This window comes from Mus caroli, unplaced genomic scaffold (genome assembly GCF_978045245.1).
Source record: "Mus caroli unplaced genomic scaffold, Mus_caroli_1 scaffold_5, whole genome shotgun sequence".
Taxonomy (NCBI): domain Eukaryota; kingdom Metazoa; phylum Chordata; class Mammalia; order Rodentia; family Muridae; genus Mus; species Mus caroli.
Genome location: NW_028227260.1, coordinates 83340359 through 83484537, shown reverse-complemented (window position 1 = coordinate 83484537; position 144179 = coordinate 83340359). Strand labels below are relative to the sequence as shown.

At 39.4% G+C, this 144179-nt stretch overlaps 1 protein-coding gene and 1 pseudogene across 1 annotated transcript; both read right to left on the bottom strand.

Moving 5' to 3' along the window:
- Nucleotides 1-31872: 31872 nt before the first annotated feature.
- On the bottom strand, nucleotides 31873-104893 carry LOC110286483 (glycerol kinase). Its single transcript, XM_029472970.2, has 21 exons — nucleotides 104622-104893; nucleotides 89299-89372; nucleotides 88484-88590; nucleotides 82004-82081; nucleotides 77216-77299; nucleotides 73818-73894; nucleotides 72007-72144; nucleotides 69417-69526; nucleotides 68091-68157; nucleotides 67014-67031; nucleotides 65089-65124; nucleotides 64587-64654; nucleotides 58577-58619; nucleotides 57894-57974; nucleotides 43129-43207; nucleotides 41738-41834; nucleotides 40680-40764; nucleotides 40011-40131; nucleotides 39754-39897; nucleotides 38508-38588; nucleotides 31873-33798 (listed from the first exon to the last, which is right to left on the bottom strand). The coding sequence occupies exons 1-21, from the start codon at nucleotides 104697-104699 to the stop codon at nucleotides 33707-33709; spliced, it is 1758 nt and encodes a 585-aa protein (XP_029328830.2). The 5' UTR covers nucleotides 104700-104893; the 3' UTR covers nucleotides 31873-33706.
- Nucleotides 104894-116004: 11111 nt separating this feature from the next.
- LOC110287454 (mitochondrial import receptor subunit TOM20 homolog pseudogene) lies at nucleotides 116005-116660 on the bottom strand (annotated as a pseudogene).
- Between the last annotated feature and the right edge of the window lie 27519 nt (nucleotides 116661-144179).

Genomic DNA, 144179 nt, shown 5'->3' with positions numbered 1-144179 from the left:
TCTCTTAATCTCTGGGGCTGCCTCATTGATAAAAGCTAGAGCAACTAACTGCCTTTGCTTCTGGTAATTCGGGGTCCATGGGGGTGTATTGTCAAAATGCCTCCATGACCCTCTCTAAAAAAGCTGTAAGGCTTTCATTTTCTCCCTGCGTAATGTCATACACTCTGGCCAAATTAGTCAAGCAGCTTGCAGCTGCCTTGAGACCTGCCAGCAGAGCCTGACAGTAGATCAAGAGCCTCCTCTTAACTTCAATGGTGTTAAAATCGCAATCTGGGCGAGTTAAGGGGAAACAAGCACCACAGGGGAGCCCACCAGTAACCAAGCAGCAATTGGTGGCTTCTTCTGTGGTGAAGGGAACCTGTAGAATGTGATAGATGTAGCCTGCCTCATGTTAATAAAGCCATCAAAATCAAAGTCACTTCATCAACGTCATCTCAACAAAGTTACCTCATCAAGGTTAACTCATCAAAGTCATCTAATGAAGAGAAACTCAATCACAACACACAAAACCCACAAGTATGACCTTCCCTCTTTATCGGGCAGAACCATGAAACAACCAGAAAGTCACACACACACACACACACACACACACACACACACACACACACAAATCCTCTCTATGACACCAAAAACACAAGTCCAACCTTTTCTCTCTATCAGGCAGAAAAGAGAAACAACCAGAAAGCGGTGCTCACTCACAAGAGAAGAACCAGATTGGTGGGTGACTATTGGCTCCCACGAGCCCACATCTGGCCCAGACCGAGACTCAGGACTTCTTCTAGCCCCACCATAACCACAGCTCCCAGACACGTCTGTCCCTAACTGAACCGGAGACAGATACAAATTCAAGATCTTGTTACCAGAAAAATGTGGCACCACTCAGAATATGTGAACAGAGAAAGGCAGAAACAAAATCAAGAACAAAGATACAACCCGCAGTAACAAGAACGAACCACAAGGTGGCGCTCACACACAAGACAATCCGCAGTACAGCACAGATGTTTACTCAAACTTGATATGCACTCACTGATAAGTGGATATTAGCCCAGAAACCTAGAATATCCAAGATACAATTTGCAAAGCACAAGAAAATCAAGAAGAAGGAAGACCAACGTGTGGATACTTCATTCCTCCTTAGAATAGGGAACAAAACACCCATGGAAGGAGTTACAGAGACAAAATTTGGAGCTAAGACTCAAGAATGGACCATCCAGAGACTGCCCCTCATCCCATAAACAGCCACCAAACCCAGACATTATTGCATGTGCCAGCAAGATTTTGCTGAAAAGACCCTCATATAGCTGTCTCGTGTGAGACTATGCCAGTACCTGGCAAATACAGAAGTGGATGTTCACAGTCAGCTATTGAATGGAACACAGGGTCCCCAATGGGGGAGCTAGAGAAAGTATCCAAGGAGCTGAAGGGGTCTGTAACCCTATAGGAAGAACAACAATATGAACTAATCAGTACCCCCCAGAGCTCGTATCTCTAGCTGCATATGTAGCAGAAGATGACCTAGTCGGCCATCATTGGGAAGAGAGGCCCCTTGGTCTTGCAAACTTTATATGCCCCAGTACAGGGGAAACACCAGGGCTAAGAAGTGGGAGTGGGTGGATAGGTGAGCAGGGAGAGGGGAGGGTCTAGGGAACTTTTGGGATAGCATTTGAAATGTAAATAAAGAAAATATCTAATTAAAAAAAAAGACCTTGAAGATTTACCATAGCAACACAAGCCGCTGTTACAAAGACATTCATTCACCTTCCCAAAAGCTTCTGCCACTCAGACAGATTCAGTGCTTAGACCGATAGGAAACAGGAAGTTTAACGAAGTGTTACAAACATAAAATATATACATATAGACGAAGCCAGGTTAGTTTCACTGGCATGAAGATCCTCCAAATCTGTTGTCCTGTGTGTCATAGGTAACTTGCTGGCCAATGCACAAAAATGTAGTGCCAGGGAAGTTTTAGTGATTCCGCCTGAAAAGAGACAAGAACCTATCTGATGCAATCATAGTAGGGCTTTTTAATTCAAGCTAGCTCGGGATCCTCAGTGACCACTGTCATGCAGGACTGTTTTGGTGGTGGGAAGCCCCAAATGTTTATGGGGCAAGACTTTATTGTAAGCAGCAAGCTGGGGGTAAGTGTGCAAGCGTCTAAATGGAAAGCTACTGTGGCTTTTAACCTAATTGGCTGGTGCTGCGTGTCATATCATAAATTTAATTTCTATTTCCCTCCATATTTGGTGGTCATTAGGCAGGGAATGGGCTTATAATCTGGGGGTGCATATCTATTGGGGTAATAATCTGGAGATGCTGGTCTTGTTGGGAGTGAGCCTAGAGACTGGAGCTAGGTTCGGGTTTTCTTAGGGGTAACTTGGAAACTAATGCTAGGTACTGGCCTATTCATTTACCTGAATTCAAACTTAGGCCAGGTTCTCTAAAATGTTTGTTTATGATTTAAGGGCTTTCTCAGTGAGATTCTTAGTGCACATCCCAAGCTGACCTGGATGTGAGCTTTCTGCATCAACTTTCTGTTTTCTGGATTTATTTACTTAATTTTACATATATGGGTGTATTGTCTACATGCATGTATGTGTACCATGCACCTGTCTTGGGCCTAAGGTGGTGAGAAGATGATGGATGCTCTGGAACAAGAGTGGCAGATGATGATAACCACTATGTGGGTAGGTGCAAGCATCACCTCTTGCCATTAAGGAGATCCTTGCACCCAATGGTGCTCTTAACCAATGAACCATCTGTTCAACTTTCTTCCTGCTGTTATTTTCCTCTAATAATTTATTTTTTATTCACTTTACATCCCAATCACAGCCCTCTCCCTCCTCTCCTCCCAGTCCCACTCTTACAAATCCCTCCTCACATCTTTCTCCCTTCTCCTAAGAAAAGGGGAGGGCCCACTTCGGTGCCACTCCACCTGGGTACCACCCCACCCTGGGCCATATACTCCCAGCATGACTAGGCACATCCTCTCCCACTGAGGTCCATCCAGGCAGTCCAGGTAGGGAGAAGGGGACCCAATGACAGGAAGCAGAGACAGAGACAGTCCTGGCTCAACTTGTTAGTAAGACCCACATGAAGACCAAGATGCACATTTGCTACAAATGTGTAGGGGGGCTATGTCCAACCCCCCGCATGCTCTCTGGTTGGTGCCCCAGGTCCTGGGAGCCACCATGGGCCCAGGTTAGTTGACTCTGTAGATCTTCTAATCATGTCCTCAAGTGCTTGACTCCCCCCACCCCTCAATACTATCCCCTACTCTTTCACAAGACTCTCCAAGCTCTGCTTGATGTTTGGCTGTGGGTCTCTGCATCTGCCTCTGGTGGATGAAGCCTCTCAGGGGATAGGTATGATAGAATAGAAAATGATTTAGATACATAACTCTGAACTTACCAAGATAGGGTAGATGATAGAATACTTTATCTAAGTTGCCAAATATAAATAGACTGGACATTGTGAATGTAACTCCTTCCTAATAATTTTCATAATTGTTTCATTTCTGTTCCTATTGTATGTTGTTTATTATTATGAGAGAAAGAGACTTTATAGTTAGACAAAGGAGAATTGTTTAGGTTTGGTGTGTTGCTATGTATTGGAATACTAAATTCTGTATACCAAGGTCCAGTTCCCTCAAAACTAGACCTCAAGTGAATTCTCATGTATACCAGCTTTTGTTATGCAAAACATGCTCATTAATTTAATACTATTGGTTGAATAAAGATGCCTACAGCCTGTAGTGGGGCAGAAGAGGGGTAGGTGGGGCTTTGGTTCCTAGGCTTGGGGTCTGAGGCAGGGACCATAGGGAGAGAGGAGAAAGAAGAAGTCACCACGAAGTAGGTGGATTATGAGCGCATGGCCATGAGGGCCAGCCTATTGGAATATGAGCAGCCTAGGTGCAACATGGAAAGTGATATCTCAGGGTTATTGACAGCAAAGTAGATAAAATAGCATAGAGGATTGTTATCAGACCAGCTCTAGTGCTTTATGGCTTATTATAAATATAAATGTTTTGTATCTTTTATTTGGGAGTTAAATAATCAAAGGTGGGGTAGAAATCCCCCAAATAATATTTACTGCAACATTTTGGTGCCCACGACGAATCTCAAATGGCTGAGACACAAAGAAATGTTCAAGATTCTTGGTCATCAGAAAAATGCAAATTAAAGGGACTGAGATTCCTTTCTTACACCCACTAGAATGGCTAAGATCAAAAACTCAAGTGACAGCACATGCTGGCGAGGGTCGTGCATGGGAGACCAGACTTGGCTATGATATTGAGATCTTGTATCATTAAAAAATCCTCAACTGAAATTGAAGTACACACACACACATACGTATATATATGCTGAGACAGTGTCTTACTATATACCCCTGACCTGGCCTGGAATTCAGAGTGTAGGCTAGTCTAGCCTCAGAACTGTGGTAGTCTAACTGCCTTCAGCCTTCTATGTGTCTACCGAGCTTACAATTATGAATCGTTATGCCAGGTTCTTAGTTGAAAATTCAGTAACAAAACATCACTAATTTGTTTTTTCTTCTTCATTATTCTGAAAAGATATTTATGTGAAACATGATAATGCTCTAAGAATAGTTTACTATAATAACAAGTTCTTTGTTGACACAATTGGATTTTTTTTCTGTCTGATTTCAAGAAAATGTTTGAGCTTACATAGTTAAAATGGCCAAGTTCATTTGAATACACCACAGTCAGCTGATTACAAAGCTTGGTAAGAAAAACTGCATCTTCCACTCTCCAACCCTTATCCTTAGGGGGACTAAAATTGCCTCTGCTAAGGCAATATTTAGAAATAAGGCTCATTATTCCTAAACCTAGAAACCTGAAAGCAGAAAAAGAAGTAGTATAACCTTAAGGCCATTCTCTATATTGCAAGTTAATATCTTTATTAATACGATTTAGATAAAAATCGTTTTGATGACTTTCTTTAAGAGAGCTCCCAAAACAGATTGCCATCAAAACAGTATCTTTGACAACACAGTCATAGTTGGGTATTTTTAGCATCTCTATATAAAACAGCATTCCTACTGACTGTACAATGAGCAGAAATGTATCTTTCCTTCTCCTAAGCACTAATGAATTCAGATTATTACTAAATTAAAAATAGCTTATGATTATTTGAAGAATAATATGCCAAAGGCAAAAATCTTTTCACGTCCCTTTATTGTGTTTTTCTCTTAGATGTTGGGGGCAGAACCCAGAGCTACACAAAGGAGACACAAGTGTTCCATCATGGAGCCAGTTTCTTATTCTAAATACAGAGAATTCAATTTAAAATAGCTTATGCTCCCCTCCAAAGCTAAGGAATTAAGGTATTAAGATTATTGTTTCTATAACTTATGAATGAAGGAATTCAATTGATTGTGGCTTACTGACATAGGGTTGGATCTATTGAGACTTTTAAAACAGGCATACCTTTTCCCCATAAAACTGCATGCATTTTCCATACATAATATTTATAAATTAGATTATTTACTATTTTCCAAATTCATTTGATGTTATTAATCGGTACTACACTGTTTGTGCTCAAAAGGCAGAATAAAATGATCATGGCTTGTGGAAAAATATTGTTTTGCCTTAGAATTTTGTACGAATAAGTGAAAGTTATAAACAAAACAATGAAGAGTGAAAATGTTTTATTCTGTATTGTGATTCTAAGAGGAGACAACATTTGCCTTTGAAATTATTTGTCTTATGTTATCCCAAGAGTCATTTTAAAAAGAATGTGTTTATAATTGCATAAATTTAGGAAAGTATATATTGTATAATTACAAGAGATATTTTGATAACTCAGTGTTAAGTTATGAGGTATGAAAAGAAATGTTGAGATGAAAGTGGTGGTTACACACCACCTGAAATCTCAGCACTTGGAAGACTGAGGCAGTAGGATCACAAGTTCAAGGCTGGCCTATACTAAGTATTGTGTTCCAACTCAGTCCTACAAGGTAAGACTCTGTCTCCAATAAACAGACGATTAACAGGAGCAATAACACAAAACGATGGCTAAATTTGACTTTTATAATAGCTTGAAAAGCCCAAGGAAAATTAACTACTCATGAAAGTGCCGTATGTGTAAACTGTCACTTAAGCCGTTATGTTTTATTACCCTAGCATGGTAGCAGTCTTTCTCTATCTCAGGGACACTCTCTTGCTTTTCTTTAACTGTGATTATTAAAGACAACACACATTTTTGCAACACACAAACCTGGTGGCTAAGTTAGTTTCTCCCAAGAAGCATTTTTTTTAAGTAACCAAGGCCATTAAGATTCTATTGGAGATTTTTTTTCTCTCCAGTGACTTTCTAAGGCCGGTCCACTCAGGAGCTCACAGGCCCCATAAGCAGCAGAGCAGCTGGAACAGGGTCCTACGGACCTACATCTGCGCCCAGGAGGTGGGGCTGTTCTGCAGCCCTCTATGCCTCTTCCCTGCTAGGGGAGAGCTTGCCTCCAGGGAGTACTCTGACACCAGGACTCAGGGGAGATCTCCATTTTCTCTTTGGTGACTGTCTAAGGCAGTCAGGAGTGCACAGGCCTCAGTAGCAGCTGAACAGCTGGGACAGGATCCTACCTGCCTCCATCTGCACCCAGGAGGTGGGGTTGTTCCACAGCCCTCTGTGCATTGGTCTTGCCAGGAGAGAGCTGGTCTCCCAGGAGTGCTGACACAGGCTTACAGACTCACAGACTCACAGGAGAGTCTGCTGCCAAAGACTGCAAGAACATCTAACAACAGAAATTACCAGAAGGCAAAGGCAAATGCAAGAAACTTACCAACAGAAACCAAGACTACTTGGCATTATCAGAATCCAGTACTCCCACCACAATGAGTCCTGGATACCCCCAACACAATAGAAAAGCAAGATTCGAATTTAAAATCATATCTCATGATGCTGGTAGAGAATTTTAAGGACATAAATAACTCCCTTAAAGAAATACAGGAGAACAGAGCTAAACAGCTAGAAGCCCTTAAAGAGGAAACACAAAGATTCCTTAAAGAATTACAGGAAAACACAACCAAACAGGTGGAGGAAATGAACAAAACCATCCAGGATGTAAAAATGGAAATAGAAACAAACAAACAAACAAACAACCAAAGGGAGACAACTCTGGAGATCGAAATCCTAGGAAAGAAATCAGGAACCATAGATGCAAGCATCAGCAACAGAATACAAGAGATGGAAGAGAGAATCTCAGGTGCAGAAGATACCATAGAAAACATGGACACAACAATCAAAGAAAATGTGAAATACAAAAAGATCCTAACCTGAAACATTCAGGAAATCCAGGACACAATGAGAAGACCAAACCTGGGGATAGCAGGTATGGATGAGATGGAAGATTTCCAACTTAAAGGCCCAGTAAATATCTTCAAGAAAATTATAGAAGAAAACTTCCCAAACCTAAAGAAAGAGATGCCCATGAACATACAAGAAGGCTACAGAACTCCAAATAGAGTGGACCAGAAAAGAAATTCCTCCCGACACATAATAATCAGAACAACAAATGAACTAAATAAAGATAGAATATTAAATGCAGTAAGGGGAAAGGGTCAAGTAATATATAAAGGCAGGCCTATTAGAATTACACCACACTTCTCTCCAGAGACTATGAAAGCCAGAAGATGCTGGACAAATGTCATACACACCCTAAGAGAACACAAATGCCAGCCCAGGCTACTATACCCAGCAAAACTCTCAATTACCATAGATGAAGAAACCAAGGTATTCCATGACAAAAACAAATTTACACAGTATCTTTCCACGAATCCAGCTCTTCAAAGAATAATAAAGGGAAAAATCCAACACAAGGATGGAAACTACACCTAAGAAAAAGCAAGAAAGTAATCTTTCAACAAGCCTTAAAGAAGAAAGCCACATGAACAGAATCCTAACATTAACAACAAAAATAACAGGAAGCAATAATTATGTTTCCTTAATATCTCTTAATATCAATGGACTCAATTCCCCAATAAAAAGACACAGACTAACAGACTGGCTACACAAACAGAACCCAACATTTTGCTGCATACAGGAAGTCCACCTCAGGGACAAAAACAGACACTACCTCAGAGTAAAAGGCTGGAAAACAACTTTCCAAGCAAATGGTCCCAAGAAACCAGCTGGAGTAGCCATTCTAATATCGAATAAAATCAACTTTTAACCTAAACTTATCAAAAAGACAAGAAGAGACACTTCATACTCATCAAAGGTAAAATCTTCCAAGAGGAACTCTCAATTCAAAACATCTATGCTCCAAATGCAAGGGCAGCCACATTCATTAAGGAAACTTTAGTAAAGCTCAAAGCACAAATTGAATAATAGGGGCAGACTTCAACACCCCACTCTCATCAATGGACAGATCATGGAAACAGAAACTAAACAGAAACACAGTGAAACTAACAGAAGTTTATAAAGCAAATGGATTTGGATATAACTCCTTCTCAGCACCTCATGGTACCTTCTCCAAAATTGACCATATAATCGATCACAAAACAGGCCTCAACAGATACAAAAATATTGCAATAATTCCATGCATCCTATCAGATCTCCATGGACTAAGGCTGATCTTCAACAACAACATAAATAATAGAAAGCCAACATTCACGTGGAAGCTGAATAACACTCTCTACTCAATGATAATTTGGTCAAGGAAGAAATACAGAAAGAAATTAAAGACTTTTTAGAGTTTAATGAAAATGAGGCACATCATACCTGTACTTATGGGACACAATGAAAGCAGTCCTAAGAGCAAAACTCATAGCCCTGAGTGCCTCCAAAACGAATCTGAAGACAGCATACATGAGCAGCTTGACAGCACACCTGAAAGCTCTAGAACAAAAAGACATAAATTTACCCAAAAGGAATAGACAGCAGGAAATAATCAAACTCAGGGCTGAAATCAACCAAGTGGAAACAAAAAGAACTATTCAAAGAATCAACCAAACCAGGAGCTGGTTCTTTGAGAAAATCAACAAGATAGATAAACCCTTAGCCAGACTCACTAGAGGGCACAAAACTCTACATAAAACCAGAGACACTGAAACTTATAGAGGAGATAGTGTGGAAGAGCCTCAAATATATGGGCACAGGGAAAAAGCTCCTGAACAGAACAGCAATGGCGTGTGCTATAAGATCAAGAATTGACAAATGGGACCTCATAGAATTGCAAAACTTCTGTAAGACAAAGGGCCCTGTCAATAATACAAAAAGGCAACCAACAGACTGGGAAAAGATATTTACCAATCCTAAATCTTATAGAGGGCTAATATCCAATATATACAAATAACTCAAGACGGTAGACTCCAGAGAAAAAAATAACACTATTAAAAAATGGGTTACAGAAGCCAGGCGTGGTGGTGCACGCCTTTAATCCCAGCACTTGGGAGGCAGAGGCAGGTGGATTTCTGAGTTCAAGGCCAGCCTGGTCTACAAAGTCAGTTCCAGGACAGCCAGGGCTATACAGAGAAACCCTGTCTCGAAAAAAGAAAAAAAGAAAAGAAAAAAAGAAAAAAAAAAAGAAAAAAAAAGGGTTACAGCACTAAACTAAAAATTTTCAACTGAGGAATATAGAATGGCTGAGAAGCACCTAAAAAAAATGTTCAACATCCTTAGTCATCAGGGAAATGAAAATCAAAACAACCCTGAGATTCCACCTCACACCAGTCAGAATGGCTAAGATCAACCATTCAGGTGACAGCAGATTCTGGCGAGGATATGGAGAAACAAAAACACTCCTCCATTGCTGGTGGGATTGAAAGCTGGTACAAACATTCTGGAAATCAATTTGACGGTTCCTCAGAAAATTGGACAGAGTATTCCCACTAATACTACTCCTGGGAATCAACCCAGAAGATGCTCCAACATGTAATAAGGACACATGCTCCACTATGTTCATAGCAGCCCCATTTATAATAGCCAGAAGCTTGAAAGAATCCAGATGTCTGTCAACAGAGGAATGAATACAGAAAATGTGGTACATTTACACAATGGAGTGTACTACTACTCAGCTATTAAAAACAATGAATTTATGAAATTCTTAGGCAAATGGATGGATCTGGAGGATATCATCCTAAGTGAGGTAACCCAATCACAAAAGAACACACATGATATGCACTCACTGATAAGTGGATATTAGCTCAGAAGCTCGGAATATCCAAGATACAATTCACACACACACACACACACACAAAACAAAACATTGAACTCAAGAAGAAGGATGACCAAAGTGTGGATACTTCAATCCTTCTTAGAAGGGGGAACAAAATACCCATGGAAGGACTTACAGAGACAACGAGTGGAGCAGAGACTGAAGTGACCTTCCAGAGACTGTCCCACCTGGGAATCCATCCCATATACAACCACCAAACCCAGAGACTAAACTGCATGGTACTGGTATAGTGACAGACAAATAGACCAATGGAATAGAATTGAAGACCCAGAAATGAACCCACACACCTACGGTCACTTGATCTTTGACAAGGGAGCTAAAAACATCCAGTGGAAGAAAGACAGCATTTTCAACAAATGATGCTGGCACAACTGGTTGTTAACATGTAGAAGAATGTGAATCGATCCATTCCTATCTCCTTGTACTAAGGTCAAGTCTAAGTGGATCAAGGAACTTCACATAAAACCAGAGACACTGAAACTTATAGAGGAGAAAGTGGGGAAAAGCCTTGAAGATATGGGCACAGGGGAAAAATTCCTGAATAGAACAGTAATGGCTTGTGCTGTAAGATCGAGAATTGACAAGTGGGACCTCATGAAACTACAAAGCTTCTGCAAGGCTAAAGACACCATCAATAAGACAAAAAAACCACCAACAGATTGGGAAAGGATCTTCACCTATCCTAAATCAGATAAGGGACTAATATCCAATATATATAAAGAACTCAAGAAGGTGGACTCCAGAAAGTCAAATAACCCCATTAAAAAATGGAGCTCAGAACTGAACAAAGAATTCTCACCTGAGGAATACCGAATGGCAGAGAAACACCTGAAAAAATGTTCAACATCCTTAATCATCAGGGAAATGCAAATCAAAACAACCCTGAGATTCCACCTCACACCAGTCAGAATGGCTAAGATCAAAAATTCAGGTGACAGCAGATGCTGGCTAGGATGTGGAGAAAGAGGAACACTCCTCCATTGTTGGTGGGATTGCAAGCTTGTACAACCACTCTGGAAATCAGTCTGGCGGTTCCTCAGAAAATTGGACATAGTACTACCGGAGGATCCAGCAATACCTCTCCTGGGCATATATCCAGAAGGTGTCCCAACCGGTAAGAAGGACACATGCTCCACTATGTTCATAGCAGCCCTATTTATAATAGCCAGAAGCTGGAAAGAACCCAGATGTCCCTCAACAGAGGAATGGATACAGAAATTATGGTACATTTACACAATGGAGTACTACTCAGCTATTAAAAAGAATGAATTTATGAAATTCCTAGCCAAATGGATGGACCTGGAGGGCATCATCTTGAGTGAGGTAACACAATCACAAAGGAACTCACACAATATGTATTCACTGATAAGTGGATATTAGCCCAAAACTTAGGATACCCAAGATATAAGATACAATTTGCTAAACGCATGAAACTCAAGAAGAATGAAGACCAAAGTGTGGACACTGTGCACCTTCTTAGAATTGGGAACAAAACACCCATGGAAGGAGTTACAGAGACAAAGTTTGGAGCTGTGATGAAAGGATAGACCATCTAGAGACTGCCGTATCCAGGGATCCATCCCATAATCAGCTTCTAAACGCTGACACCATTGCATACACTAGCAAGATTTTGCTGAAAGGACCCAAATATAGCTGTCTCTTGTGAGACTATGCCAGGGCCTAGCAAACACAGGAGTGGATGTTCACAGTCAGCTATTGGATGTATCACAGGGCTCCCAATCTAGAGAAAGTACCCAAGGAGCTAAAGGGATCTGCAACCCTATTGTTGGAACAACATGATGTACTAACCAGAACCCCGGAGCTCTTGTCTCTAGCTGCATATGTATCGAAAGATGGCCTAGTCGGCCATCACTGGAAAGAGAGGCCCATTGGACTTGCAAACTTTATATGCCCCAATATAGGGGAATGCCAGGGCCAAAAGAATGGGAATGGGTGGGTAGGGAAGTGGGGGGCGCTATGGGGGACTTTTGGGATAGCATTGGAAATGTAATTGAGGAAAATATGTAATAAAAATATTAAAAATCAAAAAAAAAATAAAAATTCACATTAAATTCCAAAAAAAAAAAAAAAAAAAAAAAGAGCTTGCTGACAGGAGCCTGATATAGCTGTCTTCTGAGAGGCTCTGCCAGTGCCTGACAAATACAGAAGTGGATGCTCACAGCCATCCATTGGACGAGGCACAAGGACCCCAATGTAGGAGCTAGAGAAAGTACCCAAGGAGCTGAAGGGGTTTGTAGCCCCATAGGAGGAACAACAATATGAGCTCTCTAGATCCCCCAGAGCTCCCTGGGACTAAACCACCAACCAAAGTGTACTAATGGTGGGACTCATGGCTGTAGATGCATATTTAGCAGAGGATGACGTAGTCAGTCATCAATGGGAGTCCCTTGGTCCTGTGAAGGTTCTATGCCCCAGTATAGGGGTATGCCAGGGCCAGGAAGCAAGAGTGGGTGAATTGGTGAACAGGGGGAGGGGGAAGGGATGGGGGGTTTTTAAAGGGGGAACCAGGAAAGGGATATCATTTAAAATGTAAATGAAAAAAATATCTATTTTTTTTAAAAAAGAAAAAAAGATTCTATTATAAATGACCATTCAATTTATTGCAATAGTAGGTTTTATATAATAGAAAGAAACATTTCAACATCTGTGCATTTCGTGATAATTCAACTTTGGCTTTATAACATACAAATTAAAGCACAGTGTTGGCCTGGCATGAAGCTTCTTTTGTAGAGTGCTTGCCTAGGATCGATGTAGCAATGGATTTGATCCTCACCACTGCATACAGCAGGCTTAGTAGCCAGAAGACAGAAGCAGAGGAATGAGAAGATTAAGATCGCCCTTGGTTACATAGGAAGTTCATAGTCAGCCTGGGATATAAAATAAAATGAAATTAAACAACTGAGAAGCCCCTCACTGGATGTGCTGCAACCTCAGTATGTAAGATGGTGGGGTAGGGAGATTGTTGTGAGTTGTAGGCTAGCTTGGACTACAGAGCAAGACCCTTTCTCAAGAGAAGAAAGAAAGAAAAAGAAAGGAAAGGGGAAAAAAGCCCAATCAATAGGAAACAAAAATCCATTAATTTCAAAGATTTGTCTACTAACGATCTAATAAAAGAAAAACAATTTTACACATTGCCTTCACTAGTTCGTTAAGCAAAGGTCAGAAATTCTTGAATTAAGCTACGCAAGTTCCTTGGCTCAAGCCTAGAATCTGGAGCTGGGTATGGAGGGCTCGATTTCCCTTAGTTTTGAAGGCAATCAGTTTTGGCAGGGAGGGCCACCCAACAAGCAATGGATGCCTTTCATCTAGCCAAATAGTGTTACTGATGTTAATTAGGAAACCGTCGCTGGAATCAGCAGGCTTTAGAGCATGCAAAGCTGTATGTGTAATAGGTATGAGCCCCTGAGAAGGATGGATGCCTCTGTGTCCACTTTAGAGAACACCGCATGAGGAAATTGGATATCTGTGGGAAACTTGATCCTACTGTTACTGTTTTGCTCTGTAGCAGAGTAGCGTAGAATATGCTTCTCATTGTTCAGGCTTCATGGAAAACTTTAAGAGTCTCCCTTATAGTCACACAAGCACGCTTAATAAAAATATGTACTCTGTGTTGGGGGAGGGTGTCCTTCCCACCTGGACATAAAGACTTGTGTTTAACATAAAAATCGTCAGTCAAGCGTGGTGGCACGTATGTGTAATCGCAGCAGTTGTGAGCAGAGGGCAGAAGGATTTGGAGTTTGAGTTTCAGGGGAAATCAAAATGATAACCACAGAGATTATTTTCAACCATTTCTAATCTCTTTGGTTGTCCCGATTTCTTAGAGTAGTATTACTTTTTTTTTTCTCTCAAGCCAATAGATTTATATTTAGTAAAAACTACACAGAAATACTCATTTTACAAGGAACTCCTCTGACAGGTGAGAAATCAGATATATAATGTGAACTGACAAACATTCACCATCATTTCAATTAGATTTACTTGGTATTTGTTGATAATTAATCAAAGCAATAGTTTACAAATAAACATTGCTTTATCCTGTAAAATTTACAGAGGATGTTTTGTGGGAAATCAAATGCTGAAAGCTTCTATTGAAATTGGGAAAGATAATGAACAGATGAAATTCTTTAGGAAAATTAAGAACCAGTTAAAAGCTTCCAATTGGGTAACAGTGAGTTGTTAATTATAATTTCCATAAGAGTGCTCTCATTTATCACGTTGTTCTAGGGAGTGGGTACTTTCCTTTTTTTTTTTTTCAACTTTGGTTCAATGACATTTTTTTTAAATTTTTAATATTTTTTATTACATATTTTCCTCAATTACATTTCCAATGCTATCCCAAAAGTCCCCCATAGCGCCCCCCACTTCCCTACCCACCCATTCCCATTCTTTTGGCCCTGACATTCCCCTATACTGGGGCATATAAAGTTTGCAAGTCCAATGGGCCTCTCTTTCCAGGGATGGCCGACTAGGCCATCTTTCGATACATATGCAGCTAGAGACAAGAGCTCCAGGGTACTGGTTAGTTCATCATGTTATTCCAACTATGGGGTTGCAGATCCCTTTAGCTCCTTGAGTACTTTCTCTAGCTTCTCCATTGGGAGCCCTGTGATACATCCAATAGCTGACTGTGAGCATCCACTCCTGTGTTTGCTAGGCCCTGGCATAGTCTCACAAGAGACAGCTATATTTGGGTCCTTTAAGCAAAATCTTGCTAGTGTATGCAATGGTGTCCGCGTTTAGAAGCTGATTATGGGATGGATCCCTGGATACGGCAGTCTCTAGATGGTCCATCCTTTCATCACAGCTCCAAAATTTGTCTCTGTAACTCCTTCCATGGGTGTTTTGTTCCCAATTCTAAGAAGGGGCACAGTGTCCACATTTTGGTCTTCATTCTTCTTGAGTTTCATGCGTTTAGCAAATTGTATCTTATATCTTGGGTATCCTAAGTTTTGGGCTAATATCCACTTATCAGTGAATACATATTGTGTGAGTTCCTTTGTGATTGTGTTACCTCACTCAAGATGATGCCCTCCAGGTCCATCCATTTGGCTAGGAATTTCATAAATTCATTCTTTTTAATAGCTGAGTAGTACTCCATTGTGTAAATGTACCATAATTTCTGTATCCATTCCTCTGTTGAGGGACATCTGGGTTCTTTCCAGCTTCTGGCTATTATAAATAGGGCTGCTATGAACATAGTGGAGCATGTGTCCTTCTTACCGGTTGGGACACCTTCTGGATATATGCCCAGGAGAGGTATTGCTGGATCCTCCGGTAGTACTATGTCCAATTTTCTGAGGAACCGCCAGACTGATTTCCAGAGTGGTTGTACAAGCTTGCAATCCCACCAACAATGGAGGAGTGTTCCTCTTTCTCCACATCCTCGCCAGCATCTGCTGTCACCTGAATTTTTGATCTTAGCCATTCTAACTTCTGTGAGGTGGAATCTCAGGGTTGTTTTGATTTGCATTTCCCTGATGATTAAGGATGTTGAACATTTTTTCAGGTGCTTCTCTGCCATTCGGTATTCTTCAGGTGAGAATTCTTTGTTCAGTTCTGAGCCCCATTTTTTAATGGGGTTATTTGACTTTCTGGAGTCCACCTTCTTGAGTTCTTTATATATATTGGATATTAGTCCCTTATCTGATTTAGGATAGGTAAAGATCCTTTCCCAATCTGTTGGTGGTTTTTTTGTCTTATTGATGGTGTCTTTTGCCTTGCAGAAGCTTTGCAGTTTCATGAGGTCCCACTTGTCAATTCTCGATCTTACAGCACAAGCCATTGATGTTCTATTCAAGAATTTTTCCCCTGTGCCCATATCTTCAAGGCTTTTCCCCACTTTCTCCTCTATAAGTTTCAGTGTCTCTGGTTTTATGTGAAGTTCCTTGATCCACTTAGACTTGACCTTAGTACAAGGAGATAGGAATGGATTGATTCGCATTCTTCTACATGATAACAACCAGTTGTGCCAGCACCATTTGTTGAAAATGCTGTCTTTCTTCCACTGGATGGTTTTAGTTCCCTTGTCGAAGATCAAGTGACCATAGGTGTGTGGGTTCATTTCTGGGTCTTCAATTCTATTCCATTGGTCTATTTGTCTGTCACTATACTAGTACCACGCCGTTTTTATCACAATTGCTCTGTAGTAAAGCTTTAGGTCTGGCATGGTGATTCCACCAGAGGTTCTTTTATCCTCGAGAAGAGTTTTTGCTATCCTAGGTTTTTTGTTATTCCAGATGAATTTGCAGATTGCACTTTCTAATTCGTTGAAGAATTGAGTTGGAATTTTGATGGGGATTGCATTGAATCTGTAGATTGCTTTTGGCAAGATAGCCATTTTTAAAATGTTGATCCTGCCAATCCATGAGCATGGGAGATCTTTCCATCTTCTGAGATCTTCTAGAATTTATTTCTTCAGAGACTTGAAGTTTTTATTATACGGATCTTTCACTTCCTTAGTTAGAGTCACGCCAAGATATTTTATATTATTTGTGACTATTGAGAAGGGTGTTGTTTCCCTAATTTCTTTCTCAGCCTGTTTATTCTTTGTGTAGAGAAAGGCCATTGATTTGTTTGAGTTAATTTTATATCCAGCTACTTCACCGAAGCTGTTTATCAGGTTTAGGAGTTCTCTGGTGGAATTTTTAGGGTCACTTATATATACTATCATATCATCTGCAAAAAGTGATATTTTGACTTCATCTTTTCCAATTTGTATCCCTTTGATCTCCTTTTGTTGTCAAATTGCTCTGGCTAGGACTTCAAGTACTATGTTGAATAGGTATGGAGAAAGTGGACAGCCTTGTCTAGTCCCTGATTTTAGAGGGATTGCTTCAAGCTTCTCACCATTTACTTTGATGTTGGCTACTGGTTTGCTGTAGATTGCTTTTATCATGTTTAGGTATGGGCCTTGAATTCCTGATCTTTCCAAGACTTTTATCATGAATGGGTGTTGGATCTTGTCAAATGCTTTTTCCGCATCTAATGAGATGACCATGTGGTTTTTGTCTTTGAGTTTGTTTATATACTGGATTACATTGATGGATTTCCGTATATTGAACCATCCCTGCATCCCTGGGATGAAACCTACTTGGTCAGGATGGATGATTGTTTTGATGTGTTCTTGGATTCGGTTAGCAAGAACTTTATTGAGGATTTTTGCACCAATATTCATAAGGGATATTGGTCTGAAGTTTTCTATTTTTGTTGGGTCTTTTTGTGGTTTAGGTATCAGAGTAATTGTGGCTTCATAGAATGAGTTGGGTAGAGTTCCTTCTGTTTCTATTTTGTGGAATAGTTTGTGAAGAACTGGGATTAGATCTTCTTTGAAGGTCTGATAGAACTCTGCACTAAACCCATCTGGTCCTGGGCTTTTTTTAGTTGGGAGACTATTAATGACTGCTTCTATTTCTTTGGGGGATATAGGGCTGTTTAGATCATTAACCTGATCTTGGTTCAACTTTGGTACCTGGTATCTGTCTAGGAACTTCTCCATTTCATCCAGGTTCTCCAGTTTTGTTGAGTATAGCCTTTGGTAGAAGGATCTGATGGTGTTTTGGATGTCTTCAGGATCTGTTGTTATGTCTCCTTTTTCATTTCTGATTTTGTTAATTAGAATGCTTTCCCTGTGCCCTCTAGTGAGTCTGGCTAAGGTTTTATCTATCTTGTTGATTTTCTCAAAGAACCAGCTCCTTGATTGGTTGATTCTTTGAATAGTTCTTGTTTCGACTTGATTGATTTCGTCCCTGAGTTTGATTATTTCCTGCCGTCTACTCCTCTTGGGTGAATTTGCTTCCTTTTGTTCTAGTGCTTTTAGGTGTGTTGTCAAGCTGCTAATGTGTGCTCTTTCTAGTTTCTTTTTGGAGGCACTCAGAGCTATGAGTTTTCCTCTTAGAAATGCTTTCATTGTGTCCCATAAGTTTGGGTATGTTGTGGCTTCATTTTCATTGAACTCTAAAAAGTCCTTAATTTTTTTCTTTATTCCTTCCTTAACCAAGGTATCATTGAGAAGAGTGTTGTTCAGTTTCCACATGAATGTTGGCTTTCTATTATTTATTTTGTTATTGAAGATCAGCCTTAGTCCATGGTGATCTGATAGCATGCATGGGACAATTTCAATATTTTTGTATCTGTTGAGGCCTGTTTTGTGACCAATTATGTGGTCAATTTTGGAGAAGGTACCATGAGGTGCTGAGAAGAAGGTATATCCTTTTGTTTTAGGGTGAAATGTTCTGTAGATATCTGCCAGATCCATTTGATCCATAACTTCTGTTAGTTTCACTGTGTCCCTGTTTAGTTTCTGTTTCCATGATCTGTCCATTGGTGAAAGTGGTGTGTTGAAGTCTCCCACTATTATTGTATGAGGTGCAATGTGTGCTTTGAGATTTACTAAAGTTTCTTTAATGAATGAGGCTGCCTTTGTATTTGGAGCATAGATATTCAGGATTGATAGTTCCTCTTGGAGGATTTTACCTTTGATGAGTATGAAGTGCCCCTCCCTGTCTTTTTTGATGACTTTGGGTTGGAAGTCAATCTTATCAGATATTAGAATGGCTACTCCAGCTTGTTTCTTCATACCATTTGCTTGGAAAATTGTTTTCCAGCCTTTCATTCTGAGGTAGTGTCTATCTTTTTCTCTGAGATGAGTTTCCTGTAAGCAGCAAAATGTTGGGTCTTGTTTGTGTAGCCAGTTTGTTAGTCTATGTCTTTTTATCGGGGAGTTGAGTCCATTGATATTAAGAGATATTAAGGAAAAGTAATTGTTGTTTCCTGTTATTTTTGTTGTTAAATTTGGCATTCTGTTCTTGTGGCTGTCTTCTTTTAGGTTTGTTGAGGGATTACCTTCTTCTTGTTTCTAGGGCGTGGTTCCCGTCCTTGTATTGGTTTTTTTCTGTTATTATCCTTTGAAGGGCTGGATTCCTGGAGAGGTAATGTGTGAATTTGGTTTTGTCGTGGAATACTTTGGTTTCTCCATCTATGTTAATTGAGAGTTTGGCTGGGTATAGTAGCCTGGGCTGGAATTTGTGTTCTTTTAGTGTCTGTATAACATCTGTCCAGGATCTTCTGGCTTTCATAGTCTCTGGTGAAAAATCTGGTGTAATTCTGATAGGCTTGCCTTTATATGTTAGTTGGCCTTTTTCTCTTACTGCTTTTAGTATTCTATCTTTATTTAGAGCATTTGTTGTTCTGATTATTATGTGTCGGGAGGTATTTCTTTTCTGGTCCAGTCTATTTGGAGTTCTGTAGGCTTCTTGTATGTTCATGGGCATCTCTTTCTTCAGATTTGGGAAGTTTTCTTCTATAATTTTGTTGAAGATGTTTGCTGGTCCTTTGAGTTGAAAATCTTCATTCTCATCCACTCCTATTATCCGTAGGTTTGGTCTTCTCATTGTGTCCTGTATTTCTAGGATGTTTTTAGTTAGGATCTTTTTGCATTTTGCATTTTCCATTTTCCTTGATTGTTGTGCCGATGTTCTCTATGGAATCTTCTGCACCTGAGATTCTCTCTTCCATCTCTTGTATTCTGTTGCTGATGCTCGCATCTATGGTTCCAGATTTCTTTCCTAGGGTTTCTATCTCCAGTGTTGCCTCATTTTGGGTTTTCTTTATTGTGTCTACTTCCCTTTTTAGGTCTAGTATGGTTTTGTTCATTTCCATCATCTGATTGGATGTGTTTTCCTGTTTTTCTTTAAGGACTTCTACCTGTTTGATTGTGTTATCCTGTTTTTCTTTAAGGACTTCTTCCTGTTTGATTGTGTTATCCTGTTTTTCTTTAAGGACTTCTATCTGTTTGATTGTGTTATCCTGTTTTTCTTTAAGGACTTCTACCTGATTGTGTTATCCTGTTTTTCTTTAAGGACTTGTAACTCTTTAGCCATATTCTCCTGTAGTTCTTTAAAGTCCTTCTTGATGTCCTCTACCATCATCATGAGATATGCTTTTAAATCCAGGTCTAGCTTTTCAGGTGTGTTGGGGTGCCCTGGACTGGGCGAAGTGGGAGTACTGTGTCCTGATGATGGTGAGTGGTCTTGGTTTCTGTTAGTAAGATTCTTACGTTTAGCTCTCGCCATCTGGTAATCTCTGGAGTTGTTATAGTTGTCTCTGTTCAGAGGTTGTTCTTCTGGTGATTCTGAGTACCGTCTGTCAGCAGACCTGGGAGACAGGCTCTCTCCTCTGAGTTTCAGTGGTTAGAGCACTCCCTGCTGACAAGCTTTCCTCTTAAAGGGAAGGTGTACAGATATCTGGCATTTGGACCTCCTCCTGGCCGAAGAAGAAGGCCGAAAACAGGACCTTTCCCAGATGCTGTGTTGCTTTGGCAGGTCACAGAAGCTGTCAGCTTCTGTGGTGCACACTCTCAGCTGTGCAGACTAAGTTCCTAAGTTCGGTGGAGTCCTGAATCCAAGATGTGCTCCCTGCTCCTGAGGCAGAGGGCTCCTGTGCAGGGCAGACCACTGTCTTCCAGCTGGGAGGGTGCCGGATGTCTGTGGCTCCAAAAGGGTGCTGCCTCAGCGGCTCTGTGGCTCCCACCTGTCCCAGAAGCTGTCTGCCTCTGTGGTCCTCACTCTCACCTGTGCAGACTAAGTTCGGCGGAGTCCCGGAGCCAAGATGGCGCTCCCTGCAGGGTGGACCTCTGTCCTCCGGCTGGGAGGGTGCCGGATGTCTGCGGCCCCAAAAGGGTGCTGCCTCAGCAGCTCTGTGGCTCCCGCCTGTCCCAGAAGCTGTCTGCCTCTGTGGTCCTCACTCTCACCTGTGCAGACTAAGTTTGGCGGAGTCCTGGAGCCAAGATGGCGCTCCCTGCAGGGCGGACTACTGTCATCCAGCTGGGAGGGTGCCGGATGTCTGCGGCCCCAAAAGGGTGCTGCCTCAGCGGCTCTGTGGCTCCCACCTGTCCCAGAAGCTGTCTGCCTCTGTGGTCCTCACTCTCACCTGTGCAGACTAAGTTCGGTGGAGTCCCGGAGCCAAGATGGCGCTCCCTCGAGTGGGTACTTTCCTGTCAGTATATTCATCAAACAGACCCTGGGAATGTGAATGGAAAGGCAGAGTTTGTTTCATAATATTTTATGCATTAATATTAGCAACTGAAGCATTTTTTCCTCTATAGCTCAGGCAGATCTTAAATCTGAGAAGTATTTGAGACAATGGGAATATGCTAAGAGGCCTAGCAAAATCGACTAGACATTCCCACAGCATTCAGATCTTATATAGGCAGTCATACTGTTGAGGTACCATGGGACTAGCATCCCTTTCATTTCTAGGAGACACAATTTCAAAACAGACTTCCAAGTGTGGTAGGTGTTGTAGAATGACCACTGGGGTTGGTCATTCCACAGTCACAAATCAATCATGAATAATAACACTAGTAAATATGCTAATATTGAAAGGGGTACTCTCATGAGGCCCACTCCTAGACAAAGAACTCTAGGCAACTGATGAGCATTGAGAGAGGGGGAATTAGTGTTCCCCAAGGATGAGATCTTCAACTGGTCAGCCCTGAAATCATATACATACAAGCAACACTAAATTGACTCAGCAAGTTGTATTTATATATTTATGCACACACGTATACACACACACACACACACACACACACACACACACACACACATGCGTGGCCACATCTGGGTATCACAATAATAATTAAAGAAATGGGGCTGTGAATTTGATGAATGAGGGGAACATGGAGGGGCTTGAGGAGAGAAAGGAAAAATACAATTATGTTTTAATTAAAATTATATGCAGAAAGACACACAACATGCACACACATACAGAGAGAAAGAGAGAGAGAGGAAGGGAGAGGGAGAGAAGGAGGGAGAGGAAGAGAGAGAGGGAGATAGGAGAGAGGGGAAAAGAGAGAGTTGAAAGAGATAGAGAGAGAGAAAAAGAGAGAGGAGAGAGGGGAAAGAGAGAGGAGAGAGGGGAAAGAGAGAGAGAGAGAGAGAAGAGAGGAGAGAGAGGGGAAAGACGAGAGATAGAGAAAAAAAAGAGAGAGGAGAGAGAGAGAGAGAGAGAGAGAGAGAGAGAGAGAGAGAGAGAGAGAGAGAGAGAGAGAGAGAGAACAACTGCCCATTGTTCAGTGTTGCTCCAGGGTTCCTGCCTCAGCTCCAGCTGGAATTTCTGCCCTGTCTTCCTTCAATGATGGATTGTGATCAGGGTATGCCACCTAAACACCTCTTCTAACCCCACAAAAAGTTCTTCAGTACAGCAAAGAAAAGAGCTAACGTTTATTAACATTCATTTTTTTTCAAGGAGTAATAAATTTTATTTCTGGGATCCCAAACTTGCAGGCCATTAGAGACTAGGCCTTTATGTTTCTTTTTTGTACATGCAAATTTAAAATAATTTTGTTTTAAACAATCCCAGAGGTGAATCTGGGTCACTAATTCATGACCTCTGATGATGTAAGTTATATGTAATTAATTTAATTCACAAGCTATAAAATGCATACTTTTAAGTGTGTCACTGGGTTTTAGTATCACCATAAAGCCGTGCAATCATTACATCTTCTTTGCAGGTTGCTCTCATCATCTCAGAATAAAAGCCCTGTACCTATTAAGCCTCACTTCCCCAGTTCTGGCCATCAGTAAAACCACTTTCTTTTCTTTCTTTCTTTCTGTTTTTTTTTTCTTTCATCTTACCCTTGATTGGTTCTTTCTTTTTTTTTTTATTAGATATTTTCTTTATATACATTTCAAATTTCAAATGCTATTCTGAAAGTTCCCTATACCCTCCCCCTGCCCTGCTCCCCTACCCACCCACTCCCACTTCTCGGCCCTGGCATTCCCCTGTACTGGGGCATATAAAGTTTGCAATACCAAGGGGCCTCTCTTCCCAGTGATGGCCGACTAGGCCATCTTCTGCTACATATGCAGCTAGAGATACAAGCTCTAGGGGTACTGGTTAGTTCATATTGTTCCACCTATAGGGTTGCAGACCCCTTCAGCTCCTTGGCTGCTTTCTCTAGCTTCTCCATTGGGCACCCTGTGTTCCATCTTATAGATGATTGTGAGCATCCACTTCTGTATTTGCCAGGCACTGGCATAGCCTCATACGAGACAGCTATACCAGGGTCCCTTCAGCAAAATCTTGCTGGCATATGCAATAGTCTCTGGGTTTGGTCTTCCCTCTTCTTGATTTTCTTGTGTTTTGGAAATTGTATCTTGGGTGTTCTATGGTAAAACCACTTTCTATTTCCATCCATTAACCTACAGACTCCATTTTTTTCTTTGCAGCTGAATAGTATGCCATATGTATATGTGTCTCATTTTCATTAGTCATTCATCTGCTGACAAATGCGATCCCTAAGGATCACAGACTACCCTCTCTTCAAGCTGTTAGTCAGACGTTTCCAAGAGACTTCCAACATAATATGGGGTGATCATTGCCTTTGATCACCTCCCATTGCCTTATTTGAAAGTAAGATCCATTTGCTGAAGACTAAACACATGCTGGGCACAGGACTTGGAGGGCTCTAGTTGCCACTAGCCTGAAAACTTTCGTCTTGAGGACCAGTTCCCCTGGTACCAAGAAGGTACAATGCAAGCACCAGCAATAAAGTCTGTGCACCACAACAGTGGTTAGCCTGGCAAGATGTTGCCAATGGTATAATAGTGGCATTATTATGTTGGAGGTGATCAATATCTTTCTAATTGAAATTCAGGTCTGCCCTGGGAGGCCAGCTTGCTCCTTTCTGAAGGGAAGTGGAATGGGGTGGGTCTGGGGGAGAGGAGATGTGGCAGAGAGAGATTGAGGGAGGAGAAAGAGGGGAAACTGCAGTCAGGATGTAATATATGGGAGAAAAATAAAAATTAAAAAAAAATAAAGAATTTAAGGCCTTCCTGGTACTATAAACCTAGCTAGCTACTCATAGTTAGACAGGCATAGACCTTAGAGAAAAAAACGACTAGCACCATTCTCCTAAAGCTATTTAATTTCTAAATATTTATCCTTTTACCCACAAATAAATGTAGTTCTCACCCCTCATCAAAAGAATTTGGTTTAACAGCTGATGGTTACTATCACAGATACCTACAACTGTTAAAGCAATTGTGGTGGCCACTCCCAGTTGGCATATCTATTCTCCAACCAATAGCTCAGGGGACATCTCAGAACAGAAAGCAGAAAATCCTAAGAGACAGAAGACCTGGAAGCCTGCTGCTAGATAGTGTGTTTTATTTGTGACTGGGAAGTTGCATCCCTGTAATCTCAACAATATGGTTGCCTAACTGGCATCTGCATGATGACAGCAGCAATCAGCATGGCCATGTGGATGGTTAAAATCTCACTCACAAGGCCCTACCTCTAGGCAAAAAACTGTAGGCAAGCAATGGCAGCTAAAATGAGAATCCATTTTGGTAAGTTGTCTAATCCCAAGCTCTCATCCCTAAAATCATACACACAGATAATCAATATTAAATGCTGTTAGTAGGTTATTAATTTGAGGATGAGTGAAGTTGGAACACATGGGGTGTTGGAGAGGGAGAGATAGAAATGATATAAATATAGTACTTAGAAATTTAAATAAAAAACTACATTCTGTCTCTACACATTTGCCAATTCTGGACGTTCCGTACAAACAGCCACACTACACATGGCAGTTTTGTCTATCTTCTTTCACTTTGTATAGTATTTTAAGACTCAAGATGTTTTTAACATTTTTGATGAATATTCTTTTTGCATGTGTATAACTTTTGCTTATTGACTCCTTAATGATTAGGTCATTTCTGCTATTTCCTTTCTAGCTATTGTGATTAATGTTTCTATAAAAATTCACATACAATGGCCTTGGAGTTGGTTTAGAGTTTTTTTTAAATTTTGGAATTAGTATATTAACAAGTATTAATAGTATGCATATGAAGACTTAAAATGGTTCGTGTTTGTGTGTGTGTATGTGTGTGTGTATACATGCTTATGCTTTTCAACTTGTTTTTGGTGCCATGGTATTGTTTTATTCTGTATCCAAAAGATCAGCACAAATAAGCATTTGTGTTTTGATCTTTGAACAGAGTTTTAATCTAGAACTTGTCTAGACTAAGTCTATGGAGGTTTGTCTTCCTAATTCATGTAGGAAGACGCAGATTGCTGTGGGCATTTCATAGGCTGAGCCCTGCACTGTATAAGAGTAGAGAAAGCAAGCTGGAGCATTAAACAAGTCAGAAAGCCTCTCATTCTTTCTTTGCTCTTGACAGTGGATGCAGTGGTTAACTGCTTTTAGTTCCTGCCTTGACTTCCCCAAAACAATGCAATTTGTAATTATAAGCCAAAGCCCAAAACAAAACCTTTCCTTCTTCAAAAAAGGAAAGGAGAATTTGTATTTTTTTCAGCAGTTTCAAATTATTTGCATATTTTTGTGTTGCTTGGTGAACACAGGGCTTCATGTATTCTAGCCAAGTTTCCTGTCACTGGGAAACTTAGGGTTTCTATTCCTGCACAAACATCATGACCAAGAAGCAGTTGGGGAGGAAAGGATTTATTCAGCTTACATTTCCACATTGCTGCTCATCACCAAGGAAGTCAGGACTGGAACTCAAACAGGTCAGGAAGCAGGAGCTGATGCAGAGGCCATGGAGGGATGTTCTTTACTGGCTTGCTTCCCCTGGCTTGCTTAGCCTGCTCTCTTATAGAACCCAAGACTACCAGCCCAGAGATGGTCCCACCCACAAGGGGTCTTTCCCCCTTGATCACTAATTGAGAAAATGCCTTAGAGTTGGATCTCATGGAGGCATTTCTTCAGCTGAAGCTCCTTTCTCTGTGATAACTCCAGCTGTGTCAAGTTGACACAAAACTAGCCAGTACATTTTTATCCTTGTCTGTTTTCAATAGAAAGATAGGACACACATGTACCATAAGGTCACTGTGATGAGTTTGATGAGAATGGTCCCATAGGCTCATATAGTTGAATGCTTGTACCCCAGTGAGTGGAACTGTTTGGAAAGGATGATGGAGTTGTCAATAGGAGTGGGCTTTGAGGTTTCAAAGCCTTTGTCCCTAGTTAGCTTTCTCTCTGCCTCCTGCCCGAGGTACTTTCTGGTCCCAAATAGCATCGCTCAATCAAAGCTTGTGTAAATGCAATTCCAGGAGAGGGACAGGTTTCAGGCCAAGCAAAAAGATGAATTTGTGAGTCAGGGTAATCCCTGCATTGGGGCCCAAAAGGACCATTGTATGAAGCTGTGAAAGTGAAGCATGGATTGTTTTGGAGACCCCAATATGTTGGAGATGTCTGCTCTTTGGGCTATCTGCCACATAGAGCTGCATAGAGTAGAACAAGCCAAAGAAAGAGATGTGCTGCAGTCAGCAAAGCTGGAAGCGTAGGGCTATCTAAGCTCTTTGCTATCAGACATGGAGCTACAAGATTTGGAGTTTAGTCTTCTGGGTTTCAATCTTGCTTTGGTTCAGCATTTCCTCACTATGTCCCCTTTCATCTTTTTTTGAGTAGTAGTGCATATCCTGTTGGAATATATGTTGGAAGTGTGTAACTTGCTTTTTTAGTTTACAGGGGTTATAATTAAGAGATTGCATTGAGTCTTTTGAAATTGTGTTGAGACTGAGGTAGACTACGGGGACTTTTGAAGTTGAATTAAATGTATTGTACAAGTCTATGGGAGCCAAGAAGTAGGATGTGGTGGTTTAAATGAAAATGGCCCAATAGGCTGTTGGAATTCTTGGTCCCCAGTAGGTGAAACTGTTTGGGGAGAATTCGAAGATTTTGTTAGAGGAGGTGTGTCACTGGGGGGTCAGATTTTGAAATTTCAAGATCTTCCATTTCAACATCTCTCTGCCTTCTACTTTTACATAATAAGGATGCAAGCTCTCAGCTACTGTTCCAATGCCATGCTTGCCTGCTACCTGCAATGATGGCCATGAACTCAACCTCCAAGACTAATTGTAAACTCCAACAAACTAAGATAGTCATGAGACATCAGCTTAAAATGAGTTACAATAGCAGACTGACGGTGATTGTATCACATTTCTTTAAGCAAGAAAGAAACAGTGTTCTAAAGATCTTTAGGCCAAATACTATGACAAACTGAATGTCGTTTTCTTAAACTTCAGACTGTGCTGACCTTGATTGGTGCAGTTGACATTAATTTTTCACTACAAAATGATGGGCTAAAATATTTTTTGTTACATTTGAATTGGTGACTGCATTCTATTATGTCCTATCAAATTTAAGACACACATTCACGGTATTTACATTGTTCTACTAAAGGCTAACGTTATAGTGACCTTGCTTACACACACCAGAAAATTAGACTTACAATGCAGGAGGTCTTTAATGCTTTTCTCCTAAAATAGACCTTAAACTGCTGTTATTAGGTATTGTTTGTAGCTCTTTAGACTATCAAGAGAACATTTATTTATGGATATAAGATAACACTATCAAAGTCACTTTTTTTTGCCACATGAGAATGACATTATTTAACTAAAGAGAAAATACAATTTAATACACTGTAATTTATTTTTTATTTACTTTGGGGGGTGGCAGAGAAGTCTTTTAAAAGGTGGGACTTGAAACTAGGAGAAGGCGACAAATTATATGTAACACAAAAGCAGTAGGATGCTCATGTTTGGCAGAAGTGACAAACTAGAAGACAAATGAGGCAATTAAACCCTGTTCTTTGTATGTTAACCAAAACAATAAAAAAAAATGGAAAATAGGGCTTAGTGCTGCAATGAATAGCATTTTCAAACTGGCTTGGTATACTTAATAAATGTGTGGGGCTTGCACTGTTTTATACTATCTATCTATCTATCTATCTATCTATCTATCTATCTATCTATCTATATATGTATATATGGATTTGCAGTAATTGACATGTTCAGGATTTGATGTGCTTTAGTGATTTGATTTTGTTTGTTGTCTATGCTTGCTGGTCATCACACAAGCATATTTTTTTCAATAACACGTAATAATACTTTAGTTTTAACTTTGTGTTTGTGTGGATGGTCCACGTGGCTGCAAATCCTGTGGAGGCAATAAGAGTACATAAGATGTCCTGCAGCTGGAGTTACAGGCACTTGGGGATGGTTCAATGCGGCTGTTGGGAAAGTGAACTTGGGCCCTCTGTAAAACAGTTCATGCTCTTAACCACTAAGCCATCTCTCCAGTCACCAGTCAAGTGTAATTTTTAAAAGGAATAAACAAAAATTTAGTTGATATTTGTGTTTACTAAAATAAACCTCAAATTAGTGGCTTAATTTAAAATAAACATAAGCAGCCTATATACATTAATGTATACTTAAAGTGCTAATAGTATTTGCAATTTTAAGTAACACAAAAGATATTAAAATATTGCTTTTAACTAAACTTACCTTACTTGTTCATAAGTTCCATGTTTCACGGTACCTTTTATTTAAAAGAAAGGTGGCACACTTATCCAGGAATCTGCAACTTGCTTTTCTACACATTCTAAATGTTGCCACCTGTTTCTAGACTGTCCTCATTTTCTTCCAAAGCTACACATTTCCTTTGATTGTATTATATTTTATTCATCCGATTTCTTTTTCATATGTGTTTTGGTGATTTAAATATTTTGTATTGACAAAATTCACTTGTGAATGAATTATGGAACAGTTAAAACCTAATAAGATTTGTCATGTTTAATAATGGAGAATAAGAACTGATATAGTGGTACACTTAGGAGGGAGACTGAAGCAGGGGGATCACCTGACTGTGGTCTACATTAGAAGACAACTCAAACACATTCTCTCTCTCTCTCTCTCTCTCTCTCTCTCTCCCCCTCTTCCTCCCCCCCTCTCTCTCTCTCTCACACACACACACACACACACACACACACACACACACACACACACACACGGTGGTGGGTTTGAATATGCTTGGCTCAGGGACTGGCACTATTAGGAGGTATGGAGGCCTTGTTGGAGTAGATGTGGCCTTGATGGAGGAAGTGTGTGTGTCACGGTGGGGGGTGGGCTTTGAGGTCCTATGCTCAGGCTTCTCCCAGTATGGAAGAGACCCTCCTAGCTGCCTGTGAGACAGTCTCTCCTGGTGGCAGTCTTTATAAGAGTTGCCTTGGTTGTGGTATCTCTTCATAGCAATGAAACCCTAACTGAGACACACGGGATGTGGGGTAGATACAGAGACAGAAAGACAAAGAGACAGAAAGAAAATGTAAAGGCTACTTAATTTTAATACTCCACAAGAAAATTTTAAAAAGACTTGATGGTCTGTGCATGGTGGCATATGTCTTTATTCCCAGCAGCTGGAAGAGACAGAGGCAGGCAGATCTCTATGAATTCAAGGCCATCTTGGTATACAGAGTGAGTTGTAGGACAGTCAGGCCTACATAGTGAGACTGTCTCAAAAAGAAAACAAAAAAGGGGATGCCAGTGAAGAAGCATTAATGCATTATTTATTTTACAGGTCAATTGGAGAACAAAATGTGGTGATGTTGGCATTAGTATAAAGAGCAACAGTGTTCCAGACCTCACTGACTAAGCCAGCTAGACAGAAGCTGAGGCAAAGGATGGAACCTAGCAGATAATTAGGTCTCAGCAAACGGAGACTCTACTGATGATGGCCTTTGGCCTTGAAAGTGTGTTTTCTGAAAATGCTGAGGTAGGAACTGTCTAATCTGTTCTAACAGAATGATTAAGGTGTTCATCATTCCAGAAACCACTTGTGCTGCTAATTAGCTCATCAGTGCATGGGAACAAGTACTGAAAAGTGGCTTTTGTGTATGCTGAAACATCTCTGATAACTAAACTTTCATCTGGAAATGAGAAATGCAGATAAGAAATAAGAGATACATTTATTTGAAGTAAACTTACCATTAATTAGCAATAGGTACAATTTCAAACATTTATAAATCTCGTATTTTGTAGAAAAATTAATGTTATTTTTAAATTACTAGAACAGTGATTTACACAATTATTTACAATGAACTCAACCTGCCTTTGTAGAAATATAACTAAGTTTAAAAGTATCACTGCCATAATAATTTACAGGATCTTTCTATATTGATGCCACATAATTGGCAGCTGTAGCAGTGACACCCAGCAGCTTCAGTCATTAGGAGCAGCACATGCAGAGGGGAAGGACAATCTACCATTAATTCCAAATAAAACTTTTGCTATTAAGATATCAATATTTTCCATTCCAAAATGACAAAACAAAACAATTATAAAGTATTCTTTTCTTATTTTTTTTTTTACTATAAAACAAATATATTTTAAAATTGATGTTAGGAAGTTAGGTTCATGAGTTATAACCAATCATTCTAGATATTTGAGAAGTTATTGGTTATACTGTGAGGCATTTGCAATGATACTTGGTTTTTTTTTCTTTTTGTCAGTTATTAAGTAGAGATAATTTTCTATCATACCAGAAAATAAGAACATCTTATTAATGGGTAATAACATTTAAAAGGCATTATTGGCTTTATTCACACATATTTTCCCCCTTAGCTTTTGAATTTGATAATTCTTCAATAGGAGCTCAAATATGGAAAACATCAATTCAAAGGAAAAATTTTATTTGGACTAGAATCATGTTTGAGAAGAGTATTTACTGTTACATGCCACAGTTGCCTTTCTTCCAGCTGAGATAATTAAATGGTAGAGTATAAGAAATATAGTTGAAATTACAATATAGTACATTTTAATCTTGAGTGAAGTAACACAATCACAAAAGAACTCACACAATATGTATTCATTGATAAGTGGATATTAGCCCAAAACTTAGGATACCCAAGATATAAGATACATACTTAAGTTTCAAATGTTTGATTTTATAAGAAAATTTTCTTCTGGTAAATAATATGCATAACCGTTGCCCAAAAATGTATACAGCTTGCCCTCCCCCAATTTATATACATAGTAGTCCCCTTAAGACCAGCCCTCTTATAACTTATTGAATATAATGTGCTCTTAATTTATAAATGGGCTACTCTCAGCATATAAAATATATAGGCATGTATGTTATACATACAGAATAAAAATATAAAACGGAGAAATGAAAAAAAAAGCAGAAAAAGAAAGTGTTCTATCCTGTAAGATCCAGACAGAAAGCTATGGTAGTTAGTGGACAGTGTAAAACACCTGACAAGGTTCATTTTTGGCAAACACTGTACAGAAAATGTCTAAGCCACAAGAATAGCAAATCATTATCCAATAATTCTTTAGATGTTTCCATTTGAAATATCCAGTAATGTTGTGGCCTTCTAATATATAGAAAAGAAGACATCTGAGCTGTTAAAAGCAAACAAGCAAGAAGCCACTCATTTTGAACAGGTTAATAACAACCTCTTCCTCAAACATGTGTAACCCACTAGCATCTGAATACACTGGATGGCACATTTCAATAGACAGGATACAAAATCACCTTAGACCTTAACGGGAATAGTGTAGGACATCGTGACAGTGGAGGCAGGGGTCAGCCCCAAAGGTGACTGACCCGATCTTAACTGTCAATGTTAAAAAAAAATTAAATGTTTCTGGAGGATTCTTTCTGCTGCATTTTCTTTATTTCAAGTCATAGGTCTGCTTAGAGGATCATGCAGCCAGTGGCTTATGAAAGAAATCAGAGTCTATGAATAGCATCATTATACTATGAGACAGAATAGTCAGATTTTCATATCACATTAAAAAGCTTGCATCTTGGAAATCCGTGAGGTGGTATTATTTATGGGATACCTAAAAGGGGACAAAAACCATAATAGTCAATAAAGCATATATGCATTTCAGGAATTAAAACAATAAAGACTATTCAATTAGTTTAAGCTACAAATTCTATACTTTCTATCTAGCAAGTTCCATTATCTATATATAATGCTTCATAGTTAAGGAGTAACAAATGTAACTGGGCCAACTTCCAAATTAGCAAAGATTACCACTCTTGATAAAGGCAAACAGTGGCTACTACTATTGAATTTCAGCAGATGTCACCAAAAAGAAAGCCTAAAGATGGTGACCTGAAAGGAAGCCTACTAGTTTTGAAATTCACTATATCATTTAACTTAGAGACACACTAGATGTCTCAGTTTCCATAGTGTTGGGGACTCTGCATGCTATCATAGTATCAAAGGAGAAACACAAAACAAAATTAATCAAGGTTTTCAGCTATTACTTTCCCCTTATCTTTTCTAGGTCATCATCATATAGCAAAAATACTCAGGACAATAGAACACTTTCTAAAACAGTGTTTATTGTTGTAAAGTTAAAGTTCTCATGGCAATGTTGAGTTTTCTGTTAAACATTTCTTAGTAACAGAAAAAGAACAAATATCTAATAATTCTGTTATGTTTTTGTAGACATAGCCTTTAGCATATTAGCATCAATACCAAAATAAGGTGTTGTTAGTACAGAAGTAGGTGATTAAAATTTTTATCCTGAGTATGCTTAAGAATACAGGAAATGGTAATATAGTCTAACTTAGGTGATTAAACACTTTTATCCTGAGTATAATTGAATATGAAGAATACAGGAAAAGGTATTACAATCTAACTTTAAATTCTCACGCAAATAATTCTATTTTTATTACTTAAAATATAATCCCATATTATGGTGATAAAAACTTTGTTTCATATTTATAAATGACATCAAACTGACAATGCCAACATAAAGAAAGGCTTGTTGGCTTTCCATAAGCAGATATCCCTAACATGATTGAAGTTTAAATTTTAAATCTTAAATCAAGGTCAGACATATGAAATACAAGAACTATTCTCGTTTTTCCTCTAAATCTAAACCTTGAAAAATAAATGCAAGTTTCACTTTCATGGAAACTATGCAACAAGAAACCAATACTTTCCATGTAAGGTAAAAATCGGAAGAAAAACTGAAGAATCATCAGAAGCAGCTTCCAAAACGGCAATTATGTTTAAATTAGGACTGGTGGTGCTATGCATTTCCTAACATGTTGAGTCATTATCATATGAATATTCAATAGAAGCTACTGTGCAGACAATATTTCCATTTTATTTCAACGTGAATTTATTCAATTAATAATTTAAAAGACTTCACAAAAATGTATTCTTTTCACTAAAAGAACTGTGACTGAGTTTTAGAGTTTTACAGAAACTCAGCTCATAAGCTCTGACCAAAACCTCTTTCAAGAATGGATCTAGTAAGACATAATGAGAAAATATTTAGAAGTCTCAAAAATCACACACATTTAAAACCACGATGGTTAATGTCATAATCACACGTTAACTTTCATCAGTCATTCTGAAATTCCTCTCAGTTAAAAATTAGCATTTGTACTTTTTGGTTTTGGTTCCTGCTGCAGCTGATGGCAGCATGTAGATCTTCAAAGAAGCCATCTGATACAACTTTTGAAAATGCTTAAGCAAAGACATAGTCCTTAATTCCCACTGTCTCCAAAGATGAACCGATATAACTAATTGAGCCTTTAACTGTTTTTTTTCTGGGTTTTCAAACATAGGAAGAATGAAAAACACTATAAGTTTTCTGTTGAGTTATAAATTAAACATATTAAAGCTAACTAATACAAGTTGTCTAATTTAAAGAGTAACTAACCTGAGATGTACCTTGCTCCGATTAACATTACCATGCTACTCACTATAAAAAAGCCCAAAGGCAGACTACAGAAGATACTAGGGTCACCTGTGGTCATCCAAGTAGAAGGGAATTCCAGTCAAGCAAACCAAAAGAGAGACACATAATTACAATATTTATGTTAAGAATCACATGATAGCAAAACAAGTTATAAATATAGCATATTCATCAAAGCTGGCAAAGAGTTATTACTTCAAATCAAAATATAATCAATATCAAGGCTTCTGAAAGTTAATATACAATACAGATAGCATGCTAGAGGTAGCCAAGAGCATAACACACAGAACCCAACATCAGCTTTCTACTGGCAAAGCCAAAGAGAGCCTATGGAGAGCTTTTTGGGAGGCTATTGGTTTGGGCTTTCTAGATTCTTCTCCCAGTGATAGTAAATGAGCAATGTAATTCACTCAAGAATAAATTAGAAAGGTTTTATTAATCTACTTTAGATGTACATGTAATTTTTCTTTGTACATGTAATTTTTACTAAATGTGTTCTTTGACAAGTCCACACATATATGAAGTGCATTTCCATCACTCTAATCTTTAATAACCTAATTAATCACTATAAACTCTCTAATCTCCCTCCAACTCGATTAGCACTCCCTTCTCCCTATATGTCCCTTTCCAACACTCAGGTCTTTTTTGTTTTAAACACTGATTTGGTCTTGTGTGCAAAACAGACTGTGGTGTATGATGAAGTAAATAGTGCTGAAACAAAATGATATAATAAAACTAAATTTTATTAATTACTAGAGAACATGATTATATTTGTGAGTAAGCATATGCATTACACATATTCTTCCCTTAAATGTAAGGATTGTGTACCCATGGGCTGGCAAGATGGTTCAGGGAGTAGAAGTAGTTTCTGTGCAAATGGCAACCAGAGTTGGATTCCTAGAACCCATGTAAAGCTGGAAAGAGAAAAATCAACTGCAAAGTTGTCCTCTGACCTATAAACATACATGTGAATGCACAGACACACTCCTCTATACATGGTGTATCTAAACTTCTTAGCATATTTGGGGGTGGTAAAGATTAAACCTAGGGCTTTCGAGCTACAATTCCAGACTCTAGAATATAAGGTTACAAAGTGTTACAAAAAAAAAAAAAAAATACAGCCATTCTACAGGGTACCATTCAAATATGCCAGATACGGATTATCCTGGGCATATTTTATGCTATGTGGTCTGAAGATAGTTGTTTCTATTTTATAAAAGGACTTTCTTTCTCTCACCATGTATTTCTTTCCCCCTCAGGAACTAGATTTTCAATAAAGAGTTCAAGAAACCATTTTCCTTATTCTGTTACTGTTACTTTTTTTAAAAAGTGAAAGATAAACCTTTGTATACCCATATTTGTAGAGATCACAATTTTGTTTGATTTTAGAAATGAAAAATGTCTAGTTCTCTTAAAGAAAGCCATTAGTTATAACTTACAATAGCTGATTTTTCTGATGCCTCTTCAGTGAGTTCTGGTGTGATTGTGGCTAGGGATGTAGAATGCTTGCCTAGCATGCACAAGTCTCAAAAGTTCAGTTCCTCAATACTACAAAAACTACATGGTGGAGATGGCAGCAGAATTTCCAGAAGTTCATGGTAATCCTTTACTACATAGTGAATGAAGCGATCCTAAATTATATGACACTGTGTTTCAAAAGAAAAAAAAAAAACAACAACAAAGAGGAAGGTGTATGGAGCTCCTTTCAATTAGGTGGTACCCCTTTGATGAAGCTATTCCTTTTCTAGTGGGATGGTCATGCAAATATGGTACATAGGTATTCATATATTCATATGTAATGAATTTATATTTTATGAACACTTATTATATAGTTGTGCAATATATTCAAACCGATTTGAACTACTTTCAAAGTGTTTGATATGTTGTAAATCCAAAGCCAAGTCATTATAATAGACTTACTCTAAAAACCATGAAACTCCTACACTGGACATGGTATAAATGTAAAAATAAAATCATTATGTAATAATGTCATCTGTAATATTAGCATATTAATACATGTTATTACATAATTCATATTATTAGCTATATAATTAATCATATTTAATACATTTTAAATTTGTTTACAATGCACTCAAATACATTTATAAACCAAATAATATGTTTGTTTCAATACTAACAAACACCTTGGGAAATTAAGTGATACAATATCTTTTCCATAAATTAAAGAGAGTGAGTTTCAAGGCAACAATTCTAATATCTTTTTGGTTTTCTTAGGTTAGGGCTCTGTCTGTACTGTTATCATCATATAGCTCACACAGAATGTAAACTGCCATTATATAGTTTATACTGTTCAAAGTAATATAGTTAGCAAAACCTTGAATATTATTCTGAGTTAACTGTACACCTTAGAGATCCTACTAGACACTATACATTTCAATGTTTCCCTAAAATTATTAAATATGCTTAATGGCTGGTCTAACTTCAACAAGAATAAAATTAAGAGGTGGATTTGTCAGTGCAGACCTTAATACTGGCTTCTTGGGAGTCTGGATCAGGGCAATGAGGAAGTTCAAGGACTGGCTGGACTATATAGAGTGAGTTCAAGGGCACCCTAAGCAATTGAATGAAGCCCTACTCAAGATAAACAGTAAAAGATGGCTGAGAGAAAGAAATCCATTACTGGGTAAGCCAATTTTAAAAACGAATAAAAAATATATAAAGAGAACAAAGGAAGGACTGGGATACAGTCTTACGAGTGTGACACTGGGTTCAATCTTTAGGACTGAAAACAAATTATAACTCTAAACAAATGACGTTCCCTTTACTGCTGATGTTGGTAGCAAAAATAAAGAAAATAAACATTGAAAATTGGGCATAATGGTACATATATCTGTAATCCCAGCAGAGGTGGAGGCAACAAGACCAGAAATTCAAACTTTTACAAAATATGTTCCTGGCCAGCTTGGGCTGGATGAGACCACATACAAACAAGGAAAGAAAAATGAAACTATAATAATTAAAATTATAATAAAAGAGAATCAATTTTAGGGTTTTTTTTTTTACAATTTTTTCAAGTGTTACAGATTCATTTTCAGTAAGGAATATAAATGGAAAATGATCAATTGCTTTTGTGAAAATTTGAAGTTAACCTATCTTTAAGAGATAGTGAAGAGAAAATATGTGTATTACGTGTTGGGAAGGAGGGAAGAAGCCAGGGCTGGTTGTTTTATTAACAAAAAATCAGCTAGTCCAAGAAATCATAGACACAACTTCACATTGTATTGATTTAGGGGAATAAGCAAAGAAATCAGAATCCTTATTTGTTATAGCTCACACAGAACCCAGGCGTGTGCTATGAAAGTAGTACTTATGTCCGAGAAATGTAATTGTTTAGGGTCTCAAAACTGCAGTCAGAGCAAAAATAAGCTAACCCACCATCTTAGAAAAAGATGGCTGAGCCTGGGTTATGCATGAGACTCAGCAAATGAATATTAAAAAGAGAAAAAGAAAGGAGAAAGAAGCAGCCCAGTCTCAAATCAAAAGCATATTAAATTTATTTGGGAGAATAAAGATACAATTTTAATTGGAACAGCCAGGGCTAAAACTGTATCTCACAGTGAAGTAGAAGCCACACAGATTAACCATGTAGGCTTGGAAGCTGTGTAATAAAAGGACCCTGATATAGGTGTCTCTTGTGAGGCTTTGCAAGTGCCTGGCAAACACAGAAGTGGATGCTCACAGTCAGCTATTGGATGGAACACAGGGTCCCCAATGAAGGAGCTAGAGAAAGTACCCAAGGAGCTGAAGGAGTCTGCAACCCTATAGGAGGAACAATATGAACTAACCTGTACCCCCCGGAGCTCGTGTCTCTAGCTGCGTATGTATCAGAAGATGGCCTCGTCAGCCATTAGTGGAAAGAGAGGCCCCTTGGTCTTGCAAACTTTATATGCCCCAGTACAGGGGAATGCCAGGGCCAAAAAGTGGGAGTGGGTGTGTAGGGGAGCAGGGCGGGGGGGGGGGTATAGGGGACTTTCGGGATAGCATTTGAAATGTAAATGAAGTAAATACCTAATAAAAAATTGGAAAAAAATAAACCCTTCCTCAATAAAGTGTGCTATTCAATCTGCTCCATAAGGACTATAATACCGTGTCGTCAAATGCAGCCTGCAGCTATTTAAACCTGAATAGTTTGCTAAACCTGAATACTTTGCTGCCTAAGTGATTTGAAAGCTAAAATAGTTCTTTATGTTCTGCTAATGGCATTTCTCAATTATAAAACTTCCAACTTACTATATTTAGCTTACTTCCTCCTGTCTGGTTTCATAGGAATTTACATTGCATCATGGTTTACTCAGCCTGAGTACTTTCTGTAAGTGTCTGGAATCAGATGTGGACGTTAATATACCCCTCAATTGCTTCTCCTGATGAAAAAAGCCTCCCAAAAAGGTAGACATGATCAAGGAGAGGGAAAATAAGAAGAGTCTAGTTGATTTTTTTTTCATTAAGAAAGAATCAGAAATAATTTTACTTTTGGAAAATTCAGTTATTCATTGATATGCCAGGAATAAATCAATAAGGAGTGATATGGCAGGCTGGTGTAGGAACCTGTAAATTCCACTTGATGTCTAGAACTCTGAAGTGTTTTCAAAATGTAAAAAACTTTACATATAGCATAACGCTTTTCTTCAGAGCAGTCTGGCTCAGTATAAACAGCCATACACTTGAATAAACTAACACACTAAGAAAAAGGTCTCTAAAAAATACAAACACTCAAGAGTAGCCATTGAAGAACAATTTACCACTTTCTGGAGACTGAGTTGTAACCCAACCAATTGACTTCATCACAGCTTTCTTCCATGTGGAGTAACGGATTTCGCTTTCTGAAATTAGAATTGGGAGAAACACACTTCTGAGATGTTCAACGTTCAATACTTACAACTGATTACTCAGCACTTCTAACAAACCCTTGCTCACATTTAACCAAAGTGAGGCTTTACTGGAACATAGACTTGGGAATATGTACCTGGTGGTGACTGGCAGGGAGGAAGGGGGAAGGATGCTTTGACATCATTTGTAATAGAAATTTAGCGTGAGGCTAGGGGAGATTGGGAGACAGGCTACCTGCTATGGGACTATTCACAAGAAAGTGGTGGTGATTCCAAAACGAAAATCCTGTTTGGTTTGTTTTTTCATCTTTTTTGGGGGATGGAAGTGGGGGTGGGAGGAAGGGCTGACATAGGCAGAGAGGTGAAGTATAATGTGGAAAAACCAGAATTGAAGGAATTGGCAAATACTGGTTGCTTGCACGGTTCAATTCGTAACTGCCCCATCACCAACATCTTAGATGGGATTTTTAAGGTGAAAATCTATAATATAAAAACTATGCTAGAGAGATGTCTCAGCAGTTAGGACTGTTTTGCCAGAGGTCCTGAGTTCAATTCCCAGCAACCACATGGTAGCTCACAACCATCTGTAATGGGATCAGATGCCCTCTTTTGGTGTGCCTGAATACAGCTATGTACTTATATACATAAAATAAAGAAATAATTCTTTTAAAAAGTATGCAAAAGTGAACAATGATACTGCTCCATTACAGATGCAGAATCCTGCATAGGACTATTTATATTTTATATTTTTTAGAGTTTCTTTTCTCTGAGACAATATTTTACTGTGTAGCCCTGGCTGGTGTAGAACTTGCTATATAAACAAGACTGGCCTGGAACCCACAAGAGATCTGCCTGCCTCTGCCTCCCGAGTGCTAGGATTAAAGGTGAGTGCCACCACATCTGGCTCTCCCGACTCACTTAAAACAAACAAACAAACAAACAAACAACAAAACCCTAGGCTGACAAGCTGACTGACAAGGTGGAAGCGTTATTCTCCTGAACAGTATAGATGGGACCCACCCCACTCATGCATACATGTTTAGCAGCCAAATGATTTTGCTCCATAACTTGTAGATGAATCAAAGGGAAGAAATCCCCCTCCCACACTTGAAGGCCATTTTTATTGTATTCCATTGAACGTTCTGTTCTTTAACTATACCTTCAGCATTGATCTGAGGTTCAAACCGCTCCATTGTGACAGCTGACAAATCCTCAGGTTCAAGACTCCACACACCAACCCCCTCTGCAGCCCCAGCTGCCATGGCAGCGCCTAGTGCAGTTGTTTCAGGCATGGAGGGTTTCACTGAGAGAAGAGAGCTATATCAACAAGTGTGTAGTTATATATGCCTGAAGGATCCCTTCTTCCCAAACCAACATTAGTACTTCTGAGGTTTAAAGGAGTGAAGGGTTACTAACCTACTGGAATATACAGAATGTCTGCTTGTAGCTGCATAAGAATTTTATTGCTGGTCATTCCTCCATCTACCTGTAAATGACTGAGTGGAATTCCACAGTCGCGATTCATGGCATCCAAAATCTTTAACAAAGCAAATGCAATTAGCATCATGAAACAACGTCATAGTATCATGTCTAAAAATGGCACAACCCTTCCTACACAAACCTGGAAGTATTTATCACAGCCTAAAGAGTGACATAGAGACATCTTATTCTGCTCTTCAAAGCCCTCCTTGATCTTGACTGCAGGCAACCTTTTCTGGACTCACACTTCTGTATTCATCCTACTATTCAGCCAGCTAAGCAATTCTATTTGGCACCTTCATTTCCTGTCTTGAGGCTTGTGTTTGTGTTCTTTCCTTTGCCTAATATGTACTATTCTACTACCCAGTCTTCTCTCTAACATAGAATTCCCAGTGGTTGGTAATAAATGTTGGTGATAAGATAATGACAGTTGGCAGGGGAGAGAGGCACACTGGTATTTAGAGTCGTGTTTTTGCAGGCTACAGTGTTTTCAATTGGGAACATTTTAGGTACTTGATAAATTTCAGGCATAAATATATAATTAATATTTAATTTTAGAGTGATAATAGATCAAAGCACACAAAAAAATAGGCCTATGTTCCTTACCTCTCGGGTTTGGAAACAAACAGCTTCTAGTGCAGCAAAAGCGATATGACATTTATTGGTGAACTGAGTGAGCCCACAGATGATCCTAATGAGACACACAAAGAATTTCAGACTAGAATAGTATAAATAGGCCATGGATTTCCTTTTCTTCTCCAACCTCTGGCTCCTACAATGTTTTTGTCCTCTCTCTATTGTGATGGTCCCAGGCCCCTTGGATAAGGATCCCATTTACAATGAAGCACTTTACTGACATTTCTTTTCTCCACTCTGGCCACTTTGTGAGTCTCTGTATTAACTACCTCTTTTCTGATGAGGACTGAGAGCTAAACTCATCTATGGGTATAGAGACGCCTATCACTCTGTCAGTGCTGAGATTAAGCCATTGATAGTATGCCCCAAATATGTAAAAAGTGAATTCAATAGACAGAACTGTAAGCAGGAAAGAAAATTGGATACATTCATTGAGTGGTTCAGAATGTCCTTATAGCCCATAGCCCTACATCCACAAGTGGAAGTATCTGTGATCTAACAGGACACATGATATTAACACATAATCAAATCACATTCATTTAGATGTTAGTAATTTGGTCTACAATGCACAGGTAAAAATAGAAAATGATTACTTAGTTATTAACTATTTTAGTAAGTAATCAAGACCCCCCCCAACATACACATATTGTCAATACTATTCCTTTTTGTTCTTAATTTTCATTAGCATTTATTAGTTAATCCTGAGATTCATTATGACATTTTCATATATCTACACAATGCTTTCAGACATATTCATCTCATTACTGTTTCACTCCTAATAATCGCCTTTCTCTTCCCAACTAGCTCCCTTCTATTTTCATGTCTTTTATCATCATTTACTGTTCAATTAATAAATAATAGCTGTATATATTACTGTCGTGTTGTGTGATGTTTGGAGAGATGTATATAATGTGATATCTGCCACCCCGTGCATTTATCTTATCTTTGTAAAAGGAACATTCAATATTCTTTTTTTCTGGCTGTTTGAAAATAGGTAGTAAATTACTTGTACCAACATAAATACTTACCCTCTTGCACTGGGCTCCCAATAAGGTGCATATAACCCTGAAAATGCTGGAACGAAGTAGCAGCCATAAGAAGTACCTACTTCTTTAGCAAGTTTTTCTAGTATTAAAAAGGAAAAAGAAAAAAAAAAAAAGAAAATCAACCGATTTCTTACTTTTGTAAATAAACATATACTTTCAAATTTAGATCAGAATTTTTGATGTCTATTCATTAGCATCAAAGGGTTACTAATTACAGTAGAATGCTAAGAGCAACAAGAACTTTCCCCCTACACTGAATACCTCCCCACACACAAATTAAACTGAATTCAAGAAACCAAGGACCTGGATTCATTTCCTTTAGCCAGTTTAGTTCATTTCCATGTGTACGTATGTTGTATGTGGTGAGGGTGCACACATTTAAGTGTCAGGAGTCAGCCTTGGGTGTTGTTCCTCAGAAGATGTCCATTTTCTTCATTTAGACAATGTCTCTCACTGGCCTTGAGCATGCCACAAAGGCAAGACTACAACTTTCCAGTCTTGGGGTTAGCTGTGGATGCCAGCAAGCTTGTTTTGTTTTTGTTTTTGGTTTTGGTTTTGTTTGGTCTTGGTTTTGGTTTTGGTTTTGGTTTTGGTTTTCTTTTATGTAGTTCTGGGGACCAAACTCAGATCCTTGCGCTTGCACTTTAAGCATTTTACCTATTGAACCATCTCCCCAGTTCTAGTTCCGTGATTTTTAAGTTTCTTGACTAGGAGATAAGGTAGCCTCTCCCCAGAAATGCATTTCTGATTGTCTTACCTTCGGGCAAAGTTAAACAAGTAGATGAAAATGGGAATAGCTGAGCTCAAAATAATTACCCACAGGCTGAATACAGCCATATTGATACTTAATTTATAAGTACCAGACTTTTACTGTTCACTCTAATTCAGAAGTTAAAGCTCTTTCTCATCAGATAACATACAACTACACTGCTTTACCTACAGATTCAGGCCCTCTCTGGTGTTCAGTTTTACGCATCGGCAATTTTTATGCCTGATTTTACCAGTTTGTTAATAACTACTACAAATTATGTCCACTGATTGTATAATAAATCATCATAAAACAGTCTCTTCTGGACAAATCAAATTTATAAGAAGGGTCCACATAATTCACAGATCAAGTTAGTGGCAAAGTTAATATTGACAGATTGCAGAGACAAAATATTAGCCTTTTTTCATTCTTCTATACTTTTTTTTTCTTTTGAAACTGAGTCTCTCTATGTAGCTGTGGCTAGCCTGGAATTTGCTATTTATACTAGGCTGGTTTGGAACTCACAGAGCTCCTACCTCTGCCTTCTGAGTGTTGGGATTAAAGGCATGCTCCGGAATGCTTGGCTTTCTTTAGACAGCTTAACTCTTTACTAAAGCATACTCACCAATTTCCTCAGAAGACTTAATAATTCCAAGGTTGTCTCTTAGCCAGCGGATGACAGCACCAGCTATAGCCACGGAACCCTGCAGGGAAAAAGGAATCAAAGAATGTGTGTTGCCACTAGAAAGGGTATTATTCACGTATAGTAATTCTAAATAGAGAACATGCAAGAGATTCAATTTGGGGGTTCCCTACAAACATTAAAACCATGTCTTGTAATGCAAACAATTTTACCTACAGCATCTTGTGGACAGGGGAAAGAAGTGAACGCTGCAGCATACTCTTGAAAATATCCCAATAGATGGCCACCCATCTTTTAAGCAGCTTGATCTTTGTACAATTTGGTAAGCTACTTAACCATAAGTGTCACCTATTATAAAACTTACATCACGCACAAGGCTACTGCAATGAGCCACAGTAGAAATTTAAGTATGATTTATATATCTAATAGCACAGAAAAAAAAAACATAAACCCATCAAAGATACGAGTAATTATTCATACATTACAGGGATAAAGAGGCATTGGGTTAGATCCCTAGTATCTCTCCACACCCAGACAATCTCCAGGGCATTGGGAGGGAGAATTAAGGGTGAAAACATATAATTGCAGTCATATCTGTGTCCAAGTTTCATTGCTTAATTGCTACCTGATGTCAGATAAATTATATAGGCTTTCTGAGCTCCATTTTTAACCTTCAGAATGATGGTCACTATTACAATCCTTATCTAAACAAACTACCATGACTTTACTATTAAGAATGCATGTCAAAGCCAAGGCCCTCCTGGAGGGAACCGAGGAGGCTTCCAGAACCAGGGAGGTAGTGGTGGCAGCGGTGGTGGAAGAGGCAACTACTGAGGAGGTTTCAACCGCCGCGGAGGTGGTGACTACAACCAAAACCGCTGGGGTAACACCAACCAGGATAACAACAACTCCAACAACCGAGGCAGCTCTACCCGGACTCCTCAGCAACAACCACCACCACAGCAACCACCAACCACCGCCACCATCTAGCTATAGCACTGCTCGGAACCCTCCGGGAGCCAGCAGCTACAACAAAAACAGCAACATCCCTGGCTCCAGCACCAATACCAGCAGCCCTACAGTGAGCAGCTACAGCCCTCCACAGCCTAGTTAAAACCCTCCACAGCCTAGTTAAAACCAGCCGCCTTACCACCAAGGAGGCTATACCCAGGGCTACATAGCCCCACCACCTCCACCTCTGCCACCACCTGCCTACCACTATGAGAGCTATGGCCCCTAAAATCCTGCCCCCTATACACCACCACTACCCCCACACACTGCCCAGACCTACCCTGAGCCCAGCTATAACCAGTATCAGCAGTATGCCCAGCAGTGGAGCCAGTACTATCAGAGCCAGAGCCAGTGGCTGCCATACTACAGAACTATGGAGGCTGCTGGGGCAGCACACAGCAGGGTACCAGCACACAGTAGCGGGTGCTGGAGACTTCAGAGGCTCTTGCAGGCTGCTTCTACTAGCACCTTCTTCCCCCTCTGAGTCCTGTGGTGCTGGGGACAGAGTTATCCCAGGGCTGCCTCTCTCTCGAACCCATTTCTTCCAGAGGGGCTTCTATCTTCATACAGGCCAGGCATTTTTCTCTCTGGATTCAAACAGGCAACAGTGACCTTTTCTTTTATCTTTGTCCCCTCCACTTCCTCCTACCTCTGCCTTTTTAACTAAAAAAGCCTCTCCCTTGTGAGGCCACAGTGACTGGGGAGGATCCTTGCCTGTCTGCCCCTCCATACTCTGCTTTTTAGCCCGTTGGCTTCCCAGACTCTCACACAGTTGGTTGTAAATTCTTCCAGGACCTGTTTTACAGTCTACTTTTCAGGATTAAAAAAAAAAAATTCAAAAACTTAAAAAAAAAAAAAAGTTTAAGAGGCAAAATGTAGAGGGAGGAAGTAGTGACTTTTTTGTAATTATGTTTTTTATTTTATTTATTTATTTATTTTTAGAATTTGTCTGTTTTTACTGTGGGTCGGGTGTTGATACTTCATCAAATAACCATTTCTTTGCTGAGTTCAGGTAACCAAGGAAGAGCCACACCCTCAAAACAATCAAATCACCTTTAATAAAAATGAGATAAGCCTCTTAATAGAATGGTTCAGAGCATTTGCTGCTCTCTAGGACCCATGTTCAGTTTCCAGCACCCACATCAGGTGGCTCCCAACCACCTTCAACGCCAGCTCCAAGTGATCTGAGCATCTGCAAATACCCACACAGACACACATGGACATAAATAAAAATAATTACATTCAGAAAAATAAGTTAGGTAAAAAGCCACGTAGTCATCTGAATTCGGAGACAGGAGACAAAATAGACTAGAATAGAATGTTTTGAAGCCGGACAGGAAAAGAATACAGAAGGGACCATATTTGTCCACTCATCAAGTTACTATAAATCGCATACTAAATGCAACACTCCGATTTTTCAATGCATCATCTACAAATAGAAATCAGACCTAGTTCTAACTCTTAATTTTAAGACTTTGGCAAACTTAAGACATTGGTAATGGTGCACATAAGAAGGATCAGCAGTTGCATGCTTCAATGGAAAAGGAGCAGGTATTACAAAATCAAATGATAACAAGACAAGATGAGTGTATTATGTAAAAACTAAACATGTACCCCCCCATGTGTGTGGGTGTGTGTACGTTTGCATGCACAATCCCTTCCCTCAGATGTTATTTGTGGAAAGGATCTGTTACTGGAGTCTGAGGCTTACCAGTTACAAGACTGGGATTGCTGGCCAGGGCGCCCTACAAATCCACTTATCTCTGCCAAGTACAAATCACAATGCTTAATTGTTTTCACCTGTGCTCTGAGAATCAAACTCAGGTCCTCATGCCTGTAAAGAATGCACCTTTAAAACTGGGCTACACCCCTCCACACACACACAAGAATGTACATTATAGAAGTCCAAAAAAATTTAATGGTAGCATATATCCAGATTCTTAATTGACATAGCTTTCATAATTCCTAATATTCATGCTCTCTGGTGATTCTCTGGCACAATGGAATCAGTGACTTGCTTCTAATTAAAGGTGGCAGAGTTATACAATGATGCGTGTGATCATGAGACATAAGACCACTGCTCTTATCTTGCTGGGTACTCTCCCTCCCCTTTATCCTTTGAGGAAGCTGGAGAAGCCCCACATGGAAAGGAACTACACACTACACATGGTATCTAAAACCTGAGAGTGGCCTCTAGCTGATAGCTAGAGAGAACGAGAATCCCTTCCTATGAGAAGGAACTGGGCTGAATTCTGCCAAAAGCCCTTATATCAGGCTGAAAGCAGATGAAATGCCAGATAAGCCCAGAACCTCAGCCCACACCTACCTATAACCTTTGAGATGCTAGCTACCCGGCACTGGGAGACAAGGAAGGAGTATTATTTTAAGTCATTCAACCTTGTTGTACTAATATTGTTATATGTCAAATCACTGGCAACTCCAAAGGCTTCTACCTAAGAGGCACAATCTTGCACAAGAATGAAAAATCTCTAAAAATAGTACTAACATGGTACTCCTAAATCATACCAGTCCACATTGATAGACTAGGAGGACAAAGAGACAGTTAAAGAAGAATACAGAAGCCTCTAATGCTTATATTTAAAAGGAGAAAAATACAGCTTAACATAAGATTTTGTATTGCCTATACACTTTGATGGGCTGTTAGGATAAAGGAATGGACAAAATGGACAGGTAGTCTGGCTTTCCTCTGAAAGCCTATGATGGGAGTCAGCAAGTATTCCTACAAGCTGTACTCTGAGCTCACACACGTGTCATGGCCCGCTCATGCAGTCAAGTGCTTACACACACACACACACACACACACACACACACACACACACACACACAAAAGGCCTAAGTCCTAATAAGAAAATACAGAACATGGAAGTCTCAAGGCCTAAGAAAGGGCAAAGTTCAGGACTATATTACAGGCCCCCAAACGAGGCTGGTTTTATGAAACAATACTTAGAAATAGGAAGCGGAACAAGGAAAGGGAAAGCATGGCTTCAGGACGACAGTGTCCTACGGACAGACAAGAGAGGGAAGACTGACGACATAACTGCCTTCCTTTGTTCTATTTGCTTCCACCATGGAGAAATGCTTTCCAACCAGAAACAGCAGGACAAAGCAAAACAGCGTGACATGAGACAACAGTTCAGAATAACATAAGGATCATGTACCCTGATTCCTTTCCATATAAGATGAAGTGAGAACTCGGAGATTTAAAAATGTTAGGCCTAGAATCACTGGAGAGGAACAGGAAAAAATCCTCCTGGCAATGAAGATTATGTAGATGCTTACAAAAACATAGTCTATACTGTTAAACGCTTTGTTTTTCAACACAGGAGAAATGAAGAAAGAACTATAAAGTAGAATACACTGACGTGGATACAAAGGAACATTCATGTGAATAAGACTGGAAATGGCAGTATAGTAAGAACGCACTGTAAGAATAGTGGCTTCTGATTTATTTCTCTTGTGTGTGACAAGAAGTAGGAGTGGTAGCCAGAAACTGCTTCCTCAAGAGGAAACGAGTCCAAAATGCTTTGTGCAAGACAGGGAATACAGTCAGGCACAATGCCTGAAGCCAGAGGCTTAGGAAGAGCTCTGCTTATGTAGGGGTATGAAAAAATAAACACTTGTCAACTTACTGACTAAGGCTATGCATAATGGAAGGTGCATAAAACATGTTTAAATTCATGAAGAAATCCATAATAAAAGTTCAGCCACCAAATTTAGCATCTGCAATAGAATTCATTTCAGACTGACAAAGACCTTAAAATGAGTGCTAAGAATAACTGAAGAGATAAATTGGGGGCATGGATTCCATTAGAAACAACAAGCACAACAAATGCACACATATGACACACACTTCTAATCCAAGGATTGGGAAGGCTTAAGTAGGAAGCTGGCAAGTGTGAGTCTTGCTGGAACTACAGTGTGAGGGCATTTCTCAAAACAAACAGAAAATTGTGACTCAAGGGAAAAAGGAAACAAAATCAGCTAGATGCGAAAACCAAACAAAAATCCAATTACTACAAATATTAAATGAAAGGAAAGGGACAAGGTCTAGAGCACACATAGATGAGGACATTAGTGGTCCTCTACACTGCTGTTGGGTACAGCTCCCTAAGCTACTGTGACAAAGTGGTGGCAAGATGTACTCAAAGAGACAATACCCACAATCTATGGCCTAGAGAGTCTACTCTTATAAAATGTGTGAGTGTATATATGGGCGTGTGTGTGTGTGTGTGTATGTGTGTGTGTGCTAGAAGGCATATAAACAAATGTTACATCTTCACTTTTTATAATATGCACACACCAAAGCCAATCACATACAATCAAAACTTAAATTCTAATGTAGTAGTAATGCTGTAGTAATGAGAAGAAGCAAAGAATCAGCTGTCTCTAAACATAAGGGAAGATGTCACAAGAATAATGCCAGATCATAAGAAAGAAGCAAGACCAAAGGATGCAGGACTGAGACTCACAAGCACATGGTTATGTTTTTTTTAATTTCTCCCTGTATACTTTAATCTATCATCATCATGCATAGTGTTTAAGGCTACAGATTAGAGCCTTAGAACTATAATTAAACATAGGAAATGATTATGCTAAAAGTTAGGACACTGTTGCTATCAGAGAACACAGAGGCCACTGTGACTGTGGGTGGCATAAAGGGGTTCCTGAAAGCTGGTGTCTGTGACCTGACCTGAGCAGAGATTACATCATATTCTCTTTGTAATTATTTAATAAGCTGTACAGTGGTTTAATTCATATTTTGTTATGTATTTTATTATTCAAAGCCAATTTTAAACTTAAATATATTTTATTATATTCTCTGACTCTCTCTAGCCATATTCTTTTTGAGATCTATTTTTATTTTATGTGTATGGGTATTTGGCTTACATGCAGTACCTGTGGAGGCCACAAGAGGGTAGCAGATTCCATGGGTCTGGAGTTACAGAAGGTATGAGCCCCCATGTGGGTGCTGGGAATAGAAAGTGGGTCCTCTAAACTGCTAAGCCCTCTCTCCAGCCCTAATTCATATCTCTTCAGGTGTTTTCTTAACATTTCACAATACAAAACAACTGGATCTTAAATAATTTGGAAATGGAAGGTAGATACTGAGTAACTCACCAAGGATGCAGCACAGAGAAACAAAGAGATTAAATATATATAAACAAGGATAGTAAACAGACATGGAGCATGGTCTGAAAGGTTCCAATAGTCATCCAATAGCAAGTCCAGAAGAAGATGGAAGTAATGGTAGAGGAGTAATGTCTGAAGAGATAATTGCTGAGAACTTTCCAGATCTGATGAAAGCCTGGGATCCAAGTACCTAACAGGACAAATAAAAATAAATCCAAACCCAGGTACATCACAGCAAAACTCTAGAGCACCAATGCTAAAGAGAGAATGTTAAAAGCTCTCAGGCAATGAGAGAAACAATCTGCAAAGCAACTACGTTCAAAGTGACAGCTGGGGTCTCAATAGTACCAAAGGCCAACTGTGCTAGTTCCAATGCTCAGGAGGCAGAAGGAGAAAGACTTCTGTGGCCAGTCTGGACTATGTCTCAAATAATTAAATGCACCCCAGGGGATGTAGGAAAAAAATTGCTAATCTAGAAATGTATACTTTCCCCAAATGAGGAAAAATAAGTAAAAGCCTACAAGCAAATAGGCTTATTATCCTACATTCTTACTGAAAGAATTACACATCAAGAACACCAAGTTTGGGATATATATATATAAATATATATATATTTATATTTATATACATACATATGTGTATATACATACATGCATACATACACACATATTTATACACATGTGGACATAAAAGGTATGGGAGCAAAGAAATGCTTCTGGGGCTGGGTGTGGTGGCAAATATGCATAATGCCAGCATTTGGCAGGCTGGGACAAGTACCCTAGACGCCAGCTTGTAACACACAGCAAGAGTAAGCCTCAAAACAATGATACTGGATACAGAAATGTATATAATGAGTCAATTAATATTAGTTACTCTCAGTTACAAAGAAGACTACCAATCATTGTATGCTGAAGGAAAAAGAGCAAATAAAAACTTTCAACAACAGACTTCAACATTGCTAGCAGAGTTTCTAGGAGGAAAGTATTTGAAGTGTTCTTCAAGGTTGGGAGATTAAAGCTATGAAATAGTTATATATACTTTTAGAAATCTAGTTGAATTATATTTTTTAAATGTAAAAGAAAAAAATAAAATAGGAAGCAACAATTATTTTTCCTTAATCTCTCTTAATATCAATGGACTCAATTCACCAATAAAAAGACATAGACTAACAGACTGGCTACACTAACAGGACCAAACATTTTGCTGCTTACAGGAAACCCATCTTAGGGAAAATGAAAGACACTACCTCAAAGGGAAAGGCTGGAAAACAATTTTCCAAGCAAATGGTCAGAAGAAACAAGCTGGAGTAGTCATTCTAATATCTAATAACATCGACTTCCAAACCAAAGTCATCAAAAAAGACAAGGAGGAGCACTTCATACTCATCAAAGGTAAAATCCTCCAAGATGAACTCTCAAATCTGAATATCTATGCTCCAAATGCAAGGGCAGCCACATTCATTAAAGACACTTTAGTAAAGCTCAAAGCACACATTGCACCTCATACAATAATAGTGGGAGACTTCAACACACCACTTTCACCAATGGACAGATCATGGAAACAGAAACTAAACAGGGACACAGTGAAACTAACAGAGGTTATGAAACAAATGGTTCTGACAGATATCTACAGAACATTCTATCCTAAAACAAAAGGATATACTTTCTTCTCAGCACCTCATGGTACCTTCTCCAAAATTGACCATAAATTGGTCAAAAAAGAGGCCTCAACAGATACAGAAATGTTGAAATTGTCCCATGCATCCTATCAGACCACCATGGACTAAGGCTGATCTTCAATAACAACATAAATAATAGAAAGCCAACATTCATGTGGAAACTGAACAACACTCTTCTCAATGATACATTGGTCATGGAAAGAATAAAGAAAGTAATTAAAGACTTTTTAGAGTTTAATGAAAATGAAGCTACAACATACCCAAACTTGTGGGACACAATGAAAGCATTTCTAAGAGGAAAACTCATAGCTCTGAGTGCCTCCAAAAAGAAACAAGAGAGAGCACACACTAGCAGCTTGACAACACAACTAAAAGCTCTATAACAAAAGGAAGCAAATTTACCCAAGAGGAGTAGAAGGCTGGAAATAATCAAACTCAGGGGTGAAATCAACAAAGTGGAAACATGAACTATTCAAAGAATCAACCAAACAAGGAGCTGGTTCTTTGAGAAAAATCAACAAGATAGATAAAGCCTTAGCCAGACTCACTAGAGGGCACAAGGACAGCATCCTTATTAACAAAATCAGAAATGAAAAGGGAGACATAACAACAGATCCTGAAGAAAACCAAAACACCATCAGATCCTTATACAAAAGGCTATACTCAACAAAACTGGAGTACCTGGATGAAATGGAAAAATTTCTAGACAGACAACAGGTACCAAAGTTAAATCAGGATCAGGTTAATGATCTAAACAGTCCTATATCCCTTAAAAAAAAAATAGAAGCAGTCATTAATAGTCTCCTAACCAAAAAAAGCCCAGGACCAGATGGGTTTAGTGCAGAGTTCTATCAGACCTTCAAAGAAGATCTAATCCCAGTTCTTCACAAACTATTCCACAAAATAGAAGCAGAAGGTACTCTACCCAACTCATTCTATGAAGCCACAATTACTCTGATACCTAAAGCACATAAAGACCCAACAAAGATAAAGAACTTCAGACCAATTTCCCTTATGAATATCGATGCAAAAATACTCAATAAAATTCTCACTAACTGAATCCAAGAACACATCAAAATAATTATCCATCCTGACCAAGTAGGTTTCATTCCAGGGATGCAGGGATGGTTTCATATAGGGAAATCCATCAATGTGATCCATTATATAAACAAACTCAAAGACAAAAACCACATGATCATCTCGTTAGATGCTGAGAAAGCATTTGACAAAAATCCAATGCCCATTCATGATAAAAGTCTTGGAAAGATCAGGAATCCAAGGCCCATACCTAAACACGATAAAAGCAATCTACAGCAAACCAGTAGCCAACATCAAAATAAATGGTGAGAAGCTGGAAGCAATCCCACTAAAATCAGGGACTAGAAAAGGCTGCCCACTTTCTCCCTATCTATTCAACATTGTACTTGAAGTCCTAACCTGAACAATTTGACAACAAAAGGAGATCAAGGGGATACAAATTGGAAAGGAAGAAGTCAAAATATCACTTTTTGCAGATGATATGATAATATATATATATATATATATATATATATGTGACCCTAAAAATTCCACCAGAGAACTCCTAAACCTGATAAAGAGCTACAGTGAAGTAGCTGGATATAAAATTAACTGAAACAAGTCAATGGCCTTTCTGTACACAAAGAATAAACAGGCTGAGAAAGAAATTAGGGAAACAACACCCTTCACAATAGTCTCAAATAATATACAATACCTTGGTGTGACTCTAACTAAGGAAGTAAAAGATCTGTATGATAAGAACTTCAAGTCTCTGAAGAAAGAAATTAAAGAAGATCTCAGAAGATGGAAAGATCTCCCTTGCTCATGGATTTGCATGATCAATATAGTAAAAATGGCTATCTTGCCAAAAGCAATCTACAGATTCAATCCAATCCCCATCAAAATTCCAACTCAATTCTTCAACGAATTAGAAAGAGCAATCTGCAAATTCATCTGGAATAACAAAAAACCTAGGATAGCAAAAACTCTTCTCAAGGATAAAAGAACCTCTGGTGGAATCACCATGCCTGACCTAAAGCTGTACTACAGAACAATTGTGATAAAAACTGCATGGTACTGGTATAGTGACAGACAAGTAGACCAATGGAATAGAATTGAAGACCCAGAAATGAACCCACACACCTATGGTCACTTGATCTTTGACAAGGGAGCTAAAACCATCCAGTGGAAAAAAGACAGCATTTTCAACAAATGGTGCTGGCACAACTGGTGGTTATCATGTAGAAGTATGCGAATTGATCCATTCCTATCTACTGGTACTAAGGTCAATTCTAAGTGGATCAAGAAACTCTACATAAAACCAGAGACACTGAAACTTATAGAGGAGAACGTGGGGGAAAAGCCTTGAAGATATGGGCACAGGGGAAAAATTTCTAAATAGAACAGCAATGGCTTGTGCTGTAAGATCTGGAATTGAGAAATGGGACCTCATAAAATTGTAAAGCTTCTGTAAGGCAAAAGACACCGTCAATAAGACAAAAAGGCCACCAACAGATTGGGAAAGGATCTTTACCTATCCTATATCAGGCAGGGGACTAATATCCAATATATATATAAAGAACTCAAGAAGGTGGACTCCAGAAAATCAAATAACCCCATTAAAAATGGGGCTCAGAGCTAAACAAAGAATTCTCACCTGAGGAATACTGAATGGCTGAGAAGCACCTGAAAAATGTTCAGCATCCTTAATCATCAGGGAAATGCAAATCAAAATGACCCTGAGATTCCACCTCACACCAGTCAGTTTGTCTAAGAACAAAAATTCAGGTGACAGCAGATGATGGAGAGGATGTGGAGAAAGAGGAACACTCTTCCATTGTTGGTGGAATTGCAAGCTTGTACAAACACTCTGGAAACCAGTCTGGCGGTTCTTCAAAAATTTGGACATAGTACTACCGGAGGATCCTGCAATACCTCTCCTGGGAATATATCCAGAAGATGTTCCAACTGGTAAGAAGGACACATGCTCCACTATGTTCATAGCAGCCTATTTATAATAGCCAGAAGCTGGAAAGAACCCAGGTGCCCCTCAACAGAGGAATGGATACAGAAAATGTGGTACATTTACACAAGGGAGTACTACTCAGCTATTAAAAATAATGAAATTATGAAATTCCTAGGCAAATGGATGGACCTGGAGGGCATCATCCTGAGTGAGGTAACCCAATCACAAAGGAACTCACATGATATGTACTTACTGATAAGTGGATATTAGCTCAGAAACTTAGAATACCCAAGATATAAGATACAATTTGCAAAACACATGAAGCTCAGGAAGAACAAAGACCAAGGTGTGGATACTTTGCCCCTTCTTGGAATTGGGAACAATGCTCCCATGGGAGGAGCTACAGAGACAAGAGTTTGGAGCTGAGACGAAAGGATGGACCATCTAGAGGCTGCCATACCTGGGGATCCATCCCATAATCAGCCTCCAAACGCTGACACCATTGCATACACTAGCAAGATTGTGCTGAAAGGACCCTGATATAGCTGCCTTTTGTGAGACTATGCCGGGGCCTAGCAAACACAGAAGTAGATGCTCACAATCAGCTATTGGATGGATCACAGGGCCCCCAATGGAGGAGCTGGAGGAAGTAACCAAGGAGCTAAAGGGGTCTGCAACCCTGTAGGTGCAACAACAGTATGAACTAACCAGTACCCCCTGGAGCTCATGTCTCTAGCTGCATATGTATCAGAAGATGGCCTAGTCAGCCATCAGTGGAAAGAGGGGCCCATTGGTCTTGCAAACTTTATATACCTCAGTACAAGGGAATGCCAGGGCCAAGAGGTGGGAGTGGGTGGGTGGGGGAGTGGGCGTGGGAGGGTGTGGGGGACTTGTGGGATAGCATTGGAAATGTAAATGAAATAATACCGAATTATAAAAAAAGAAAAGGAAAAAAGAAACTGGAAAAAAATCTAATCCATACTACTCTCAAATCAGCAGGAGAATGAAGGAAGACTCAAAACCCTGGTTGTGGAGGTTAACAGCTTCAATTCCTTCCCTTGGCAGGCAGAGTCAGGAGGCCTTTCTAGGCTATACAGGGATATCCTAGCTCAAGTATCAAAAACAAACAAACAAACAAACAAACAAACAAAGGAATGGGGACGAGAAGGGTAAAAATAGGCAGCTATAGGTTATTTTCTAAAGAGGGTAGAAAGTAAACCTATAATAGTTTTGATTCCTATGCCTACCAACAATCTGTCAAATTAAAGGCATTAAGACTATAAGGGTTGAAAAGTGACAAAAAGAATTAGTACAAATTTACCAAGTTCTATCAATCTCACATTATTCCTATTTTTAGTTTGTTTTGATTTCTTAAAATGTTTTTAAGATATTAACTGTTAAAAAAATTCAGTAAAGATATAAAGGGGGAATCCTATCTACTGATGTATTAAAAATCTGGCTTTCATGGGGGTGTGCATGTGCATATTATGGCAAATAAAAGTACTTTGGATAATAGCAGAAAGGCTCGTATAACTATCTTGGAAAGAGAGGGGGTGTTAATGCCCCCGATGAGATGTACTGTGCGCAGTTTTGTACAAATACACAATGGAACAGGCTTGGCTTGAGAAAGAGAAAGTTTTAGCATATGCTCTAAGGACCAACAGTATAAAGAAGTTATTTAACTAAATTAAATATATTTTCAGGCCAGAATAGCAGAGCAATGTTTATGGTAAGAGAAACACAAATCACACTGTTGAGTACATGGAGAATATCCTTTTCGCTCTAGAAAGATGGGTGACTTGGAATGAAAGTTCAAAATGACCAAGCATATGAGTGAGGCCAGGTCACCCAGGCAGTTTAAACTGGATGAAGACAATTCAGACAAACTGAAAGCTGCCTCCTAGTATTTGGAGATATAACAGATGGCCTAGATCCATTTCTAGGGATGCTACTAAGAAACAATTTATAAGTAAGTGTGGTGGTAATGTCTATAATCCCGTCATTCAAGAAGGAAAGTCAGGAGGAAGAGAAGTCATTCATCCATAGCTATATAGCACATTTTAGACCTGCATGAGATACACAAGACCCTGTTTCAAATTTTTAAAAAAAGACTCAGAATTTCTATCTTGAATACATATTTGAAGGGAGGCTCTTGCTGAAAAGGAGACAAGAGAAAAATTTCATATTGGGTGACACTGGAAGTAAGGTAGGTGACCCTGCTCTAGAGGCCTTTCCCACCCACATCTAAAATACCTAAAATTCTGTTTGTCATTCAAGGTCAAACAAAGCATATTAATAGTACTACAAATGCTGCTACAATTACTGGTAACCCCCCAAAACATCCCTTTTTTTATATGAGCGGTGCCATCTTGAGTGGTCTCCAAATTGGGGACTAAAGGAGAAAAGGAGTTTATGGGATTTTAAATTCTGAGAAGTGTTAAAGTAACTTTAATATACAGATGCCTTTGTGTAAAGAAAAGGGGTTGAGATTGTTGTTTAGTCATAGGGCATTTGCCTAGCAGGTTCAAGGCCCTAGGCTCAACCATCAATGCTATGAAGTAAGGGGAACAGTTTGGGAAGAGAGATTGCAATGATTATGGCAAGGGGTAGAAAAACTGGACTAATGTTTATCACACTGTAGGCCTAATAGTGGAGAAAATGTTTTAATTATGACTAGCAGTCAAAGCCCTTGACTAAATTATCATCAGGCATTCTAAGAAATGAGCCCCAGTAAGTTACCAGGCCATCCTTCTTCCATTATTAGGTGCACAATGTTAGGGACATAGCTCAGTGATAGAGGCCTCCTAGACGCTATGGATCCAAACAGTCCATTTAGAAAAGATCCAGAATTCACTGTATACACACGACCCCAAGACACATGCCTGTTTTTACAAGAAATATTGCTTCTGTGACTCTACACCAACATTTTGCTCTTTCTTTCTTTCTTTCTTTCTTTCTTTCTTTCTTTCTTTCTTTCTTTCTTTCTTCCTTTCTTTCTTTCTTTTGCTCTTTCTTTTGCTCTCTCTTTCCCTCCCTCCCTCTTTCTCTCTCTCTCTTTCTCTCTCTCTCTCTCTCTCTTGCTCTTTCTCTTGCTCTTTCTTTCTTTCTTTTTGCGATGCTGGAGCCTGAATCTAGGATTCAGCTAGAGCCTTGAGGATATTAGGCAAAGTACTCTATCACTGAGCTCTGTGCCAACTCCTTTAATGGCTATGTACAAACCTACCTTGTACTACAGCTTTAGACCAGTGAGGTCCTATAACAATTTGTAAGTGTATCGGAAACAGATGCTTCTCAGGATAAACGGGACATGTCACCTCTCTTTGTGTCCCACATCCATATATAACACAATACTAATGGAGACACAAGTGAAGAAGAGGTGCTCTGCCTTTCTGTGCCCAATGATTCCACTATGGAACCCTGGGGCTTAGTTTTAGTCACTAACAGAAAGTTTTAAGCTGACAGAAGCACTAAAGTCTGACAATCTCATCATTAAACATTAAGGACAGAAAATTTTAGGTTTTCATGACAGGTAAATAATATCCCCAAGGTGACAACATCAGTTGGTACCCACAACGGAGGAGATTACCATCTTGTCTCATGGGAGCCTTGAGCCCTAGTTTAACCCAAGGTTCTCTCTACCCAATCAAAGTCCAAAATACTTGGCTATTTTTGGAGTACTATATATTAAAATGTGTGAGAAAAGATGTTAGAAACCATGGTAATTGTTCCAGGTGTGGTTGCTCATGGAATTGCAGAGGGAGAAAAATTGCCATAAGTTTAAGGCCAATCTGAAAGACAATACAGAGCTCTTGACCAGCCAAAGATACAAGATCCTGTCTCAAAATAACATAGCATGCATGGTCATTTCCATGAACTTTGTTTGAATGCATGTTATAACATCTGTACTGATTGAAAAGAACTTACTTCCAATGCATAATACACAGGTTTGTCTCTGCCAAGTTTATATGCTACGGTTGTCAGAAGGCCATGCTCAGAAAATACACACTGTAGGAAAGAAAAACAAACATTTTACTGTGGAAAAAATGTAAAGGTTAGTATAAAGACTTTTTTGTTGCTATTTTTGACACAAAGTTTTACTGTGTTAAACTGGTTAGCCTAGAACTCACTAGACTAAGCTGGCCTTGAACTCACATTAATCTGCTCACCTCTGCCTCCCAAATTCTGGGATTAAAGGCATGTGCCACCTTGCCCGGTTAAAATAGATATTTATTCATAATAATTCTAACAATAAAATAATGAATAAAAGTAAGTCTGAATCATTGGTAATAAGAACACACTCAAACTCGTCATTCTTTGTTTCAAACTGGATTTTCATGAAGAATATGACATGGTACTAAGTCTATATTTTCTATTAACATGATCAAAAGAACACATAGGGAATTTAAAAAAGCATAGAAAGCCTCTTATTAGAATCACTCAAATTTTACAATTTTTCTATCCTTTCAACTGAACCAAGTTAAACCAAGATAAAGATTAAGTAAAAGATGAAGGCCCCCAAAGCAAATTAATAACAAATTATATTCAAGTATTATATATAAGAATGTAAAGAAGACTTCCATCAATCTGAATTCAAAAGAAACACCAACCTTATGGCCCGTGTTGCACAGTAAGAAGCACCCTGTTCCATACCTATAGGCAGAGGCAGAAAGAACAGCTTGACAACTTTATCAAAAGCAAATAGCAAAACCTTAGTTCTACAAATGATCAAAACTGACATTTTACTTAGTGCAACTAAAGTCAATTCATGAAAAGTACTGAAAGCTAACAAATATCACACACTAAATCCTCTTTAAGAATATTTTTAAAAAGCAAGTCTAGGAGGAAATGTTGAGAGCAATTTGTGGGGAAAATGCAGGTATAGAATTTAGCACTTAGTCAGTCATCGGCCAAGGCTGTGTTTATAAAATATGACTAGAGAAGCACCATGACTAATAGCCATTCACCAATAGAGTTGGCTAGCTTAGTTCTGTCACTAATAATAGCTGTCGACTGAGAAACACCACTAGGTTCTGGCAGGGTGATAGGCAGAACATGGAATAGCAGAAAGGTAGCTCGAAAGCAAAGGCAAAAGTGACATACAAGGGAAAAGCTATTTAAGGCTCACTGACTTCATTCTCTCTGCAGGGTCATATATGCCAACAGTGGTGGGATAATCAAAATCAGGACTCAGCAGAGTTGATATGAAAGAACTGGATTTCACGGCAGTCTTATCAGCATAAGCTTTGGACTCAGCCACAAGCCTAGCACTTGAACAATGAATAGTTTTGACTTGTGTATGGAAGATCAGTTACTACTAACTCCAGCTGATACTAGTAAGGGTCACAGAGAAACAGTTTTAAAGTGGGCAGGGATAACAAGCCTGCTCCAGCCACAATTAACTCTGCCTGTGGTAGTTTAAATAGGAATCCCCCACTCCCCCCAACCCCTGGGGCCAATAGACTCATATGTTTGAATGCATGGTCATAAGGAGTGGCACTATTAGGAGGTGTGGCCTTATTAGAGGAAATGTGTTGCTGGAGGTGGGCTTTGAGGTTTCAGAAGCTCAAACCAGGCCCAGTGGCTCATTCTCTGTTCCTGTGGCCTACAGATCCAGATATAGAATTCTCAGCTCCTTTGCCAGCGCCATGTCTGCCTGTGTGCCACCATGCTTCCCAACATGACAATGATGGTTTAAACCTCTGAAACTATAAGACGGCTTCAATTAAATGTTTTTTTATTAAGAGTTGTTATGGTCTTGGTGTCTCTCCACAGCAATAGAAACTCTAAGTAAGACACTGCCTGAGCCTGGAAACCCTGCTCCACAAGTCTTGCTCCTATGCCTTGTACAACCATGGTTTTAAGTGTGTTGGTGACATTCTAATAGTGCCTCATCTGCATGCTGGCAGAAAGATGATGGAAGAATCCATTACTATTATCCTATTGGCTTCACTGTTCTTGGGCAAGAAACATAAGCCAAATGCATTTTTCCCTGATAAATATTTTCTTCATACAACATTATTATGAGTAAGGTTTATCTCAAAATATTCCATTTCTTTCTAAGTGGATTTTTGGCTTGCTAAATGAACAGGTGACACACCCAAGAGGTATGGGATTACTGAATACTTAAGTTTGTAGAAACACTTGTCAAATACACTAAGCACAGGCAATACATTTACAAATTAAAGCACATGAGTTGCAGTACTGCCCCATCACTAAAATGGAAGCTTATTATCTCTCCAAGCTTCTTTTTATGAAGCTGAGTTGGGGTTTTATTAAAAGCACAAAGAAAGGCACTCAAGAAAAAAATCAAACCATGCCTGAGAGTATGGATGTGGGGGCTTTTCAAAGAAGAGTTGTAGTTTACTGAAATACATTTTCAACGCAGATTTTTTATGTTTTTTTTTTATTAGATTGTATTGACCTGGTTGACCTGGAACTTGTTATGTTGACTAGGATGGCCTTGGAACTCTGAAACTATAAACTAGCCCCAGTAAAATGTTTTCTTTTCATAAGAGTTGTCCTGGTCACAGTGTCTCTTCATGGCGACAAAACCCTAAGACACTCCCTAATCTTGGATTTCCTGCCCGACAGGTCTTGCTCCTATACTAGATCTTCCTGCCTCTGCCTCTAGAGTGCTAGGTAGGATTAAACACCTGTAACAACACAGCTGACAACAGGGGCTGGAGAAATAGCTCAGCAGTTAAGAGTACTTGTTGTGCTTTCTTGGAGGATGAGGTTTCTATTCCCAGCACCCACAACCACCTATAACTCCAGTTCCAGCTTATTGGATGCTCTCCTTTGACTTTCATGTATACCAAGCACATGTATTGTGCAAACATACATGTGGGCAAAACACATACAACCACTTATACTTAACTCACTTCGCATGTCCTTGTGTATATAATACATAACTTTACAGTACCACAAACACGGTCCAAACCCAAACTGTTTTCCTGGACCTTTTCCTTATGCCAAGTAATCCTAACCCTCTGTCTGTCCCTGGATCTACACCTTACAACTAATTCTCCCTTGGCTCTCTGCAGTGCCCTATGAAGCCCTGTAGTCTCCCTTTCTATCCTCATCCTTGGAGTCTGTAGTATTAGTGTATAATGGCTCATACCACAGGTCCCTGTCCTCTAGCTTTTCCTTGCGATGACCCAAGACTGTCATCATATTAACTGACAACTCCAGTCACACCTAAGCACCAGCTCATAAATGTTCAGAAGTTATCCATTACCTATCAAGTAGAAAAGAAGAAAAGGAAAAAAACAAAACAGACAAAAATCTTGGCTTGAAATTTACAGCTTTACAGAATGTTTATGGTATGAATGAAATATCCCGTATTGGCTCACGATCTGAACATTTGGTCTCCAGCTACTGGGGCTATTTTGGGATGTTGTGGATGCTTTGGAAGATGAGGCCTAGCTGGAGGATATATGTCACTGGATGTGTGCCTTTGAGGGTTATACTAAGTCCTCAATCTACTGTCCTCTGATTCTTCCTCCTGCCTGCCAGGATGGGAATTTCGCCAAGACACGTTCCTGCCACTATATTGTTCCTCTAAATACCACCAACCCTGACAGCTCTGTTTTGTTTTTTTTTTAAATGCTGAGTACCTCAGGCTGATGTAGAACTCACCACTTAGCACAAACTGTCTGCCAAGTGCCTGGAATACAATCCAGAGCCCCTGGGCTCATGTTGTCTTATTTTCAACCATTTTGCCACCCTAATGTTCCCTTCACTCTCTATACTAAATCTTCCTATTTGTATCCTTATTAAGTGTCTGCTGCACTCTCCAGCACTGCTCATTCTAGAAAACATCATGGTTTTTTTTTTTTTTTTTTTTTTTTATACTGCGGGAATCAAGTCTAGGGTGATTTTTCTGGACTTACTTCAAAAGCCCATGACATTTATTGCAATGTTTCTTATGTCATAGGTACTCAAATAATTATTACCTAACTTCAATTAATAACTTACACATTTGGCAGACCATGGCAAAGAGAGAGAGGAACAGAAAAGAGGGACATTAAAGCTATTTTACTGGGTCCCTATTATATATGTACACTGTGCTGCTAGCTAATGGACTTACAGAGATAGCATCTGACTTACTAGCTTGAGTGTTCCTGGCAGAGGAGGAAAGGGGAAAAAAACAGCCTAGTTTTTCTGTAACTCCTGATTCGGTTGCTGGAACCCTGATTCAAAGAAAATGTTTCCACACTTAATGTTGACACAAGTGTTCCTTCATAACCTGAGGTCACCACAATCTACAAACAATTTTCATATATCCTCTTCCAAACAAACTTTCATTCAAATAAGGTCACCCTTCTCACATAAGGGTGGCTGGTCCTGCTGAATTACAATAACATTTATTTTAGGGATGCTAGATCTTTCATTATTTGTAGAAAACTAACTTAATTGCCTAAGTCAAAAATAATGAACTCATCATGGTAGTGTGTGCCTGCAATCCCATCATTATTTTCCCAGAACTAGGGAGATAAGAACAGGAGTATCGTAGTAAATCTAAAGACAGACTGAGTTACATGAGACCTTGCCTGAAAGGGTGTGCTGACACATGCCTATAATCTCAACACCTGGGAGACTGAGGCAGAAAGATGATGAGTTTCACAGCAGGCGGAGATGCAGTGCAAGGTCTAGGCAAAGGGTCTAGACAGCAAGGCCCTATCTCCAAACAACAAAACAGCAAACTTTCAAAAACAAAACAATAAATCTAAACCAACTAACAAAAATCCTTGATGACAGAACTAGGAAATCCTCATTAAAAAACAAACAAACAAACAAACAAACCAAAACCAAAAAACCATTAAGGATACAATCTTCTGGCCCACAGAATCAGCTGACCAGGGCTCATGGGGGTTCAGAGAGATCAGGAAGCTTAGAGGGCTCTGACCTAGGCCCTTTGCATACATATTATGGATGTGTAGCTTGGTGTGCTTATGGGAATACTACCATGGGAGAGGGGAGAGAAGACAGAGACACTGTCCCTGACGCTCTTGCCTACTTGTGTGACCTTTTTCCTTTTACTGGGTTGCCTTGTCCAGTCTTTATCTGATGGTATGTGCCCAGTCTTATTGTAGCTTGTTATGCTGACTTTGGATGATGTCCCTGGGCGGCCTGCTCTTCTCTGAGGGGAGGAAAAGCAAGATGGGGTTGGTGTGGGGGTGGTAGTGGACGATCTGGGAGAGATTGCAGAAGGGAAAAACATAGCTAGGATATAATATATAAGAGAAGAAGAAAAGAAAAAAGCTGGGCTGGAGAGATGGCTCAGTGGGTAAGAGCACTGGCTGCTCTTCTAGAGGTCAATTCCCAGCAACCACATGGTGGCTCACAACCATCTGTAATAGGATTCTATGCCCTCTTCTGGTATGTCTGAAGACAGCTACAGTGTACTCACATAAAATAAATAAATAGATAGATAAATAAATAAATAAATCTTTTTTAAAAAGCTATAAATATATTAAAAAGTTTAAAAAAGCAAACAAATACTTAAAAAGTATAAAACAAGGGTGCAGGAAGATATATAGTCTTATCGTAAGTTTATGTAAATATTTTCTATACAGGGCAGACAGTAAATCATAGCCACAACAAAGTCTAGAGCCACAAGTACGTAACACAATGAATTGATGTACAAATATTATGCTTGTGACTAACTAGCTTCATTACACTGCATGAATTAATTATTCTCTCCAAATCTTAGTTATCTGACTTATAACATAGGAATAGTAGGATTCCCAAGTAATAGGATTAATGTAGATTGAGGGATATCTCAAGTATATGGACCATTACATACAACACAATAGCCATTGTCTGAACATGTATTTTAATTGTCACTATTATTTCAGCTCTTGGAGCATATTGTTTCTGCCACTCACTATATGAAATGGGGTAGGCACTTTTTAATAACAAATTAAGAGAAAAGAATAGAAGAAAAACATTATTAAGTTTTCTTTTCTTTCATTCCTGCTGTTCCTAAGCAGGATAACACACTGAAAATTATCTTTATTATGGCTTTTCCCCATTTCTTCACAATCCCCATCAATCAATCCCATCTACCTAACTTATTTTAAGAAAGAAAAGAATATGACCTTGGGGTAAAACAACAAAACAAACCCCTGAAACTTGGGACGCTGTGATGGGAGAATTTTCAGGGAATTTGTGGCCAGTCTCCAGCTACCTGGTTTGAAATTCTGTAGGTTAGAGTCAGGTCCTATCTCAAAAACACCAAAACCAAATTAAAAATAAAAGACAAAATCAGAGCTAGGGACATGGTTGATTTGGCAGAATGCTAGCCAATATGCATGAGGTCCTGAGTGCAATCCCCAGTGTGGCATAAAACCAGGTGTTCAGTGTCCTGGCATAGGACTATGTAAATCCAGTAATTGAGTCAGAAAGAGCAGGGATTTCAGGCCATCCTGGCCTGTATAAGACTGAAGGCAGAGGGAAAAGGGGGAGAAAGGTAGAAACGAATTGTAAACACAATGTGTATCTCTCTCCATACTTAAGTGACTAACGTGTTGCCTTTTGGCTGAGCTTTTAAAGCACCAGGAGATAGAAGTAACAAAACAACCTTGTTTCTTAAGCCAGTTCTCTTAAACTCACGTGTTTTTGGCCTGTCCATCCTGGAAGCACATTTGTCCCACCAAAGCAGCAGACTGGTCCCCCAAACACTAAAATTATAAATGACAGCGAAAAATAAAAAAATACTGAGACACTACTAATTTCCTTTCCTGAAGAGCCATAGGTTTATTTTTGTGTCCTTTAATTTATCAAGGAGTGAACAATCTATGCCTTAAATTTCTTCCCATTAGAATTTCACCCATTTATTAATCAAGATAAGACATAAGAATGTAGAGTTAGAATTCATCTTCCTCCCTACTCTCCCCTCCTCCCCTTCCTCCTTCTCTTCTTCCTCCTCTTCCTCCTCCTCCTCCTCCTCCTCCTCTCCCTCCACAATCCCCTTTCTGGAGACACAATCTCATGTAACCCAGGCTGGCCTCTAACTCATTATGTAGCTGACTTAAAGAGAAGGTAAACCACAACAATGTAGGGTGGGGGTGGGGGTGTGGGAAGTGACAGGAAGATATTTGGTGCTAATACTTACCCCAGATATTGGCACACCTTCCAAGGCCCCAGCTTTCTGATAAAATTTTTTAAAAAGGGATTAGGAACAGCCACAAAAAACTTGGCTCTAGTAACATAACTTTAATAGTAATGAACAAGAAGAGCAACATGCCAAAGGAGGTGTGCAGACAAGACAAAGCAAGTGTTTCAGCTACATGAGCAGGACAGAGACAGAGACTAGAAGTGTTCATAGAGTAACAAGAAGAGATAGGACATTGGAAAAGGAACATAAAACACTAGACTGGCAGTCAGGAGACTCAGGCTCTTCTGGTTAGTTAGTGTTAGGCCATAAGCAGTCTGCTGAATCGTGCATGCTACACAATTTATTTACAAAATGACAACTGGGCTACGTGATCGCAGATCAAAGTTAGTGTTTTGATGTGGTTGCTGCTATTATTGAGCAACCAACACATTTTAAAATAACTACTAGCATGGAACATAGTTTCCGGAAGGCTGTATTTTATCAAGTAACTTCTTTCTACTCAAACTACTTTTAAGAAACAGTGCTTAGATTTCAGATGTTCCTTCAAAGAACGTTTAACTTAGACAAGCAACTATTAATTTATCAATGCTGTTTTATTTTTATTTCAACCTCTATGGCCAATAAGAAACAAACTGAGATTTAAGTGGTTGGTTGCCAAAGCTTTATAAAACAATTTTTGAAAAAACATTTTACAAGGCCTAGGATATATCTCAGTGCTACAGCTATTGCCTACTGGTCTCTGGGTCTAGTTCCCAGAGGCCACAGTAGGGAAAATATTACCAAAGAGCAATTTGTGCTGACATTAAGGGATTAGAGGAATTAAGGGATGTGATCCCTAAAGTAAGGAGGATGTACCAGAAAGAACCCTAAGTGAAAAACTTCACATTGACTCCTTTGCCTACCATTTGTTAGCAAATGGCCCTGGAACCTGTAGTGCCCTAGCCATTAACATGAAGACAGTAACAATCTTATCCCCATAAATTTTTGATAGTACAAAATACCATATATACATATACACATATATACATATATATATGTGTGTGTGTGTGTGTGTGTGTGTATGGAGTCCAATAGCAAAACAGAAAATGCCCTGTATATTCTTACTATTACTTCCTTTCTTTCATGCTCTCTGGTTAAAGACTGGCTATTTTTCAAGGCTGGATTTTAGTGCTAGAGATCAAATCCAGGGCCTACAACAAAGTAAGCATGTGGTCTGTCTACTACCGATACACTCCCTGCCTAAGACCTGATATTTTTATTTATTGTATATATTCTTTGAAAATGAGCCTGGATGCTAATAAAAGCTAGACTAGATAAAAGGCTTAACTATCAATCATTATGAAACCCAGAGGCCTTCTCTTTGTATATTTATTATAAAAAGTCTGCTTATACTTCCAATATGATCAAACTTTTAACACAATCTAAGGACCATTCAGGCATATAAAGCGCTCTGTTTTCTTTATTGGGACAGGCTTCTGGAGGATTCCAGGAGGGTCCTCTGAGGGAGCATGCAGAAAAAGTGACAGTGCATTTCCAACTAACTGGTCTGAAACACTGGGCAAGATATTATATAAGACAGATATACAGGATATTTAAAAAAACATTTCTAATGTCACTACTATGTCAAAGGGCAAAGTACATCACAAGTGTACTTTGCAATGGGTAGCATGCAAATCTCTGGATCCCCCAGAATTTTAGAAACATTGATTTTAATCTTATGGAAAATATAAATGAATAAACAAGATTCTGCTTCCTGTAAAGAAAACTAAAATATGACTACAGCTTATAATATTTTAGAAGGTCATGGAATTTCTAAATGCATCTGTTTAGTGAATGGACTTAGGCTTGTCTGAAAAGACATGGAAATGCACTGTATCTTTTCGAAATGAATGAGTAGCATAATCAGTAGGTAGCCTACTCACCAGGCTATGAGAGATTTTCTATAGTCAGCAAGGGGGAGAGAGGGGAACACAAGCATAATATTTTAAATGCAAGAGAAAAGTAGGCCAATTTAATGTTTTCTTTCATCATTCTCTGAAGCAATTTCAAAAATAGCTTCTTCTGCTCTGACCCAAGTGAATTTGTGATCATTCTGAAACTATGAAAGCACTGTAGATAAGCAGTGGCTATGCCTGCCTTAAGCAATTGAGCATTGCCTTAAAAAGCCTTATTCCACACAGAGCACTTAAGAATTCCTGCTCAACCATTAACTAGAACATTTGGCATTCATTCCATTTTTATTAACTCTATGAATGGAGTTCCTAATATTTTTCATGAAATGGCTACTTTTGAAGTTTCCTTAAATTTATTTTTAAGTTTTATTATGCATTTCAAATTTGTGTGCTCAAATACTCGTTTATACCCTAAAAGTTTCTATTCCTGATACTTGACTACAAACTTTCAAAGACGCTAAGCACAGTTACTTTTCTCCTTCTGGGTTTAAGGAAAATGCCTGTTAAGGAAATAGCCTTAATTAGCAACCTAATGTAGAAACAGATTCTTTGCTTTCAGTTTCTTTGTTAAATTGTTCCAAACTGACAAAGAAGGAAATATATACCAACAGTTTAGCCATTAAAAGGGATTAACTAGGAAAAAGAACACTAGATGTGACTAGTACCTGCTCTGAATTAAAAGCAGACATCACAGCTACTACAGTTATATGGGAGGATAAAGTCTCCCAAGCATTCCCACACCACTGTTGAGAGTTAGGTTATCTATAGTACTTTCAAATATTAATATTCAAATGACAAAAACAATATTATTGAAAGGAAAGCCAATTAAAGTTTATAAATAGAACATCAATTGGTAGTAAGGACTCTGAAGTTTTTAGTTATAAAACCATTTAAAAAACATTAAATTCTTATTTTACATACTACCGACACTCACAGAGAAAGTCCCCAGTCCCAAGCTATAAAATATAATAAAGTTAACTGCTGAATTCTAAAGGGCAAAGGTCTTTCTTTCTTAATGAAATTCCTTCCTCCTACTATTTACTTTACCATTAGGCCATAGATCTCAGAAGAACTCCGAACGTTGGGAAGAATTTCCATTGGAATTCCAAAAAATCTGAAAAAAGAGTAGCTTGGGGTATAAAACACTGTTTCAAATAAACATGTAGACACAGTTTAAATACACATAATTGGAAAATAGGTGCACCTGATCACACAATTCAATAGTGACAAACACATGAGTCTAGAGAACATAGCTGTATGTTTGGGTATTTAATAGTCCAAACTTAAAGAACCAAATCAGTATAAAAAATTTTTTAATTTATTTTTTTATTAGGTATTTTCCTCGTTTACATTTTCAATGCTATCCCAAAAGTCCCCCATACCCACCCCCCCAATCCCCTACCCACCCACTCCCCCTTTTTGGCCCTGGGGTTCCCCTGTACTGGGGCATATAAAGTTTGCAAGTCCAATGGGCCTCTCTTTCTAGTGATGGCCGACTAGGCCATCTTTTGATACATATGCAGCTAGAGTCAAGAACTCTGGGGTACTGGTTAGTTCATCATGTTGTTCCAGCTATAGGGTTGCAGTTCCCTTTAGCTCCTTGGGTAATTTCTCTAGCTCCTCCATTGGGGGCCCTGTGATCCATCCAATAGCTGACTGTGAGCATCCACTTCTGTGTTTGCTAGGCCTTGGCATAGTCTCACAAGAGACAGCTATATCTGGGTCCTTTCAGCAAAATCTTGCTAGTGTATGCAATGGTGTCAGCATTTGGAAGCTGATTATGGGATGGATCCCTGCATATGGCAATCACTAGATGATGATCCATCCTTTTGTCACAGCTCCAAATTTTGTCTCTGTAACTCCTTTAAAGCACACTCAGGAAAAAAAAGAGGCTAACCCATAAAGAATAATTAATGTCATGGCTGGCGAGATGGCTCCACAGGTAAGGGCATTTATCATGGAAGCGAATGATCAGAGTTTGATACATGAAAGCCAAAGGGCAGAAAGAAAATGACTCATAGAGGTACTCTCTGGCCTATATACACAAACCTTACATGAGTGTATATACCCACATATAATATATAAAGTTAAAACACATATATACAATAGAATTTGAGTGTGGTAGCCCATACCTATAATCCGAGACCTTGTGAAGCTGAGGCAAGGGAATCCCCACAAATTCAAGATTAGCCTGGGCAACAGTGAGCCATTATGCCACAACAATGCCCCCAAGCAACAAAACAAAACCCTCAAATACAGACTTGCATACTGTAGTATCAACAATATATGTTAATATACAATGGCCATTTGCATACAGTACAATTCAGGCTCTAGACATACAGAAGAACATATAGTGAAAACTGCATAACTTACTCGCAGAGCTCTTTATCCCATTCCAAAGAATGAATGTTAAAAAGCATCGTCCTGCTTGCATTTGTTACATCTGTACAGTGGACACCCCCATGGATTCCTCCTGTTAAACTCTAGATGGAATGAAAGGAACAGAGTAAGTCTGAAATAATCTGCAGTTTTATTTAAATGTTGTCAGGGCAATTGTCAGCAGCAGGGTGCATAAAACAAGTGGAAGAACCAAACATTTCAATAATTGAGGTCTCAACAGCACTCAAAAATATAATGTGAGCTACACATGTAATTTTAAAATGTCCAGGAGGTGTGCCTGCAAGATGGCTCATCAAGTAAAGACACGTGCTGCTAAGCTTTGATGGACTGAGCTAACTCCTGGGACCCATAGAGTAGAAAAGGAGAGCTGATTCCCACACGTTGTCCCTCTGACCCACACAAATGCCATGACACGCATTCCCCCTCATGCTCCCACAGAGGTAATTTAAAAAAGGTAGCTATGTTAAAAACAAGTAAAACTATAATATATATATATATATATATATATAAAATATTCCATCTTATTTAGCTACTGTGCTACTGTAGCATATCTAAAATAATATGTGAACATATAATGAATAAAATATTATTACTACACTTTACTTTCTTTGGTCTTAAATCTGAAATCCAGTGTGCATTTTATATTTGTAATATAGCACAGTTCAGATTGACAGCACTCAAATATTCACAGCCTCACTTGTGTGCCTATTGTATTCATGCAATTGTAGTCAATTCCTGGGTAAGCAAAAGTCAGGTTTTTTTTTTTTTTAATCTTCTATCTTTGAAAAATACAGAGCTTTACAAACTTTGACTAGATGAAATTTACCTCTTCCAAGGTTTATAGGAAACCTGTCTATTCTTATTTTCTTTTTTTCATAACACCTCTTTTGCATATATCTTGAAAGCAGAATTTTAAGCTCGCTATAACACCTTGGGAAGCAATAGTGCCTTCCTTCAAGTGTAAGGAGGAGGCAAGGAAAGAACAAAGGTAGATAAATAGCATCCTATGGGGTGTGGCCCCAAAATGTTCCCTCCTGTCACCTGCAGCTTGTGCTTCCCATTTCCTACATCATTCTGCTTCAAGGTCACTGCTAGAGCTATTCATTCAACTGTGACGGACATATGAGAAAACACTTGGCTTCTACAAAGCATAAAGCATACAGTCCCTGGCCAACTATAGACGAATGGAAAAGGTAATTAACTCTTCCAGGACAGGTTCTAAAGATCTGCTCTATGGATTCCATAAATGAGAAGAAGGACAAGACTAATCCGAAGTTCCTGCAAATGTTGAAAAGGTTCCTCACATAGTTACTGAAGTATTCACAAATGGAATTATGTGAGTATAGATGAAGCAAGATTGGCACAGAGGTTTATGACCTTATAGTTGGCTTAGTGTATTGCCTATGTTGGTGACAGCATTGCCTGTTTGGGAGCACATTAACAAAAAATGCCCATAATAAATGTAACAGGGATAAAAAGGGACAGAGAACATAAACCACAGCAGGACATATACTATAAAGATACATATTGTGGAGCTGGAGAGATAGCTCAGCAATTAAGGGCATTAATTGAGGTTCAATCACCAGTACCCACACATCACCTCACAACTGTATCATCAAGTCAAGTCCCAAGGAGCGTAACTCTCTCTCTGGCCTCAGAGGACACTGCATGCACATGGTACACATACATGCAGGCAAAATACCCATGAAGACAAAATAATAAAAGAATTTAAAAGATAAAAAAAATCTACATTACAATCCAGGTGTGATGACATACATATATAATCCCAGAACTTGGGAGGCAGAGGGAGGAGTCTTCACAGCAAGTTCTAGGTCACCCAGGGCTACACATAATGAAATCCTGGAGAGAGAGACAGAGACAGAGACAGACAGAATGGAAATGGCTGGATGTAGTGACTCTTGGTACATCTCAAGATTCAGGAGACAGAGGTTGGAGGAAGATTGGTAGAAGTTTAAGTCTGACAGGGTCTACACAGTGAACTGCAGACCAGTCTGGTCTATATACTGTAAGACCATATCTCAAAAAGCCAAAACCAGAAAAATAATGAGTCATATAAATATCTAAATTACTGACCTGTGTGCTGCTCTGGACAAAATATTTTAATATAAAATTATGCTATGGTTTAGTTTCGCATCCTGGCATGATTTCACAAGGGAAAGTTATCAAATGTTGACAGTGAAGAAGAAAAGAAATGTAGATAGTTCACTGCATGAAATAGTTATTTCTTCTTAGAAGTGGCTAGTGGGCTAGAAGAAAATGATAGGCCTGAGAGAGAAGCTACCTAGATTACTTGTCTAAAAGATAAGAGTTGTCAAATATAGTATTGGTAATTATCTTCCACTGTCATTCAAATCAAACAAGAAAAATAAAAGAGAAGTAGATACAAATATTTCTCAAACGGACGCTGAGCCATTCTGCTGCTGTTTGAAGTAGTTTTCCCCAATAATGATGCTGAATAAAAGTCCAAAATGTTGGTAGAAAATAGGATAGTTAAAAAATATCCCCCAAAACATTTCTCTGCATACATCACATTTAAACGTACCCAAATAAGCCATGAATCAATGGTCCCAAAAAGAGCTCTATTTTCTTCAACAGCCTCTTGGACCTTTTTCACGTTGTCAAGGAGCCAACGAAGTTTCACTGCACTGAAGTAAGTGCTAAGTGGAAGGCCTGTCTTGGACTAAAACAGTTAGGAAGTTCAGTCAGTAAATTAGACTTAGCACAGTTGAAAACAAGGCTTCTAAACAAAAGAACTCAACAAAATGGAAACTGGATAGTAGTTCTAATGGGAATGCTTTGTGAAGGACTTTGAAATGAAAGTACTTTTTCTAGCCCATGGTACATGAAAGTATGCTCATGGACAAAGATCAGAGTGATTATGTTGGCAGTTCAAAGAGCAGCCACGTAAGCAAGGTAAAGAGAGAACTAAGCAATACACCATCTTCTAGTGAGATAGTGACAATATAATGCTATTGTGAAATAAATTGCTCATCTGTAGAGCCTAAACCAAAATTCTGCACTTTAGTTTTCTTTTGATGGTAGATTGTGATTATATAATAGTCATAAATCAATAACAAGAAAATTATTCTCAAACACAGAGGTTAATAACATACTATATTCTATGTGCATACATACATACTCAAATAACAGAGTAATATAAACTTAATGGAAAATAAATATACCAGAGCTCAGTGACATGCAAGATTAAAGCAATATGGAATTGTTGTACATTAGAAAGCAGTTGGCTAAAGTCAGCAAATACAATGAATGGGTCACGGTTAAAGGGGGTAAAGATGAAACTCATGTACGCTTATTGATCTTTCTTGAGAATTTGGGCTTGGGGTCCAGGAAGAATCAAAGCTCAGAAATAATGGAAGAAAATAACATATCACAAATATGTTAACATATGGACATATTATTTGACTTGGCAGGGTCATCCCACAGAGGGACATACCAAAGAATGTCCTCACAAAGATCTTGCAAAGCTAATAGACATCAAGTCTTAAAATGATGCAGGTAGGGAGTGGAAGAGTTACCTGCAGTGGCTATGCAGAGAAAACTATGCAACCCTTGAAGGAAACTGCAGGGAGGAATACAGGGCTTTGCAGAGTGACAAAACAATCAAGAATAGGTAATAAATGGGCAGGACAAGATGGAAACTACTTAGGCAGGGAAGGGCACAGACATGGGATTGTTTGCTAGTCTGTATTTATTAGCAGTGTTTGAACATTAATTTCAGATTTAAGAACCAATGTGTCCCACTGGCAAATAAAAATGGGACATACCTCACCAAAAATAAAATAAAACAAAGCACCAGAAAAGAAAATACAACGTCTTTTAGAGTTCTAGAATAACTTGAACTTGCTAAGGAATTAATTTCATTTACCTAAAGAGAAAGAATCTATATGATGATCTAAACTTAGACATCTATTCTTCTTCTTTGTGTAAAGAAAGTTGTTTAAGGTCTTCAGTGAAGGTCTAGAATACTGCCTAATTTTTCTTTCTCCCTGAATTCCTAAAAACCTAAAATTACCCAGAACTTTCAATAAGAAACTATGCTGATAGATTCTTAAATTACAGGTAAATTAAAGAAACACCCTTGGAGAATATGATTTAAGCTACAGGGATAAATACAATCTCTACAAGTCTGCCCTCTTGGGGTATTATTATTCCAGTTACCTCACAGAACAAGAAAGACAGAAAAGTTAAGAACCAAACTGGCCCCATATATCTGAAGGAATAAGTTCTATAAAATAACCACATTGTCATAGACCAAGATAGTCTGTCTCATGAAATCTGTGATTTTTTTTTAAACAAACATTCTTACAGTGTACTTCTGAAAAGATTTCTTACCTTGACAAAGTTATTATTTCCTGGAATTCTTTTACTAAGGTTCTCAACAGTAGACTGGGTTCTTAGGTCAAGCCACACTATAGATCAAAACATAATAATATATATGAAGAACTTCATAAAAATGAAAACCTAGTGAAATCACTGTCACAGATAGAAGACTGATTAGTTTCCATAAGCAATTAAAATTTAAAGGACAGAAATTAGAAGATTAGAAATGAATGGACATAGTGTTAGAAGAAAATATATTTACAAAGGAGAATTGAAAGCTTTTATGCAAAATTACAGATCAAAAGTATAAGAACAATACAAACCTTAGGGCTCTTATTTTGATAGGAAAAAAAAAACTATGAAAGAGTATTTGGAGTAGGGATTTTCTAAACACACATGGATGGACAGAAGACTTGAAACCCGGGCAGGCTAGTTGGCAGTGCAAGACACTCAGCTCAGGATAAAATGATTATCCTAGAGACCTTGGGAGAAGACTGTGACAAAGACTAAAGAGAGAATCTAAGCCCTATTGCTGAAGTAACAAAGGTTTCAGTCTCATGTATAGGATGTTTATTTACATTAAAATCTTTCAAAGGATGCAAGACATGAAATCACTAAAAGATTTTGTTTAATTACAATTCATTGCTTTACTGTATTATATGGGGAAACTCTTATGAACCACTATTTTCTTACTAAATTTGTTACCTGCTTTCTGATCCCCAAGGAGAAAATATCTCATTTTGATTCATGGCAGAAGCTTGGGAAATAGAAAGCACTAAAAACTACATCATAGATTGCATAAGTAACAAACAGAACCAGATTTGCTATCGTTTTTTAAAGACAGGGACTTTATTTAACTTTTATAGCTTTTAATCTTGTAGTGGTAACTTGGTATTTTTAAGTGCTAACTATGCTTAGATGCCTCCTGAAAAGAAATCAAAGTCCATAGTCTATTTAAAGGATTCTGGAGGAGGTAATGCAAGCTTGCACACTAAATTTTTTAATGCTGACAGATACCTAGTTTGACTCACTTACTGTGTTCTCTTCATTTAAAATCAGTTCTTTCCTCTAGTAAATTTCAACAAATTCTAATTATTTAAATTGCTGAGTTCTTCATTTTGATGGGACTAATTCCCATGAGATTTTAACTGGAGACTTCCAGATACAATACTGATTTTCACAGGTAGAAAAAGCCGCAAGCAAATGACCCACATGACAACCAAGAAAATAGGATAGTAAAACCCCAAAAAGCAGATTGGCCCATTGGTAAGATATGCATATGGTACCCAGTATCTCTTTACACCACAAGTATCATCTTAAATTCCCTTTGGGGATCTAGATTTCCAAAATCCTCACCCATGTGATTTATCTGAGAATTCACCCTACCCCAAGTTTCAGGGTTGGGTATGAACCCTAAATTCTTACACAAGAGATCCTTAGCCAAATCACCCAACTGAGATTTATGTTCAGTCTGCAACTGCCATTTCTCTCAGCTGCATTTGGCACTGGCATTTGGGCTTGCTATTCTCATAAGAAAAGATCTGTCAGTCTGTCATGTCAGGAGCCATCACATCTGTATTTAGAATGAATCAAAACCTAAACTAAGCTACCATTAGGTGACTAGATGCATTAGTAAAATAAATCACTTTTCCCCCCACTTAGTTGGAGGCAAGTTTTCTATCACGGGACACAAACGTTTAGCAATATCAGAGGTGGCAACATCTCCCACACCAAAGGAACAAGAGTCAGCTACTTCTTACAAGGAACAGCCTTATGTGATGGTGGCAAAAATAGACTTTCCTCCCAGGCAAGCAACCTTAGCAGATGGTATTGGATTAGCAAGAATAATTGGAGAAAAAAAAATGATTCAAAGAGAGGTTTAAAATGTAGGCTATGTATGATGAACAAGCACGTCTTAATCCTCAGTCCTTTGAACTACAATGAGCTATGAGTTTAAAACTCAATGTAGTGAGTTTTGATTGCTACTTCAAAAAATTAAATAGGACAGATTAGGGTAGCAAATATTTGAGTTCATTGTACTTGGTAGGATAAAGGTAGATTTGGGAAACATTTGTTTCAGTTATATGAGTCTGTTGAATTATGACATAAAATCCATTTGTAAAGAGGGGTCTGAACAAATAGATTTGAAATCCATTGCCTTGGCTCTCTAGCATCTTGTTTGATCATGTAAGCTAGTGTTCTCCCTCTTTCTCTCTTCCCTGCTGCCCTGCGCCCTCACTGAACGGTGGGTAGAGATGAACAGGGAGCTTTACAGATGCTATGCAAGTGTTCTTTCACTGACTCTACCCCGCCAGTCCCCATTTACTCACATCTTACTCGATACAACACTTATCAGGGAGCTGAAGGCTGGGCCCCATACTCCACAATTCTGGGACAGGAGATCCGTGAATAGGACACACAAATTTGTCTTAAAGTAAGTGTCTTCCTTTCCAGAAACCACTACTAGAATTCCACAACAGTGGTTCTTTCTTAGGAAGCCTAAAGAAACCACCTAGAAAACTTTGAATTTATCTAACCATAACCTACCTTGCAGGATTCTGGTTCAAGTCTAAGCCAAGGTTGAGTCTATGTGCTTTTCTGTGAGTATTCCATGTTATCCAACACAATACTAATATGTGAGTATATGTTTTACAGGGCATATTCTTTAGAGCAGTAATGTGCTCCAATTTCTTAATTCAAAACCAAACCAAACACTGTCACTAAGGTAGCACTAGGAGTTTCAGTGGTCCTATGACTTTATTGCTTTTCAACCAAGACAAGTTAACCAGACTTGCAGTTACGCGAGACTACAGTGGTACCCGTCCACAGAACTAAATCCTCTTCACAAAGAATCAAAACACTGAATGTAAAATCATGAAACTGAAGTTTGGCTTTGCTACCATCAAGCTTTGGGATTTATGATTTTTTTTAACCCTTCTTGACCTTTTTTTCCTCTAAATATAAACTAAGGGTGCTGGAGTAGATGGTATCGAAAGTCGTTCCCTTCAACTGTTCCAGGACTTCGGAAGGCTGCCATGATATTTCCTTTGTGCAATCAATGAGTTCATGGCAATTAGAGTACACAGAATGCATTAGTACAAAATGCAAAGGAAAAGGTGTCAGTGGTTGATACACTACCAAAACAATTTGCAGAGGTTCAAAATTAATTGAATTAAGAACAAAACAATTAGAAAACTCATTACAGAAACTAAGATGGCAGAATTAGATTTGCAGAATAAAAGACCAAAAGCCAAAGAGAGGATCCCCAAGCTGGAGAACTGAGCCCCCTTGTGCAGATAATTTCTGAGATGGAAAGAAGTGAGAGATCCAGATCTGACGGCAGCATCAATTTCCCCCAACATGTCTGAGTTGGAAGGCTGGAGAGGGAGCAGTAGCCAGAGCACCAGTACCTGAGGAAGCACCAGCAGCTGGAACTGAAGAGCCAGAGGGGACAACGGCAACTGGAACTGAAGAGCCAGGAGAAACTGGAGCAGCTGGAGCATTAGAAGAAATAATGGCAATTCATGCTAGAGATAGCCAGGTTCAAGGTCGATGTACGCTTGGTTTGAGATGGCAGATATTTGGGCAAGTTCATTAGAATGAATGGTGTTCTACACATGAATGTAGAAAAAGAAATGGAAGAGACATAGAAGGGGAACGAAGAATGTCCAGTCCGAATGTCTTGTTCACTAGTACTTCCATTTGGATGAAGACCATGTAAGTGTGTGTTTCTTGTTGAGAAATATTCTTCCCTACCTGGCAACATATATGCAATCATTATTCAAAAAAACCACTGAATTGAAACCATGCATTATGTATTACAGGAGCACATCTTCAGGGGATGTTAAAAAGGAATGCTACCAAAGAACATGCTATAGAGTTCCTGCCATGGTCGTATTACACCGCAGGACAGGAAAGAGCTGTTTTGGGAAACCACAATCCCGAGAAAGTACTTTCCTCATTGGGTAGCTGGAAGTAAAATCATTTCCACAGACAGGAACAGCACTGTCTAAGGTCATAGCTAACGGCTAGCCTTCAAGGTGATAAACTAATACATAGCAGAGAAATAAATTCTATGGTGTGCAAAATACTATATAGTCCCCTTCTAGAAGGTATTAATGACATTTATTTGGACTAAGTAAATTGGAATTTCAATGGTCCAGACGATCCAATGAATAGTTTACAAAAATAATTTGGATGGTGTGAATAATGTCCCATCTAATATATGGGTAGTACATTTAGTTTGTCCAGATAAAAGAGTTTTACAAAGAAGAGAAATTTAGTTGCCTCAGTCTTCATGGACCAGATAGCTAAGTGATATATACAAAACAGAAGAAACCATCATCTTTAGAGAATATTGGGTAATAAATCACACAAATCTGTACATTTTGGCTAATAATCACAACAGGAAGTAAACACATGTAAGAAACAAAATGGGAAAAAAAAATCCCTGGGGTCCACCTATGTCTGGTTGGCTAAGCACAAAGCATAGTAAATCTCCTCAGAGACAATTTGTCCTGAGCAGTTTCTAGTGTAGAAGATGAAGACTCCATGTTATCCAACACACCATAAGAAAAGGCCACCAGAGTTTTACAAAATTCTACTGACTTCTTTCCCTTCAATAATATATGAACTGTAAATGCCAATAGTTAGTCTCTTAATGAGAAGAAAGGCAGGAAACTTAAAACCTATCTCTCCTGAACTCTGTGTGAGTGTATGTGTGTGTGTGCGTGTGTGTGTGTGTGTGTGTGTGTGTGTGTATGTGTACAAGTGCATATGCATGTAGTATCTGAAATCAACTTTAGCTGTTAGTACATAAAAGCCAAAATGTCAAAGACAGACTTAAGTGTTTGGGAAGCAGTGAAGCAAAGTGATGCTCCTCCTTAGATATTACACTAGATTTTACCTTATTAATCTCAGAATTAACACACTAAAATGGTACATCTAAAAGTGGGTCATATGTACCTATGGGACCCACTGAGCTTTCACAGCTGTTTACAACTGGAAAAGATACCAGTAAGCACAGCCTTATTGCAAGTAAGCATAGCCTTTGTCAGGATTCAGTTTGTTCAATTAACCTATGCCAAGGCCAACACTGAATCTTAAGACTCTTGTATCTTATTTTCCCTGCTAGTATTCTAGGAGTAAATATATTCAATGCTTACCACGTACATATAATAAAAAAGAAGGCCATAGGGAAGCAATTGTTTTCATTATTTATTACATTTATTCATTCAGTATGTGTGTACACATACATGTGACTGTGTGTACATTGCCCAGGCATGTGTGTGGAGGTCATGTGACACTTGCAGTCAGTCTCTCCTCCTACATGTCCATCCCAGGGCTCAAACTCAGGTGATCAGGTTTGACAGCAAGCACTCAATGAGCCATCTCGGGGAATTTTTAAAAGGACACATACACACAGTTCTTCTCATTTGCCTGTTCATAATAAATATTGCCCATCAGTTAAGTAAAAGCAGGAAAGTGTCAAGAATAAGCTAGAATAACAGCTTTACAAGGGGAAGAGGAAAAGGAAGGAGTGCTATGAACAGATTTCTTTGTTTTGTCTTATGTATCCCAGGCTGCCCTCAGAGTCACTGTATAGTTGAAGGTGAACTTGAACTTCTGATCTTCCTGCCTCCATGCCCCCAAGTGGTTGGATCAAAGGTATGCCCCATCATAGACTGAATATGTCATAGAAAAAAATCATAGCGAATTCCTATCCCCAAATTTGAAAGAATTAGGATGAGAACGCTTAGGGAAATGATTCACTCAGCACCACCAGTGGGCCCTCACCAGACCCTATCAACTGGCAACTTGATTTCAGTCTCAAACTTTTGGCCTCTACAACTATAATAAGCACGTATCTGCTGAATAAGCTACCAACTCTATGGTATTTCGTCTCTAGCAGCCTGAACTAAGATAGAGAAAATTTAAAAACTTCAAACATCATATCCTGATACAAACAAGCCACAGAAGCTTGACCAAATGTCCATGGGGTAATCTAACTCTATTTCCACTGATCCCATCTGATCTTCCTTTGGGATAAAGCTGTCAAATAGTCAATACCATGATGAAATCCTCATCCAAAACCCACAAGGATGGATGATAGTTCCATGCTTTTCTGGATGAAATGACGCTAGAAAAGTCTATCCTTATAATGATTAAGCAGGCTCTTCGTCCAATTGATTATACCCTCTAGTTCTCTTCCCATTTCTTCTTCTAGCTCCCAACTTCCTACTCTTAACTTCTGGGACAGAATTAAAAGTGACAGGCCTCCTTGGTTTGTTGTGATATATATATATATATATATATATATATATATATATATATATATATATATATATACAGGTTACCACGGAACATGAAACACACGAAACACACACACACGGGTATCTAGCCAAGGTTTTACATTTAATTGTACATTCATTTCTATAATGAGATCATCTATAATTTGAGATGATCACATCTGTGTTAGAAACTTTCAAATCTGCATTTAAAGCAATCTAAAGGCAAGTGTGGTGGTGTATAGCAGTGAACCACACCCTTGGGAGACAGAGGGAGGAAGATCAGGAGTTCAAAGTTATCTTTAATCTACATAGTGGGTTCAAGGCCAGCTTGGTGTACATAAAACACTGGTTCCAAAACAAACAAATACACAATGAGACAGCGCAATGGACAAAGGTGCTTGGTGCCAGGCCTGACAACTTGTCTTTGACCTTTGAAATCTACAAGATAAAAGTAGAAAACTGACTCCAGCCAGTTAGCTTCTTTTTTCCACATGCATGCCATAAAATGCATCCTTGCCTTCTCCTGAAATTAACTAATAAAAAAGTTTCCAAAAATCTAATTTCAAATTGCCTAGAAAATAGTTTCAATCAAAAGTTTAATATTGCATATAAAACAAAAAGCTATTTTCCTCCCTTAATATTTGCTAACTAATGTCAGTCTTACAAGCTCGCTTTATTTTTCCTTCATTTCTTTTATGAAACAGCATTGGTGTTTGGTTAAAGGTGGTGTAATATAGACCTTAAGCACAGTGCTAAGAGGAAAAGAGGCATTCAGAACAAATCACACAACCTGGAGCACGGGTGTGGGCTTCTCAAGGAATGGTCACCTCCTTGATGCTTATGAATCTCTCAGTTTACAAACACACAGTTGGCTCTATCCTCAGACTCCTTGGCAACTATCTCAGTAAGTAACTAGCAGTTTAAATTAATAGCCTCACTGCCCAGAAACACCCTGTCCTGTATACATATACATATTAGATTTACATGCTTTTTATTTGTTTCCTCTTCCTGTTTCATATTCCTTTCCTTCGTTTTGAAATTCATTGTTACCCTTCTTTGTAACTTATTATGATTATTATATAGTATTTTATCTTTTTTTATCCTCACTTGTTTTGAACCAGAATTTTGCTTCACAGCCCTAGGTGATAAAGAATATGCAGTGTAAGGCAGGTTGGCTCCTAACTTGAGGCAATCTTCCTGCCCCAGCACTGGAACCAGAGGCCTATGCCATCAAAGCCAGCGCGATTTGCTATTTGTCACAGAAATCTTTTAAGGATTATGGATGTAGAACACAATTTTCCTTTTAGGAAGTAGCATTATCATGTAGTGCTCTGCAACTGCCATGCACTAAGGACAATGCCAGTCTCTACCCGGGGACATTTATACCAAAGACCTGACACCTCAAGTTAAGAGTCTTGAGGTTTTTGCGCTTTGTGTGCCCTGATAGAATAGTTAAATCTGTAATGGAAGCAGCTAAAAATCTGATAATTTATCTTAACGAGTTCAAATTTTTTAGATTAAAAAGGAGATATGCAAATAATTTATAGATAATTTTAAGCACTTGCAATTTTTTACTTTTCAGGGTAGGAGGGGGAAAGATCTCTTTTTGATGTCAAAAACACAGTGGGGAGTCAACAAACCATCCTGGCAATGTCCACACATTTATATTAATACAAAGACTCAGCAGAAAGAGTGAGCAAGGGTGAAAGGAAATTCAGTATATGAATAAACTTGATCTAAAAAATTTAAATATATAACATCTCATCTTTAAGAGAAGTCTGCTGGCCATCTCATCAGATTTATATATAGGAGCCACGGACATATAGCTTTTCAGTCAATTATCTTATGTAGCTACCTCTGCCAATGGAGCAAGGCCCTGTGCTGGACCTCTCTGCAGGAATAACTTACCCACGGCATTGTAGAGAGGCTCTCCAGTGAGCTTGTCCCAGACTACTGTGGTTTCCCTCTGGTTGCTGACACCAATGGCTTTAAAGCAGAAAGAAGGAAAAATTAAACATGTAGACTATTACTTCAGAATAAAAACCAACAACTAAACGATTTTTTAAACTTGCAATTTTCTGAAAAAGGCCCTCACTATGTAGCCTAGAACTCTCTATGCAGTAGACAGACTGGCCTTAAATTAACAGAGACACCACTACCCCACCACCTCTGTCTCCAAAATGCTGAATAAAAGACATATATTACCACACCCAGCCCTCCATCTGGAATATGTTTGGTGGCATCTGGTTCATTTTCCTCAATTGCCCCTGGATGAAGTTAACATGCAATGTAAACGTTTTTAATTGTACAGAATCTTTCTATTTCACTACAAGCACACAATGACGATCCATATCATTGAGGAAAGGCCCCCAAATTTTCTCAAGGGATGTAATAACTTCACAAGCTTAAGAGGATCATTTGGTTACTGTGTTGAGCAGCAATAAACTCATTAATTTGTTTAGTTCTTTTTTTTAAAGATTTGTTTTATTTATATGAGTACACTGTAGCTGTCTTCAGATACACCAGAAGAGAGCATCTGCAATCCTATAGGTGGAACAACATTATGAACTAACCAGTACCCACCTGGAGCTCGTGTCTCTAGCTGCATATGTATCAGAAGATGGCCTAGTTGGCCATCAGTGGAAAGAGAGGCCCATTGGTTGTGCAAACTTTATATGCCCCAGTACAGGGGAACTACAGGGCCAAGAAATGGGAGTGGGTGGGTGGGGGAGTGGGTGGGGGAGCATGTGGGGGACTTTTGGGATAGCATTGGAAATGTAAATGAAATGAATACCCAATTAAAGAAAAAGAAGAGAGCATCAGATTCCATTACAGATGGCTGTGAGCCACCATGTGGTTGCTGGGAATTGAACTCAGGCCCTCTGGAAGAGCAGCCAGTGCTCTTAACCGCTGAGCCATCTCTCTAGCCCTGTTTAGTTCTTTTTATGTGAAATTTCCCTTCCTATGAGTATACATATGTGCATATCTGCATTTTAAGAAAATAACCACAGCCAGGCAGGATAGTAAGAATGCATGCCCGTAATCCCAGTGTTTGGGAGGCAGGAGTCAAGGTCAGTTGGGGCTACATAGTTCAAGCACTATGTGAGGCACTTTCTGTAAAAGCAAAGTAAAACAAAACAAAACAAACAAACAAAAAAAAAAAAAAAAAAAAGAGGCCAGTAAGATGATGGCTCAACAGGTAAAGGTGCTTGCCATGTGAGGCTGACTTGAACTTGATCCTTGTAATCCATGCAGATGCAAAGAGAACTACAAAGACTCCACAAAGCTGTCCTCTGACCTGCACATAGACGCCATGACATATACAAAACCCCACCCCCAAGACACACTACACACAGCCAGACCATGTGTTGAAAGAAAGAAAGAAAGAAAGAAAGAAAGAAAGAAAGAAAGAAAGAAAGAAAGAAAGAAAGAAAGGAAGGAAGAAAGAAGCGAGGGAGGGAGGGAGGAAGGGAGGGAGGGAGGGAGGGAGGGAAGGAGGGAGGGAAGAAGGAAGGAAGGAAGGAAGGAAGGAAGGAAGGAAGGAAGGAAGGAAGGAAGGAAGGAAGGAAGGAATCTTAAGGAAATATTCAGAAGTACTTAGGCTCACCAAAACCAAATAGCTGGTGTTTAAATTCCAATCTTGAGTGTCCTTGTTTTGTCTAAAGTGAGGAGACTAAAGTCCCTACCTAACAGTAAGTCACTATACATTAAAGCAGATGTCTGGGAGAAAGAAGTATCAGTAAATGTCACTCAGACAGCTCCCATCATCACCACTGAGTACCGAACACAGTGAGAGTTGCAGACAAGGAGACTGAAGTGAGCAGGCTAAGGGAATTCCCTGGAATCTGAGGGTCCAGCAGGAGCCTAGCAAGGGTGGTGACAGTGGAATAGTATGAAAGTGATCCCTGTCTCAAAATGAAAACTTCACCATGTGGCAGCACAGTGAAGTCACAGCTAAGAGTCCATTTCCTCCCTGTAAATCAGCTGGCTGCTCTTTTCAGTCACAATCCAAGTCACATGCCTGTCATCCTGCCGTTTTTATTGACTCCTCTGACTCATTGAGAATCTAATCTAGAGCTATTTCCATCTGATTCTTGGACTAGGATTCCTCCCTGACCACTCCCTCTTTCTCCTGTATCTTAACTCTATTCCTTCATGCCAAGTGAAACTAACCTGCTTGCCTTGCAAGCAATCAAAGTCCAGAAAATTGATTTTCAGGGCTCCTTTTCAGCCCCAGAGATCTGTATTACTACACACAGGCCTCATACAATGCCACTGAGCCTTCCCAGTTTTATGACCTCTTGTTTTACCCTAAAGCCCTATTTTTCTTTTAAATTACATGTATTTATATACATTGTGGGGGGAGTTAACTGTATGTGAAAGTCAAAGAACAACCTGCAGAAATCAGGTCTCACCTTCCACCATGTAGGGCCTGGGGCTTGAACTCAGGTTGTAAGACTAAACAGCAGGCACCTTTACCCACTGAGCTATCTTACCCGCCCAAATCATTAACTGCTCCTGGTTTTCATTCTTTCTTTTGCAGAAAACCACATTCAGGTATATTAATTCTCCACCATAGTTCACCTGCACCATTCAGATGCATATGAATGCTACATGCACAAGATAGCACATTTCTTGCCCTCGTGGGAATATATTTAGAGATATAATCATTCATATGAATAAAACCCAATGTGTTGGTCTTACATGGATTGGGTTCAGACTTTACCTAATATATTTAGGGGCTCTTTTCTCTTCATTGACTGTAACAAAATTAAACTATTTAAAATCTAATAACTAAAGTCTAGCATGGCGGGGCATGAGTATGGTCCTGGCACATTTTGGAGGCTGGATAGGAGGTTGGCTATGGGTTTGAGGTTAATCTCAGTACATAGTAAGTTCCAGACCAGTCTGGACTACATAGCCACATCATATCGCCTATCTCAAAGACAAACAAACAAAAAATGCACATTCATAAGTGAACAAAAAGTCATAACAATTAAGAAAATATACTTAGAAAAGGGTTTTACAAATACTTAGTCTCAGTAATGATTATCTATGTCATACTGTATATGATGTGAATCCTTTCAAAATAAATGGGTGGGAATATGGTTCAGTGCTTATGTGTGGGCCCTGTTTAGAATCCCCAGTGCTAAAATAAGTAAACGTGGACTAGGGAAAAATGGTTTGAGAGTTATAAGAATGGTATTTAATGCCCTCCTCCAATAAATAGCCACATATCCTAAGTTCTCTTACCCCATCGCAGCTAAAGGAAGTTTGTCTAAGTGACTGCTGACACTACAGCTTTTACAATTTTGTTACTTAGAATTCTACATAGGAAAGCAAAAGCTTGCCCCATTCTGATGCCAATTCAGTAAATTATCAGGGGAAAGCAGTAGTATGACTGTCATGGTATGGCATGGATTATGAGTGGTGGTGGTTTTCATCCTTGGCTAAAGGCTGTTGCTTGCAGAAAGAATCATTTGGATTGGTATGACTTTTATATTGAACAAATGGGTGTGTCAAAAGATAGTTGATATAATCTCAGCTCTTGGGAGGAAGAGGAAGGTGGGTTTCTTTGTGTCTGAGTCTAGTCTGGTCTCCATTGAGAGATCCAAGATGACACATGGATTAAGAGGAAGAGAAGAAAAAGGCAGATACATGATTAAGTCTTACAGGCCAATTACTGGAAGGGCAAGACAAATCCCTTGGTGAAGACTTCTGTGTCATCTTCACATACAATACACAACCCAGAAAGACTGGTATACCAATAGTTTAGAAGGCCACCATATTGCATCCCACTTATCTGTCAGGAAGGCAGAACAATGTCAATGCCAAGACCAGTTACTCTGGACTCTACATTACAAAGGTTTTATGCAACTGAGGCAATGACTCTTGACAACTGGGCAACTGAGCACTACTGAGTACCTGTTAATTGTTTATAGTGTTTCATACTGTGAGAATATCCCCAAGGAAGGAGAACAACCATTTTCAAGTACAGCTCACATAAATTTGATGACTGCACTTCTAATTAGTTTTAAGAATCGCTAGGTGTTGTGGCACATGCCTTTAATCCCAACACTGGCAGGCAGAAACCTATCTAAAACAGACCTTGCCTAAAAAACAAAACTAACATAAAAGTCAATAGTAACAACAAAAACAATTAAGTAAAAAAATTCAATTCGGAAAAAGTCTTAGAAGTATGGTAAGTCAAGATGATATCAGTCAAAATAATCAAAACATGAACACACACAACACACACACAGATGGTGGATACTTCTATGAATAGTCAAACTACCTAAGCAAGTAAGTAAATAAATCATTTAATTTTTTTTAAAAAAAAGTGGAGAAAGTGGCGCATGCCTGTAATCCCAGTTCTTGGGAAACAGCCAGGAGAATCATTGCAAATTTCAAGCCAGAAAGGTCTGCTTAGTGCCTCCTTGTTTAAAACTATATATCAAACACACGAAACGCAACAACATAATACAGGCTATAAGAGACAAGGGATAGCAATGACCATGTATAATTTGCACACAATGTTCCAGCAGCCTTGGATAGCTAAGTAATTTTGTCTCCCTATATAAGTAATAAAATGCCTAGCATAGGTACTCTGCCAGAAACTAGTAATTCATAGGGAGATTTACAACAAACTCATACTTTCAGGAAATGATTTCATAGAAATTCAATAAGTAAAGTATTTGGACTTTATACACTATTCCTCCAAACTATTCTTCCCTCTAGTGTCTCTTCTCTTCTCAATAAAAGCTGTCTGCCCATCCTTGTCTGCTCAGTAGCAACACACATCCAGACATAATAAAACACAAGAAAACAGAAACTTCAAGAAGCTGAAGCATCATCACCTTTGGCTCAGCTCTTCCCCTTGCTGACTACTACTCTCTCTACTACCCTTATAGCCAACCAATCAGCAAGTACTGGTCCTTTCTCCTTGCTTTCCATTCCATTTGTCAGTCAAGACACCATACCCTCTCAACAGTTTGAGAGAAGACTCATAGTGGTCTCCCTGTGTCTACTGTTAGGCCATCAGAATCTCCTTTCTACACACCAGGTATGTAGCCATCTCTAAATTGTGAGTCATGACCTGTCCCTTCTGATACTAAAAGTAACATTCAAACTCCTAAATATGGCTGATAAAGCCTCACTGATTTCTCCAATCTCCGTTATATGAAACTCCTTACCTACCCACTCTGCCCACTCAACTTGTTTTTACAAGTCTTCTTCGTGACTCTAGACTGTATCAATTTATATTCCTACCTTGGGATCTTCGCATGGGATGTGTATTTTATGATATTGTCAGAGAATAAATTTAATTAATAAAAAGATTAATAAAACGCAATAGTTAAAAAGACAAAGTCAAATGCTACTAAGTAATTTAAAAATAAATAAGGAAAGAGTACATGAAGCCAAATAAAGAAAAGTAAAATAAAATTAGAAACAGAAACAATTGTCCAACAATGATAAAAGGCATATGCAAAATTAGAGAAATGTAAGAAAGGGAAAAAAAGTAACAAGGTAAATTAAAACTTCTGGAAAGTGGAATTCCATCAGAAATTCTAAGAATGAAATGGAGAAGCACAAATCTCTTCCATTGTTCTGTTTCAAAGTCCCTCAAGTGCCACCTGAGCTCCAGCTCACTATATTCTACTGAACTGGACAGTTTTAAGGCATTACTATAAAGAAATTCAAGGGAAATGAAAACAAAGAATGACTAAAACCTAACTTAAATTTCTACTACATAAACAAAAGATCCAGTAACTTTTATTTTTATTTTTTTAATGTTACATTTTTATTTTATTAACTTTTTAAATTGATTTTTCTCTCATATATTACATCCTGACTGCTGTTTCCCCTCTCTCCTCCCCTCCCGCACTCCTCCCCCTTTCCTTTCAGAAAAGAACGGGCCTCCCAGGGACATCAACCAACCATGGTGGCATAGGTTGTTTATTTGTTCTTCAAATATTTTTCTCCAATCACATGACTGACCCCTCAAGTTCCTTGAAATCTCAGGAAAAAAAATCACCTCTTCAGAGAAGAGAAGCCCTCCCGTGGCCATCTACTGTGACTAAGCCATGTAGGAACCCCTATGATATTCCTCATTTTAAAATTTCCCACATGGCATTTGTTAGTATGTAAGATTAACTTGTATAATTGTCTTTTATTATTCTCATATACATCAGAATAAAATGTCACAGTGAGCGGGAACTGAGAATCTTGTTTATTGTTTTTCCCACAAAGTCTCACCAAAAAACAAACAAACAAAAAACAAAAAGGCTTGCAGCTTGTAAAGACTCAATTATTATAAGCTGAAAGAATGAATTCATGAATGGGATTGACAGAGCTGGACTATATGAGGAAAATTCTCAATAAGAATACCTTTGATGTTGGAAATATCAATATTGAGCTGTCCAAGTTTCTCACACGTTTTCTCTATACACTCATAAACGGACTGCAGAATTTCCTTCGGGTCTTGTTCTACCCATCTTTGGAACAAAAGGATAAATGTTAGTTTTCAAGAATTCAATACAAACATAACATGTTTCCATAAATACATTAACTTACTAGGTGTGCCTAGCACATAAGTGAGAAAATTAGGACAAAGCATATCTGTTTTCTACATACTAAAGGAATGAAAAAAAAACTATTTCCCATACATTTTTCTTATTCTTCACAGACTAATAATAATCCATCCTTCTTCTAAGGGTGGTCATTAAGCAGTGGCTCACACACTTCAAATCCCAGCCCCTGAGAGGTAGGCTGGTCTGTAGATCGATATGATCTTGGTTCCAAAAGGCAAAAACAAAGGTAAAATAGAACACACTCCTAAAAAGTAATCATTTTAGCACTGCTAGTAACAGGAACACAGAAAGAAATCATCTCAAACTTCAGACTGAATGCAGACTTTCTGATAGTTAATATTCCTTTGTTGTAATACAGACTTTGTGTGTGTGTGTGTGTGTGTGTTACATTACTTACACTTTGCTTTCTGTCAATGAATCCCTAAGCTACCCATTGTTCCACTCTTTTTGCTGAATTACTGCATTATAGCTTCATTTCTTGACCACTCCCATTCTCTCAGGTCTTCTCCAGAAGGTGTCTGGCTAAGTTTACTATACCAATCCACAGCATACATGGGGTGAGATAAACCAATAAATGTGATGTGTCTTTACATATTAAATTAAGAAACATACCCTTCTCTTGGGAATTCCTGTTTTATTTCTACTTGATGATGACTAAGAAGTTCAGCTGTTTTTGAATTGAAAACCTGAAAAACATATCAGTATAAAAATGCAAGTTGGTATCAAATCTGTTTGAAGTTATGGAGCAAATAAAGCTCTTATTAACATGTAGAAAAGACTGAATCATATGGAATGATGACCAATGATGTTTGGCTTATTCTTCAGACAGAATCACAAAGCATGACAGTGTGGGTGGCTGTAGAGATGATTCAGTGGTTAAGATCCAAGTTCACTTCCCAACAGCCACTTCAGCTGCCTCATAACTTCCTGTAACTCCAAACGAACACACACACACACACACACACACACACACACACACACAGAGAGAGAGAGAGAGAGAGAGAGAGAGAGAGAGAGAGAGAGCATACATACATATGAAAATGTGAATATTACACCAGAAATAACTTCTCATAACCAGGACTGATGGGGCCTCACATCTGAGAGCGTAGTGCTCTGGAGGCTTGGGCAGAAGAATCCAGACTTTGAGGCTAACTTGAGCTACAATATGGCATCCTGTCTATAAAAACTATAGACAATTTTTCAAAAAGAAAGAAAGAAAGAAAAGAAAAGAAAAGAAAAGAAAAGAAAAGAAAAGAGGAAAGAAAGAAGGAAAGGAAAGGAGGAAAGGAGGAAAGAAAAGAAAAGAAGGAAGGAAGGAAGGAAGGAAGGAAGAAAGAAAGAAAGAAAGAAAGAAAGAAAGAAAGAAAGAAAGAAAGAAAGAAAGAAAGAACAAGCAAGCTGGAGAGATGGCTTGGATGTTTCTGGGTTCCATTTGCAGTACCCACAACCCTCTGTTACTCCAGTTCCAGAGTGGACACCTCTAGCCTCCATGAGCAGCAGGCATGCATGTATTGCACAGACATACATATGGACAAAACACCCAAACACAAAATAAAAATAATTTTCTTTTAAAAATGAAAGAAGAATTTCTCATAGATGCAAACCTGGTCAGGGGCCTATGGCTGGGAACGATACGCTCAGAAAGAAACCAACTACTAGTGTTTTGCTAAAGGGACATGCTGTTAACTGCCTTCTAAACATCCCTCCAAGACTCAGGGAACATCAAAGAGGGGATGAGGGCAATGCAAGAGCTGAAGGATGAGTAGCTATGGCACAAAAGGTCTTCAGAAATGGCATGGCTGTTGCCTTCATAAACTCACTGTGGCTGAGCTTCCCTAGATAGAGCCTACACAAGATTCGATCTGTCAGCATTTCAAGGGGGGGCGGGGCTCATGGGGCGATGCCCTCCTGGACACACTTTTGGCAGTGCCAGTCGAATTAAAGTCAGTAGGTCACAGATACAATAAAAGGCAAAGTACAAGCAGGTCTTCTTGGGCAGAAGGGTTTCAGCAGCAAATGAAGGAAAGGATGAGAGAGGGCAGTGGGGTGAAGACAACTAAATTCACTGTCCCCATGATGGAATATGTTAAAGACTAAACAAGAAAACGTGTTTAAGAGAATTTCTCCTGAGAAAGGGAGATGTAACAAAACATTTTTTTTAAATGAGGAAATTTCTGTCTGGGATGGCGGTATACACTTGTAACCTCAGCATTCTGGAGACAAAAGCAGGAAGATTGCTACAATTTGAGGCCAGCCTGAGCTACATAGCAAGGCTGAGTCAAAAAACAAACAAAACAAACAAACAAACAAAAAAAAAAACCAAAGCAGCTCTTTACCTCCAAATAAGCTTAAATTGCTCGCTACAAAATGGAAAATAATACAAACAATAGCGTGGATTTCCTTGAGACTAGGAAATGAACAGTAATAAGAAAATTAATATATCCTCATTCATCTTGGATGAGAAGAAAGGAAGATGTTCATGCAGTATGCTTTGCAGGGAGATGTAGTGGTACCTTTATTGAGCTCTTAGAACAGGAAAATAGAGCCCTGTCAGTTGGGAGAGAGATGGCTATCTGGAGGTCCCACATACCTAGGCACTCTCTCGGGTATCTGTGTCATAAACTGCAGACCCTTGATTAAAAAAAAAATTAAAGATGGAATGAAAGCTAATAAAGAATATATATATATATATATATATATATATATATCCCATAATTTTAATGAAATAAAGCAAAGCTTTCTAAAAAATTTAGCAACACTCTTTGGTAGACATTGTTTCTACCAGTTAGTACTCTGGTGCTCAAGCATCAATTTTCTTATGGTTTCAGAAGAAGAATGCATAACTTAACTAAAATTTACTTTCCAAATCACTGTAATTATAGCATAAAAGTCCTTTCTAATCAGTTCGTAGAGTAGTTCCATGCCTCAGTTTCCTGTGGGAGAAAAATTACCTGCTCAGTGCAGACTAGTAAAAAGCAACAGTAAAGTGAGAACACTCTAACCAGTTGTTTCCTTCTCTTGTCATAATGGCACCTGATTTTCTGGAGAAGTGATAAACATAGAGCAAGAAGGCAAATTCTAAAGTTCTTTGAGGAGATAAAATATCTTATAAATCAAAGATTAACTCAACATCATAAAAAAAACTTGACAGAACCCCATGTCATATCTTATGATTCACAACTCAGTACTAAAGTTATATGCCTAGGATGTAGGCTCAAATTCGCAGTAACATTTATTGACATATCCCCAGGACACAGAATGGTACCTTGCACATTTGTTGAAGATCTAAAAACAATATGTATTCTAAGTACTGACTTGAAGACAAATTATCAGATAAGACTACCCAAAGTAGGTATGGGAGCTCACATATGCAATCGAATAAAGTAGGAGGCAGAAGCAGGAGCCTTGCTACAAGTTTGAGACTAACTTGATCTTAAATATCTGCATATTGAGTTACAGGTCAGCCAGGAGAACATAGTAAATAAATAAACATCTCAAACAGAAAGAAGGAAGAGATAGATACAATGAGATGGTAGAATGCTAGAGAGATGTGGTTCAGGAGCAAGAATGCTTGCCAAGCATGTACTACAAGCCTTGGGTTTGGAACCCACAACTGCATGAAATTGGATGTAATGGTATATACCTATAAGCCTACAATTCCAGCACTTAGGAGTTATTGACAAGATCAAGAGTTCAAGGCCAAGCTGGGCTACTTGAGACTCTGTCTGAAGAGTCAAGCATGATGATACATTCCTTTCATTCCAGCACTTAGGGGGCTGAAGCTGGCAAACTTCTTTGAGTTTGGAATCAGCCTGGTCTACATAGCAAGTACCAAGCACAGCAAGGGATACCTAGTGAGCTGTTTCAAAGTATATAACAAACAAACAGAAATGGCAGGAGCTAGTTATGGAGACTCATACCTGTAATCCCAAAAACTGGGGAGGCCAAAACAGGAGGACCCCCTCCTAAATTTGAAGCTAGCCTCAGCTATATGGTAGAATCCAGGCCACACTAGGCTACAGTATGGGAATCTTTCTAGAGATTGGAGGAGACTGGGAAGATAGCACAATAAGAGCATCTTTTAAAAAAAGAAAAAAAAAAGCAATAGGCAGAGTGGCTGAGGAGATGAGAAGGTTGGATGTGTAACTATGAGAGCCTCAGATTCACCAGCACTCACATTAAAAACCAAGCATGAGTTTATGTGCCTATAACCCCAGCAGTGGGTGGTGAAGGAAAGTCTATCCCTGGAGCTCACTGGCTAGCCACCTGAAACAAAATGTCAAGCTTGCATATCAGTGACTTTGTCTGAAAGGAATAAGCTGGGAATCCATAGGGCTCGATTCATATTGTATGTACATGTGCACACATGGACACATGCACCCATACACTCACATGCACCCAACGTGAAAAGAAATGAAGATGCCCCCTTTCCAAAGCCCAGCATGGTCATACTGGTTGCTATGGTTTAGTTTTTCCAAGTTGCCTTCAGAAGCCTTTATCAAGTTTGCCACCAGTAATCCCAGCACTTGAAAGAATGAGCAGGATGGTGAGTTTTAAGGTCATCCTGGGCTCCAGGAGACACCAACCGAACAACCAAAACCAAAGCACAATGAGGTGGTGGGAGTAAGGAGAAATGCTAGAGAACCTGTGGCCCAGCAGTTTCAAACAGTGCTTATTTGCTTCTGGGACTTTTCAAGAGTTAGAAAGGAGAAACAAAAACCCCCAGATGGCCCTGTGGACTAAGTTCACATTCTGACTTCACCTTCCAGATTCAAGTTCTTTAAAAAAAAAAAAAAAGTGAAGTTAACAATATAGTTTTAAGATGAAAACTAAAGACTTTGCCACCTAGAATCAGCGGCTCTAATACACAATACTCATATTTACCAGGTGAGAGCCAGGAGATTAGACAGAACTGACAAATGGCTAAGGATCAGCTTTCTCTAAAGCAATTCAGTATGTGCTGGCTAGTTTTCTGTCAATGTGACACAAGCTAGAGTCATCAGGGAGGGGGGAGCCTCAATTGAGAAAATGCCTCCATAAGATCAGGCTTTCAGTAAGGCTGTAGGGTATGTTTCTAATTAGTGATTGATGAGAGAGGGCCCAGTTCATTGTGAGGAGGGCCGTTCCTGGGCTGGTGGTCCCAGGTTTTATAAGAAAGTAGGCTAGGCAAGCCAAGATGAGCAAGCCAGTAAGCAATATGCCTCCGTAGCCTCTGTATCAGCTCCTGCCTCCAGGATCCTGCCCTGCTTGAGTTCCTGTCCTGACTTCATCCAATAGCACTGTGGAAGTGGAAGCTGAATAAACCCTTTACTCCCACAAGTTGCCTTTTAATCAGGTGTTTAATCACAGCAAACACAGTGTTTCCCTACTTTGATACTTTCATACTACCATAATTATTACTCTTATTTACCTGTTCCATAGTAATTATTTCATACTAGCATAATTATTACTCTTAATTACCTATTCCACAGTAGTGATACAGAGAAATCTTTCCACAAGACAACTTCTAGGGGTATGAAGAGAAGAAAATTTGTTGCATGCAGACTGTGGGAGTCAGGTATGGGCTCCCAGAAGAGATAAATTCTAAACTGGTTGAACAGAATTGGGTTATGTGAAGCAGGAAGTACATCTGTGCAGGGTGTATAGGTGGGCGAGAGTACACAATGACCTCTACTGCTATGATGGCTGCAGAATGTGGCAAGGCTGGGCCCAGGAAAGCTACAGTATTGTACCTATTTGAATAACAAGTATGACATATGGAGGATTCCATCAGGAGAGCAGCAGCAGTGGGACCGAAAGACTTGTAGCAAGGAAAGAGGAAGCATTCAGAGAGCTCATGACACCTGGCAGCCTAGTATGTGGAGAAAGTGTTATAAGACAAAGGAGAGGGCAGGTGCAGAACAGGAAAGAAAATGCAGATATGGAGGATCATATCTGTAATGTTAGCACTTAGCCTGGAGAAGGATTCTTGTGAATTTGAGTCCAGTCTGGGTTATATATTGAGTTCCAGGCAGCCTGAAACCACAAGGCTCTGTCTCAATAAATAAATAAATAAATAAATAAATAAATAAATAAATAAATAAAATAGCAAATTGCAGTGTAGACAATGTTCATTTGAGGTGCTGCATTGGCTCAGATTAAGGATGCTCAGCAGTCAATTGTTCCTATTTCAGGTCATCTAAAGAAATATCTAGTCTCAGAACTTCACATGGGCCAGAGAAACAGACATAATTCAAGGGCAGGCAAACACACACACACACACACACACACACACACACACACACATACACAAGGCCGGAAGGCACACAGCTGTTGGGGAAGTTAAGCCCCAGCTCTATCCACATCAGCTCTTTGATTTTCATTTTTTTTTTTTATTTTCATTTTTTTTCTGGGCCTCATGAATTTCCCATCTGTGAAAAGACCAAATAGCTGGTCATGGTGGTACATGTCTGTAATCCTGACACAGTGAATATGACAACTTTATGCTAACCTAAGGTTAGTTATACAGTAAGATACCTTGTCTTTAATTTTTTAATTTTTAAAAAGACCGAAACAGTCTGAATAAAAATAACCTAAAAGCCAAAATAACCTTTTAAAGGTCAGGCATGGTGGCACATGCCTTTGATCATAGCAGAGGCAGGTGGATCTCTGTAAATTCAAGGCCAGCCTGGTCTACAAAGTGAGTCCAGGACAGCAAGGCATGATAGAGAAACCCTGTCTTGAAAACAAGCAAACATAATAATAATAATAATAATAATAATAATAACATCAACAATAACCTAAAGCTAGATATGGAGAATCATATTCATAATCCCAGCACTTGGAGGCTAGAGCCCAGACTGGGTTAAATATTGAGTTCTAGGCCAGCCTGAGACTGAGACTTCGTCTCAATAGATAAAAACCAAAAGTGAAACAGTCAGACATGGTGGCTTGTATCTATAATCCCAGAATTTGGGAACTGGAGGAAGGAGGATTAGGAGTTTAAGGTCATTTTGTATCTGAGGCTATACTGAGCTAAATAAGATTCTGTCCCAAAATAACAGAGAAATCATTTACTTCTAGGCATCTTGTCTCAATTCCAGATTTTTGCCTGTGGAGGCTATGGGTATAACACAGTAGGAAAACATTTGCTTGGGTCCTGATTTAGATTCACAGTATCAAAATAATAAGGGGATGGGACTGGAGAGATAGCTCAACAGTTAAGAACACTGATGCTCTTCCAATACCCATATGGTGGCTCACAAGCCTAACTCCAGTTCTAGAAGATTTGTTGTCCTCTTCTTGTCTCCTTGGACACCACATACATGCAGGCCATATACCCATAAACATAAAAAAAAAATAAGTAGCCATCACTGGAAAGAGAGGCCCATTGGACACGCAAACTTTATATGCCCCAGTACAGGGGACCGCCAGGGCCAAAAAGTGGGAATGGGTGGGTAGGGGAGTGGGGGGGGAGGGTATGGGGGACTTTTGGGAAAAAAATAAGTAAAGGTAAAAAAAAGAGCAAGAAAAAAGTTAATATATGGGCTGGAGATACAGCATAGGTGCTAGAAAGTTTGCTAAGAATGCACAAAGTCCCGAGTTTGATGTCCCATGCAATAAACCAGGAATAGCAGTACACACCTATAAACTCTGCATGCAGGCAATAAAGTCAGGAGGATCAGAATGTGAGGTCATCATCAGCTATAGAATAAACTCAAGTCTAGCCTAAACTGCAGGAGTCCTCAAGTACATAAAAATAAAAGTGACTTTGGCAAGGTGCAGATATAGTATATATCCAGTTGTTGTTCTTCCCTCTTCCTTCTGCATTACCTAGAAGTGATAGTAGTAGAATTAGATGGCACAAGATCTGAGCTGGGCTTGGAATCCTAACACTTTGGATGTAAGAGGCAAGAAGATCTGGAGTTCAAAACCAGCCTTGGCTATGTAGCAAATTCAAAGGTTTGGGCTACGTGCAATTCTGCCTCAAAACAAACAAACAAACATAAAAATAAAAATTTAAAATGTCACCAGATCTCTATTTCACCTCTATAACTAGACTACTATTCAATTTCACAGATAGTATGAACTGCAGAATCAAAATTGTTATTTTAAAAGTTTTACAATAATCTGCTGAAACATTTTGATGTATACATCCCCTGACTTGTAAAAGAATCATAGAAAGAGGACATGTTCACTTTTCTAAGTGTCCTGTAAGGTTTGCCTCTGTCATCCTGTGATGAATTTAACTACGGCACCATAAACATGCATATTCCTTTTTCTACCCACACAATCCTTCCACATCCTACTCTTTTATGGTACACTAAAATTTACTATGTGATAAGACATTATTCAAGAATGTAGGCGGGGTGTGGTGGCACATGACTATAATCCCACTATTTGGGTTTGGAGGCAGGAAGATTAGCAGTTCAAAGTCATTTTCAGCTACATGGTCAGTTTGAGGCCAGCCTGCACCACATTAGACCCAATGTCACAAATCAAAAACAAGGGTTAGGGAGATGGCTCAGTGGTTAAGAGCACTGATCATTCTTCAAGAAGTCCTGAGTTCAATTCCCAGCAACCACATGGTGGCTCACAACCATCTGTAGTGAGATCTGATGCCTTCTTCCGGTGTGTCTTAAGACAGCTACAGTGTACTCACATACATAAAATAAATAAATCCTTTTTAAAAATAAAAAAACAAAATTGGAAAAAGAAAACCATTTTACACAAACTTGGATGCCCCAAAATAAAAAATACTAGCCACAAATGTATTACATTGCAAAAATTGACCTTAAAAGGATTAATGACCTAATGCCACAGAAGATAACAGAGAAATTATATTTTTCTTTTTCTTTTCTTTTCCTTTCTTTTTTTTTTAAGACAAGATCTTGCTGCATAGTCCAAGCTGGCCTCCCATTTGCAATCCTTTTGCCTTGGTGAGATTACAGACATCCATTATCACACTATTTCCTAACATGAGATTGCAGGGACCAGTGAGAAGAGCATCAGATCCAGGCATTTGTTATCAAGCCAGAGGACCTGAGTTCAAGTCCTAGCACTTACATGATTGAACACACACACACAAGCACATGTGTGCACGCACACATATGGAGATACACCTTTACCAAATAAAATGTAATTTAAAAATATTTTGAATGAAATCAGGGCCTAGAAAAATGCCTCAGTAGCTAAGAGCACTTGGTGCTGAATCATAAGAACCAGAGTTGGGATCCCTGTATTCACATGGGATAACTTCAGTTCCAAGTGATCTGACACCCTCTTCTGGCCTCTTTAGGACTCACACAGCCACATATATACAGATACATGCATACAAAAGTAAATTATAATCTTAAAGAAAAAGAACAGGGATTGGATAAACAGCCTCACTCGTTCTTCTGGAGGAACCAGATTCAAGTCCCAGGAACCACATTGCAACTATGTGTAACTCCAGTTCCAGGGGATCTGATGCCCTCTTTTGTCCTCTGACTGCATCAGCCATGTAGCACAAACACACACACACACACACACACACACAATGCAGGCAAAACACTCATACATGGGCTGGCGAGATTGCTCAGCGGGTAAGAGCATCGACTGCTCTTCCAAAGGTCCTGAGTTCAAATCCCAGCAACCACATGGTGGCTCACAACCACCTGTAATGAGATCCGATGCCTTCTTCTGGTACATCTGAAGTCAGCTACAGTGTACTTATGTATAATAATAAATAAATCTTTGGGCCGGAGCAAGCTGGGACTGAGCGACCCAAGTTGACCAGAGAGAGCAGAGGTCCTAAAAATTCCCAACATCAATTTTTTTTAAATGTGAAATTTTGCTGATATGATGCTTCAAGGGCAAAGGCGCTTCCTGTCAAGCCTGACAACCTAACTTCAATCTTCAAGACCTACATTGTTAAATAACAGAATGAGCTCCTGGAAGTGCAGGTTTTTGCAAGTACACACAGAGAGACACTTGCACGCACATACACACACTATATTTAATAAAAATGTTTAATGAAATGGTAGGCTAGGTGTGGTGGTCCATATCTGCAAGCCCAGCATGTGAGACATGGTGACGGGTGGATCAGGTATCATCTGTGGCTGCACACTGAGTTTAAGGCCAGCCTGGGCTGCATAAGTTCATCTGAAACAACAAGTTTGTAAAGCAAGGCATGCAGTTTAGCTGTCTAGCTCCTGTCTAGAATTTACGAGTCCCCGTGCTGGGTCCCTAGTGCCACACAATGTTTTATTTCAAGGCATGCTGACATCTAATAGCTACTAGCCAAATTTTACACTTCCCAAGTTTTTCATTCAGTCAACACATCTCAGTCCCAAGATGCTCATGTTGACACATGCGCTTGCTTATAGAGTAAGTAACTATTGCATGCCTTTAGGGAAGTACAAAACTGAAAGCTTCTAAAAGCTGGGCAGGGTGGTTCATTCCTGGAATCACTGCACTTAAACACTTAAGAAGGTGAAGCAGGAAGATAGTCGTGTGCTTGAGGACAGCCTAGGTGACACTGAGTTCCAGGCAAACCTCCAGTGGAAGGACTGTCTCAAAACAACCAGCCAACCAAAAAAAAAAAAAAAAAAAAAAACAAAAAACAAAACATAGGTATTGAATAAGAATGGAGAAAGAAAAAGGGAAGGAAGAAAAGAAGGAAAGAAGGAAGGGAGGGAAAGGAGGGGAAGGAGGGAAGGATCGAGGGAGGGAGAAAGGAAGGAAGGAAAGAAGGAAGGAAGGAAAAAAGAAAGGGAAAGGAAAGGAAAGAGAAAAGAAAAGAAAGAAAAGAGAAGAGAAGAGAAGAGAAGAGAAGAGAAGAGAAGAGAAGAGAAGAGAAGAGAAGAGAAGAGAAGAGAAGAGAAGAGAAGAGAAGAAAAAGAAGGAAGGGAAACCTGTCTAGAAGCCTTTTGAGATCTCTAAGTGTAATGAGACAACTGGGGCCTAGGCACTGTTTCTTGCCAAAGTAAGCATGGAACTACAATTCTTGTCATTCTTCACAAACACTGGCAGTTGGAACAAAATGATTACACAACCATTATCCACGATGACACACCTGAGCCCTGCCCAGGACCCACTGAACCTGAGTCACAAAATGATCATAAGCTACAGGACTTATTCAAAGCAGTATTTTTTCATATCTTGTGAAACCAATTAGTAAGAATATGTTTCTTGGTGGAGAGTCATTCATGTATGGCTCTAATCCTATAATCAGAGGTGACATGTGACTGGCTGGGTCCTCAAGCTCTCCCCTATTCACTCTAAGCAGTAGTATAATCTGCCTCAGAGTATAAAAGACTTGGACTTGAATTCTTGTTCTACCAGTTATTACGTTGCATGTGACCTTGGACCCAATCCTCAAATCCTCAGTCACAATCTCATCACCCAGGTAAAGGCATGTCCTTGAACACTACCCCTCATCAAATGACAGTTGACTGCATCCTTGACATATTGCAAGTCACAGCATTCTCCAAAGCTTTTTGTAAACATTTGACTTAATAGGGAAAAAAAAATTAAGTTACCAAAGTAAAGAAGGAAGTTGACTGCTTCAGCTGAAACTTCTTTCTCAGAGAGAAATTGCCCCTCCTTAAAACCTGTTACACTAATTCTCTTTCCAAGAAGTCCCTACTCTGCAACCTGTGTAGCCATGTGCCAACATAGGTTCACTTTCCTATCAGACGAGTTGGGGATTTTCCTCTAGTATGAAACAGTTGCACCAGCTCCCAAAACTTAGTTCTCTGACAAGTTGAGAAATAAACGTGGGGGTGGTGGAAATGGCTCAGTGGGGAAATATGTGTTCCACCAAACCGGATGATCTGAGTTCAATCAACCAGACCTAAAAGGCTGAAAGAAAGAAGTGTCTCTCAAGCCAGGTGGTTGTGGTGCACACCTTCAATCTTAGCACTCAGGCGACAGGAAGCAGAGGATGGTGGATCTCTGAATTCAAGGACAGTCAGTTTATAGAGAGAGTTCCAGGTTAGGGCTATACAGATAACTCTATCTTGGAAGAAAAAAAAATCTAAAACAAACAAAAAAGTGGTTCTCACAAGTTGTCCTCTGACGTCCACACAAGTGCCATACTGAGTGTGTGTTTGTGCACACATACTAACATAAAGTAAATAACTAGATAAAAATGTAATAAATAAATTTGAGAGAAAGAAACATGATCAAAATGAAAGGTCTAGGGGCTAGAGAGATGGTTCAGTGGTTCAGAGCATTTGCTCTTCCAGAAGGTGGGTTACAACCACGTGTAACTCTGGTTCCAGGGGATCAGATAGATTCTTCTGGCTTCCTGGAGAACTGCACACATGTGGTACACATATAAGAATGCAAGCAAAACACCCATACTTGTAAAGAAAAAAAGGAATAAAGTGGAGGGTCTACTACAAAAATCAAAGAGCACTTACTTAGTATGTGTGTGAGACCCCACATTTGACCTTCAGCACCACAAAAATAAAAATAAATAAGTTCTACAGGAAGAGGGAAAAGCTGAGTAAGGGTGGGTGGTAAACTGTAAAGACAGAGCTGTTGAACTACCATTTATAGGTAGAATAGAACCATAGGAAACAGATAGGCAACATAGTGTTAAGAAGAGGCAAGTCACCTTAGATGAAAGAGGAGAATTTTTTAATACTAATAGATTTTTACTAATAGAAAAGAGGAGAAAACTTAATGAGGTCATTGGCCTCCAATAATTCAAATATACAAATTAAGTGAAGACTAATTAGATTGTGTAAGTCTTCACCTTTGTGAGCTTCCTTCCTCTAACAGTTCCTACACACTGCACCCTTTCCTGAGAAGGGGAACAATCAATTTTGAGTCATCATTACAACATAGAACAGTAACACAGGAACCACTCCTGGGAATCACCTTGTGACTGAAATACTTAGTCAGCAAATCCACTATCTGCACTCCCCAGGGAGTGGTTTACAACCAAAGGAAACACTACCTTGCTAAACCATTCCCAAGTTTTCCCAATGACCCACTTGGCCTTTGAAGCACAGACTTCTTAGTCGTTTCTTAAGGAATACACAGTGTTATCCACCAACATTTATTTGTAATTATTTGCCATTTAGTTTTCTCTTCAGGTTACAAACTAAATATATATATATATATATGTATATATATATATATATAAAATTAATTATAGCATTATGAACTTGATAATTTTTTTCTCTATTAATGTAAAAATTACCTTTAGGAAACAAAATATGAAGGGCCAGAAACAAGAAAGACTGCCTGGACTACAAAGGTAGCACTAGGAAGAAACCAAATGAAAGCAAGCTCACCAAGCTGGCTCCTAAGAAGGAAACCTTTAAAGTTCTAAACTATTTTACTCACATCCATAGAGGGCAAGGCTATACAAACTTGGAAACAATTATTGTGCTTTGCTTGGCTTTCCCCCAATGCTTTGAGTTAATAGTTGTTAATTTATGATCTGGAAAGAGAATAATAGAAAAGTAGGAAAGTTTAGCCAAGGACTCTAAAGCACCATCTTTTATTAGAATAAATGGAAGATCTGACCTGAGACACTATTGCCAGTGTGTTTGTGCCCCTCAACCTGCCTGGCCCCTGTAGTCATTAGAGTGAGGATTTTTTAAAATTATTTGTATTATTAACTTTTTTGTGGTGTGTGTGCACACCACAGCACACATGTGGACATTGGAGGAAAACTTGAGAGAGTTGTTTCTCTCATTCCACCATGTAGGTCCCAAGGACCAAGATCAGATCATTAAGACTGCTGGGCGTGGTGGCGCATGCCTTTAATCCCAGCACTAGGGAGGCAGAGGCAGGCGGATTTCTGAGTTCAAGGCCAGCCTGGTCTACAAAGTGAGTTCCAGGACAGCCAGGGCTATACAGAGAGAGAAAAAAAAAATTGGCAGCAAGCACCTTTATCCATCCACTGAACCATCTCTCCAGCCCTTAGTGTGTCAAATCTCAAATATAACTTCAAAATTCAACTAATATGGCTGATTGTGGTGGCTTGTGTTCATAATTGTAGTACTTATGGGGCTGAGGCAAAAATACTACAAGTTTGAGACCACCCTGTGCTACTAGTGAGTCATGAACAGCCTGAGCTATGTAGCAAGATACTGTGTTAAAATATTCAGCTCATGGAGGGATGGCTTAGCATCTGAAAGCACTAGGTACTCCACCAAAAGACCTTCATTTGGTTGCCAACATTCACAGGGTAGCTCACAACTGTCTATAATTCAAACTCCAGGAGATCTGACACCCTCTTCTGGCCTCCTCAGGAAGTAGGCACACACATGGCTTATAGACACATGTGTAGACAAAATTCCCACTCACATAAAATAAATACATTAAAATAATCCCAGTTGTTAATGGTTAATAGGCTCAGAAAAATGATAATAATTGTGTGGCTATATTATTGTTACAGATATATTAAACAAATCCAGCCAAGCAGAGCTATTTATGATCCAGGATTACTTTATAAACTTTTATATGAATGTAAGACAAAATGAATCCTACCTTTTGCTATTAAAATTTTAAAATGCAGATGTGAAACAATGATTGAGAAACTCAAACCAGGGTTGTCACTAAGGAATATTTAAATTGAAAGTGGACTGAAAGTTTCTCAATTACAAAAACAAAACAAAACAAAAACAAACAAACAACAAACAAACAAAAACTTCTGATCACAACACAATGCACTTTTTAGTCAAGTGCTAGTCGAAGAACAAACACAGGTGTGCGTGCTCATATGCACAGGTGTATGTGTGCACATTCACCAAATAATACAGGAAGAGTTGGGGGATATAGTTTAGTGATAGACTGCCTGCCTCCCATGCTACCGGCAAGGATATCAACCCCTAAGGGTACAGGTAAATAAATCATTGAAGAAAATTCATGGTTGATAAAGAAATAAAGAGGGAGGTAATTAATCACTAAGTATTTACATCAACTTTCCAGGTTAGTCAAATGCCCAGTGAAGCATGGGCTTTTAGCAGCTTTCTATTCACTTAAATTACTTTCAAATGATCTCACTGAACTGAATGCTAGCTCACTTCAAGAGCAAGTTTCCTAGCTGTGAGCAAACAGTGGCTCATGCCTGTAATCCCAGCACTTGCCTGGCTGAGGCAGGAGGATCAGGAGTTCCAGGCTTCTCTGGAGTAAATAGGCAGATCCCCGTCTCCAAAACAAAACAAAAACGAAAAAAGAAGAGCTAAACTTCTTCACTGCAAAATGAAGCAGCCAAGAGACATTTAAACAGCACCTCATTATGGTAATTCTCATCGTGCATACTAAATAGAACTGCCCTGTCACATTAAACAGTAGAGTGGAGTGGACAATATCTGATGATAATGGTCAAAGTGTCAGAACTGAACTGATTAAGCTCTTGAAATGAAATAAAGATTACTGAGAATTGCAATCCGTTTCCAATATGTTTCACCACCCCCTCAGTAGTCTAGCCTCTGCAGCTTCTGTGGCAGAAGATGACAAAGCATCAGCATGCTAATACTTTATTCGTTCTACCGCTTGAACGGACGCTATGTTGGGTGACCACAGCCGTGACACAGCTTTCCCTCCATCCAAGGACGTCCTGTGCCCAGCAGGCCAAACACTCATAGGGAAGACCGCAGCAGTGTCAATGTGACCACCTGTCCTTTACTGCATCGGGGTTGCTCTGCTTGGATGCTCCAAGAGTACTCACTCTCTTTGGGGAATCTCCCTATTGGTAAGCGACCTGGCCCCACCACCAAGGCTGAGACTGCTCAACTCTGCTGCGGGGGTATCCTAGGAGGCCAAGATCCCCCCCAGAACAGGACAATCCCAGCATGGTAGGTCCCCCTTTTGGCCTCCTTTCCTCGCCCCAGCAGCTAGGGCCCAGGAGAACAAGAGGCGCGCGGACTGAGGACGCAACACCCCGCCTTTTCGTCCTCCGGCTAGTGTCCCAGTTCAGTGGGCTGAGAAGATGTCACCCCAGGGCTCACCAAAAAACGTGTCGAGCTGGTACCCTGGTCCACTGCTCCCACCAATGGCCCCAGAACTGCTTTCTTCGCGGCTGCCATGGAAGTCAGTCAGCTTCAGAGCAGAGAGCTTAACACGGCTGGTCTCCGGGGTGACTGTGGAGGGCTGCGGAGGGCGGAGCAGGGACAGCGGAGGGCAAAGCAGCGCGCTTCTGCTGAAGGCTCGCGCGGCTCCTAGGCAGCCCCTTTACTCCCGCCCGGCCGCGTCGCCCCGCCTCTCCAGCTCAGGCCCCGCCCCGCCCTGCATTCTCCGAGGCCTTGGGAGGCGTGGCAAATGGGGGGGCGCTGTCTTCCGGGCGGACCAATGAGCGACTACAGAAAGAGACCCAGGAGCAGGCCAGTCTGAGGGTTGTGAGACGTCACGGGGGCGGGGTCAGCGCACGGCGGAGGCTCTGGTCCGCGCCGTGGGTCACGTGGTCGGGGACGGGCGGAGCGTCTGCCTTTAGCCAAACTCAGGCTTAGCGGAGGGCGGGGCCTTACAGAACACTCCCTGTACCCGGCCCTGAGGCTTGCACCGAACCCCGAGACTTAAGCCTGCTGGAGCAACCCGAAGTGCAGAGCTGCCTCTTCCCTCTCTGGTAGGCTGTGCAGAGTGCGACCTGAGTCGCCTGGTGGACGATCCAGCCCTTTCGTCCCAGCTCTTCCACGCCCCAGCGCGCTGAGCCGCTGTTAATAACAATAAACTCTTCTACTGGCATCAATTCCGGGTGCGACCAGCTGACGGAGGGATCTAAGCGAACCCCTCACATTTGTAGGCCAGGGAGAAAGAATGTGGAAGTTATTTCGGCTTATCATGTAAGGAAAACGTGTCAAACCATTGTCTCCAAGAACCTCAGGTTGACCACCACGAAGGAAACACTCGGCACCTCCCAGTCCTGAAGCGCCCTTGCCTTTTTCGCTCGTCTTCACTGAGTATGCCCTCCCCTATGCGCCATTTCCGCTCGCTTTATTAACCACTGTGGACTAGGTTGGGAGCGAATTGGGATTCTCATTTGACCTTGAATTTACCTTGCCTAGATCCTTTGGAGGCGTGCTTTCTAAAAGGCTTTCAAACTTTGGACTGGACTCGCAGTGAGAAATAGTTTTCAAAACAGCCTGGGGCTGGTGTTTGTGGGCTGCTCATTGCACTTGCAATTTTTTTGTATAATAATTATATGCTGTATACTCGTGTACATTTTTAAATATTTTCTAAAAGCATTTTTTATCTATGCTATGCATTCTATGTATTTCATTCTATGGGATACCTTTTTTTTTTTTTTTTTTTTATAACATCTTGATTGGAAAAAAAAAAACCCACTAAACTGAGCTAGGTGATTTAATGCAAGTCTATAACCCACTATGGAGGAGGATCAAAAAGGAGTTCAAGGCCATCCTTGGCTAACTTACCACCACCAAAATCGAACGAACGAGAGAGAGAGAGAGAGAGAGAGAGAGAGGAAGGAAGGAAGGAAGGAAGGAAGAAAGAAAGAAAGAAAGAAAGAAAGAAAGAAAGAAAGAAAGAAAGAAAGAAAGAAAGAAAGAGAAAATGAAGGGAAAAGCTCAGATATTGGTTTTGTAAGCTACCATGCTTTCTATTATCTTTAGAATTGATACTATTCCCAATGTCTTTCCATCCATTTCCCAAATCTCATACTATTTTGCAGCATCCCACAGTTGTCATGAATTCCCTTTGCTCTATTTCACCTCACTCATACATTTTTATTTATATACTTTGTGTATGTTTATATAGTTTTACCATGCTTGTTATTAAAGCACAATTTCCTGTCCTGGTGTTCCTGAGGAGGACTGCTTAGAGAGATGCTACACTTGCTGACAATTGACAAGCTTTCAAATAAGTCAGTATTTTTCTTTTTAATTTCCTGGAATAGAATAAGAAGCAGCCAGACAGGATAGACAAATATTAAGACACTAGGCCAACTTCTCTGTCAAATTTGTGATAGGCATTAATTGAGTAGATTATATGGAAAAGGATTCTCTTAGTTCTAGAAGTCAGTAAGAACAGAGCCACAGACCTTCCTATGTTGAAGCATTAAAAAAAAAGTCCTGACCATGTCTGAACTTTAGCACAGTTGCGGCTCAGATTCCAACAGGACAGCAGATTATTTGTTTAACAGCACAGTAGGGATCAGAATTCCGCTGTTCCCAATGAAATGAAAGGAGAGGATCATGAAAGAGCCTTAAATTCATTTTTACTGTGCTTCTTATAACATTGTATATCTCACAGCTTCACTGCTGTCACCAGAACAAATGTGAAGAGCCACAATATTATTTTAATGTTCCCAAACCACTCCTATCTCAAATGTCCTCTAAAACAAACAAACAACAACCCAGAAAAATGGCCTAAATGGAGAAATCTAGCTCAGCCTATCTTAATTCCATACCCTAAATATTTACTCTAAACTCTCACAGATTTATTGTCTCCCTTTTATCTGGTCAGACCTGCATGCCTGAGATTCTAGGTAGAGGCAGAAAGCTCAGGAATTCAAGGTCATCCTCAGCTACACAGGGAAGTGATACCAGACTGGGCTATAGAAGACTTTGTCTTAAAAGGAAAGCAGTGGAAAGTATTATTCTGTTTTTCTTTCCCCTTTCCCATCCCTTCAAGCCACAGCTTCGGTCCAAAAACTCTGTATAAATGTAAAACTGAATAATAGGTACTATGACTGTTTTTATATTGTCAAAAGTTGTTAAAAGCAACACTAGGACAACTGAGTCCCAGAGAGAACACATAATCTACATATTTGAGACCAGCCACCCTCCAGTGTCACATCCAAGACTAGAATTTCATTCTGCCATGAAATCTAGTGTCCTTCATAACAGCCTAAAGGAATGGAAGCTGAAGGGAATTAGAAAGGAAAATGGAGAAGAAAAAATGAGGAGAATGGAAAAGCTGATAGAGATAGTATGTCATCCTTGATCAATCATCCTCGATCATCCCCTGACCACTAATACATATGAAAGGCAAAGCAGCAGAAGAAACCCTTAGTGTCTTGGCCCTGACATTCAACACTTAATCTTCATGACCTCAAGTAACCCACGGCTTCTTTTTGCTCACTTGCAAAATAGGGAAAATGTCATTTATAGTGAAGTGAATGAGTTACTAATGTAATGTCTCTGGAAGCACGGTATGAGCAGTACAGCTAGGCAGGAAAGGCAAAATTCATGGATTTATATTGTCAAATTGACTTGTCCCAAGGAAATCCAGGTGTGAAGGCTAGGAGGGAAGTGCTTCATGCAAATAGTCTAAGGAGTCTGAGTCATCTGAAGGACACATACACTGGCATCATTTCCCTCTCCTTCCTCTCTCTCTCTCTCCCTTCCTTTTTCTTTCACCAGGTCTTAGGTAACCCAGCACAACAGCTCCTCCATCTCTCTTTTGCCAAGGGGATTTAGATAGATCCTTCTACTCCATTTCCTAGTGTTGGAATTACAGGTGTATGCCACCACCTCCGGCCCTTCCTGTTATGATTTCTGACTGGTAGAGCAGGAAGCCAGTGTTAATCCCTGCTAGAGAATCTTCTGTTGGTTCTGTTATTCCTTCTCTAATTTTTCCTGTTGTTAATTTACTTATGCAGATGTGGCATAAACAGAAAACCTATTTTTCCCTAGAGCATACTCTGGTAACCCTCCTTGTTCTTCTCATGTCTGCCTAATAACTAGCAGTTATTAGTTGGATGTAGTGGCTTACACCTATAAGTCCGGCTGTAAGGAGACTGAGACAGGAGGATTGCCAAGAGTTAGAGGCCAGCATGGCTACAGCGGGGACCTTGTTTAAAAGGAAAAAAAGAGTTCAACCTAATCTATTTGGAAAGTTGACATTTTCTTAATACCTCCTGTGTTTTAATGATGTATATGGGTTGATAAGAATAATAAAAACATAAGGTGGAAAGTCAGTGTTAGAAATGTTTATTTATTGAAAAACATAGGCAAATATCACTTTATGGATTTTGGGTGAATTGAGCAGATCTGTCAAAGGTTTGTGGAAGGTGGCACCAGATTGAGAAACAGATAAGGAATTTAAACATACTCGATTTTTAGCCTCTTTGCAACTTAGAGAATCTATTCTTATGCATGTTAGTAATCTAAATGTGAACTTAGCCATGTGTTGCATTCCTCAATTACAGCTATTTGGAAAGCTAAAGGAAGAACAGTCATAAGATTAATACCTGCCTAGGTTAAAGAAGGAGTTCAAGGCCAGCCTGGGCAATTCAGTGAGACCCTCTTTCAAAATAAAATGTAAAAAGAATGGAGGGAAAAGTTGCAGGGTATTTGAAGCTGTTTCTAATTAAGGTGTGACTCAGACCTTAGTATATACCTTTAATTCCTCTGGCTAGAATATAGACACTTTAATCCCAAATAATGAAGGTAAAGTTAGTTTGCAGAAAGAAGCACCCATGTTTGAAAGTGATGTCTACCTGAGTGGCAGAAAAAGTGACAAATCAGAGAAAGATTTGGTAGAATAGGATATACCCAACTCTCAAGAGAAGAGAGAGGAAAGGGAAGCTACTTAAGGGAGAGACAGACAGTACAGGAAGGAGAGAGTACAGTACAGGATACAGTAGAGTTCACAGAGAATATACCATAGAGTAGAGCAGCCCAGAGAGGGAGGAGGCAGTTTTACATGGGAGAGTTATAGAGCGACAGACTGCAGAGAGAGAGAGAGAGAGAGAGAGAGAGAGAGAGGTGAAGATAGAACAAGCCAGATAATGAGAAAGAACTAAAGGATCAGAACAGATTTCTAGAGTTAGATTGGGGCCAAGCAGAGCAATTCAGGAGAGGATGGGAGAAGCCAAATTAAATCAGTCTGCTTGAAGAGGAGTTTGAGCCAGAACAGCCAGCTCAACAGTTGAATCAGCCAGCTAGAGCTCAGAACAAGGAAGGGGTGAGCTTATTCAGCAACGAGGCTGAAAACATTCTAGGTCTAGATTAGATTGTAGGGAGACTAGAAGCTTCCAGGACTTGGCCTAGGTTAGCCAATGGAGGCAATGAACCTCCTAGATGATAATTACATCAGGCAAATAAAAGTTACTTTTATGGTAGTGTAGCTAAGTAGTAAAGCACTTTTCTAGCATGTGAGGTGGGGAAAGTTGGTTTACTATCCAGTACAAAAGAACCTGACTACTTATTGTGCATCACTTTCCAGCATTGTAATCATAACAGTGAGACTGTAACAGTGCCCTAGTAGCATTTTTGTGAACTTGACACAAACCTCAACCTATCTGGGAAGAGGGAATTGTATTTACAAAAATGTCTACATGAGATTAGCCTGTAGACAAGTCTGAGGGGCATTTTCTTAATGTGGAAGGATTCAATTCACTGGGCTGATGTTCCTCATACTATAAGAAAGCATACTGAACAAGCCATGAAGAGTAAGTCAGTAACAATAGACCATGGCCTCTGATAAGCTCCTGCCTCCAGGTTTTAGCATTGACTCCCTTTGATGATGGATTGTGATGTGGAAGTATCAGTCACATAAACCCTTTCCTCCCCAAGTTGCTTTTGGATTGTGGTGTTTTATCATCACAACAGGAAGCCTAGCTAGTGATAAAATCAATAATTCCTGCCTGTATAGAGATTAATAAAGGAAAAGGCTCATTAATAGTAGTGTGCAACTGGTTTTGGCTAGTGCACAAAAGGGAGCCAGCCTCAGATAAAATTTTACCAGCTTATATAGGCCTTAAACTTATACATTTCACGTATGCTGTCATCCCAAAATCTTTAGGACCCAGTCCCGGGTTGCTACATTTTGAACAATTTATACAGAGATAGGAGACTGCAAGTCTGACTACTTGTGTAGATGGGAGACTTACACAGCACAGATATTGCCTGAATTATTTTGAAGTGCACTAGTTGTTTTCGAATACTTGTTTCCTGAGTTCATCTTGCCCACTTGCAGAATTATGCTTTTCCTCATAAGAGCACAGGGGAATTAATGGCAGACCATGATGTAATGATGGCTTTGACCCTGCACTGCCCCCCCCCCCACTTGAACTGTCCCTTAGAGGCATGGTCTTTGATATGAGAATGGGCCTAATGGCCAATTTGTATTGGACCTCCCTAATTAAGGTCACAGTCCCCCATTGTCTGGATAGCTCTCTGAGCTCAGAGCAAACTGAGGACTCTTTTTACCTACCAGGATTTCCCCTTTCTGACCTTGTCTGGGGCCCTGAACCTCTACACTCTCTACTTGAGTGTAGTTAGCAGGTGGAGTAGTCCTTGGTAGACCTACAAGTAACTCCCTCTTTTCCCCTCTCCCATAAGAGCCCGCCCATCAAGTGATAGCCTCTCCATGCAAAGGAAGCATTTATAGGACTTTTAAATTCTAGCCAATGATTTGCATTTACCCTGAAAACTCCTTTGCACTCTCCAAGGTCCATACATACCCTTGGTTCACCCTAAATAAAGTGTATGCATATGAGCCCACCCCAATAAAAGTATATGCACAAGCTCACATTGTCTCAGAGAGCTGTTTCACTGAAGAGCCTCAGAGAAGGAAGGTCTTTGCCTTAAAAAGCTGTACCACTAAGATCCTAAAAGAAAGCCTTTTCCCCGTCCCCTCTCAACCCCAGCATTCACTCCCAGCCAAAGCAGGGCCCTGTAGGACCCCACTCATTATGACCTCTGTAGCATCCTCCCAGCTCAGTGTGCAGTAGCTTCTGGACTTGAGAGGGAGGAAGCAGAGGATGCCGAATCACAGCTGGCAACCCCAAAACAGAACCACAAATTTGTGTGTCAGAGTTGTCTCCATTTACTGTGGGAACAGAGCCAAATTGGAGGTCAATCTTGGTGAACAGTCAACACACTTTCTCAGCACCCTTAAATTTCAAGTATGGTACAAAATTGTCTTTCCTTTAATTTCTAACAGTCCTGGTTAGTATACTACTTATCTCTCAGTCATATTGGAGTCAGCTTTCCTCAATCTAAATTCTACTTTGTGTAACTTAATATTTCCTAAGCAAGTTTCTTAGTCAATTCTTTATAGCATCAGTTTTATTACTTCAAGTTTACCCTGACTCAAACTAAGATAAGCAGTGATTATCAAACTTTTTTTAAAGCAGAGTAGCCTAGAGGATTTGTTATAAATTCAGATTGCTGCTAGGCAGTGGTGGCACAAGCCTCAGCACTCAGGAAACAGAGACAAGCAGATCTCTGTGAGCTCAAGGCAGTCTGGTTTACAGAAAGACTTCTAGGACAGCAGGGCTACACAGAGAGACCATATCTCAAAAAAAAAAAAAATCAAATCAACTGGGTTGTATTTCAGTGGTGCTAAGCATTTCCTTAGCATACTTAAAATCCATGGTTCCCTTATCAGCTTCTCAACACACACGGGGGGGGGGGGGAGAAAACAAGCACTACTACCATATTTCCTAGGTAAAGCCTGAGAATCTGCATTGCTAGAAAGTTTCCTGGTGATACTGGTGCTAGTTATATGGGCCACCCTTTGTGACCACTCTATGTGAGTAGTTTGACAAAAGTGTTGAAAAACTGTGAGATTTTAAAAAGTCTTCTGGAGTAGGGAGATGGCACAGTGGGTTAGGTCATAGTCCATCAACCTTGCACGTGCATTCAATCCCTGGAACCAGTGATCTCCTGCAAGTTGTCTTCTGATCTCCATGTGGATAGTGCCATCCATCACATGCATACATGAGCACACTAAATAAAAAATATTTAAGAGGCTGGGGAAATAGCTCAACATTTGAGAGCACTGACTATTGTTCCAGAAGACCCAGTTTTAGTCCCCAGCACCTACATATTATCTGTAACTCCAGTTCCAGGAGACCCGAGGCCCTCTTCTGGATGACATCCACATTGTACATATCTGTTACCCAGACATACACACTGGCAAAACATCTATAGACATAAAATTATTTTTAAAATGTCAGCCCTTTTTTTATGAGTTAGTGCCTCTTTCTCTGCAGTGTTAAGGTCTCTGTTAAAAAATCAAGTAATCGAGATGGCTCAGTGGTTAGGAGCACCGACTGCTCTTCCGAAGGTCCAGAGTTCAAATCCCAGCAACCACATGGTGGCTCACAACCATCCATAACGAAATCTGATGGAGTGTCTGAAGACAGCTACAGTGTACTTACATATACTAAATAAATAAATCTTTACAATAAAATAAAATAAAATATAAATAAACAAAATTTTAAAAAAATCAAGTAATCCATCATTCTAGTAACACACACCTTTACTCCCAGCACGTAGATAGACTGATGGAGGAGGGTGGTAAATTCAAGACCAACCTATACTGCACATCAAGTCCCTGTCCAAAAGGAGAAGCAGGAAGGAAATGTGGCATGGTAGCAATTGCTGTACTCTCAACACTCCTTGAGAGGTAGAGGTAAGAAGATTAGGAGGTCACAATTATCCTCACCTATATATTGAATTTGAGGCCAGACTGGTCTACATGAGACCCTGTCTCAAAAGACTGAATAAAGCAATAGAATGAAATTCACTAGAATATTTGTTTAAGAATGCCATCTTTCTTTGAGGATAACTGATTTTTTTAATTTGAAATAAAATTACTTCCCTTCAACCCCTCTCAATAACCCCCAAACTCCTCCTATGTTCTAGTCCCTCCAACTCTCAAGTTGATAGCTTTTTCCCTTTGACTATTATTGTTACATGAATATGTGTGTGTATATATATATGTATATATGTATGTATATATGCGTATGTACAAATATATATAAATACAGCATACTGAGTCTGTTTTTGTTAGTGATGTTTACATGATTTCAAGGCTGGCCCTCTTCATTGGACAATGAATAAGTGGGGAAATCCCTAGTAGAGGCAAATTGTTCTTCTTCCAGCAGCAATTTATTGCTTGTAGTTCTTTGCCTAGAGGTGGGAGCCCATTTCTTTCTTCTTTCACGTTAACATGCCCATTGATTATTGACCTTGCTCTGGTCTTGTTTATGTGGCAATTTCTAGGAGAGACTATTCCACAGCAGCCTTACTGAGTGTTCTGGCTTTTATAATCTCTCCACCCACTCTTCCAAGATGTTCCTTGAGCTATATGCAGGAGCTAGGATGTTGATGTAGGCTCCTTATGCTCTCTTGATCTTTGTATTGTGTCCATTTTTGTTTTTTATGTCGATCTCCATTTGCTGTAAAGAGTAGCTTCTTTGAAGGAGGATAGCTACACTCACCTATCGGTATAACCATGTCTTAGGGGTTTTATTGCTATGAAGAGACACCATGACTATGGCAATTCTTCCAAAAGAAAGCATGTAATTATGTAATGTAAATAGCTTACAGTTCAGACACTTAGTTCGTTATCATCACAGTGGGAAGCATGGCAGCCCAAAGGCAGACTTGGTACTGCAGAGGTAGCTGAGAGTTCTATAACCTGATCAGCAGGCAACATGAAGAGAGTGACACTGGGTCTGGATTGAGCTTCTGAAACCTCAAAGCCCACCCCTAGTGATACAGTTCCTCCAACAAGGCCATACTTACTCCAACATAGCCATACCTCCAATAATTTCACTCCCTATAAGTCTAAGGGGTAATTTTCATTCAAACTACCAGCAAACAAATAAGATTTAGAATGTAGTAAGAAATTATGCTGGTCTAACAAAGTGACAGTAGTAGTCCCTCCACCCCCACCCACACAAAGTCCATAACCTTAGTAACCCTGAGAGCCTGGCTAAGTTTCCAATACGAGGCATGATTTCCCTCTTGCCAAGTGGGCCTTTGGTTCAATTAAACAGCTTTTGGATGCTATTGACATGTAAATGCCACTTACTGCACCTATGTCAATATTTTGACATGGTAGTCATTGTCATGATTCATAGGTATTGTAGTTGGGCAGGAGTATTTAATTACTCTTCTTCCTTAGCATTTACATAGTGCCTTAGTCATGAGAAGTAATACATAGTGGTTTTGAGCCCTGTAGTATTTTAAAAGATTTATCCATGGTTATCAATGCACTAGTGTGCATAGAGTATGTTTATCTTTATACTTGAAGGGCAAAGAGGGTGATACAATCCTTGGGGTTCTAGTTTTAGAGATTTGTGAAACATTCAACTTATATGTGGGTGCTGGGATCTAAAATCCAGTCCTCATGAGAGCATATTAATTGGTCTGAAATGCTGAGCTATTTAAGCAACACACTCCATGTAGTTTTAGAGTCACTTTTTTCCCCTAAGAATAGACAATAATTTATTTATTTATTTATTTATTTAGGTATTTTCCTCATTTACATTTCCAATGCTATCCCAAAAGTCCCCCATACCCTCCCCCACACTCCTCTACCCACCCACTCCCACTTTTTGGCCCTGGCGTTCTCCTGTACTGGGGCATATAAAGTTTGCAAGTCCAATGGGCCTCTCTTTCCAGTGATGGCCGACTAGGCCATCTTTTGATACATACGCAGTTAGAGTCAAGAGCTCCAGGGTACTGGTTAGTTCATAATGTTGTTCCACCTATAGGGTTGCAGATCCCTTTAGCTCCTTAGGTATTTTCTCTAGCTCCTCCATTGGGGGCCCTGTGATCCATCCAATAGCTGACTGTGAGCATCCACTTCTGTGTTTGCTAGGCCCCGGCATAGTCTCACAAGAGACAGCTATATCTGGGTCCTTTCAGCAAAATCTTGCTAGTGTATGCAATGGCGTCAGTGTTTGGAAGCTGATTATGGTATGGATCCCCGGATATGGCAGTCTCTAGATGGTCCATCCTTTCGTCACAGTTCCAAACTTTGTCTCTGTAACTCCTTCCATGGGTGTTTCGTAAGGTTTTAATGCTCAGTTTTTACAAACACAAATTTCTACCCAATTTTACAACATACAATAAAATGTTCTAGTCTTTAGAATGTGCGTTATTCAGCTATTGGATGAATCACAGGACCCCCAATGGAGGAGCTAGAGAAAGTACCCAAGGAGCTAAAAGGGTCTGCAACCCTAAAGGTAGAACAACATTATGAACTAATCAGTACCCCGGAGCTCTTGACTCTAGCTGCATATGTATCAAAAGTACCCCGGAGCTCTTGTCTCTAGCTGCATATGTATCAAAAGATGGCCTAGTCAGCCATCAGTGGAAAGAGAGGCCCATTGGACTTGCAAACTTTATATGCCCCAGAACAGGGGAACGCCAGGGCCAAAAAGTGGGAGTGGGTGGTGGGTAGGGAAGTGGGGGGAGGGTATGGGGGACTTTCGGGATAGCATTGGAAATGTAAATGAGGAAAATACCTAATAAAAATATTTTAAAAAAAGAATGTGCGTTATTCAACTTTTCCTCAGATTCTTTTCCAATCTTAGAACCACCCCGAGTTTCTACCTAAGTAAGACTCTACTGTATTTACATTTGAATTGCATGTCTTAAGAACAAATGGAAATCCATGATAGTGTGGTTAACTCAGTGTATTTATAAAATGAAAAGCTCTATCAAAATACTTTTCACTGGAAAAATAAATAGAACAGACAATGGATCTACCAAAGTTCATATTCGCTTTGGCAGATGTCAGTGTGGGACAGTTCATGACAGCACAATTTGCCCTTATTCCCCCAGAGCTGACCAGCTTCCAAGCTAACTGTTAAATTATTTTACTGAGATTTTATCTTGTTGGTATCTGGCTCATTCCACATCATTTTCAGCCAAGCTCTGAGCACTTACAATTCTAACTAGTGGTTGGAAGCTTGATCAGGAGCATCTGGAACACTGATGGTGGAAGAGTCTGCTGTAACACTTGCAGCAGCTACGGAGGTTGTCCACACACAGCAATGGCATTTGTCAGGTGGTCCACACTCTTCTCATAGTCACCTTGTGCTAGTAACTCTTCACCAAGCTGGATCTCTTCAAGGAAGAATTTCTGAACTGCTTCAGCATCTTTTAAATCAGGTAACTTGGAAAGCCCAGCTCTCTCCTTAGCAAGCTTCTGTTTCTTTCTTCATTCTCAAAGCCTGTTCTTGAAGTTGGGGTCACTCCGCCGTTTGTGGTCGAAGTAAATGCAGTACCCGATGAAGAGGGCACCCCACACGTAATGGCGCTGTTCTGGTCCACCATCTTCACTCGACTGGGGCGTTCGCTAGACTGGGGCATACGCTGGGCCGCGGCAGCCCACCTGGCAGCGGTTAGCTCCAACCGATCGAAGCACACAGGCTGCTCGCAGCTGCCTGCCTCCAGTCCCAAATTATTATAAATTTAAAAGATTGTGTTTATACTATTCCTTTGCATCTTGATGATTGTAAAAGATTTTCATTTTATTTGCCTGCTTGTAATTTAAAAGAACCCATGAAGCAATATCTTTGAAAAGTTTTGCCACAGGAATGGCTAATAGCCCTACGTTATGTCAAAAATTTGTTGCTGCTTCAATACAAGAAGTTAATACTTTGAATCCTTCAGTGTATATTATTCATTATATGAATGATATTTTATTAGCTGATCCCTCTAAAGGGGTTTTACTACAAGCCTTTGCTCTTATACTACAAACTTTAAAAATCTTTGGGATCAGTTGTTGCACCAGAAAAGTTTCAAAGACAATATCCTTTTCAGTATTTGGGACATCGGTTATATCCTAAACAAATTGTGGCACAGAAAGTTCAAATAATAAAAGATAACTTACTTACTTTAAATAATTTTCAAAAGCTGCTAGGAGATGTTAATTGACTAAGAACTCACCTTAAGCTCACCACAGGAGAACTTAAACCTCTGTTTGATAGTCTCAAGAGGGACACAAATCCTAATTCCTTTCACAATTAACTGATGAGGAATAAATAGCTTTGCAGAAAGAAAAGGAAGCTATTAGCCAACAACAGATACATTATATAGACTATGACTAATTGTTGGTTGTTTGTGTTCTTGCTACTTCTCATGTGCCCACAGCAGTTCTTTGACAAAAGGAACCATTAATGTGGATTCATCTTTCTTCATCTCCAAGTGAAGTCTTAACACCCTATTATCAAGCTGTTGCTATATTAATACAGAATCATAGGATAGATTCATGGAAGTATTTTGGGAAAGAACCTGATGAAATATTTATTCCCTATTCCAAACAGCAATTAAATTGGTCATTGCAGAATACTGATATTTGCCCTACTGTTTGTGCAAACTTTTAAGGCAAAATTATTATCCAAAAAAACAAGTTGTTATAATTTGCCTCTATCCATGCTTTTGTATTTTCTGTAAATTTATGCAGGTAGCCCATAGAGAATGTGCTTACTATATTTACAGATGGTTCATCTAATGGGGAGGCAGCATATGTAATTGGATCACACGTTCATGGTTCATGTAATAGATCACATGGGGTGAATCCCCCCCACCCTGCATCAGCACAAATAATTGAATTACATGCTGTAGCCATTGTTTTTGAAATGCTAAAAATTCAAGCTTTTAATTTGTATACTGATAGCCAGTATATATAGCTCATGGTTTACAACTGCTTGAAACTGTTCCTTTTTTAGATACTGCTAATTCTCAAATTTTGCAATTATTTATGCAAATATGACTCAATTTAAGAGATCACACTGTTCCTTAAGTTCAGTATTTCCATCTTGGTCAAGCTTCAAGAATGGCTTATGTAGCTTGATCATGTTAACCCTTCTTGTCCTGGGAATACTTTTATTCCTGCCTAGTGTGATAAAACTTTCCTTTAACAACAACAACATGGTGGTGGCCAAAATGCATGGCTTGAAACTAAAAATGGATCCCCAGACAGAGTCATTAATTTAACAGGCTGGCAGTCAATGCCAATAAGATTCTGCACTGAGCCTTACCAACCTAAGACAGAAATGCATTGCTTTTGATAATGCATTTCAGTGACAGGTAAGGAAGGCATTCTTGTCAGAATAACCTAAGACATATGCAGTCTTATGTATGAAATTAAAAAGGGGGAGATGTGAAGAGCTCTTGGGGCTACTTCTAGAAATTTAGCAAGGATTAGACATGGGGCCAGAACATGGAAGTAGGCTCACAAAGGAATTTGACATTGGGCTAGGAAAGGGATGTAGGCCCAAGATCTTGGTCATCTTGATAAGTACCTGAATACCATGGGACATTGTTTATTGCCTTGTTTGTTTCTTGACCTTGAACTGACCTTATACTTTCCATGTACTTAGAATAGTATAAAAGCAGACTGGAGAAAAATAAACTTGCTTCAGCCTCAGCACTGGCTGGAGTCATATTATAATGTCATCTAATTGTCATTTTCTTTTAAGTCCTCACCCCCTCTCTTGAGACCCTGTTTGGCTGACTGAGCTGGCTTGGGCAGGGGCTCATGAAGCTCTATCCTTAGTCCAGGATCTATTGGAAATTGATAGCTGCTGTGGGAAAAGAAATCATTGTTTCTATCATGGGTATGGATACTCATAGGCTACCTATATTGAATAGCACCACACCCGTGTACATGGAAGCAGCTCTAATTGGAGTGTGTGTGAGTGTGTGTATGTATGTGTGTGTGTGTGTGTGTTTAAAGACATGACTATGAGAAGGGGAAGAAGGAAATATGCCTGGAAGGAGTAGAAGGAGGAAGCAGGTATGAAATTTCCAATTTAAAAACAAAAAATCTAAAGTATTTGTTATTGCCAAGCATTCAAGGAAGGTAGGAATCTGGCAATGGGGGAAACATGCATATTACAAAGTTGGAGGAATATATATATATATATATATATATATATATGAATGTCATATTGGTGCTTCTCAATTTGGCTGTGAACCCTAAAAGGTTCCATATAATGTCCATATAATAAAGCATATTTTTTAAAACTGCAGTATAGTGTTTATTGATTTAGATGTCTCATTCTCCTTCATCTAACTGCTCCTTAGGAGGTATTTATTTTATGCTTAGAATATATGTGATGTTATTACATAGTTGTATTTAAGTATGCTTATTAATTTAACATTTTTTAAAAGCTGAGGAAATTTCAAATACTTTATATGTTATTAACACAAAATGAACTCGGTAATTTACGCAGAACAGATTTCCCCCCCCCTTTTAAAGAGAAATTCCAGGGTTAATCCCTGAGTTGGGAATCTAGTACAGTTGGTAGAGTGATTACGTAGTATGCCCTGAGCCATGTCAAGCAAGTATAGTAAAGCACATATCAGCTCTTTGGTAGTGAAGGCAGTAGGTTCAAAAGTTCAAGATCATCATTCTATAGAGAGGAAGAGACTGCCCTGGGTTAAAGAAGAACCCATCTTTAAAGAAAATGGGGCTCAGAACTGAACAAAGAATTCTCACCTGAGGAATACCGAATGGCAGAGAAGCACCAGAAAAAATGGTCAACATCCTTAATCATCAGGGAAATGCAAATCAAAACAACCCTGAGATTCCACCTCACACCAGTCAGAATGGCTAAGATCAAAAAAATCAGGTGACAGCAGATGCTGGCGAGGATGTGGAGAAAGAGGAACACTCCTCCATTGTTGGTGGGATTGCAAGCTTGTACAACCACTCTGGAAATCAGTCTGGCGGTTCCTCAGAAAATTGGACATAGTACTACCGGAGGATCTAGCAATACCTCTCCTGGGCATATATCCAGAAGATGTCCCAACCGGTAAGAAGAACACATGCTCCACTATGTTCATAGCAGCCTTATTTATAATAGCCAGAAGCTGGAAAGAACCCAGATGCCCCTCAACAGAGGAATGGATACAGAAAATATGGTACATTTACACAATGGAGTACTACTCAGCTATTAAAAAGAATGAATTTATGAAATTCCTAGCCAAATGGATGGACCTGGAGGGCATCATCTTGAGTGAGGTAACACAATCACAAAGGAACTCACACAATATGTATTCACTGATAAGTGGATATTAGCCCAAAACTTAGGATACCCAACATATAAGATACAATTTGCTAAATGCATGAAACTCAAGAAGATTGAAGACCAAAGTGTGGACACTGTGCCCCTTCTTAGAAGTGGGAACAAAAAACCCATGGAAGGAGTTACAGAGACAAAGTTTGGAGCTGTGAAAAAAAATAAAGAAATAGGGCTGGAGAAATGACTCGATCGATAAAGGTGCTTGACACCAAGCCTGATGATTTGACTTCAGTCCCTGTGAACTACAAAGAAAGGAGAGAACCAACTGCTGAAGATTGTTCTCTGACCTCTGCAGACACACCATTGAACATGCAGCACTCCCTCACACATACACATACACATACACATACACATACACATACACATACACATACACATACACATACACATACACATACACATACACATACACATACACATACACATACACATACACATATACATATACATATACATATACATATACAACAAATGAATTTTACAAAAATCCCCTTCCAAATCCATGCTAGTCAGAACAAAGTCAAGTACCTTTTCAGTTTAAATGTACTTAAGCTTTTCTCTGACCTTCATGGCCTTTCCCCTAATTGCTGATTTGACATTACAACTGACGAATGGAAATTTCTGTCATATTCAGTTTATATCTGGCTGCTGGGAAATGAAGGTGATGTCACAATCATTGGTTTGAAGTTAAGCAACATCCTAAGAGGAACCTGGTTAAAGGGGAAATAACTTCTATCTGTAAATGGATGTGTGCACAATTTAGAAACCCTTAAGTTTGTGTCTCATCTCCTGACTCCTTTTCTTCTGGATGGGGTAATGTGGTAACTTCCTATTGAAGACTTGCTTTGATACTTCTTGTGTTACTATAGTCTGCATATTCAGTTGGTTACAGAGTGCATATTTCTGAAATCCCTGGAAATCTCCAGTCTATCAATCTCACACTGAAAATTGATACTTAGATCCACATGTCTGCCTAAAAGACTGACCATTTTGAATTTGAGATACATAGCTCTATGGTAATAAAGATACAAGCCCATCTCAAATAAGTGCTTGGTGCCTTTTGTTTCATACCTTGCTGAAGCATTCTGTGCAGAATACTTTTTCCTTCTGTAGTAATGATTATTGTTTGTGAGTCTTTTCTTCTATCAAATACAATAAAATTTGGAAGATAGTCATAGTGGTTCCCACCTGTAATTCCACCATGTAGGACGCCGATGCAGGAAGATTGCCATGGGTTTGAGCCCAGTTCATTCTTCATTGTGAATTCCAGACCAGCCAGGGTTACAGTGTACAACACAAGAAAACAAACTTATAAGATCTATCAGGCTGGAGAGATGGTCCAGTGTTCAAGAGCACTGGCTGCTCTTTCACAGGAGAGGAGCTTGTTTTCCAGTACTCACATTGAGTGGCTTACAACTTCCTGGAACTCCAGCTCCAGGGGAACCGATGCCCTCTTACACATGTATTCACATACATATGCATATGTGCATACATGTACACATAAATAAAGATTTCTTTAATAAATAAAATATATGATATGGATTATACTCAGCAAATTATTATCATTCTCTTCACATTTGCCTGTCATTTATGTATAATTATGTTTTTCTAAGGTGTAGGCTACAATAAAACCCTGTCTCAAAAAAGAAAAACTAAAACAAAACCAACCAAACAAAAAAACAAAAGTAAATCCAGAAGTAAAGAAGAGAAGCTGTGAATAGGGAAAGAGGGGGAGGAATGAAGGGACAGAGAACTAGAAACTGAGATTTTAGAACTCACAGGGCTGTAGAGTACTTGCTTTGCATATGTGAGCCCCTAAATTCAATCCCCAGCAACAAAACAAAAACAAAAATTATCACAAACTGATGGTTTTCTTAAATACACCTTGCTCTTTGACCTTTGCTCAAAGACCCCTCCTCTTTTATCAGTATTTAATTCTTCCTGTGGAAGGTAATCTTTTATATACCAGTCATGGTAGCTTCCAGTGTGTTTATACCTCCAAAAATCTGAGACTTTGCTCAGTTCCCACTCACTCCAATTCCACGCTTATCCTGGTGACTGAGTTTGTCCAATGGGACAGTTGTTGATAGGATATGAGCAGAGGTTTCAAGTGAGCTTCTTACTGAGAATGGGGCTCAGTACTCAGCAAATGCGAGGCTCTGAATTTGGTCCACAGCACTACAGACAAAAGAGCTCTGGAGATTAGTGGGAAGGGGAAAGAAAGGGTAATGGGGACAGAATATGATTAAAAAAATACTATAATATGTACATGTATAAAAATGCCACGATGAAGTCTATTATGTGTTGTATATTAAAAACATTTTTAAAGCTTCTAAAATGGGGTTAGATCTTCTTTGTTACTCAGTTGGGAATCCTCAGACCTTCATGTAAAGAAGCCTAGGCTAGTTTCTTAGAGAATCAAAGATCCCATGGAGCCGAGACAATGCATTGCCTGGAATAGTCCTCAGATCAACCAGCTTTGACAATCACCACTGTGAGTGAGCCTATCCTAGACCATCCTTCCTTAGCCTAGGCAGTGAAGACCAAAGACTTATCACGGGAATCCTGAGTATTACAGACATCCCAGACAACCCCCAAAATTGTCTAAATTCTAAACTTTAAGGTGGTTTCTTAATATGGAAAAACAACTACACATCCCAGGTACACAGTGAATTTACTTTTTCACCACTTGAGGGTGAAAACTGAATACACATCTGGTTGTCCCACCATTCCCTTTCTTACTTTGTGGAAAACATCTTAATGCTTCAGCTGCAAGGAACAGAATCAACTAAATGTAGCTAAAAGCAAAGGTTTGGGTGTCTACATGAGTGTAGATTACACAACTGCATGAAAGGAGTTGGAAATAAGGTGAACTTTTGTGTCACGTTGGGGATCAAATTCCATGGGTTTTGCCTACTAAGCAAGTGTTCTGTCATTGAGGTGTGTGTGTGTGTGTGTGTATGGTGTGTGTGCATGGTGTGTATGTGTGCATGATGGGTATATGTGTGTGCATGGTGTGTGTATGTGTGCATGATGTGTGCATGTGTATGTGTGCATGGTGTGTGTACATGGTGTGCATTTGTGTGTGGTGTGTGTGTGTGCATAGTATGTGTGTATGTGTATGTGGGTGTGTGTGTGCATGGTATGTGTATGCATGGTATGTGTGTGCATGGTGTTTGTGTGCATGGTGTGTATGTGTGCATGATGGGTGTATGTGTATGTGCATGGTGTGTGTATTTGTGTGTACTCATGGTGTGTGTATATTTGCGCATGGTGTGTGTTTGTGTATGTGTGCATAGTGTGTGTATGTGCATGGTGTGTGTGTATGTATGTGTGTGTGCATGGTGTTTGTGTGTATGTGCATGGTGTGTGTGTATGTATGCGTGTGTGTGTGTGTGCATGGTGTTTGTGTGTATGTGTGCATGGTGTGAGTGTGTGTATGTGCATGGTATATATGTCTGTACATGGTATGAATGTATGTGTGTGCATGGTGTGTGTATGTGTGTGGTGTGTATGTGTGTATGATGTGTGTGTGCATGGTGTGTGTGTGCATGGTGTGTGTATGTGTGTGTGTGTGTATGTGTGTATCTGTTTGTATGTGTATGACGTGTAGGCTGTGGCACATGTGTGGAGGTCAGAGGACAACTTTCGATTTTGCTTCTCTGCTAGGGCTGCATAGATTCTAGAGATCAAACTCAAGTTGTCAGGCTTGCATAGGCATCACCTGCTGAGCCACCTTAAGTGCCTTCAAAAAGAAATTAGAAAGTTCTTATACTAGCAATTTAAAAGTACACATGAAAGCTCAAAAGAAGCCACACCCAAAAACAAAAACAAAACAAAACAAACACCAAAAACCATTTGGTTTCTTTAGTTCCTTGTGCTAAGGATAAAATTTAAGGCCTAGGAGAGAAGTTTCTGCATGTACTGAGGCTAGAATGGTATGTCTCAGTTGCAGAAAATGAATGTTATAAAATAATGTACAGGAAAATAACTAAAACATGGAGGTTTTAGAATTTTTATTATTATTTTATGGGTGAAACATGAGAATTTAAGAATGTCTTCATCTGTGCTTACATTTTGCCCCATTAATGCTTATTGTACAGACAGAGCTTAAATTGGCAATTTTCCTACTTGAGTCTCCCAAGTTTAGATTCCAGACATACACTACTTCACCCAGCTGAGATGAGGGAAGATTTTGATGACAAAACATACAATGCTTTTGATATAAGACCTGCAACTTAATCAAGTTTCATCTTTGCTAGGCTGAATCTACCCACCCATCCCTACGTCTTCTCTCTCATCAAACTCTTTTCATCATCTATTTAAGTATGTGTGCATGAGGTGTGTGTGCATGGTGTGTGTGTGTATGTAAGTGTGTGGTGTGTGTGTACATGTTGTGTGTGTGTGTGCATAGTGTGTAAGTGTGTACATGGTGTGTGTTCTATTTTTCTTCTTCACTCTGAAGATGCGTTTTCTCAAGCATTCATCAGGATGCACAGCTCCAAAGTATTCCCCAGTCTACAAGTCCCAAAGGCACCATCCTTTTGTGATTACAATTTATCCATAAAGATAGGACCTCAGGAAGGAATAGTTGCCTACTGCTTAGCATAAAATGGTCTTTTGATCTGGTCAACTGCAGTGGCATGGAACAAATGGCGTGGGAAAGAAGTTTGTGTATCTTTGCTTATTGGCTGAAGTTTTGTTAGTCTATTTTGGCTTCAGCTTGATGTTCCTGTTTCTGGCCCAAGAAGCTGCACTGACCTTTGTAATCACCGCAAATGATGTCTTGGTTTGAATAGCTTTGCTCTATGTGTTCTCATCATCTTTGGTTCAGTGAAAAGGTTTTCTCTTGTACATATTTTCCAGGTGATGGCCAAAGAGCAAATGGAACTGGTCATGATGGCACAAATTTGTAATCCTAGTAGTTAAGCCAAAGTAGGAGGATCACCAGTTTAAAGCCATAATGAGATCCAAGCTGACAGTGCCACCTAGTACACCTTTCCCCTTTGATACCTTATGTCATCATTGGATCAACACAGATGATAATCATGGTTACTAATGGTAGAAATTGGAGACATCAATCCAGGTGATCGAACTGACTTGTTTGTAATCGTTGATTTTATGGTTGCTAACAGTAAATGAATGAAGGGAGCCAGGAATAGTGACTCAGATTTGTAATCTGTGTATTTAAGAGGCTAATGCAGTTTTAAGAGGTTGTTGTACATTTCAGGAAAGCTTGAACAACACAATGAAAGAAATCCTGTCTTAAAGAGTTTATCCAATGGGACAGTTGTTTTTCAATTTAAAAGGGCTGGAGAGATGTCTCTGTGGCTAAGAGCACTGACTGTCCCTGCAGAAGACTCAGGTCAAATTCCTAGCACCCTCATAGTAGTTCACAACTACCTGTAACTCCAGTTACATTGGATCTGATACCTTCTGACATATATGTAGTACACAGATATATATGCAGATAAAACACCTATACATGCAAATTATCTTTCAATTTCAAACACCCACACACCTATGTGATTGTGTAGGTCTGTTGTCCTTTTGGTGTTTTGCTTGCCTGCTGTGGTTCCATAGCCCAGGGTGGACTCAAGCCCACTCTGCTGCTGAGGATGACTTTGAAATCCTGATCCTTTTGCCGATTGTGGCAGCTTGAGGATTATAGATGCTCACCACCTACCTAGCTTTTGGTTGCTTTTGTTTTTGAGACAGACTGATATGTCTCAGGCTGGCTTCAACTTGCCCTGTAGCCAATTCTAATCCTTCTGCCTCGACCTCCTTGGAGCTGAGATTATAGGTCAGCCCCAGCACCACTAATTTATATGGTGCCAGACTTGGTGCACATTATTTACAAGCACTCTGTCAACTGAACTACACCCTTGTCCAATACTTTTTTTTTTTTAAAGCTATGTTACCAGCACCCTTTTTTTCATCCACTTTGAAGTAGTATCTTCCTAAGTTGCTTATGCTGGCCTTGATCTTGCTTGGTAGCTGAGGCAGACTTCAAGTGTGCTATTTTCCTGTGACTTCAGGTCTTCACTACCACACCTGGCTTATGTGATTGTTTAAGGAACAGAATCAGGGTCAGGAAGTCAAAAGAGTCAATGAGTGCAAAATAACAGTAGGAGAAAGAGGTAAAAAAGTAAACCACAGAGGTTCACTCTGACCATCCTGGGACCAGCTGCTGACGCAAGTTAGTTGCTGTCAGAGGAAAGGAGGTGGTTCCCTTATAGTCTTAGGAGAAGTAGGGGAGGAAGTAACTCCCAGCACTTAGAGGAAGAAGTCAACATAAGCCCAACAGGACTGTGAGCTCTTTAAACATCTTCATCTCCGATTTCAAAGTAAGCTCCTATCTATATTTCTATCCCCACAACTTCCCTATGTGTACTCTAATCACTGCCAGATGACAGTGTTCCCTTCATCTAAGATACTGCATTTCTAATTTCTGCCAATCAAATAGACCTTATTCTTCAAGGCCTATCAGAAGGCTTATTCTTCAAGCCTGGCCTCTGAACAGTCTTATCAAAGAAAGTAAAGGGCAGAAGTAATTTCAGCAGAGCCAGTAGTAGAACATTCAAAGTTCCTAGGATTTTTATACCTTTGTTCCCTTTTTGAGACTTTGTTTGTTTGTTTGTTTGTTTGTTTGTTTGTGACAGTCTCAGGTATAAATGGCTAGCCTAAACAAAGTAGATGCTGAGCTTGAATTCCCATCTTCCTGCCTGCACCTCGTATGTCTTTAGATTTCTGGGATTACAGGAATGTACCAACCACACCCAGCTTCTATTATTATTATTAGTACTATTATACTTATTATTATTATTCACCATCCTCAGAAATACATGGTTTTGTACTTAATCTTGTAATCCTCTTTCCTCTGCCCCTGACTGTTGAGATTATAGGTATATACCATGGTGTTAGTTCAGAAGGAAATTTGCAGTGATATTCCTACCTATACATCTTAAATTCTGGGATTACAGGAATGTACCAACCACACCCAGCTTCTATTATTATTATTATATTATTATTATTTTACCAATGTCTGTTTTGTTCATCTTTCCCCCACTTTCCCTTTTATTAGTTATCTTTTGTGCATCCTATGTGTCATCTAGACTTAATAAGATGAACTTTTAAGTAGAACTTAAAAGTTCTTACTGACTCTGCTCTTGAAAGACTCCAGTTGCTTCAGAAGTATTTGTAGTAGGTAAATAAGAATTGCAACATTTAGTAAAAACTAAACAGAAGTAAGCATAGGTGGTATGAATGTCTCACAAAGGAATTAACTATTTTTTTAAAAACAGTCTCCTTTAACCCAAACTAGCCAAAAACTCATTACATAGCTGAGCATGACCTTGAATTCCACCTTCTAGGTCCTGAGATTACAAGCTTGAGCCACCAAGCCTGGCCTCTGAACAGTCTTATCAAAGAGAGTAAAGGGCAGAAGTAATTCCTGCAGAGCCAGTAGATCATTCAACGTTCCTAGGATTTTTTTTAATTGGATATTTTCTTTATTTACATTTCAAATGTTATACCATTCCTGGTTTCCCCTCCAAAAACTCCCTCTCCCTCTCCCCTCCTCCTCCCCCTGTTTTAAATGCCAAAAGACCCAACACATTAAATATTTGTGTTTAGATTTTGATAAATTGATAAATTAAATATATAAGTTACACAAATGCTTTTACATTTGTTGTATTTCCTGGCAAACTTTCATGAGTTTACCTCAATTGATAAATGAGATAACCAAGCCTCAAGGTTTAAATGATTATTCTGGTGAAACCCAAATTTAGATTGGCAGAACAAAGATGCCAAAATGCGTTTTATGATGCCAAATAAGTGCTCTTTCCTCTACATTCTGCCTCTCAACTCTGGTTTTCTCTGATAGTACAGAACTGAGCAAAAGGTCAAACAGAGGTTCCACGAGAAAAGTTAGGAACTGCAGGGAGGGGTGTGTGTGTGTGTGTGTGTGTGTGTGTGTAAAGACCTTTACAGGTTCTGCTTTAAAGAACACTTTGGTTAAAAGAGCTATACACAATTCCATGTTCAGTAGGTATATTAATGTCTCCATTCTTTCCATGACCTCTTCTCTGTTTTCCATGGTTGGCACTGCCATTCACATAGGTAATAAAAACGGAGGCGGGAAACAGGATGACTTCTAACCTATTTAAATAATGAACGTGGAGGTGGGGCTGGGAGCCAACAAAGATGTCATAATATGGAAAGTAAGCACAAAGAACTATCGTAGAGAAGTTGTGCAAGTCACTTGACTGAAACTCCTTTCTTATTTCTGCTTTGTTTTAGACAGAGTCTCACTATGTAACGCAGAGTGGCTGCAAATGCATGACCTACCTGTCTGAGCCTCTGAGTGCTGACATTAAAAATGTGTACCACCAAACTGGCCTATTTGAATGAAATTCTACTTTATATACCAGTATCACTCCAGTAGTATGTCTTTGAAATATCAACCACCAAACAATAGGATAGTACCATATTCTAACACAAAACAGCTTGTTCCTTGGCTACAAAAAACTGTAATGTGATGTATATGAAAGGGTAATAGGAATAAATATGACCAAATTACATTATATTAAGTTTATTGTTGTTGTTGAGAAATGGTCTCACTGGCTTTTCTGGAACTTTCTATGTAGGCCAGGCCTACTTCTTACTCTCTTGCACTGGGATTAAAGGTCCATACTAGGAAATATGTATTTTTAAAGAAATGTAACAAATAATAAAATTGTTTATCTCTAAAAATGTGGGTCTCTATAGAGAATGGCACTGCCACCTTTATTTAGTAAGAAGTGGAAATTGCAATTATCCAGGAATAATGCTGTATTTTAAAATATATTAACAGTCTTGAACAATAGAATGTGTTTAAAAAACATTGGAGATAGCACTTTCTTTTGCCTTATCTGAGTGAAAACAAGTAATAAAAAAGGAAAGGACATGACTACTTCTGGTTACAACAGAGAAGGTTTATTGTAGATAAGATAGAGAACTTAGCCAGTGGCAGGGACATCTGGGAGAGTCCAGAGAGAATAAGACCAGTCTGAGCAGAGAGCTATGTGAGGAGCAGGAGGAGGGGAGAGGGGAGAGGGGAGAGGGGAGAGGAGAGAGGGGAGAGGGGAGAGGGGAGAGGGGAGAGGGGAGAGGGGAGAGGGGAGAGGGGAGAGGGGAGAGGGGAGAGGGGAGAGGGGAGAGGGGAGAGGGGAGAGGGGAGAGGGGAGAGGGGAGAGAGAAGAGAGAGAGACCAGGTGCTCACCAAGAGGGGCAGCCTGGACCAAGAAAACATATGAAAAGGCCAGGTAACCAAAACAGTTGTATTATATAGGGGCAAGCATCTGGGGCAAGGGCCATTCCAGCCCCTGGAAAATTTAGGGGTGGGGTAGGGTATGCTAGCCATAGGGGTCTGTAACAGGTAGACTCAGAGATTCAGGGAGAACCTGATTTTCTGCTTTGGTATGTTAATGGACACCTCAGTTAGCCATTTGTTTAGGACCTAACAATAGTTAGAAGTCAGACATGATAGCTCGGTAGTTCAGTAGGTAGCTCTGTAGCTTGGTAGCTCTTGCCTATATCATCCCATTCCTTGGAAGACTGAGGATGTTTGCTGTGAGTTCAAGGCCAACCTTAGATGCAGAGTGAGACCCTGTCTCAAAAACCAAAGTAACTAATTAAATAAGAACATAAATAAAGATATTAAATACAGACCTGAGAGTACAGTCTTATGGTTCATTCAGTAGGCTAATGTAGGACTGCCAGTTCAAGGTCAATATGGACTACGGAAGGAGTTCAAGGTCAGCCAGAAGCACATAGTGAGACTTTATCTCAAAAAACAAAACAAAACAAAACAAAACAAAACAAAACAAAACAAAACAAAACAAAACAACAAGGACTGGTGAGATGGATTATTGTAAGTAAAAGTACTTGCTCTTTATAGTCTGATAACCTGAGAACCCATTCTACAGAGTTGTCCTTTAACCTCCCAGGTTTGTTGTGGCTTGTGTGTGTGTGTGTGTGCATGTGTGTGTGTGTGTGTGTGTGTGTGTGCACATGCACATAGAGTGATAGGGAGGTAGAGATGGGGGGATATGCAGCTTGTAATTACAATAGTCAGTAGATGGAGGCTGGAGAATCACTGAGAGTTAGTGTACAACCTACCTTAACTTGCCCTTACATGGCAAGGCCTTTTTGAAAAGAGGAAAGGGAGAGAGAGATGGTGACTATTCAAGTAACATGTTTGGCTATTTTTATGTACATGTCTTTTGAAACTTTGCAAAGTTCATATGATAGCCTGCCTTCATTTTAGGTTCAAACAGTTTAAAAATTGCTAGCAGTTTTCTGATTGTTATGATACCATGTGGCCTTCTTGAACTTTTAACATTTTAAGAAATTTATAGTAAGAAATAACAGTATCAAAACTGGCATTCTAATAGTTTCCTCTTTTTTTTCAAGACATGATGTTATAGTTTTCCTGTGATGCATACACAGATTAGAACTTGCTAACTAGCAGTTTGACTCTAAATTTTTACTTGATGTATTTATTTTATTGATTTTTGAAAATGATTTATTTATGTTGCTGACTGTGGTCCACATGCCTCTAATCCAAGATCTCAGGAAGCAGAAGCAGAAAGATCTTTGTTTGTTCAAGGCCAGTCTGGTCTATATAGTGAAATCCTGTCTCAGAAAAGTTTAAAAAATACAAATAACTTTTTATTACTATTCTCTATGTCTTTCCTGTGTGTGCATTAGAAACACATCTTAGCAACAAAGATAGCCATTACCTTAGAGTAAAGGGCTAGAAAACAGTTTTTCAAACAAATATACCCATGAAGCAAGCTGGAGAGCCATTCTAATATCTGACATAGTAGACTTTCAACCAAAAATAACCAAAAGAGATGTAAAAGAACACTTCATACTCACCAAGGAAAAGTCCACCCAGAGGACATCTCTGTTCTGAATATCTATGTCTCAAATGCAAGAGCACTCACATTCATAAAAGATACACTACTAGAGACTAAATCATACATTGGACATCACAGATTAATAGTAGGAGACTTCAACACCCCACTCTCACCAATGAACAGGTCATTGAGACAGAAACTAAACAGAGAAATAATGAAACTTAACAGAGGTTTTTAATCAAATGTACCTAACAGATATCTGCAAAACCTTTCACCAAAAACACAAAAGAATATACCTTCTTCTTAGCACTCAAGGAACCTTCTCTAAAATTGACCATATAGTTGGTCACAACTCAATCCTCAGCAAATATAGGAAAAATGAAATAACTCTGTATTTTATTAGACCACCATGGATTAAAGCTAGATTTGAACAACAGAAAGCCTACAAACATTGAAACTGAACAGCTCTCCACTGAATGATCCTTGGGTCAGTGAAGAAATAAAGAAAAAAATTAAAGACTTTCTAGAATTCAATAAAAATGCAGGCATGGCATACCCAAACTTATGTGACACGTAGAAAGCAGTGCTAAGTGGAAAGTTAATGTTAATATCACTAAGTGCCTTCAAAAGGAAATTAGAGAGTTCTCATACTAGCAATTTAAAAGTACACATGAAAGCTCAAAAGAAGCCACACCCAAAAACAAAAACAAAACAAAACAAAACACCAAAAAACAAGCAAAGGCACCCAAGAGTAGTACATGGCAAGAAATACTCAACACAGGACTGAAATCAATAAATTAGAAACAGAGAACAATACAAAGAATTGATGAAATCAAAAGCTGGTTCTTTGAGAAAATCAATATGATAAACCGTTGGCTAAACTAACTAAAAGGCAGAGAAACAGTATCCAATTTAACACAATCAGAAATGAAAAAGGAAGCATAACAATAGACACTGAGGAAATTCAAAGAATCATTAGGTCTTACTTCAAAAGCCTGTACTCCACAAAATTGGAAATCTAAATGAAATAGATGATTTTCTAAACAGATACCAACTTACCAAATTTATATCAAGATCAGGTAAGCTGGGCAGTGGTGGTGCACGCCTTTAATCCCAGCAGTTGGGAGGCAGAGGCAGGTGGATTTCTGAGTTAGAGGACAGCCTGGTCTACAGAGTGAGTTCCAGGACAGCCAGGGCTACATAGAGAAACCCTGTCTCGAAACAAACAAACAAACAAACAAACAAACAAACAAACAAACAAACAAGAATACACAAGATCAGGTGAGCTATTTAAACAGTCCTGTAACCCCTAAAGAAAAGGAAGCAGTCATTAAAATCTCCCAACCAAAACCAGCCCAGGGCAAGATGGTTTTAGCTCAGAATTCTACCAGACTTTCAAAGAATAGCTAATACCAAAAACTTCTCAAACTATTACACAAAATAGAAACAGAAGGAACATTTTCAAACTCATTCTATGAAGCCACAGTCACCCTGATACGTAAACCACACAAAGAGGCAACAAAGAAAGAGAACTTCAGACTAATTTCCCTTATAAACATTGATCCAAAAATACTCAATAAAATACTCAGAAACTGAATCCAAGAACTCCTCAAAACCATCATCCACCATGATCAAGAAGGCTTCATCCTGGGGATGCACAGATGGTTCAATGTAGAAAAAAATCCATCAATGTAATCCACTATATAAACAAAGGGAAAGAAAAAATCATATGATTCTCACTGGATGGTGAAAAAGCCTTTGACAAAAATCCAACACCCCTTCATGATAAAAGTCTTTGATTCATCAGAGATACAAAATATATACATAAATAAACCTTATAAAAGCAATATTCAGCAGGCTAAAGGCCAACTTCAAATTTAATGGATAGAAACTTAAAGCAATTCCAGTAAAACCAGGGACAAGATAAGGCAGCAGACTTTCTCCCTAATCAACATAGTACTTGTAGTGGAAAAATTGGAATCGAAGAAGTCAAAGTGCTGCTATTCACAGATTATATGATAGCATATGTACATGACCCCAAATTTCCTACCAAAGAAACTTATAGCTGATAAATACCTTCAGCAAAGTGGCTGGATACAAAATTAACTCAAAGAAATCAGTAGCCTTCCTTTATACAAATGATAAATGGGCTGAGAAAGAAATTAGAGAATCACTCTATACAATACCCACAAATAATATAAAATATCTTGCTGTAACTCTAACCATGCAAGAGACAGATTTGTATGACAAGAACTTCAATTCTCTAAAGAATGAAATTAAGGAAAATATCGGAAGATGAAGATATACTCTGCTCCGGAATAGGGTAGAATTAACATAGTAAAAATGGTCATTTTTACTAAAAGCAATCTACAGGTTCAGTGCTATTCCCATCGAAATTCCAACACAGACCTTGAAAGACCAATTATCAACATCATGTAAAAACAAAATATCCAGGATAGCTAAAACAATGCTGTACAATATAAGAATTTCAGGAGGATTCATCATCCCTGATTTCAAGGAAAACTACAACATAGTAGTGATGAAAACTGCAGGGTATTGGTATAGAAACAGACAGGTTCATCAATGGAATAGAAGAGAAGACCCTGAAAAACCCACAGGCCTAGACAAAACCAAAACCAAAGAAACCAAAACCATACAATAGAAAAAAGAAAGCAGAGGCCCCTAGGTCTTTATATACCCCAGTACAGGGGAACGCCAGGGCCAAGAAGTGGGAGTGGGTGGGGAGGGGAGCAGGGCGGGGGGAGGATATAGGGAACTTTCGGGATAGCATTTGAAATGTAAATAAAGAAAATATCTAATAAAAAATCATCGGGTTATTTAATGTAAAAAAAGAAAAAAAGAAAAAAGAAAGCATCATCATCTTCATCAAATGATGTTGGTCAACTGGATGTCTGCATATAGAATAATGCAAATAGATCCATATTTATCACCCTGTACAAAACTCAAGTCCAAGTGAACCAAATACCTCAACATGAAACTGGATATACCAAATCTAATATAAGAGAAAGTAGGGAAGTGCCTTGAATTCATTGGCACAGCAGAAAAATTCCTAAACAGAATACCAATAGCTCAGACAAAGATCAACAATTAATAAATTGGACCTCATGAAATTGAAAAGCTTTTGTAAGGCTAAGTCAACAGTCAACAGAACATAATGGCAGCCTATACAACACAAAGAGCTTCACAAACCCTTCATCTAACAGAGAACTAACTCAGGAAATTAGACAATAATAAACCAAATGACCCAATTAAAAATGGGGTACAGAGCTAAACAGAGAATTCTCAACAGAAGAGTCTCTAATAGCCAAGAAGCAATTAAAGAAATGTTCAAAGTCTTTAGTCATCAGGGAAATGCAAATCAAAATGACTCACCAATCAAGATGGCTAAGATAAAAAACTCTCCACATGCTAGAGAGGATATGAAGCATTGGACACTCCTCCATTGTTGGTGGGAGTGCAAACTTGCACAACCACTTTGGAAATCAATTTGGTGGTTTGTCATGAAATATGGAATAGTTCTACCTGAAGAGGCTGCCAAACCATTCCTGGGTCTGTACCCAAAATAAGTCCACCATACCACAAGGACACTTGCTCAACTATGTTCATAGCAGTTTTATTCATAATAGCCAGAAACTGGAAACAACCTAGATGTCCCTTAACTGAAGAATGGATACAGAAAATGTGGTTCATCTTCATACTGGAATACTATTTAGCTATTAAAAACAAGAACATCATGAATTGCACAGGCAAATGGACGGAACTAGAAAATATCATCCTGAGTTAGGTAACCCAGTCCCAAGAAAACATGCATGATATGTACTCACTTATAAGTGGACATTAGCCATAAAGTACAGGATAACCATGCCACAATCCACAGGCCCAAAGAAACTGTGTAATGAGTGCCCAAGGGAGCATGTGTGAATCTCACTCAGAAGGGGAAAGAAAACAGTTATCAGAGGTGGATGGATAGAGGCAACTGAGTGGGAGAAGGAGTGAGCAGGGGTATATGGATTTTGAACAGGTGTCGGGGAAGGGAGTGGGAGAGGTCTGAGGTGGGAATGGAAATTGGTGAGGGCATTTCAGGAACTAGCTGGAGACCTGGGGTTGGGGAGACTATGGGTATTCTCTGTTGGTAACTCTAGCTGAGACTCCTACCAGCAGGAGATATAGAGAGTGAAGCACCACATCCTGTAGCCAGGTAGGACTTCTAGTGGAAGGAGGGGTTGGGGACCATCAACTGACCCACAAAACCTTCAACACAAAATTTGTCCTTCCTACAAGATGCACAGGGATAAAGATGGAGCTGAGACTGAGGAAGTAGCCAGCCAATGACTGTCTCAATTGAGACCCATCCCATGTGAAAGAGCCAACCCCTGCCTGACACTCTTAATGATACTCTGCTGTGCCTTCAGACAAGAACATACCATAAATGTCTTCTGAGAGGCTTTACCAGCAGTGAATGGAAACACATGCAGCTATCTGTGTCCAAATATCAGGTGGATCTTGAAGATCTATAGGATCAACTAACCTGGATCCATGGGGGCTACCAGAGACTGAACTATGAACCAAAAAGCATACACAACTGGGCCTAAGCACCCTGCACAAATGTAGCAGATGTGCAGCTTGGTTTCATGTGGGTCCCCTAACAATTGTAGTGGGGGCTGTCTCTGTTGCTTGCCATTGGATCCTCTTCCCCACCTGGGAATGCCTGTTTGGGCCTCTGTTGAAAAAGAGGTACTTAATTCTGCTGGGACTAGATGTTCCAGGGTGTGGTGGTACCCAAAGGGGGCTTCCCACTCTCGGAGGAGAAGGGGAAGCAGTAATGTGGGGAGGAATTTGTAAGGTGGTATAGGGAGAAGAGGAGGGAGGGGACTGTAATCTGCATGTAAAGTGAATAAGTAAATTATTGAAAAAGAAAGCTTACACAAATGTATGTGTATATTCAAAATATCATTACTGAGTTTATCACGGTTGTATTTTGTTAATTATATACCAGCCAAGCTAGTCTTGGAGATACTAAAAGTATCAATACAGAGCTTAACATATATTGAGTGTCTATAGTTAACATCTAGGAGAAAAATATTTTACAAAGCTCTATTTTTAGGAATAAAAGGATACTTAGTGGGCATGGTTGTGTACTTTGTTGGCTGAGTAGGATTGTGAAGCGGTTTCTAGCCTGCCAAGGCTTTTGCTAAATGAGACCTTGTCTTACAAAATTTTTAAAAGGAGAGAGAAAGAAAAACACAAGCTGGCCTCAAATTTGTGATCTTAATGCATCACCCTTGGAGCACTGTCATTACAATTCCAGAATTATAAATTTCATTAATGAAGCTATGCTGAGATGTCATAACTATATTTAATTAGTGAAGTTCTCAGATTTCATCAGAGAAGTTTCTCTGGATAGCAGTTAACTGGTCACAGTGTAGAGAATAACCAGTCATGAAGTATACAGCCACAAATAGGATATCTATATGGGCAGTATAAATGGAAGTTGATGAGTTATTATAATAAAAATAAACAGGAAGTTGGGATCGGGTGTGGAAGTATAAGTGAATCTCAGAGAAGATGGATGTGAATCGGATCATGAAGTTCCTAAAGAATTAACAAATAGAAGACTAAAAAATAAATATTTTGTGCTGGAGACATAGCTTAGGTGGCTGAATGCTCAAGTAGTGTGCACAAAGTTCTGAGTTTGATTCCATGCACTGCATAAACCGGGCTTTATGTCTTTCAGCTCTGACTCCAGGATTTTGAAGGTGGAGTCATGAGGATCAGAAGTTTAAGGTTGACATTGACTACATAGAGAGGTACTATACTACATAGTCAGCCTGGGTTACATCAGACCTTCCTTTGGGAAAAAAAACAAAACAACAAAATATTCTTTACCTTTATTTATATATTTATTTATTTAATTTTTGAGATAGGGTCTTTGTGTGTGTGTGGTTTTTTTGTTTTGTTTTGTTTTGTTTTGTTTTGTTTTGTTTTGTTTTGTTTTCGAGACAGGGTTTCTCTGTGTAGCCCTGGCTGTCCTGAAACTCACTCTGTAGACCAGGCTGGCCTTGAACTCAGAAATCCGCCTGCCTCTGCCTCCCAAATGCTGGGATTAAAAGCATGCAGCACCACTGCCCGGCTTTGAGACAGGATCTTATGTAGCCCAGGCTGATTTTTAAAAGGCCATGTGTGTAAAAGACACTAAGAATGAACTTAGACATCTGATTCTTCTGCCTTCACTTCTAAAGTGACAGGATTATTGTTGTGTACTACCATGTTGTTGCTGGGTGTCTTAGTCAGGGTTTCTATTCCTGCACAAACATGATGACCAAGAAGCAAGTTGGGGAGGAAAGGGTTTATTAAGTTTACTCTTCCACATTGCTGTTCATCACCAAAGGAAGTCAGGACTGGAACTCAAGCAGGTCAGGAAGCAGGAGCTGAGCAGAGGCCACGGAGAGATGTTCTTTACTGGCTTGCTTCCCCTGGCTTGCTCAGCCTGCTCTCTTATAGAACCAAGACTACTAGTCCAGAGATGGCACCACCCACAAGGGGCCTTTCCCCTTTGATCACTAATTGAGAAAATGCCTTACAGTTGGATTTCATGGAGGCATTTCCTCAACTGAAGCTCCTTTCTCTGTGATATCTCCAGCTTGTGTCAAGTTGACATAAAACTAGCCAGTACACTGGGATTACACATATTCATCACCACTCCTGGCTTATGAAGTGCTGGAGGACCACAGGGCTTTATGAGTTTATGTACGTGCTCTCTACCCACTTAGCTTCACCCCTGACGTCTTCTTTTTTCATTGTCTCACATGTGTCTGGTTGAGTTTGGTCTAGAACTCACTATGTAACTCAGGTTGCCCTTAAATATACAATGATCCTCTTGCCTCTCAATTGCTGTGAATATAAATGTACAATGCCATGTCTGCCTTCCTTGTTTGGAGGGAGAATCTTATGTACTCTAAGCTGGCCACAAATTCATTATGCTGCCTAGACTGGCCTTGAACCCTATACTTTCTCGTCTTCCAATCACTGGATTATGCGTATGTCAACATGGTCTGTTTTTCATTTGTTTGCTTTTGTTTCCTGAGACAATGTCTTCCTACATGTCTGACTCTGTCCTCAGGCTTACTATGAGCCTAAACTCTCCTTAAAGATGTAACAATCCTTTTGCCTTCATCTCCTGAGTATTGAGATTGTAGATATGTACCACCATGACAGTCTTATATTTCAACTTTCACGTGAGTTACAATCATATGAAATAATCCGAAAAGAGGTTCATGAAATCTCAAATGAAAACTAGGTTGCAAATTAGAATTTTTCATTAAAAAGACCAGGAGAAGTATGACTAGTAAAATCATTGCCTCTGCAATCATAGTAGGCAAAAAAGAACAGGAAGTCACCTTTTGTCTTGTATGTATTATAAAATAACCAATTTATTAAAATTCAGTGAAATTACAAGATAAATGTCACTTGGTTATATAGGACGTGTTTAGTTTTCTGTAACTCCTGTGAAAGACAATAACAACATAAGCTTGGTTGTCAAATACACACAAACTTATAATCTTACAATTCTATGTTTAGCAGTTCCAAATGACTCTCCCTGGGCTAAAATCAAGGTGCTAGTAGGATTACATTCTTGTGTGGGAGATCCGTGGGAGAGTTGTTTTCTTGTCTTTTTCAGCTTCAGATGTTACCTGCATTCCTTGAGTTGTCATCAGTCTGTCTGTTATTTCTCACCACCTGCTCTTCTGATACCCTTGTCTACTTTCCAGTACATTTGTAATTGCATCGAGACCAGCAAAAGTAAGTTAGGATAATATCCCCATTGTCGCTCAACTGATTATTAGCCTTTATGAAATTTGAAACCTTAATTTTCTGTTGCCATGGAAGACTATGTATTCATAGTTTCTGGGGATTAGAGTCTGGATGTTTTGGGAAGGTCATTACTCTGCTACCATGGAATCGAAGGATAAGAGCTGCTTCTGTGACCAGTGAGGCGCAAACCTGAGAGTGGAGATTGCTGATTTATCTGCAGAAGTCAAATATGATGTCAAAGTCTCATCTTGAAAGTACACAGTACAGTTTGAAGGCAAGCCGGTTGTGTTCACTTTGTACCTACTCTGAGCCCAGGAAGCAAGCAGATACTTAATTATTTAATTGCTTTACCCTTTTCGTGTGTGTGTGTGTGTGTGTGTGTGTGTGTGTGTGTGTGTGTCTTTGTATATACTCATGAGCACAATGGTGATCAGAGGTCAGCCTCTAGTTGTCAGTTTTCCCCACCATGTTGATCCCAGGGAGAAAATATGGTCCATCAGGCTTGCTGACCTGTGTATTTACCAAATAAGTAAACTTATCTGCTCCCTTGTTTAGGTTTTAAAGACAGGGCCTCCTTCTGTAACCTAGGCTGGCCTAGAACTCAAAACAATCCTCATGGCTCAGCCTCCTGAGTGCTAGAGTAACAAACATAAGCTTCCATATGCAACTGGATATGCTATTGGATCGTTACATAATTCACATGGGTATCAAATATCACATTAGACTCCATAAGGCTGTGCATTTACACATGTATAAACAACATTAATAGTTGCTATTTCTAGTGATTCAGGCCTAATTGGGAAGCTGACTAGGAGTATATCAAAAGTCAAGGCCAACCTGGTTTACATAGTGAGTTTTATCCCAGACAGGCCTTCGTAATGAGAACTTATCTGAGAGAGAGAGAGAGAGAGAGAGAGAGAGAGAGAGAGAGAGAGAGAGAGAGAGAGAGAGAATCTCCTTTTCATTTTTTTCCATACCAGAGTCTTGAACAGCTTGCAAGTCTCTTCCTATTGCAGGTCTGATCCTGCAGCAGCAGTGTTGGGGTAGATTCTGAGCTGTAAAGGCAAGAGAATGGCAAGGCAAGCAGTCAAAAATGTCTCTTGCTGTTTGACAGAGTTTGATTGAAGGAATGCAGCTGAAATTGAAACCAAAAGAGGCATTATGCTTCCAGAAAAAAAAATCTCGTGGTAATATACTGCAAGCAACAGATCAAGAGCTAAAGGATAGGGTGGAAAGATTCAAACAGTTTCTGTGAAAGTTGGGGACCAAGTTCTCTAAGAATATTGTGGCACCAAAGTAGTTCTATATCACAAGGATTAATACTTCGTATTTCAAAAATAGAGAGTTGGGTTCTAGCTGAGTTGCTTGTTTGTCTAGAATACATGAATGCACAAGTTCAATCCTTAGCACTGTGTAAACCAGGAATGTGTTAGTACATACTTGAAATTCTAAAACTCAGAAGATTGAGATAGGAGCTTTAGGAGTTCAAGGTTATTCTCCAAATTCTTAGGCTCAATCCCCACTACAATAAAGAAACACAGAGAAAGAAGGAGGTGAGGAGGGAGGGAGGTAGATAAGAAAGGCGGGAGAGAGGGAATGATGGATGGATGGAGGGAAGGAGGGAAGGAGGGAAGGAGGGAGGGAGGGAGGGAGGGAGGGAGGAAGGAAGGAAGGAAGGAAGGAAGGAAGGAAGGAAGGAAGGAAGGAAGGAAGGGAGGGAGGGAGATCAATTCTTTTTTTTATTAGATATTTTCTTTATTTATATTCCAAATGTTATCCCCTTTCCTGGTTTCCCCTCCAAAACCCCCCATCCCATCCCCCTCCCCCTACTCACCAACCTACCCACTCCTGCTTCCCTGTCCTGGAATTCCCTTACACTGTGGCATAGAGCCTTCTCAGGACCAAGGGTCTCTCCTCCCATTGATGACCAACAAGGCCATCCTCTGCTACATATGCAGCTGGAGCCATGAGTTCCACCATGTGTACTCTTTGGCTGGTGGTTTAGTCCAAAGGAGCTCTGGGGGTATTGGTAAGTTCATATTGTTGTTTCTCCTATGGGGCTGCAAGCCCCTTCAGCTCCTTCACTCCTTTCTCTAGGCTCTGCCAGTGCCTGACAAATACAGAGGTGGATGCTCTCAGTCAACCATTGGACTGGACATAGGGTTCCCAATGAAGGAGTTAGAGATTGATTCTTAATTTGTTAAAAATGTGCTTGTTTTTGTTGTTTGCTTCAGGGTTGCTATTGCACCTATGCTAGGAAAGCAATGTATCACTTACTTTCATCTCCAGGCCAAAATTATGCTCTTTGCGAAACAACTTTCTGTAATTTCCTAGAAATTACTCATAAGACCAAAAATCCCTGTGAAACTGTTGTGGCGGCTTTCATCCCGTGATGCCTTTCCAGCACATTCTATTAACAGAGCTCACCCTTGTAAGCTGTCAAAGAAGCATGTTTAAAGGGCCCATAGCCAGATGTGGTGGCTCATGTCTGTAATTCTAACACCTGCATAGGGGCATGTGAGGTGGAGTTACCACAACTTTGAAGCATCCTTAACTGCATGGTAAACTCTAGGCCTTCTAGACTATAATGTGAGACCCTGTCTCTATATTTTTCAAAAAAATGTAGCAAGGCTGTGGGGACCACTGGGGTGATAGCTCAGTGGGTAATGCATTTGACATGCAAGTTTGAGGACCAGAATCAGAATCTCCAGAGTCCATTTAAATGTGGACATGGTTGTTGTTTAGTCCCTGACAGCTGCATATGTAGCAGAGGATGGCCTAGTTGGTCATCAATGGGAGGAGAGGTCCTTAGTCCTGTGAAGGCTCTATGTCCCAGTGTAGGGGAATGCCAGGGCCAGGAAGCAGGAGTGGGTGGGTTGGTGAGCAGGGAGCAGGGAGGAGGGGATGGGGGAGGATGTTTTTTGGAGGGGAAACCAGGAACAGGAATAACATTTGAAATGCAAATGAAGAAAATATCCAATAATAATAATTAATAATAATAATAATAATAAAAAGCTGGGCATGGTAAACATATGTCTGCAATCCCAGAGCTCCTAAGGAAAAGACCAGGAGGACAATAAGGAGGACACAGGCTGTGTCTCAAAATAATAAAAATTTGAATTAATTAATCAATTAAAATTAATACCCCCCCTTTAAGAGTGCAGGGGTCTATTTGGGCTCACAGTTTGAGGCTATAATATGTCCTGGTGGGGAAGGCATGGCAGTAGGAATTTGAAATAGCTAGTCCCATAGTATCCACCAGAGACAGGGATGAGCACACAGCTCATCCTCTGCTCCCTTCTTCTTTTTCAGTTAGTCTTTAGCATCACAGAAGGGTACTCTCTTTGTTTAGGATGGCTCTTGGTGCTTTGTTGTGTGGCAACCAAGACAAGGTCTTACTTTGTAACCCAGGCTGGCTTGAAACTCCTGCTCCTGCCTCCTATGATAACCTTCTTGAGCCACTAGCTCTAGCTGCCATTCTAAACTCTTAAGAGTGACCTTTGTTTTTAAGAGTGACCTTTGTGACATTTCTTCCTTCCCTTGGCTCTTACAAATTAAGTTTCTTAAAAAGCACGAAACTCAAGAAGAACGAAGACCAAAGTGTGGACACTTTGCCCCTTCTTAGAATTGGGAACAAAACACCCATGGAAGGAGTTACAAAGTTTGGAGCTGAGACGAAAGGATGGACCATCTAGAGACTGCCATATCCGGGGATCCATCCCATAATCAGCTTCCAAACACTGACACCATTGCATACACTAGCAAGATTTTGCTGAAAGGACCCAGATATAGCTGTCTCTTGTGAGACTATGCCGGGGCCTAGCAAACACAGAAGTGGATGCTCACAGACAGCTATTGGATGGATCACAGGGCCCCCAATGGAGGAGCTAGAGAAAGTACCCAAGGAGCTAAAGGGATCTGCAATCCTATAGGTGGAACAACAATATGAACTAACCAGTACCCCCTCCCCGCCCCCGCCCCCCTGAGCTTGTGTCTCTAGCTGCATATGAATCAGAAGATGGCCTAGTCGTCCATCAGTGGAAAGAGAGGCCCATTGGTTGTGCAAACTTTATATGCCTCAGTACAGGGGAATGACAGGGCCAAGAAATGAGAGTGGGTGGGTGGGGGAGTGGGTGGGGGAGCATGTGGGGGACTTTTGGGATAGCATTGGAAATGTCAATGAAATAAATACTCAATAAAAAAAAACATAAAAAGTAATGTATTTGGAAGTGAATAAAGCATATGATGGACATGGGAAGCCCAGGTCCTGGGTCCCAATCAAATCATTTTTTAAATTTAAATTTTATTTTATGTGTATAAATGTTTTGCCTGCATCTATGTCTATGTACCATGTGCTTGCCCAGTGACCACAGAGGCCAGAAAAGGACATTAGATCTTCAGGGACTGGAATCATAGACAGTTATGTGCTGCCATGTGGGTACTGGAAGTTGTACACAGGTTCTTTAGAAGAGCAGCCAGTGTTCTGAAGTATTGAGTCAGCAGAACTTCCCCTTTAAAGGCGAGTATCAGTCTGTGGCAAAGGATCACACTATTCAACCCTTCTATTGGCCTGAAAATGGAGCCCTTTCTGTCTCTTGTGCTGTCTCCTATGGTAGAATAGCCCATCATCACTCCCCACACTTCCTTTGAATTAGACAGGATTTTGATAAAGAGCAGAAAGACTCAGTGCCCTGGAGAGAAAGACCCATCCCAGATAAGGTCTGGTTTTCCTCACTGTCTTCTTATAACCACTTTGAGTCCCACAAAACTATTCCCTCTTCTGTCCTACACAGAGACTTTCTTTGTTTTGGCAGTGTAGGGACAGAAGCATGGTTGTGAGAATACTGGGCAAGTGCCCTGCCATTGAGTTTCATTCCAAGATGCCAAGATGGAGCTTTGAGACAGAAAAGTCCCCCATCTTGTCCACAAGACCAGCTGTGAATAAATCTATTTCTTTTAACTGTCTCCGGGATTTTCAGTCGAGCAGTGAGCAGTATACAACTTTAGTTTCAGTAACAGAACTA

Coding starts and splice junctions, on each gene's coding strand:
- LOC110286483 (XM_029472970.2), bottom strand. CDS start 104,699: ATGGCAGCCGCGAAGAAAGCAGTTCTGGGGCCATTGGTGGGAGCAGTG. Junction 73,895..77,215: donor AGCTGCTGGTGCTTCCTCAG/GTACTGGTGCTC, acceptor TTTGATCTATAG/TGTGGCTTGACCTAAGAACC. Junction 40,765..41,737: donor TGGGAGCCCAGTGCAAGAGG/GTAAGTATTTAT, acceptor GTGTCTCATTAG/GATCATCTGTGGGCTCACTC.